We start from the raw sequence: 144,179 nt of genomic DNA on the forward strand, positions 1-144,179 counted from the left end.
ATTACCACAGCTCCCAGTCCGAAGGGGCCTGGGTGCTCCACAGGCGGGCTGCACCCAGGGCAGGAGCCTCCTTACTGCCCTGTGTCCTCTCAGCTTCCGCCTGTCCCCGGGGGGAGTACCAGATCCTGGGCTGCTTCCCCTGGTGCCCTGGGATCTGGGGCCTGTGCCGCTGGAATCACGCTCCTGGGCCATGCAGCCCCCTCGAAGCGGAGCCGCCGCCTGAGCCGCTCCTGGCCCCTCCGGGCGCACGCTGCAGCCCTTTAGGGAGCTCGGCCCATAGTATGTGGCGCCCTCTCCCTTGGGGCGCAGTTCCTCTGTTAGTGCCCCTGGGAGCCTGAGGGCATCCCTGCCCATCCTGGGATCCTGCCCGAGCTCCCTGCAAGTGCCTTTCCTTCCGGGAAGATTGGTAAACCTGCATCTCTGGGACTGGCCTTTCCTGTCCTGGGGTCACTTGCCACCAGGTCTGAGCCAGGGTCTTCGCGGGGCCTCCTCCCCCTTGGATGCTTTTTATTTTTTCCATCTTCCTACTTTGATAGAAGTGCAAACTCTTTTCACTGTAGCATTCCAGCTGTTTTCTCTTTAAATCTCAAGCCAAATTCCTCGTGCTCTCTTAAGTAAGTAAAATCCTTTTTATTTTAAAAGTGGCTTAAAAAAATCCATGGATGCTACATTTGTGGTGAGCATAGTATAATGCATACAGAAACTGAATGCCTATGCTGTACACCTGAAACTACTGTAACGGGTTAACTATACTCAAGTAGAAAAAACTTTTAACTCCATAAAATAATAAAATAAAATAAAATAAAATAAAATAAAAAATAAAATAAAATAATAAAATAAAATAAATAAAATAAAAAGGAGATAAAAGAACTGATGCCACAGATATACAAGTATCACAAGAGATTACTGTGAACCATATTGCAAGCACCCATATTGTGAAGTCTACATGGCCAAGAACAAGGAACAGCCTTGCTCTACACTGAATATTTCTGTACCCCCACCTCCAAACTCAGGTTTTAAGTCTTAGTGTTCAATGTGATGATATTTGGAGGTGGTGCCTTTGGTAAGTGATTAAGTCATGAAGGTGTAGTCCTCCTGATTTGAGATTAGTGCCCTTCTAAAGGAGGCTGGAGTGAGCTACCTTGACCCTGTCCCTTATGAAGACACAGGAGGAAGACAGGCACTCATGAACCAGGAAGCAGACCCTCACTGGACACTAATATGTCAGGGCCTTGATTTTGGACTTCCTAGACTCCAGAACTATGAGAAATAGTAAGATAGTTTATCAAGATAGCTGATCCTGGGGATCCCTGGGTGGCTCAGCGGTTTGGCGCCAGCCTTTGGCCCAGGGCGTGATCCTGGAGTCCCGGGATCTTGCAAGCCCGAGTCTTGCATCGGGCTCCCGGCATGGAGCCAGCTTCTCCCTCCTCTTGTGTCTCTGCCTCTCTCTTTCTCTCTCTCTCTCTACGTCTATCATAAATAAATCTTAAAAAAAGATAGCTGATCCTAAGCTCAATATGCAAAGTATTTTTATTTCTATAAGCTATAAACAGGAAATGAAGTTGATTTTTAAAAATAATTTAAAATAGGATCAAAAGTATCAAATAACTGAAAATAAATCTAAAATATATCTTGCAGGATCTTTATAAGAAATTTTTTTAAACACTGAGAGTAGAGCAATTAAAATATTGTTTGGAAAACTCAGTATTATATATATATATTATATATATATATATATAGAGTCAAAAGTTCACAGATTTTCACACAGAGGATCAGTGCCCCCCCCTAAGCTCCACATTACTCAAGGGACAATTGTATTAGTGTTGATTTTCTGATTGGCTGGGTTGTACAGTAGCTATGTGGAATGTACTGACCTGCAGGATATAGGGGCCACAGGAATTGGGCACAATTTAACAATTTACTTTCAAACCATTCTGGAGGGAAAAGGTCGTTTTCTCTATTTTTTCGTTTCTCTAATTTTAATACTCTTCTCAAAAAGTAAATAAAAAAAAAGAAAAGATAAAAAACCTTAGGCAAATCTTTTTCACCATGAGGAAAGAGCTATGAATAATAAGTATTTAAAATTAAAATTATACACAGGTTTTATGGCACTATAAAAATTGAAATACATACAAGCATTGTTGATAGCTTTAGCAGCAGTATATCAAAATGATGTGTGTCTAAATCCATATGTCTAGTAATAAAACAGAAAATACAAAAAAAAAAAAACCCTACCAATTACCAGCCCCAAAACATTATCAACAATTTGGTCCGATCTACTTGGGCAGATTGGAGCCTGTAAAACTCAATAATGCTGGTTTCCATGTACAAAATATGCTTAAAAGTTAATCAGATGCCAAGAAACATAGCTTAAAATAATATATAAACTTTCATTACACACGATATAACAAAATTTCCTTTAATAAAGATTTTTTGTACATCAGATATTTACTGGGAAACAATTAAAATGTTATATTAAACATCTAGGTAATAAACTTTTACTATATATCTTTCAGATCATATACTTTCTATTCAAAATCTCTACATATTCTCGTGATGCTTGCAGTACTGGATCTTGATTTACATTTGATTCGTCAGTAGGTCCTAAAGGAGAAGATCTACAGAATCCTGATTCGCAATCACGAGCAACTGAAAAAGAGAAAGAATAATATTCTTTATCTGAAATACTTTGTAGTTAACTAGAAGTTAGTAAAAAAAGTTGGAATCTTCTGAGTGTTAAAAGGATGAAAAATATGTACATATAACTACAATATAAAATACAAGATTACTATTAAATCCAGTTTGCTCACGATTGCCCATTGAATTAATTACTACTGTGGATAAACACTAGAGCTTCTGGTTTTCTCATTACAAGATGAGATTGCAAGCTGATGACACAGTCCACCCCTGAACAATCATATACTATCAACTGAAAAATCAAACAGGCAATATCTAGAGTCAAATATACCATGACAGGTTTAAAACAAGACATTATAAGAAGGGACATCCTGGTTTTCTATCAATATTGTCTGCTTTTCGGTGGAGGGAATAGGAAGGCTGATACCTGAAAGATTACTCTCTGCAAAGCAGCAGAGTAGGGTAATGGCGACAGAGAAGGCTCACCAATGTGGCAAGAACCAAATTGATTTGGGTGCTTATATTCCATGCTAAGAAACCTGGAATTTTACCCAATGGCAAAACCAGTGGCTGGAGATTGAAATGTCACCTGTCAAGGGACAGCTATATGAACTATATAATTGCTTAACTAAGTATTACTAAGACAAGTCTGGTCTGTTTGGTCTTCTACCACTAGCAGAAACAAGAATTTGAGAACGCCCACATTTTCAGATTGACAGTTCCATAGCGATGGCACAAGTGAAGGAAGATTACAGCCAAAAGTGCTAACAGGCAAACAGGCTGCAGATGTTTAAAAAAGGTATGAAACACGATGACCAAATGAGGAATAAGTCTCTTATTCATTATGTTTATGTTTTGCATTTTTATTAGATATATCTAGACAAAATTTTAACAAGGGGAAGGGATGCCAGTTACTATTTGTGGTTTATTTCATAAATTAATGACCATCTAAATTCGTACATTTGGCAACATACCTTCTTTTAGATCTCTGATTATATTGTCTTTCCATTCCTGCAGCATCTGAAATAAGTTAAACGTTACTTACAACGTTCAAGTTAAACAAGAGACATTATTGTAGGAATTTTATTTTGCTTATGAAACGTGGTCTGGAAATGATACTTTTAGAGAGTAAAAGCTACAATTTGCTTAAATAGAAAGATAATCACATAAATAAAATAAATCCCTAGTTATTTTAATCTGGATAACTGAGAAGAAACCTATAATGCTGTTTAGAGGAGTCTAATAAAAAGTACAATTAATATTGATTAATCGAATATACAGAATTTCTGGAAGAAGAGGACGATGGTGGAGGAGTAGGAGACCCTAGTTTTGTCTGGTGTCTGGGATTCAGCTACATAGGTATCAAATCATTCTGAACACCTGTGGACTCAGACAGAGATCCAAGAAAAGAATTGTTGCAATTCTACAAATAGAACAGCGACTGCTTTCTGCAAGGTAGGAGGTGTGGAGAAATGAATCAGAGGCATGTATCAGAAGATTAAACCAGGGGGGCAGGGAGCCTCTGGAAGCCAGAAGGCAAGTCCTGGTAAGTGATATAGCAGCAGAGTGCACAACCAGAACTTTTAAGAGGTCTGTTCCAGTGAGGACATCCCTGTCTGAAAGATGCTCAGGTGGCAACGGGGGGCAGCATCCTAAGTGGGACGGACAGTGTGGTCTCAGGATCCCTGGGGGGGGGGGGGGGGCGGGGTCACAGAAGGAATGGGGGCAGCGCCTGAGTATGGTGGTTGCCAAGGCATTTGAGTGGGGAAGCCAGTTGCAATCAGTGAGCCCAGGAGTGGGCATTCAGCTCAGTGTTGCCATAAACCCCACACCGATGAACAGTCAGGTGACCACTTTCCAAGCAGGGGTCCAACAAGTGGCAAAACTGGGCAAGACCTCCTCCTTCCCCCTGGAGGCACAGTGTGAATGGGGGCTACAGGGGTCTGCAAAGTTTGGAAAATCGAAAGGGGGTCTGTGCTTGAGATAAAAATGCTTGGTCACAGGCTGGGTGAATACAGAGTGCAGACAGAAACCAGGGAGACACAGTAGGGAGTGAGATCTTTCAATTCCAGGGCTGGAAATTAGGAGGCCACCATTTTCATTCTCAACCTCTAAAGCTGCCCAGAAAGCCTTCAGGGAACAAAATCCACAGAGAGCAATCTGGAGCTGCTTACCTGGCCTGGCCCCCAGGCAAGGGTGCTGCAATCCCACCCTAAGCAAAGACACCTAAGAATCAGTGCAACAGGCCTCTCCCTCAGGAGGTCAGCAACAACATCCTGCTAAGACCAACTTTACTCATCATACAGAGCTGCAGAACTCCAGTGCTAGGGGCAAACAGTATATAGAACTCATGGCTATTTCTCATGACTCCTTAGTCTTTCTATTTTAATTTTCTTTTTGCTTTCAACCAATTTCTTCACTTATCAACTCTTACAATTTACCTTTTTACACTTGCATTCAATCCTTTCACTGCTCTTAATATTATTCCTGTATATATTGAAGTTTTTCTTTCTGTACCATTTCGGGAAGTAGTTCCTTCTAAGAAATAGACTAAAATACAACCAGAATCTACTATACTGCTCTATTCTCTTCATCTGTCTGATTATAATATTTTTAAAATCTATCTTAATTTTCATATTTACAGTTACATTCTATCCTTTCATTGCATTTAATTTTATTTTTGCATATAATGAAGTTTTTCATTCTTTACAATTTTGGGATGTAGTTTCTTCTAACAAACAGACCAAAATATACTTACGATATAGTATATTGCTCTGTTCTGTTCAACTGGCTGATAATATCATTTTTATTTTGACTTTTAATTTCCATTTTTACACTTACATCCTAGACTTTCCTTGTATTTAATTTTATTTTTGTATATATACAAGGTTTCCTCTTAACCATTTGGGGATGCAATTTCCTAACAAAAAGACCAAAATTCACATAGTATCGGTGTACTGCTCTGCTCTCTTGATCTCTCTAATTCTATTATCTCCTTTGTTAACCTTTAAATTGGCTTCGGGTCTCTTCTGATTTGTTTAGCATGTATTTATCTGGGGTCATTCTTGATATTTTTCTATTCTGTTCTCTCACTCATCTCTTCTTCTCTGGACAGAATGACAAGATGGAAAAACTCACCGCCACAAAGAGAACAAGAGGTAGTACTGACTGCCTGGAACCTAATCAGCATGGATAGAAGGAAGAGGCTGGAGCGAGAGTTCAGAATAATGACCATCAAGATAATAGCTGGGCTTAAAAGACACACAGAGGACACTAGAGAATGCCTTTCTGGAGAAATAAAACAACTGATATCTAATCAAGTTGAGATAAAAAAAGGGAAATCTTGGGATCCCTGGGTGGCGCAGCGGTTTGGCGCCTGCCTTTGGCCCAGGGCGCGGTCCTGGAGACCCGGGATCGAGTCCCACGTCGGGCTTCCGGTGCATGGAGCCTGCTTCTCCCTCTGCCTGTGTCTCTGCCCCTCTCTCTCTCTCTCTCTCTCTCTCTGTGACTATCATAAATAAATAAAAATTAAAAAAAAAAAAAAAAAGGGAAATCTTAGTGAGATGCAATAAAAAATGAAGGTTCTAACTGCTAGGATAAATGAGGCTTCACAGAGAAGTAGTGATATAGAAGACAAAACAATGGAGAATAAAGAAGCTGAGGAAAAGCAAGAGAAACAACCACTGGACGATGAGAGGAGAATTTGAGAGATGAGTCGTACCACACAGCAAAACAATGTTAGAATAATGGGGATCCCAGAAAAAGAGGGGAAGGAGGGGGCAGAAGGCATATTTGAGCAAATTATAGCAGAGATCTTCCCTCATCTGGGGAAAGAAACAGGCACTCAAGTGCCAGGAGGCACAGAGGACCTTCCTCAAAATCAATAAAAAACATGTCAATATCTCCATATAATAGCAAAGCTTGCAAATTTCAGACACAAAGAGAAAATCCTGAAAGCAGCTTGGAACATGAGGCCCTGAACCAAGAAGGAGAGAAATATTCAACTGGCAGCGGATCTATCCAAAGAGACCTAGCAGGCCAGAGAGAGCTGGCATGATATACTCAGGGTGCTCAATGAGAAGAATCTACAGCCAAGAATTTTATCCAGCAAGGCTCTCATTCAAAATACAAGGGGAGATAAAAAGCTTCCAGCACAAACAGAAACTAAAAGAATTTGTGATCACTAAAACAGCCTTGCAAGAAGTGGTAAAGGGGAAACTTTAAGCAAACAGAGAGCCCAAAAGTAACACAGACCAGAACATGGACTTTACACATAATACAATGGCACTACATTCATATCTTTCAATCATTACTCTGAATGTAAACAAGTCAAATGCCCCAACCAAAACACACAGGGTATGACAGTAGATAAAAAAAAGCAAGACCCATTGATATGCTCTCTGAAAGAGACTCATTTTAGACACAAAGACAACTTCACATTGAAGGTGAGGGAGTGGAAAACCATTTATCATACTAAAGGACATGAAAAAAAACTGGAGTGGCAATATTTATATCAAACAAATTGGATTTTGTTTTATTTTTTTAAGATTTTATTTATTTATTCATGAGAGACACACAGAGAGCGAAAGGCAGAGGCACAGGCAGCGGGAGAAGCAGGCTCCGTGCGGGGAGCCTGATGTGGGACTAGATCATGACCTGAGCCGAAGGCACATGCTCAACCACTGAGCCACCTGGTCATCCCACAAATTGGATTTTAAACCAAAGACTGAATTAAGAGAAGAAGAAACAACAACAAATGATGAAGAAACTCACTATGCCATAATTAAAGGGTCTATCCAAAAATAAAATTGGACAATGATAAGTTTTAATGTGTCTAAATTGGGAGCAGCCAACTATATAAACCAATTTTCTGTTAAGATTTCATTTATTTATTTATTTGACACACACAGAGAGAGAGAACACAGGCAGTGGCAGCAAGAAAGAGAGAAGCAGACTCCCCACTGAGCAGGCAGCCTGATCAGGGCTTGATCCCAGGACCTTGAGAACATGACCTGAGCTAAAGGCAGAGCCTTAACCGACTGAGCCACCCAGGCCACCTTATAAAGCAATTAATAACAAAAATAAAGGAACACATGGATAGTCATATAATAATAGTAGGTACTTTAACACAACACTCACTGTAATGGCCAGATCATATAAGCAGATGATCCACTAGGACGCAAGGGCTCTGAATGACACATTGCACAAAATGGACTTCACAGATAACTTCAGAGCACTCCATCCTATGACAACAGAATACACATTCTTCTCGGGTGCACATGGAACAAACATTCTGCACAACAGATCACATACTCAGTCACAAATCAGCTCTCAACTGGTACCAAAAGACTGGAATCATTCCCTGCATACTTTCAAACCACAATGCTTTGAAACTGGAACTCAATCTTGACAGGAAATTTGGAAAGAATTCAAATACACAGAGGATAAAGAATCCAACTGGGGCACTAAGGCACATTTTAAAACCTCATAGAAACAAATGAAAATGGAAACACAACTGCACAAAACATTTGGGATGCAGCAAAGGTCATCGAAAGAGGATAGTATATAGCAATGCAAGCCTTTCTCAAGAAATGAGAAAGGTCCTAAATACACAACCTAACCCTACACCTAAAGGAGCTGGAAAAGAACAGAATATTAAAGCCTAAAACCAGCAGGAGAAGAAAATTCATAAAGATCAGAGCAGAAATCAATGAAATAGAAACCAAAGGAACAGCAGAACACATCAATGAAGTCAGGAGCTGGTTCTTTGACAGAATTAATAAGATCGATAAACCCCTGGCCAGACATATCAAAAAGAGAACGGATCCAATAAATTAGGCAATCTAGAAGAAATGGACGCATTCCTGGAAAGCCACAAACTACCAAAACTGGAACAGGAAGAAACAGAAAACATGAACAGGCCAATAACCAGGGAGGAAATTGAAGCAGTCATCAAAAACCTCCCAAGACACAAGGGCCAGGGCCAGATGGCTTCCCAGGGGAATTCTATCAAACGTTTAAAGAAGAAACCATACCTATTCTACTAAAGCTGTTTGGAAAGATAGAAAGAGATGGAGTACTTCCAAATTTGTTCTATGAGGCCAGCATCACCTTAATTCCAAAACCAAAGACCCCACCAAAAAGGAGAATTACAGACCAATATCCCTGATGAACATGGATGCAAAAATTCTCAACAAAATACTAGCCAATTGGATCCAACAGTACATTAAGAAAATTATTCACCATGACCAAGTAGGATTTATCCCCAGGACACAAGGCTCGTTCAACACTCGTAAAACAATCAATGTGATTTATCATATCAGCAAGAGAAAAACCAAGAACCATATGATCCTCTCATTAGATGCAGAGAAAGCATTTGACAAAATACAGCATCCATTCCTGATCAAAACTCTTCAGAGTGTAGGGATAGAGGGAACATTCCTCGACATCTTAAAAGCCATCTATGAAAAGCCCACAGCAAATATCATTCTCAATGGGGAAGCACTGGGAGCCTTTCCCCTAAGATCAGGAACAAGACAGGGATGTCCACTCTCACCACTGCTATTCAAGATAGTACTGGAAGTCCTAGCCTCAGCAATCAGACAACGAAAAGACATTAAAGGCATTCAAATTGGCAAAGAAGAAGTCAAACTCTCCCTCTTTGCCGATGACATGATACTCTACATAGAAAACCCAAAAGCCTCCACCCCAAGATTGATAGAACTCATACAGCAATTTGGCAGCGTGGCAGGATACAAAATCAATGCCCGGAAATCAATGGCATTTCTATACACTAACAATGAGACTGAAGAAAGAGAAATTAAGGAGTCAATCCCATTTACAATTGCACCCAAAAGCATAAGATACCTAGGAATAAACCTAACCAAAGACGTAAAGGACCTATACCCTAAAAACTATAGATCACTTCTGAAAGAAATTGAGGAAGACACAAAGAGATGGAAAAATATTCCGTGCTCATGGATTGGCAGAATTAATATTGTGAAAATGTCAATGTTACCCAGGGTAATTTACACGTTTAATGCAATCCCTAACCAAATACCATGGACTTTCTTCAGAGAGCTACAACAAATTATTTTAAGATTTGTGTGGAATCAGAAAAGACCCCGAATAGCCAGGGGAATTTTAAAAAAGAAAACCATATCTGGGGAAATAAGATCATGAATGAAAGAAGACAGATCACGAGCAGCACCAGAGAAATACAGACAACTATAAGAACACATTCTGAGCAACTATATGCCAACAAAGTAAGCAATCTGGAAGAAATGGATCCCTTCCTATAAAAACTGAAACAGGAAGACACAGGAAACCTGAACAGACCCATAACCAGCAAGGAAATGGGAGCAGTCATCAAATATCTGCCAACAACCAAGAGTCCAGGACCAGGTGGCTTCCCAGGAGAATTCTACCACACATTCCAGGGAGAATTAATCTATTCTTCAGAGCTGTTTATAAAAATTAGTAATGGAAGGGAAACCTTCCAGTGTTCTCTGTGAGGCCAGCATTACTCTGATCGCAAAACCAGACCAAGACCCCACCCAAAAGGAGAATTACACTCCAATATCCCTGATGAACCTGGATGCCAAAATTCTCACCAAGACACTGGCTGGGAGGATTCAACAGTACATTAAAGGACGATTCACCATGTCCAAGTGGGTTTAATGCCTGGGCTGCAAGGGTGATTCGCCATCTGCAGATGAATCAATGTGATACACTACAGTAATAAACGAAAGGATAAGAACCATAGGATCCTCTCAAGAGATGCCGAAAAAGCAGTTGACAAAGTGCAACACCCTTTCCGGATCAATACTCTTCGCAGTGCGGGGAGGGGGGGGGGGAGCCTATCTCAATATCATAAAAGCCATCTACGAAAAGCCCACACCCGATGCCATTCTTAATGGGGAAAAACTGAGAGCTTTGCCGCTAAGGTCAGGAACACGACAGGGAAGTCCACTCTCTGGACAACCAGTGTTGTTCGACATAGCCTCAGCATTTAGACAACAAAAAGAAATAAAAAGGCGTCTGAATCAGAAAAGAACTCAAACTCTCACTTTTCTCAGAGGACATGATATCCTATGTGGAAAACCCAAAAGACTCCACCCCAACATTGCTAGGACCCTTTCCTGAATTCAGCAAAGCAGCAGGATAGGAAATCCATGCACAGAAATCAGTTGCATTTCTATACACTAACAATGAGATGGAAGAAAGAGAAACTGAGGAGTCGATTCCATTGACCATTGCACCAAACACCATAAGATGCCTAGGAATAAACCCACCCAGAGAGACAAAGGATCTGTACTCTGAAGATGACAGGACATTCTGGAAAGAAATTGAGAAAGGTGTAAAGAACTGGAAATACATTCCATGCTCATGGATTGAAAGAATTAAATATTGTTAAAATGTTTATGCTAGCTCCATCAATCTATATATTTAATGCAATCTCTATCAAAATACTACCAACTTCTTTTCATACAGCTTGAGTAAATAACGGTAAGATTTGTTTGGAACCTTAGAAGACCCCGAATAGCCAAACATATGTTGATAGAGGTAGCCATAGCTGGTGGTATTACAAGCCGGACTTCAAGCTCTATTGTAAAGCTGTGATCAACAAGACAGTATGGTACTGGCACAAAAGCAGACATGTCGATCAATGGCCCAGAAGAGAAAACCCAGAAGTGGACCCTCAACTCTATGGTCCACTCCTCTTCAACAATACTGGAAAGAAAACCCAATGGAGACAAAGTGGTCTCTTCAACAAATGGTGTGGGAAATCAGACCACCACATGTAGAAGAATAAAACTGGACCATTTTCTTATGCCATACACAAAAATAGAGTCAAAATGGATGAAACACCCAAATGTGAGATAGGAATCCATCAAAATCCTAGAGGAAAACACAGCCAGCAACCTCTGTGACCTCGGCTGCAGCAACTTCTTGCTAGAACATGTCACCAGATGCCAAAATGACCTACTGGGAATTCATCAAGATAAAAAGCTTTTGCTCAGCAAGGAAACAGTTGACAAAACCAAAAGACAACTGACAGAATGGGAGAAGGTGTTTGCAAATGCCTTATCAGATAAAAGGCTGGTATGCAAAGTCTATAAAGGGCTAATTAAAGTCAACACCCAAAGAAAGATAACCCAATGAAGAAATGGGAAGAAATGAAAGGACATGTCTCCAAAGAAGACATACATATGGCCAACAGACACATGAAAACATGCTCAACATAAGCTGGCACCAGAGAAATAGAAATCAAAACCACGGTGAGTTTCCCCCTCACTCCTTTCATAATGGCCAAAATGAGCAATTCTGGAAATGACGGATGTTGGCGGGAATGCAGAGAAAGGGGGATCCTCTTATGATGTTGGTGAGAATACAACCTGGTGCAGCTCCTCTGGAAATCAGTACCGGAGGTTCCTCAAAAAGTTGAAAAAGGAGCTACCTATGCAAAACCCAGCAATTGCGCTAGAAGGTATGAATCCCAAAGATCACTTTGGTCGGGATCCAAAGGGGCACCTGCACCCATATGTTTATACCAGTAATATCCTCAATAGCCAACCTGAGAGATATGGATGTTCTTTGAAAGAGGTATGCATAAAGAAGATGTGATGTAGATATAAATAAGTAATCATATTTATTTATTAGACAGAGAGAGAGAGGGAGGGAGAGAGAGAACAGAATATTACTCAGCCAATAAATAATTAAATCTTTGGACCTTTGGGTGGCTCGGCGGCTGAGAGTAGGCCTTTGGCTCCGGGCATGATATATATATCATAACATTATAAGCTAGTTAATTGAATTTAAATAAAAAATAGTAAAGAAACCAATGGAGCTAGGAATGTGAAATAAAAGAATATACATAACTTCTGAAGGATCCTATTGTTACAAAATTGTAAACAAGAGTCATTTTACACTTTAATAGTTTGTGATTTTCAGAAAAAGTGCCCTTTATGAGAGTTTAATCAGTTGTTTAATAAATTATTCCTCCGAATGAGCTTTCCACTTTTGCACTTTTAGAAAAACAAAATCTTAAGGTATGTTGTATGCTCTATTTTTCAGCACAGACTCTTAAATACATAAAACAATGGAAGTGGGACTACATAAAGTCATGTGGAATTTCTCCTGGTAATATTGAGTAAAACTATTTTGTTATCTATATGATGACTGATGTACTTCTTTTCATGTGAACACAGAGATTTCAGAAAATCTGCTTTAGGAAAGGAAAAAATATAAGCTAGCACCAGTTTTCCAACTTAGTTTCGCATTGATAAGTTTCTAGAATTAGAAACAAGGAAAAGAAATTTTAACTGTAACTTTGTTTCCTTTCTATGAATTAGGACCAATTTTTGAAACACCTGACTTACTATAGTTATTATCTACTTAATTATGAAATATTTAGGAATATTTCAGACTACAGTTGACCTTTGAGCAACACAGTGGTTAGGTGCACTTACCCCCGTGCAGTCAAAACTCTGTATAATTTCTGATTCTCCCAAAATTTAATTACTAATAGCCTACTGGTGATGGGAAGCCTTACCAATAACACAGTCCATTAACACATGGTTTGTACATTACATGTGTTATAGAATATATTCTTAAAATAAAGTAAGCTAGAGAAAAAAAGGTTATTGAGAAAAACATAAGAGAAAATACAGTACAACACAACAGCCAAGAAAGTCCATGTGTAGGCAAACTAGACCTGCAGCTTCAATTCCATGTTGGTCAAGGATCAAATGTGCATTACAAATATTCCCATCTAGAATGCTCTTATTTCTTATAAAAGGTATCCTCTCATTGAATTCCCAAAATAGGGTCTAAATACGGTACTAAGTGGTGCCTAGGTGGCCCAGTCACTTAAGTGCCTGCCTTCATTTCCTTAAGGAACGATCAAAGTAATATAATGATCTTTTCGCCAAAAGTCTTTTCCTAAATACTTGCTTCTGTGACCCTGGTTTATTTCCAGGTGAGAATTGAGTTAGATGGTAGAAATAGCTTGCAATCCATTAATAAAGAGAACATATTTGCAATTTTATTTATACTTTTCCATTTATCAAAAACATAAGAGGGTAAGAAAATTATACACATAAAAACAACGTATCAGCAAATTTTAATTCGAAGACTCATTAATTAGAAGGATTTTCTCATAACAGTTTGTTTCCAAACTACCAATCATAGAAATCTAAGGTTCCATTGGGGATACTGTAGGATTGAGGGACAAAAGTCTACAGCTGTAGTCTCATCTCTCTTTTAGCTACACAGCTCCACTGGTCTTGGTTTTGTATAATACAGTTTAATGCAAAAACAGAAACAAACAAAAAAACAAAACAAAACAAAAACAAATTAAGTTCCATTCTTTGAAAAAAATATTGTTTTCCAAAAAGTAGTCACTAATTTAGTCAAAGTCCCTAATTTTACATAAGAGACAAGAAGGCCTCAGAAAGATTGCAGTTTGCCTCAGGTCAAAAGACAAAAGAGTTGCAGGCCAGGAATGTGCTTTAGGTCCTTCTGAGCTGAGAGTTTTTATGCCAGTTACTTCATCATCTTCAGGAAAAATACCTACATTTTTAACTATAACTGACTGAAAATGAACACATAAAAGTTTGTCATGTGGCTCAATAACGACTAGGCATGAGGCACAAAACACCTTTCTTATTAAATTATAAATTTTAAAGTCTAAAGTGTAATTTAAATTATAAATTTTAATGTTTTATGAATAAAAATACAGCAATGGAAATGATCTTTACTCCTATTGGCAACAGTTAATAGACTGCATTTATAAGTACAAATTTTTTAAACCACAAGACACGGAACTTGAAGGAGAAAATCTTTAGTTGAACCAAAGAGGCTGAAATGGAGGAAACTCTTCCTGGAAAGAATTATTCTTTTCCTCCAGATAAAACTTAGTTTACCAAAATCAATCAACAAATGAGTTAAAAACAAAAACAAAAACAAATGAGTTATCTATGCTGTGGATTATTAAACACAAAACAGACTTCTCTTTACCACCTAGTATGCTCTGTCCAACCTCTCATCATTATAGAGTTGGTATGTACAAAAGACAGGACTAACTTTAATTTAAATCCAGTCAGAAGTTAGAGGTAAACCATCATTACCCACAAGTGGATTTATCTCTACCTCCCTCACAGCAGGAAGGGAGATTTGCCTAATGAGTGAATTGGGGAGAAGGCACTAGGCAGTGCTTAGGAGATTCCAAATCTCTTTTTTGAAAAGATGTGCTCAGCCACCTACCCCACCACAGCTCCAATGAGAGAAATGACCAGACAATACTTTGAAAAATGTTTCTTCTTGCTTGACTTTATAACTAACAATCATTGTTCAAAGCAACATATTTTGAAGAGGGAAAAGTTGGAAAGAACAATTTTAGAAACAAACAGAGAAAGTCAGACAAAACGAAGAGACAGAGGAGTATGTTCTAAATGAAAGAACAAGGCCACGAGATAGAACCTCAGAAAAACAACGAAATGAAACAGAGATAAGGAGTCAGCCTGATAAAGAGTTCAAAGTAATGGTCACAGAGATGCTCAGCAAACTTGGAAGAATGGACGGATTCAGTGAGAACTTCAACAAAGAGAAAATATACAAAAGAACCAATGAGGGCTGAAGAATACAATAACTGAAATGAAAAATACACCAGACACAATCGACAGCAGATTAAAAGATGTGAAGAACAGATCAGCAATCTGCAAGAAAGGGTAGTAAAAATCATCCAAGCTGAAAAGCAAAAAGAAGAAATAATTTGAAAATTTAGGGATCCCTGGATGGCGCAGCGGTTTGGCGCCTGCCTTTGGCCCAGGGCGTGATCCTGGAGACCCGGGATCGAATCCCACGTCGGGCTCCCAGTGCATGGAGTCTGCTTCTCCCTCTGCCTGTGTCTCTGCCTCTCTCTCTCTCTCTGTGACTATCATAAATAAATAAATGCCTTAAAAATTAAAAAAAAAAAAGAAAAATTAAGATACAGGGACCTCTGGAATAGCATCAAGTATAATAAAACTCACATTAGAGAGGTCCCAGAAAAAGAAGAGAGAAAAGGGTGAAGAACTTATTTGAAGAAAGAATACCTAAAAACTTCCCTAACCTGGGGAAGAAAACAGGCCTCCAGGCCCAGGAAGCATTGCCAGTCCCAAATAAAAGGAACCCAAAGAGTTTCACACCAAGACACATAATAACAAGTCAAAAATGAAAGAGAAAAGGAGAATCTTAAAAGCAGAAAAAAAAAAAAAAGAAAAGAAAGGAAAAGCAATTAGTTATATCAAAGCGAACCACTACAGGGATATCAGTGGATTTTTCAGCCGAAACTGTGGCATGCACTCTGGAAAACTGTGTGGAGGTTCCTCAAAGAGTTAAAAATAGACCTGCCCTAGACCCAGCAATTGCACTGCTGGGGATTTACCTCAAAGATACAGATGCAGTGAAACGGCAGGACACCTGCACCCCGATGTTTCTAGCGGCAATGTCCCCAATAGCCAAAGTGTGGAAGGAGCCTCGGTGCCCATCGAAAGATGAATGGATAAAGAAGATGTGGTCTATGTATACAATGGAATATTACTCAGCCATTAGAAATGACAAATACCCACCATTTGCTTCAACGTGGAGGGACCTCAAGGGTATTGTGCTGAGTGAAATAAGTCCATCGGAGAAGGACAGACATTATAATGGTCTCATTCATTTGGGGAATATAAAATTTAGTGAAAGGGAATAAAGGGAGAGAAAATGAGTGAAAATATCGCTGAGGGTGACAAAACATGAGAGACACCTAACTCTGGCAAATGAACAAGGTGTAGTGTAAGGGGAGGTGGGCGGGGGGTTGGGGTGACTGGGTGATAGGCACTGAGCGGGGCACTTGGGATGAGCACTGGGTGTTATGCTAAATGTTGGCAAATTGAACTCCAATAAAAATCGGAGAAGGACAAACATTATATGGTCTCATTCATTTGGGGAATATAAATAATAGTGAAAGGGAATGGAAGGGAAGGGAGAAGAAATGGGTAGGAAATATCAGAAAGGGAGACAGAACGTGAAGACTCCTAACTCTGGGAAATGAACTAGGGGTGGTGGAAGGGGAGGAGGGCAGGGGATGGGGGTGAATGGGTGATGGGCACTGAGGGGGGCACTTGATGGGATAGGCACTGGGTGTTATTCTGTATGTTGGTAAATTGAACACCAATAAAAAATAAATTTATCATATAAAAAGAAAGTTAAAAAAAAAGATAAGAAATTGTCGCATATTTTCCAAGTGCTAAGAGGAAAAAACCTAGGATATTTTTGGCAGGTTTATAATTCAGAACTGAAAGAAAAATAAAGAGTTTCCCACACAAAACTTAAAGAAGTTCATCACCACTAAATAGGTCTTATAAGAGATGTTAAAAGGACTTCTTTAATCAGAAAAGGCCAGGGTACCTGGAAGGCTGTCAGTGAAGAGTCTCCCAGGACCCTGGGATCAAGCTCTGCAAGGGACTCCCTGTTCCCTGCTCAGAGAGGAGCCTGCTTCTCCCTCTCCCTTGCCCCTCCCTCCCCTTCACTTGTGTTCTCACTCACTCTGCTCTCAAAGAAAGAAAGAAAGAAAGACCATAACTAGAAATAAGAAAATAATGAGACAGTTTTATCGTAAAAACAAACATACAGTAAAGGTAATAGACCAATCATTTTTATAAAGCCAGTATGAGGGTTACAAGACAAAAGGAATAATATCAATTATATCTACAGTAACTAGTTAAGGGATACACAAAATACAAAGGTGTAAACTATGACATCAAATTTATAAAACAAGGAGGGGCAAGATGGCGGAAGAGTAGGGTCCCCAAATCACCTGTCTCCACCAAATTACCTAGAAAACCTTCAAATTATCCTGAAAATCTATGAATTCGGCCTGAGAATTAAAGAGAGAACACCTGGAATCCTACAGTGAGAAGAGTTCGCGCTTCTATCAAGGTAGGAAGATGGGAAAAAAGAAATAAAGAAACAAAGGCCTCCAAGGGGGAGGGGCCCCGCGAGGAGCCGGGCTGAGGCCGGGGCGAGTGTCCCCAGGACAGGAGAGCCCCGTCCCGGGGAAGCAGGAGCTGCACCGACCTTCCCGGGCAGAAAGGGGTTCGTGGGGAGTTGGAGCAGGACCCAGAAGGGCGAGGATGCCCTCGGGCTCCCTGGGACAGTAACAGAGCAACTGCGCGCCCAGGAGAGTGCGCCGAGCTCCCTAAGGGCTGCAGCGCGCACGGCGGGACCCTGGCGGACCCGGAGCAGCTCGGAGGGGCTTGGGCAGAGGAAGAGGCTCCGTGCGGAGGGGGCTGCGCGATTCCAGGAGCAGCTGGGGGGGGGGGAGGCTCGGGCGGCGGCTCCGCGGAGGGGGTTGCGCGGCCCGGAGCGCGAATCCAACAGCTCAGGCCGGGAGCACAGGGCGCCGGGACACAGCCCAGGATCCGGCCTCCCCCGGAACAGGCAGAGGCCAGGAGGGCCCAGGACAGCAAGGACGCTCCTGCCCCAGCTGAGCAGATCAGCGGCCCCGCCCCGGAGCCTCCAGGCCCTGCAGACGGAGAGCTCCGGAGTTCCTGCGGGGGCTGATTCTAGGTTTCCAGAGCTGGCCCCGCCACTAGGGCTGTTGCTCCTGGGGCCTCACGGGGTAAACAACCCCCACTGAGCCCTGCACCAGGCAGGGGCACAGCAGCTCCCCCAACTGCTAACACCTGAAAATCATCACAGCAGGCCCCTCCCCCAGAAGACCAGCTAGACTGACTGACAACTTCCAGGGGAAGTCAAGGGACTTAAAGTACACAGAATCAGAAGATACTCCCCCGTGGTTCTTTTTTTTGTTTGTTTTTTTTTTGCTTTTTGATTTGTTTCCTTCCCCCACCCCCCTTTTTTCTCCTTTCTTTCTTTTTCTTTCTCTTTTTCTTCTTTTTTTTTTCGTTTTTTTTTTTGTTCCTTTTTTTCTCTTTCTCTTTTCTTTCCTTCTTTCTCTCCTCTCTTTGACTCCTTTTCCCAATACAACTTGCTTTTGGCCACTCTGCACTGAGAAAAATGACTAGAAGAAAAACCTCACCTCAAAAGAAAGAATCAGAAGCAGTCCTCTCTCCCACAGAGTTACAAAATCTGGATTACAATTCAATGTCAGAAAGCCAATTCAGAAGCACTATTATACAGCTACTGGTGGCTCTAGAAAAAAGCATAAAGGACTCAAGAGACTTCATGACTGCAGAATTTAGAGCTAATCAGGCAGAAATTAAAAATCAATTGAATGAGATGCAATCCAAACTAGAAGTCCTAACAACGAGGGTTAACGAGGTGGAAGAACGAGTGAGTGACATAGAAGACAAGTTGATAGCAAAGAGGGAAACTGAGGAAAAAAGAGACAAACAATTAAAAGACCATGAAGATAGATTAAGGGAAATAAACGACAGCTTGAGGAAGAAAAACCTACGTTTAATTGGTGTTCCTGAGGGTGCCGAAAGGGCCAGAGGGCCAGAATATGTATTTGAACAAATTCTAGCTGAAAACTTTCCTAATCTGGGAAGGGAAACAGGCATTCAGATCCAGGAAATAGAGAGATCCCCCCCTAAAATCAATAAAAACCGTTCAACACCTCGACATTTAATAGTGAAGCTTGCAAATTCCAAAGATAAAGAGAAGATCCTTAAAGCAGCAAGAGACAAGAAATCCCTGACTTTTATGGGGAGGAGTATTAGGGTAACAGCAGACCTCTCCAGAGACCTGCCAGGCCAGAAAGGGCTGGCAGGATATATTCAGGGTCCTAAATGAGAAGAACTTGCAACCAAGAATACTTTATCCAGCAAGGCTCTCATTCAAAATGGAAGGAGAGATAAAGAGCTTCCAAGACAGGCAGCAACTAAAAGAATATGTGACCTCCAAACCAGCTCTGCAAGAAATTTTAAGGAGGACTCTTAAAATTCCCCTTTAAGAAGAAGTTCAGTGGAACATTCCACAAAAACAAGGACTGAATAGTTATCATGATGACACTAAATTCATATCTCTCAATAGTAACTCTGAATGTGAATGGGCTTAATGACCCCATCAAAAGGCGCAGGGTTTCAGACTGGATAAAAAAGCAGGACCCATCGATTTGCTGTCTACAAGAGACTCATTTTAGACAGAAGGACACCTACAGCCTGAAAATAAAAGGTTGGAGAACCATTTAACATTCGAATGGTCCCCAAAAGAAAGCAGGGGTAGCCATCCTTATATCAGATAAACTAAAATTTACCCCAAAGACTGTAGTGAGAGATGAAGAGGGACACCATATCATACTTAAAGGATCTATTCAACAAGAGGACTTAACAATCCTCAATATATATGCCCCGAATGTGGGAGCTGCCAAATATATAAATCAATTATTAACCAAAGTGAAGAAATACTTAGATAATAATACACTTATACTTGGTGACTTCAATCTAGCTCTTTCTATACTCGATAGGTCTGCTAAGCACAACATCTCCAAAGAAACGAGAGCTTTAAATGATACACTGGACCACATGAATTTCACAGATATCTACAGAACTTTACATCCAAACTCAACTGAATACACATTCTTCTCAAGTGCACATGGAAATTTCTCCAGAATAGACCACATATTGGGCCACAAATCGGGTCTGAACCGATACCAAAAGATTGGGATCTTCCCCTGCATATTCTCAGACCATAATGCCTTGAAATTAGAACTAAATCACAACAAGAAGTTTGGAAGGGCCTCAAACACGTGGAGGTTAAGGACCATCCTGCTAAAAGATGAAAGGGTCAACCAGGAAATTAAGGGAGAATTTAAAAGATTGATGGAAACTAATGAGAATGAAGATACAACCATCCAAAATCTTTGGGATGCAGCAAAAGCAGTCCTAAGGGGGAAATACATCGCAATACAAGCATCCATTCAAAAACTGGAAAGACCTCAAATACAAAAGCTAACCTTACACATAAAGGAGGTAGAGAAAAAACAGCAAATAGATCCTACACCCAAGAGAAGAAGGGAGTTAATAAAGATTCGAGCAGAACTCAACGAAATCGAGACCAGAAGAACTGTGGAACAGATCAACAAAACCAGGAGTTCGTTCTTTGAAAGAATTAACAAGATAGATAAACCATTAGCCAGCCTTATTAAAAAGAAGAGAGAGAAGACTCAAATTAATAAAATCATGAATGAGAAAGGAGAGATCACTACCAACACCAAGGAAATACAAACGATTTTAAAAACATATTATGAACAGCTATACGCCAATAAATTAGGCAATCTAGGAGAAATGGATGCATTCCTGGAAAGCCACAAACTACCAAAACTGGAACAGGAAGAAACAGAAAACCTTAACAGGCCAATAACCAGGGAGGAAATTGAAGCAGTCATCAAAAACCTCCCAAGACACAAGAGTCCAGGGCCAGACGGCTTCCCAGGGGAATTTTATCAAACGTTTAAAGAAGAAACCACACCTATTCTCCTAAAGCTGTTTGGAAAGATAGAAAGAGATGGAGTACTTCCAAATTCGTTCTACGAGGCCAGCATCACCTTAATTCCAAAACCAGACAAAGACCCCACCAAAAAGGAGAATTACAGACCAATACCCTGATGAACATGGATGCAAAAATTCTCAACAAGATACTGGCCAATAGGATCCAAGAGTACATTAAGAAAATTATTCACCATGACCAAGTAGGATTTATCCCTGGGACACAAGGCTGGTTCAACACCCGTAAAACAATCAATGTGATTCATCATATCAGCAAGAGAAAAACCAAGAACCATAGGATCCTCTCATTAGATGCAGAGAAAGCATTTGACAAAATACAGCATCCATTCCTGATCAAAACTCTTCAGAGTGTAGGGATAGAGGGAATATTCCTCGACATCTTAAAAGCCATCTATGAAGAGCCCACAGCAAATATCATTCTCAATGGGGAAGCACTGGGAGCCTTTCCCCTAAGATCAGGAACAAGACAGGGATGTCCATTCTCACCACTGCTATTCAACATAGTACTGGAAGTCCAGGCCTCAGCAATCAGACAACAAAAAGACATTAAAAGCATTCAAATTGGCAAAGAAGAAGTCAAACTCTCCCTCTTCGCCGATGACATGATACTCTACATGGAAAACCCAAGATTGCTAGAACTCATACAGCAATTTGGTAGCGTGGCAGGATACAAAATCAATGCCCAGAAATCAGTGGCATTTCTATACACTAACTATATAACTAATGAGACTGAAGAAAGAGAAATTAAGGAGTCAATCCCATTTACAATTGCACCCAAAAGCATAAGATACCTAGGAATAAACATAATCAAAATGTAAAGGATCTATACCCTCAAAACTATAGAACACTTCTGAAAGAAACTGAGGAAGACACAAAGAGATGGAAAAATACTCCATGCTCATGGATTGGCAGAATTAATATTGTGAAAATGTCAATGTTACCCAGGGCAATATCCACGTTTAATGCAATCCCTATCAAAATACCATGGACTTTCTTCAGAGAGTTAGAACAAATTATTTTAAGATTTGTGTGGAATCAGAAAAGACCCCGAACAGCCAGGGGAATTTTAAAAAAGATAACCATATCTGGGGGCATCACAATGCCAGATTTCAGGTTGTACTACAAAGCTGTGGTCATCAAGACAGTGTGGTACTGGCACAAAAACAGACACATAGTTCAGTGGAACAGAATAGAGAATCCAGAAGTGGACCCTGAACTTTATGGTCAACTAATATTCGATAAAGGAGGAAAGACTATCCATTGGAAGAAAGACAGTCTCTTCAATAAATGGTGCTGGGAAAATTGGACATCCACATGCAGAAGAATGAAACTAGACCACTCTCTTTCACCATACACAAAGATAAACTCAAAATGGATGAAAGATCTAAATGTGAGACAAGATTCCAACAAAATCCTAGAGGACAACACAGGCAACACGCTTTTTGAACTCGGCCATAGTAACTTCTTGCAAGATACATCCACGAAGGCAAAAGAAACAAAAGCAAAAATGAACTATTGGGACTTCATCAAGATAAGAAGCTTTTGCACAGCAAAGGATACAGTCAACAAAACTAAAAGACAACCTACAGAATGGGAGAAGATATTTGCAAATGACATATCATATAAAGGGCTAGTTTCCAAGATCTATAAAGAACTTATTAAACTCAACACCAAAGAAACAAACAATCCAATCATGAAATGGGCAAAAGACATGAACAGAAATCTCACAGAGGAAGACATAGACATGGCCAACATGCACATGAGAAAATGCTCCGCATCACTTGCCATCAGGGAAATAGAAATCAAAACCACAATGAGATACAACCTCACACCAGTGATAATGGGGCAAATTAACAAGGCAGGAAACAACAAATGTTGGAGAGGATGCGGAGAAAAGGGAAACCTCTTACACTGTTGGTGGGAATGTGAAGTGGTGCAGCCACTCTGGAAAACTGTGTGGAGGTTCCTCAAAGAGTTAAAAATAGACCTGCCCTACGACCCAGCAATTGCACTGTTGGGGATTTACCCCAAAGATACAAATGCAATGAAATGCCGGGACACCTGCACCCCGATGTTTATAGCAGCAATGGCTACGATAGCCAAACCGTGGAAGGAGCCTCGGTGTCCAACGAAAGATGAATGGATAAAGAAGATGTGGTTTACGTATACAATGGAATATTACTCAGCTATTGGAAATGACAAATACCCACCATTTGCTTCAACGTGGATGGAACTGGAGGGTATTATGCTGAGTGAAATAAGTCAGTCGGAGAAGGACAAACATTATATGTTCTCATTCATTTGGGGAATATAAATAATAGTGAAAGGGAATATAAGGGAAGGGAGAAGAAATGTGTGGGAAATATCAGAAAGGGAGACAGAACGTAAAGACTGCTAACTCTGGGAAACGAACTAGGGGTGGTAGAAGGGGAGGAGGGCGGGGGGTGGGAGTGAATGGGTGACGGGCACTGGGGGTTATTCTGTATGATAGTAAATTGAACACCAATAAAAAATAAATTTAAAAAAATTTATAAAACAAGGCAGGGTGTAAAAATGCAGTGTTTCTAAAATCTGTTTGAACTGAAGTAACCATCAACTTAAAAGAGATTGCTATACATACACAGGATGTTATATATGAACTTCATGGTAATCACAAACCAAATATTTATAACGGATACACAAAAGGAAGAAAAGCATCCAAACATAATACTAAAAGTCATCGAATCAGAAGAGAATAGAGCAAGAAAACAAGGAAGTCAAATGAAAGAACAAGACTAAGGCTTCATTTAACATGAGTCTATGCTACATTTTTCTACATTAATAAAACCATGAGGGATCCCTGGGTGGCGCAGCGGTTTGCGCCTGCCTTTGGCCCAGGGCGCGATCCTGGAGACCCGGGATCGAATCCCACATCAGGCTCCCGGTGCATGGAGCCTGCTTCTCCCTCTGCCTATGTCTCTGCCTCTCTCTCTCTCTCTCTGTGACTATCATAAATAAATAAAAATTTAAAAAAAAAACTTAATAAAACCATGAATATACTATCAAAATCATAAGCCTATGTGCATTGATTGAAATGGGTATTTTAACAACAATGATACTCAATGGAAATGGGTTGTTATTAAAGGCTCCCTATCACTGCCATCTTAGTCATCAATCATTCAAGTGATGGCATCAAGGTAAATATATGTGAATTTCATTTGAAATATCCAATTATTTGTGGGGTGCCTGGGTGGCTCAGTCAGTTAAGTGTCAGAATCTTGATTTTGGCCCAGGTCATGATCTTAGGGTCATGAGATCCAGCTCCACTTTGAGCATGGAGCCTGCCTAAGAGTCTCTCTTCTCTGTTTCCCATTGCCCTTTACCACCTGCTTGCTTTCCTTCATTTTCTCTCTCTCTCTCTCTCTCTCAAAAAAAAAAAAAAAAAGAAAAAAATCAAATATTTCTTTGACTTATTTAGAAAATCTCTACAGTTGCTCAGCAAGCCATTTTATAAAAATTGAAATAGAAGTAATATAAGTTAAAAAAGGTGTTATAAGAAAGCAATTAGGGATGTGCTCTCATGTAAGAAAATGCCAAAACTTACAACATTTTTTAAACTGTTTTATTTATTCATTCATAAAAAGTACAGAGAGAGAAGCACAGACATAGGCAGAGGAAGAAGCAGGCTCCCTATGGGGATCCTGTTGCGTGACTCAATCCCAGGACCCCTTGGATCATGACCTGAGCCAAAGGCAGATACATGCTAAACCACTCAGTCATACGGGTGCCCCCAAAACATAGAACTATCAATTTAGTGTTACAAGTTTATTTAATTCATAAAAAGGACTTACCGTGGAATCGTTAAAATAATAAATATCCCTACATGGTTAAGTGTTTGGATTCTAATCGTTCACTTATGCATAGGGGTGGAAAATTGGGTTACAGCAAACTTTATTTTATTTTATTTTTTTTTACAGCAAACTTTAAACATAAACTATTGCTAATCAGAGAATAAGTCAAAGCATCTAAGTGTATTTTGGGTTAGTAGGTAATAATATTTACTTTCCAAAATCCAATTTAACATAGCTTTTCAAGGAAATGGGTCTGTTTGGGGGTGCCTTGGGAACTCAGTTGGTTAAGCATCCAACTCTTGATTCCAGCTCAGATCATCATCTCGGAGTCATGGGATCAAGCCCTGAGTCAGGCTCCACACTCAGTGGGGAGCCTGCTTGAGATTCTCCCCCTCCCTCTACCTCTCTCCCCACTCGTGGGCACACTCTCTTCTCTCTCAGATACATAAAATCTTTAAAAAATAAGAAGATAAAATGTGTCAGTTTAGTTGTATTTATTGAATAAAGTTAATAATAGGTATCTCTTGACAATAAGAGCTCCAGGAGCTTAAAAAAAATACCATAAAATTTCTGTCCCATTTCCTTATTAGCACAAACCAGTATAACTTTTACTTAATGAGTATTATTCAGTTAACTCAGAATTTCACCAAATTAAAAACAAAAATTTTATTGGAAATCTGAAACTCAAGAAAAGAAAGATAATATAACTAACCTTGATCAAGTGAGTTTGAATGCTGCTAACTGAAGTCTGCGGCCTTGAGGTAGGAATCATTACATTTTCTCTTGGAGTAACATTTCTATCCAGCAGTAAACTACTAGTCAAATTTCCAACATAAGGCCCTTCCAAGACTGGTCCCATAGTAAGAGTGCTGTGGAAAGGTCTGTTCTGCTGTCTCTCCACCAGATATTTGGTAGTGATATCTGCCAGCCTCTCATTAGTCCTGTGAAGATTACACAACACAAGTGCTTAGTATTTTATTTCTACCCAAATCATTCCTGCATGACCTGCATTTTTTTAAGTTTCCATAATAGCAAACAGAATGTGCCAGTAAACAGTGTTTTAACACTGAAAATGTGACAGAGCAGAGCTACTATATATATTTATAGGTTTAAAATTATTCCAAAGGAGTATATATGATTCCAGGGATAACTAACAAGAAATTCAAATTAGGGGAGGGAAAGAAATGGCTGACAGTGATGTACATGGATTGACAGGTAATACTTGCTACCTTCTGGAATGGCTGTAATTACAAGATTCTGGAGAATGCCATTACACATATTTGTATTTAGTAAACCAGTTCAGAACATAAAAATAAACCATCCCTCAAAGACATTTTCAAGGATGTGCTTTCACCACTCTTGTACATTTTACTCATTGCTTCAGAGAAATTGAGGGTTTCGCACCGAGGAATACCTCAGACCAACAACGTCTAGGGGCCAGGTAGATGGCAGAGCAGTGATCAGAAGGACCGAAACAGCTCCAGAGGCAATTAGCTGATAACACACTTACCAAGGCCCTGGAAGTAGAATCTGCCCTTTTTGTCTTCCACACACCCCCTCATGCCCACCATGATGCTATTTTTAACCACGTTGGGATTTATACTGCCTTTCACCCCAGTGTGAATCTTTCTCTGTTTCACATGTATACTTTTATATAAAGTAGAAAACCTACAAAGGTTTCCCCCACCCTCAGGCTCTCTAGTAATAATACCAAAGACACAATCAAGAAAGTTAATTTACCAACCTGCCAGGATGTATAGTATTGGCACCTGATCTTTTGGGTTAAAGGTGTAATCTTCCAAAAATGAACTCATTAATATTTCTATTTAGGGTAATTCTGACAAAAAATTTTATAGTAATATGCTGTCTAAATACCCACTATTTGCTTCGACGTGGATGGAACTGGAGGGGAGGGTATTATGCTGAGTGAAATAAATCAATCGGAAAAGGACAAATATTATATGGTCTCATTCATTTAGGGAATATAAAAATTAGTGAAAGGGAATAAAGGGAAAGGAGAGAAAATGAGTGAAAATATCAGTGACGGTGACAAAACACGAGACACACCTAACTCTGGGAAACAAACAAGGGATGGTGGAAAGGGAGGTGAGCAGGGGGTTGGGGTGACTGGGTGATGGGTACTGAGGGGGACACTTGGACGGGATGAGCACTGGTTGTTATGTCATATGTTGGCAAATTGTTATGCAACATGTTGGCAAATTGAACTCCAAAAAAAACAAAACAAAACAAAACAAAACAAAACAAAACAAACCTTTTAAGTAGGGTTGTAAAGATGCAGGTATGTGAATCTGCTCTTTCCACTATAAATTTTATGAAGTTTAAATATAGACACGTATTCCCAATGAAAATTTAGTGTTCTAATTGAAATATACCATAATTGTAAAATACATGCTGGATTTTTAAGACTTCGAATGAAAAAAATATGAAATATCTCAGTAATAATTTTATATTGATCACAAGTTGAAAGGATATTTTTTGACGTATTGTGTTAAATAAAATATATCAACTTTAAAAAAATAATATGCTGTCTAAATTATAAAGTTTTAAACAATTAGTTTGTAAAGACAACAAGATAGAGTAACTGAAAATATTAACGGGAAAAAGTAAAATCATATACCCCCCCCCCCTCACACACACACACAGAAAGAGGAGAGAGGCAAACTATCCTGGATGAACATAAAATGGTAAGTTTATTTACAAACGTTATTTTCCAAAATTATACTATCCAGTTGGCTTTCACTTCCTACTAATCTCATGAACCCATCTCCATAAAAATTATGCTTTAGAGGCAAATCAATAAGCTAAATCTATTTTCATTGATTCTGTTTTAACTTACTTGCTCAGTTTTTTTGTCAATGACATTCGCATTTCTGATTCTTCTAGGTAGAGTTGCCTGTACTTTTCCAATTCTATTTTAAGTTCCTGAGAATTTCTTATTTGGGATTGAAGTTCAGATTCCAGCTCTTTAATTCTGAGTGCCACTTGACTTCTTATTGAAGCATCATGACTTGCTCTTAACTGCTCTAAGTTTTCTTGAGATGCTGCTTGTCTCTAAAGCAAATTAAAAGCACAGTTTTAAAACAGCTAAAACTTGAGTAATTATAGTATATTTCTTTCCTTCAGTTGGGACTCAATGATTCAGAGAGCAATTTTAAATGTGTAAAAAAAGCTGAAGTGTAAAATATTTATCACCAATGTCACCTGAATTGAATCTGAATGATAAAAATAAAGTTTAATCATTCTTATATTAGTACTCATGCAATCTGATACTTCAAAGAACAAGAGAATCAATTAAAAATTTTAAAAAGTGCATAATACAACTTGAGAATAACCTGTTTCTTGATTTCTGCTCAGAGCATGTTCTCAGTCAGAGGTCCTGAGGCCAAGCCCTGTGTCGCACCCAGTATGGAGTCTACCCAGGATTCATTCTATCTCTCTGTCTCTCCCCCTCTGCCAATCCCCCTGCTCATGTTCAATAAATAAATAAGGAAATAAATAAATAAATGAAATCTTCAAAAAGGAAGAATAACCTAGGAACGGAACATGGAGCCCAATGCAGGGCTTGATTTCACAAACCTGAGACCAAGACCTGAGCTGAGATCAAGAGTCTGCTGCTTAACCAACTGAGCCACCCAGATACTCCATGGTAAAAGTTTTAGTTTTTTAAATTTATTTATTTTTAAAGATTTTATTTTATTTATTCACGAAAGCCAGAGAGAGAGAGAGGGGCAGAGACACGGGCTGAGAAGGAGGCTCCACCCTGGGAGCCCGATGTGGGACTCGATCCTGGGACTCTAGGATCACGCACTGGATCAAATGCAGGTGCTAAAACCACTGGGCCACCCAGGAATCTCCATGGTAAAAGTTTTATTTTATTTTACTTTTTTCCCCATGGTAAAAGTTTTAAATCACAATTTTTTCTTTTCCTCTTAATAGTCTTGTTTCAGGGGATCCCTGGGTGGCTCAGCGGTTTACCACCTGCCTGCGGCCCAGGGTGTGATCCTGGCATGGAGCCTGCTTCTCCCTCTGCCTGTGTCTCTGCTTCTCTCTTCCTCTCTCTGTGTATCTCCTGAACACATAAATAATTTCTCAAAAAAATAGTCTTGTTTCACACATACTGGTCATAAATCATTCTGAAAGATCAATTTAGTGAGAATAATGATGAAAACTGAAATCTTTACAGGGAGGAACGAATGCCTCCAGAAATATACCAAACAGATTGCTGTAAAGGAAGCAGAGGAAACCTACACAATGCATATAACCAAAGTGTAATTTGTAATGAAATAAATGAAAGCGTATCACAGATCAATAAACTAACCTGTAAAAATAGATTGACTTCTTTTAATCTTTCTTCTACAATCAATCTTACTCTCTGGTCAATCTCCCATTTATAATACTTTTCTACTTGAATGCCTTGTACCACATTGACTTCTGCATGACTTCTGAGGTTTACTACTTTTTCTTCCAAGTTCTTTTTAATCTGTTTTAGTTTTTCACATTCCCTCTCTGTTGCTTTCATAGATAATAACTCCTGTTGAAGAACTTGATTTTTTGCATCCAGGTCTATACATCTTGAAGATTCAGTTTCCAATCTTGCTCTAAGATCACCAATCTGCATGAATAGAACAATACAGTTTGGAAATGGAATGAAATTAGTTTAACTCAAAACTATAACCAACATTTTAAAAAACATTTTATGTTTAAGTCTCTGTACTGAACCGTAGGCTCGAATTCATAACGTTAAGATCAAGAGTCATATGCTCTACTGACTGAGTCAGCCAGGTGCTCCCATTTTAAAATAAATTCATTTGCAATAAAATATAATCTATAGTGTAGTAGAGTCTTAGAATGTGGAACCCTGAAGCATTTAGAAAATTAAGAACAAAGTTAAAACCACTAGGAGTTACTAAAAAAGATCTCTGCTATCATTGTCTTTGCCACACAACATTTGTACTTCATTTTATGCTTTTATTTTTCTATGACTGCTTCAGATCTTTCCTCCATAAAATAACTGTAAGTCACCTCTTAGTATAAAGTCTCTTATATAGGCAAATTGAATTCAAATAAAATTTTAAAAAAGAAAAGAAAGTCTCTGGCCCCTTCCCCCATCCTAACACACCATAATTTTTAAAAATTATTTATTCATGAGACACATAGAGAGAGGCAGAGATATAGGCAGAGGGACAAGCTCCACAGGGAGCCCGATGAAGGACTCGATCCCAAGGCCCTAGGATCATGCCCTGAACCAAAGACAGATACACAAACCACTGAGCCACTCGAGTGTCCCAATGAATACTCCCATTAATTTTTAAAAAGTTTTAGTAATATCATATTGACTTATGTAGGTCTGAACCAATAAATGCTTCCTAAGAGAAGACTTTGAAAATAAGACTCTAATTATTGAATCTATAAATACTGATTCTAAGCCACAAGCCTTTTTCTGAATTACAAATGACTTACATTAATTTGAATTGCATTCCCAGGAGAAATGATTCTCAGGATTAAGAAACCACACCTCTCAGTATAAAAATTTAGTGAGATGAAACATATACTTTCGGACAAAAAAAAAAACCACCTAATTGAATAGTATTATCTTATAATCCTCTGTTACTCCCACAAAACAAGGGAACATACTAAGCACCAAAAACCACCACTGAAAAACCTGACAGGGTTTCAGTGATTCTGAGTTGGGAAGAACTTCTTTCTTCTGGATATGATTGATAAGACAGGGTAAGTGGATGTGGTGGTTTTATAAATTTTTTGACACTTCTCCCATGATAATCCCACCCCTTAAAATGTGCTGACCTTAGTAATTGGTTTCCAGTGAATAGAATTCGGCAGAACTGCTGTGTGATTTTTTTAAGGCTAGGTTAAAAAATGTGATATAGCTTCCATTGACATTCTTCTTCTAGGGAAACTAACCCTTAGAATCTAGCTGCTGTGGGAAGCCCAGACCACCTGGTGTGTCTTCATGTAGACATTTCAGCTGAGACTGACCCAGCTAACGTCCTTGCCAAAAGCCAGCCTCAACAGCTAAACATTTGCATGAACATGATTTTAGATGATTCTAGTCCCCAGCTTCCAGTCATCTCAGCTGACACCAAATGAAGAAGAAATGAGTTGGCCTTACTCGGCTTTGCCTAAACTAAATACTTGTGAACCAAATAAATGCTGTTTTGAGCAACTAGGTTTTCAGGTGGTTTATGATGCCGCAATAAATAACTGGCACAGAAACTGATATTAAACATGGGGTGCTGACATTAAAATATTTAAACCTGAACCTCCTTTGAACCGAGAGGTAGGTAGAAACTGAAAGGATGTAGGGAAGAGTAAGAATGAAAACCAAAAGGGCTTCCAACAGACTGTTAATGGAAACCTGATGGCCCTTGAAGAGGCTGACAGTAAAGGTTCCAGGCAAGTGAAGAAAATGACACTAGAGGAAAAGGAACTCGTGCCACAAACCACTTGAAAGTAAAACGGGACACAAAAGATAAACTAAACAAGGTCTATGCAGTATGAAAGACCCAGACAAACTGGGTGCAAATATTTTCTCCACATTTATAGCCTTTCCATATGCTGAAATGTCAAATAATGCTAAAATAAAGAAATGCATCCTGGGTCAAGAGCAAATCCAGGAAAACATGGCCTATGGATGAAGCCAAGATTATAAAACCTTTTGTTAAGACCTCAGAAGGATTTCAGGTATGCCTCAAATTTCTTTAAGGATCTTAAGAGTATGAGCTTCACAGGAGAGCCCAGTTGAAAAGTTTATCTCAAAAAGATCCGGGAGACTGGCTTTTCTACTGACATAAAATCAATCCATTGATTCTCACAGAAAAACTCAAGAAGTTAAGAAAATTATAGCATCAAAACCACTGTTTGCGAGCTTGGACTAAAAGAGACCTAGATAGCACGGACTGAAAATAGGCCTTTGGGTCTTAGAAGTCCCCACAGGGAGGCAGCAGGCTGAAAACACAACTGCAAACACAGGTCATTGGACAGAACCAAGAGCTCAGAGAGGATAGACAGCAAAGAGCCATGGAGAAAAATTTCCATGGTTTCAGACTAAGTCTGACTGAAAAATGGACAGCATGCATCAGGCTGCATTTCAAACCTGCTATGGTCTAGTGTGACTTCCATCTTCTTTCTGAATGGAAGAGTCTTTAGCAAGTAACCAGAATGTTGTGTTTTCAATAGTAGAGAATCGTTCTCTTTAATTCTCAAGTCTTCATTCCTATTGAGAGAACCTGCACTCCAGGGACTAAAATTTAGACAACAAAACCCTGGCACCTTATCCCCGCTGCATCTGATTAAGATGGCAAGATCTTGGACTCCATCCTGAACCCGATGCCATGATAACTGAGATTTGTCGGAGGTACTGGGAGGAGGTGAGTGCATTTTTCATGTGAAAGGAATATCGAACACTGTGGCCAGTGGGTAAATTACACTAAAAATTGCGTTCTTCATGTGTTCATAAGTGTTCCAGTATTCCATTAAAACTAAACAAAACAAAAAGACCGTGGGCTAACCTTAGTGACTTGCTACTAACGAACAGACTATGGTCAATGTGATGTTGTGTGTATTCCAAGGCTAGGCTACAAAAGGCAACACAGCTTCTGCCCTGTTCTGTATCTCAGCCTGCTTACTCGGAATTTAGCCCCTCCTCTTGTGAGGAGGCTCAGGCCACAAAGAGAGTCCAGGTGTGCCAGTGTAAGCATTTTGGCTGCCTGCCCTAACTATAAATCTAGGCAACAGCCAGCATCAACAACACCAGACATGAACTTTTTCTCTTGGTTTTTCCCCATTTAGGAAGACATTATCTGTGCATTTTTTCATATATTCCCTTTATTATGTTGAGGTATGTTCCCTCTTAAACCTACTTTGTGGAGGGTTTTTATCATGCATGGATATTGTACTTCATCAAACGCTTTTCCTACATCTATGGAAATGATGATGATTCTTCTTTCTTTTATTAATATGGTGCATCACACTGATTGATTTGCAGATACTGAATCACCCGTGTAACCCAGGAATAAATCCCATTTGATCATGGCGGTGATTTTCTTAATGTATTGTTAGATTCAGTTTGCTACTATTTTGTTAAGGATTTTTGCACTAGAAAATTGGCCTGTAATTCTCTTTGTGGTGTCTTTATCTGGTCTTGGTGTCAGGGTAATGCTGGCCTCATCAAATGAATTTGGAAGTTTTCCTTCCTCTTCTGTTTTTTGGGACGGTTTGAGAAGAACGCATACTAACTCTTTCTTTAAATGCTTGGTAGAATTGGACTCTGAAGCCATCTGGTCCTGGACTTGTGTTTGTTCCAAGTTTTTGGATGAGTGATTCAATTTCTTGGCTGGTTAGCATTCTGTTCTACTTTCTTCCTGCTTCAGTTTTGGCAATTTATATGTTTCTCGGAACTTATCCATTTCTTCTAGGTTGTCCAATTTGTTGACATATATTTTTCATAATATTCTCTTATAATTGTTTGGATTTCTGCAGTGTTGGTTATTCTCCTCTGTCATGTGTGATTTTATTTGGGTCCTTTCCCTTTTCTTTTTGAGAACTATGGCTAGAGCCTTATCAATTTTATTAAATTTTTCAAAGAACCAGCTACTGTTGATCTGTTCTATTTTTATTTGTGTTTAGTTTCTATATCATTTATTTCCACTCTAATGTTTTTTTAAAGATTTATTTATTGGGGCGGGGGGGAGGGGCAGAGGAAAAGGGAGAGAGAGAATCCACCAGTAGACTGAGGTTGGAGGCTGAAGCAGGCTTCAATCCCAGGACCCTGAGAACGTGACCTTAGCCAAAATCAAAGAGTTGGTCAGTTAACCAACTCAGCCACCCAGGACCCCCATTTTTCCTCTAATTTTTATTATCTCCTTCCTTCTGCTGGCTTTAGGTTTCATTTGTTGTTCTTTTTCTAGCTTCTTTAGGTGTAAGGTTAGTTTGTGTTGAGATTTTTTTTTTTTTTTTTTGCTTCTTGAGGTAGGCCTGTATTGCTATATATACTTCCCTCTTAGAATCACTTTGGCTGCATCTCAAAGGTTTTGGACAATTGTGTTTCCATGTATTTTGAAATTTCTTCATTTATTTCCTGGTTGGCCCACACATTGATAGTACGATGTTATTTCACCTCCATGTATTTGTGGTCTTTTCAGACGGTTTTTTGTAGTCCACTTCTAGTTTCATAGTATTGTGGTCAGGAAAGGTGCATGGTAGGACTTCAAACTTTTTGTACTTCCTAAGGCCTGTTTTGTGGCCTAATGTATGATCTAGTCTAGAGAATATTCCAGATCTGTATTCTAATTTCATTTATTGCACTCTTCATCTCAGATTCTTTTTAAACTCTTCTATCTCTGTTGTAAGGGTCTCACTGATGTCTTCCATTCTTTACTCAAGTCCACTGAACATCCTTATGGTCACTGCTTTAAATCCTCCACCAGGCACGTTATTTCTCTCTCTCTCACTTAGATCTCTGGCCCTGTGGCATTATCCTGTTCTTTCATTTGAGATAAATTCCTCTGTCTTCTCATTTTGTCTAGGTCTCTGACAGTTTCTCTGGGTTAGAAAAGCCAGTTATGTCACTTGTTCCTGAAAGTAATGGACCACTGAAAATGGTCCCGTAGTGCCCAGGGCCTGGTGCTTGAGGGAGGGTCTCCAGGGTGTGTGGCATGCACTCTGCTACTGGGTTCTGGCTCCTCTATCCCTCAGGCCAGTCATCTGAGAGATAGGTTCTCAGTATCTGCTGTGGGCAGTGTTTGGTACTTGGCCTGAATCTAGCAGGTTTGAACTAGCTTGCGAAATGAGACCTGTCACACTCCACTGGAACTGAGACCCTGCAAAACTCTGGTCGGGACACATGGTGTCTGCAGGGGTTTGTACTGGTCTTCTGGGGGAAGGGCTTGCTGTGCTGGAACTGAGGCAAGCATGATTGAAAAGGGCAGTTCCCCTGGAGTGCAAACGGGTGGTGGCTGGTGTAAGCAAGTTAGGCAGCTGGTGTCAGAGTGGCACTGATTCCCACAGGTGGCTCTGTGTTTGTGCTCAGGGCCAGGGGAGGGAAATGGCACCAGCCAGCTGGTTCCGTTCTGTGTGCCTCTCTCCAAGTATAGTGCCCTACACATTCTACCGTAGCCAAGCCCAATAACCTTTAAAATTCCAGGCTTTAAGACCTCCATAGTTGCAAGAACTCAGGAAATTCAGCCACTCTCCTTTTCCAAGCCAGTAGCTACGTGCATTCCCAGGTGTTCTCTCCTGCCCTTCGCTGGGACCACTACTCCCTCCCATCTGCTGCAGATAGGATCTCTTTCTCTTCTAAACTATATCTCTGTACTTCCAACTTTCTTTAAAGTGGCCTCTTCTCTCTCTTTAGTTGTGACCTTTGTTCTGTCAGTATTCAGGTAGATTTCTGGGGTATGTAGGATGAGTTGATAGGTATCTAGTTGTATTAGTGGGATGAGGTGAGTCTAGGCTCCTCCTACCCTGCCACCATCTTCCTTTCTCTAAGACATTTTTTCTAAAGAATCCCTTCAATTACAAATTATTAAAACTAGACAAGAACTCCTCTTTTAAATTTCCCCTCATGTTAGGGGAGAAAAACGACTGGCAAGCAGAGAGACATGTGATTTGAAGTATAACAGCTGAACAACTAGTAAAAGTTTAATAAGCAAAACGGAACCTTTTATCTGAATTCAGGTAACTGCAATTCTAAAAGAAAGAGGCAGCATTGAGTGCTTTTAAATCAATAATCTTCATTCTCCCTTCATCAGTGATGAAATAAGGAGAACGTTATGGAATAATTTCTAATCTTTTCATTAGCGAAACAAATGTATTATCTTTGGCACACTTAAATTAAATATAATTTCTCCTTTATCTTACTGCAAGCTTATTTTTCAGGGGAGGTAGTAAGACTATCTCATCTTTATATGTACTAGAATGCTTCTCCATATCATATAGGTTCACTTTGAAATTTTTTTGTGATTCAAATTGCTCGCCTACTATTTGTCTCTGATAATTTGATTATTTTTAAAAATATTTAATTTATTTATTCATGAGAGACACACACAGAGAGACAGAGGCAGAGACACAGGCAGCGAGAGAAGTAGGCTCCATGAAAGGAGCCTGACGTGGGACTCAATCCTGGGTCTCCAGGATCACGCCCTGGGCTGAAGGCAGTGCTAAAAACCACTGAGGACCTGGGCTTCCCTGATAATTCAATTAAATGCAACAAGATATTTTACAGGTGTATTCTTGACATAATGTAATGAAATGTTTATTCTATTAATTATGTATTGACCTATCAAAGTACAGCTATGCATATCTTTCTATTTCAGTAAAAGAAGATGGATACAGGCAACTCTGTTTTCCAAGAATGTAGGATCTGTGCCAAGAACGGGATCGGCGCCAGTCTTGTATGCACAAGAACCAGGTCAAAAGAGTATCTAATTGTGAACTTTAAGATGATGGATTAGCAAGACTTCCAAACAGGAAGGCTGATAACCCAGAGTTAATCCTTTATATCCTAGATGGTGAAATCTATGGGTGAGTCTATGCATTATAACAAGTTCATAAAACACAACGAAGTACATAGTAGACAGTGGATCCTACAACCAAGACGATGGAAATGGATGCGGGAGGCACTGAGTGAGAAACTACAGGTATTACTGGAGAAGAGAAACGGGACTCTATCTTTTTGAGCCTGGCTTCTCATTGGGTCAGGTAGTCAGCAAGACATAAGCTGGCAAAAGGCTCCTTCAAAAAGTATAAGTCTCTACAGGAGTAAAGTTAGGTTCTACTACATTGACTTATTACATAATTGTAATATAAATGAGTGGTAATTTGCAAGAGGACCAGGAAAGAATTCTCATAAAATTTGATTTGCTAGTGGCCTAAAGATAGACATATAGGTCAATGTATTAGAATTGAGAATCTAAAAATAAACTCTCAAATTATGGTGGATTGATTTTCAACAAGGGTGTCGAGACACTAAAATGGAATAAGAATAGTCTTTTTAACAAATGGTACTGAGACAAATGGATATCCACACACAAAGTAATAAAATTAGACCTCTACCTCATAACATATGTACAAACTTAACATGAAACATTAAGAGCTAAAATTATAAAACTCATAGAAAAAACAGGTGTGTATGTTCGTGATTGCATTTGGCAACAGTTTCTTAAATATGGCATCAAAAGACAGAAACAGATTAAGGATTTCATCAAAATCTAAAAAATAAAAGCTTCTATGCTTCAAATGTAACCATCAAGCAAAAGTGAAAAGGCAAGGTGATGAATAAAATATTTGAAAATCATATCCCTGATAAGGGGTCTGTAGTTAGGATATAGATAGAACTCTTACAATAATGAAAAGACAGTCCAATATAAAAATGGGCAAAATAAATGATTAGTTCTTTAAGCAAGATATAGAAATGAATAATGACCACATATAAAGGTGAGATGCTCAACATCACTAGTTCTAAGAAATATGCAAATTAAAACCACAAGACAGATGGAACTCAACAAGTGTATTATGCTAAGTGAAATAAGTCAGAGAAAGACAAATACCATATGATTTCACTCCTATGTGGAATTAAGAGGAAAAAAAACCAACAACAGATGAACATAGGGGAAGGTGGAAAAAAAGGAGAGAAAGAGAGGCAAACCATAAGAGACTCTCAACCATAGAGAATAAACTAAGTGTTGCTGTCGAGGTGGGCAGGGGGGGCTAGATGAGTGATGGGTATTAAGGAAGGCACTTGTACTGATGAGCACTGGGTATTTAAGTGAGGAATCACTAAATTCTACTCCTGACACCAATATTACATGATATGTCAACTAACGAGAATTCAAATAAAAATTTTAAACAAATGAAAATACCCCTACAACGTGTCATTTTACACCCAATAGGATAGCTATAACAAAAACAACAGATAATGACAAACATTGACAAGAATCAGGGAAAATGAGAATCCTCAAACACTGGTGACATAAATGTAAAATGGTGCAGCCAGTTTGGAAAATAGTCTGGCAGTTCCTCAAAAGGTTTAAACCAAAAATGTTAAAGGTCCTTTAACATATGAACTAACAATTCCATTTATAAGTATATACCCAAGAGAAGTGAAATGTTCACGCAAAAGCTTGTACATGCGTATTCACAACAGCATTATTAACAACAGCCAAAAAGTGTAACAGCTCAAACGTCCACCAAATGATAAATACATAAATAAAATGCGGGCTGTCCATATGGTGGGATAGTATTCAGAACTAAAAAAATAATAAAGTTCTGACACATGGCACAAAATAAATCTAAAAACATGCTAAACCAAAGAAGGCAGTCACAAAGGATCAAATATTTGGTGATTCCATTGAGATGACCTGTCCAAAATCAGCAGCAAATTGATAGAGACAGAGACTAGAACGGTGACTACCTATGGCTAAGAAGAATAGGGAGGGGGAAACTAGCATGAGGTGCCAGTGAAAGGGCATAGGGTTTATTTTTACGGTGACAAAATGTTCTAAAATGGATTGTGGTAGTCTTTGAATATGCATCTTATGTTCATTATATCTCAATAAAGTTATTACCAAAAATATATATCAAGTATGTAAGATTAATAGGAAAATCTGTATTTTACTGCTCAAAGCACAGAGGGATTTATTTCCCAATGATTTTAGAGTCCCAAAACTAATTAAAAATTACCTTCTGTCTTAGCATATTAATCTGAATTTCCATTTCCGTTTGACTGGTTTTTAAATCTCCATAGAAAGGAAGCTCTCCATTTTCATATTTACTTAACATCCTTCTTAACATGTTTAAGTGGTTCTTAAGCCTGCAGAAGGTATAGAATGAGTAAGTCAGGTCCTTCAAGAAGAAATATTTAATACTTATTTAAATAGATAATATGTTCTATCACATAAACAAATCTATACTTATGATATCTCATTTGTTCCAATCTCTCATTGTTTGAGAGAATACCAACTAAATTACATTGCTAAGTAAAAAAAATATGGAAAAGATTTTTATGACACATATGGCAGTTAAAGAGTTAACAGGGTAACTATATTAAGAGTTCTTGTAAGTTATTATTAATATCTATTTTCAGTATGTGAATATAAAAATTAATCTATTATTAGGTAGTAGAGGCTAGTAATCCACGGTGAGGAAGAAAAGCATCCTCATCTATTAATGTTTTATAAAGACACAAAAATACATTTTGGTACCCACCTACCACAGTCTAAAAGAAGGAAAGAAAATACAGACAAAAAACATCAAAGGAGATCATTCAAAACAGAAAGAGAAACAGGAAAGAAAAATATTTATAAAGTTTGAATTCAGAGGAAGAAGGAAGAGGCAGAGCTGTAGAAGAAAGGAAATCAGCAGAGAGGGAATGTATGATGATGGCCTATGAGACTGTTTTAAACAAAAATCGAATACCTTGGCTAGTACACTCTTAGGAAAGTGAAGGATGCCAAACAATGCAGAGAAACAAAGTTAAATGACAGAAAAGTTTTGGCGGATCAGAGCAAAACTTAAATACTCAGCAAATAAGCAGAAAGGAAGCCAGGTGGGAGCTTCAGAGACATCGGAAAGACTTTTTTAAACATCTGAGTAGTGAAATTGCTCATTTTATTCTTCATGAAGTCAGACATATATTTTTGTATGAATGATATATTTTATAACTAGAAAATGCAGGAAGAAAATGTAAGCCACTTGAGTCAGAGATGGCAGAGCAAGAGGAGAACATAGTTTTGTCTGATCCCAGAAATCCAGCCAGAGAGCTTTCAAATCATTCTGAACACCTGTGAAATCAACCAGAGATCTAAGGAAAGAATTGCAGCATTTCTACAAATAGAAAAGTGACCACTTTCTGCAAGTCTTGGTTAACTTTCACCTTCAGAGTTACATTCTATTCTTTTACCGTACTTAATTTTATTTCTATATACATGTAAGTCCTGCTTGTTTTTCCTTAGGGATATATTTCTCTAACAAAAAGACATAGGATATGGTATATTGCTCAGTTCTGTTCAACTGGGTGATAATATCTTTTTTTACAATTTATTCATGATAGTCACAGAGAGAGAGAGAAAAAAGAGAGAGAGAGAGAGAGGCAGAGACATAGGCAGAGGGAGAAGCAGGCTCCATGCACCGGGAGTCCGACGTGGGATTCGATCCCAGGTCTCCAGGATCACGCCCTGGGCCAAAGGCAGGCGCTAAACCACTGTGCCACCCAGGGATCTCCGATAATATCCTTTTTATTTTGACTTTTAATTTCCATTTTTACACTTACATCCTAGACTTTCCTTGTATTTAATTTTATTTTTGTATATATACAAGGTTTCCTCTTAACCATTTGGGGATGCAATTTCCTAACAAAAAGACCAAAATTCACATAGTATCGGTGTACTGCTCTGCTCTCTTGATCTCTCTAATTCTATTATCTCCTTTGTTAACCTTTAAATTGGCTTCGGGTCTCTTCTGATTTGTTTAGCATGTATTTATCTGGGGTCATTCTTGATATTTTTCTATTCTGTTCTCTCACTCATCTCTTCTTCTCTGGACAGAATGACAAGATGGAAAAACTCACCGCCACAAAGAGAACAAGAGGTAGTACTGACTGCCCGGAACCTAATCAGCATGGATAGAAGGAAGAGGCTGGAGCGAGAGTTCAGAATAATGACCATCAAGATAATAGCTGGGCTTAAAAGACACACAGAGGACACTAGAGAATGCCTTTCTGGAGAAATAAAACAACTGATATCTAATCAAGTTGAGATAAAAAAAGGCTAATCTTAGTGAGATGCAATAAAAAATGAAGGTTCTAACTGCTAGGATAAATGAGGCTTCACAGAGAAGTAGTGATATAGAAGACAAAACAATGGAGAATAAAGAAGCTGAGGAAAAGCAAGAGAAACAACCACTGGACGATGAGAGGAGAATTTGAGAGATGAGTCGTACCACACAGCAAAACAATGTTAGAATAATGGGGATCCCAGAAAAAGAGGGGAAGGAGGGGGCAGAAGGCATATTTGAGCAAATCATAGCAGAGATCTTCCCTCATCTGGGGAAAGAAACAGGCACTCAAGTGCCAGGAGGCACAGAGGACCTTCCTCAAAATCAATAAAAAACATGTCAATATCTCCATATAATAGCAAAGCTTGCAAATTTCAGACACAAAGAGAAAATCCTGAAAGCAGCTTGGAACATGAGGCCCTGAACCAAGAAGGAGAGAAATATTCAACTGGCAGCGGATCTATCCAAAGAGACCTAGCAGGCCAGAGAGAGCTGGCATGATATACTCAGGGTGCTCAAGGAGAAGAATCTACAGCTAAGAATTTTATCCAGCAAGGCTCTCATTCAAAATACAAGGGGAGATAGAAAGCTTCCAGCACAAACAGAAACTAAAAGAATTTGTGATCCCTAAAACAGCCCTGCAAGAAGTGGTAAAGGGGAACGTTTAAGCAAACAGAGAGCCCAAAAGTAACACAGACCAGAAAGGAACAGACACAGTACACCAAAACACGGACTTGACACGTAATACAATGGCACTACATCCATATCTTTCAATCGTTACTCTGAATGTAAACAAGCCAAATGCCCCAACCAAAACACACAGGGTATCCCAGTCGATTAAAAAAAAAAAAAAAAAAAAAAAAAGCAAGACCCATCGATATGCTATCTGTAAGAGACTCATTTTTAGACACAAAGACAACCCCAGATTGAAGGTGAGGGGGTGGAAAACCATTTTATCATATTAAAGGACATTAAAAAAAAACTGAGGTGGCAATCTTGATATCAGACAAGTTGTATTTTAAACCAAAGACTGCATTAAGAGATGAAGAAAGACACTATGCCATAATTAAAGGGTCTATCCAAAGAGAAAATTGAACAATTATAAGTTTTAATGCCTCTAAAGTAGGAGCAGCCAACTATATAAACCGATTTTCTGTTAAGATTTCATTTATTTATTTATTTGACACAGAGAGAGAACAGAAGCAAGGGGAGCAGGAGAGGGAGAAGCAGACTCCCCACTGAACAGGGAGCCTGATGAGGGCTTGATCCCAGGACCCTGAGAACATGACCTGACCAAAGGCAAGGGCTTAACCGACTGAGCCACCCAGGCCCCCTTATGAACCAATTAATATCAAAATTAAAGGAACACATTGATAGTCATACAATAATAGTAGGCACTTTAACACACCACTCACTGTAACGGCCAGATCATCTAAGCAGAAGATCCACAAGGGCACAAGGGCTTTGAATGACACACTGCACAAAATGGACTTCACAGATAACTTCAGAGCATTCCATCCTACAGCAACAGAATACACATTCTTCTCGGGTGCACATGGAACATGTTCCATACTAGATCATGTACTGGGTCATAAATGAGGTCTCAACTGATACCAAAAGATTGGGATCATTCCCTGCATACTTTCAGACCACAATGCTTTGAAACTGGAACTTGATCACAAGAGGAAATTTGGAAAGAATTCAAATACACGGAGGTTAAAGAATCAAGCCAGGGAATAAAAGCACAGTTTTAAAAACCTCATAGAAACAAACGAAAATGGAAACACAACTGCTCAAAACATCTGGGATGTAGCAAAGGTCATCCTAAGAAGGAAGTATATAGCAATACAAGTCTTTCTCAAGAAATGAGAAAGGTCCTAAGTACACAAGCTAACCTTACACCTAAAGGAGCTGGAAAAGAACAGAAGATTAAAACCTAAAACCAGCAGGAGAAGAGAATTCATAAAGATCAGAGCAGAAATCAATGAAATAGAAACCAAAGGAACAGTAGAACACATCAATGAAATCAGGAGCTGGTTCTTTGACAGAATAAGATCAATAAACCCCTGGACAGACATATCAAAAAGAGAACGGACCCAAAGAAATAAGATCGTGAATGAAAGAAGACAGATCACGAGCAGCACCAGAGAAATACAGACAAATATAAGAACACATTCTGAGCAACTATATGCCAACAAAGTAAGCAATCTGGAAGAAATGGATCCCTTCCTATCAAAATTGAAAACAGGAAGACACAGGAAACCTGAACAGACCCATAACCAGCAAGGAAATGGGAGCAGTCATCAAATATCTGCCAACAACCAAGAGTCCAGGACCAGGTGGCTTCCCAGGAGAATTCTACCACACATTCCAGGAAGAATTAATCTATTCTTCGGAGCTGTTTATAAAAATTAGAAATGGAAGGGAAACCTTCCAGTGTTCTCTGTGAGGCCAACATTACTCGGATCGCAAAACCAGAGCAAGACCCCACCCAAAAGGAGAATTACACTCCAATATCCCTGATGAACACGGATGCCAAAATTCTCACCAAGACACTGGCTGGGAGGATTCAACACTACATTAAAGGATGATTCACCATGTCCAAGTGGGTTTTATGCCTGGGCTGCAAGGGTGATTCGACACCTGCAGATGAATCAATGTGATACACTACAGAAATAAAAGAAAGGATAAGAACCATAGGATCCTCTCAAGAGATGCAGAAAAAGCAGTTGACAAAGTGCAGCACCCTTTCTGGATCAATACTCTTCACAGTGCAGGGAGGAGGGGAGCATATCTCAATATCATAAAAGCCATCTACAAAAAGCCCACACCCGATGCCATTCTTAATGGGGAAAAACTGAGAGCTTTGCCGCTAAGGTCAGGAACACAACAGGGAGGTCCACTCTCTGGACAACCAGTGTTGTTCGACATAGCCTCAGCATTTAGACAACAAAAAGAAATAAAAAGGCGTCTGAATCAGAAAAGAACTCAAACTCTCACTTTTCTCAGAGGACATGATATCCTATGTGGAAAACCCAAAAGACTCTACCCCAACATTGTTAGGACCCTTTCCTGAATTCAGCAAAGCAGCAGGATAGGAAATCCATGCACAGAAATCAGTTGCATTTCTATACACTAACAATGAGATGGAAGAAAGAGAAACTGAGGAGTCAATTCCATTTACCATTGCACTAAACACCATAAGATACCTCGGAATAAACCCACCCAAAGAGACAAGGATCTGTACTCTGAAGACGACAGGACATTCTGGAAAGAAATTGAGAAATCATAAAGAACTGAAATCATTCCATGTTCATGGATTGGAAGAACAAATATTGTTAAAACGTCTATGCAAGCTCGAGCAATCTCTACATTCAATGCAATCTCTATCAAAATACTACCAACATTTTTTTAAGATTTTTTATTTATTTATTCATTAGACACACACACACACAGAGAGAGAGAGAGAGAGAGAGAGAGGCAGAGACACAGGTAGAGGGAGAAGCAGGCTCCATGCAGGGAGCCCAACGTGGCACTCGATCCTGGGTCTCCAGGATCACACCCTGGATTGAAGGAAGAGCTATACCGCTGAGCCACCTGGGCTGCCCCCAACTTCTTTGCATACAGCTGGAGTAAATAATACTAAAATTTCTTTGGAACCTTAGAAGACCCCGAATAGCCAAAGGTATGTTGAAAAACGTAGCCAAAGCTGGTGGCATTAGAAGCCAGTCTTTAAGCTCCATTGCAAAGCTGTGATCAACAGGACAGTATGGTCCTGGCACAAAAGCAGACATGTCAATCAATGGCCCAGAAGAGTAAATCCAGAAGTGGACCCTCAACTCTATGGTCCACTCCTCTTCAACAATACTGGAAAGAAAATCCAATGGAGACAAAGCAGTCTCTTCAACAAATGGTGTGGGAAAATCAGACCACCACATGTAGAAGAATAAAACTAGACCATTTTCTTATACCATACACAAAAATAGAGTCAAAATGGATGAAACACCCAAATGTAAGATAGGAATCCATTAAAATCCTAGAGGAGAACACAGCCAGCAACCTCTGTGACCTTGGCTGCAGCAACTTCTTGCTAGACATGTCACCAGACGCCAAAATGACTTACTGAGACTTCATCAAGATAAAAAGCTTTTACACAGCAAGGAAACAGTTGACAAAACCAAAAGACAACTGACAGAATGGCAGAAGGTGTTTGCAAATGCCTTATCAGATAAAAGGCTGGTATGCAAAGTCTATAAAGAGCTAATCAAAGTCAACACCCAAAGAAAGATAACCCAATGAAGAAATGGGAAGAAATGAAAGGACATGTCTCCAAAGAAGACATACATATGGCCAACAGACACATGAAAACATGCTCAACATCAGTTGGCACCAGAGAAATACAAATCAAAACCATGGTGAGTTTCCCCCTCACACCTTTCATAATGGCCAAAATTAGCAAGTCTGGAAATGACAGATGTTGGCAGGAATGCAGAGAAAGGGGGATCCTCTTACGATGTTGGTGGGAATGCAACCTGGTGCAGCCACTCTGGAAATCAGTACCAGAGGTTCCTCAAAGAGTTGAAAAAGGAGCTACCTATGTAAAACCCAGCAATTGCACTAGAAGGTATGAATCCCAAAGATCACTTTGGTCAGGATCCAAAGGGGCACCTGCACCCATATGTTTATACCAGTAAATATCCACAATAGCCAAACTAGGAGATCCGATGTTCTTTGAAAGAGGTATGTATAAAGAAGGCGTGATATAAATAAATAATCATATTTATTTATTTATTTATTGGACAGAGAGAGAGAGAGAGAGAGAGAGAGAGAGGGAGAGAGAGAACAGAATATTACTCAGCCAATAAATAATGAAATCTTGGGACCCCTGGGTGGCTCAGTCACTGAGAGTAGGCCTTTGGCTCCGGGCATAGGGGAAGGGAAGGAAAAGTAAAACAAGATGAAATCAGAAAGAGACACAAACCATAAGTCACTCAATACTAGAAAACAAACTGTGGAGGGGAACAAATGAATAGAAACAAATGCTGGAGGGGAAGGGATTGGGGGCGATGGGGTAACTGCCTGATGGGGATTAAGGAGGGCACGTGATGGCATGAGCACTGGGTGTTACATAAGACTGATGAATCACTGAACTCTACCTCTGAAACTAATATTACACTATAAGTTAATTAATTTGAATTCAAATAAATAATATAAAATAAAAAGAAATACAAGCGAATCCAAGATAACTTTTGATGTTGTTATATAATGACACAGTTAAGTTTTTAGAGATTAGGATATCTGCTCTAAGAAAAGAACACTATTAAAAGGAAAGATTACCTAAGAACAAAGATATCTTGCAGAAATAATTCACGGTGGACAATGAAAAGCGCAGTTGACAATATATGTCAAAGGCATTGTTGTTATTATTTAAGGAATCACGGAAGAGTAAATGTAGTATTTTGGCAAGAATTTCTATTTAGGTTTTTATAAACTACAATTACAGATAAATTAGTTAATTAATGGTTAAAGTGATGTGAAATATTAGTCTTACCCAGTATTCTCTTTTTCTAATTCCTCATTTTTCTTCACTTCTTGATCCAACCTGAACTGCAAAGCCTGTTTTAACTCCATACATTTCTTAAGGTTTTCCTTTTCATCACCACACTTTGGAAACAATTTTTTAAGAACATTAGTTTCAAAAATCAAGAGACTCCTTCTTCTTTTATAAAATGCTATTTCTCATGAATCCATGAGTAATATGTGTTTAGACAGGTTTATAAAATACATATAAAATGTAGGTTATGAACCAAATGTCAATGAAAAGAAATCTCAAAAATAAGGATGTTTGTTAAAACAGCTTCAACTGAGTTTATATTTTCATCATTTTTGTTTCTAGAATTTAAATTGCCAAAATTTACTTGGGAAATACAGAGGTTTTTAATCCACATTAATGAAAAAATCTTTAAGGTGGCTATACTTACATCTGAGTTTCTAGAGATGTCCTAGAAGCAGTTTCACCAATGTCTTAAGATACTCTGGGTTTTGTGAGATCACAGCTTAAGATTCAGTCTCTGAAAAATTCCCATACTGTCCCCATTATAATTTTGATGATCATCTGACTTTAGGATGAGATACTCTCCTTCTCTGCAAGCATTTCAAACATTTCTCTGCAAGATTTCAATATTTTCTTTTCTATTGACCACTTTTCTCTCTAAATAAAATTCAAGGCTTCCCAATATTCTATAAAAACGTTTCCTTACTCTTGCAGCATTTTCGATCATCTTGCTTTTCCCCTTTCACTGGACTCGAACATTCTTTAATGTGTCATCTCAGCCACAGATTCATCTTTTCATCGCGTCTTTTACACTAAAATCTGACTTTCGATCCTGGAATTCCACTAAAAAATTTTGACAGTCATCAAGGATCTGTTTTTACAAGTCCTGATCCTGCTTTACTTCTCAGCAGCAGCTGAAAACAATGCCACATCTTCCCTCTGCTCTTCTAATCCCATTTCATTTCTAAATGACAGCAAACGCTGACATTCAGTCCTTGGACCCTTGCTATTCCTCTTTTTCACATCCTCTCAGAGTTCTCCAAATCCCAAGGCTTCAAAACCAGATGCTCTATTCTACACTTTCAGCCTTGACCCATTTACTGAGGTCATGTGTATGCTTCCATCTTCCTTCTAGTTCCTCATAGACAATATTTTCAACCACACATTCAATACCTGTTACCTGATGTGCGTTACCTTTCTAGTTAGCTAATCTGTTATTTTTATATATTTTTTTAATTTATGTATTTGAGAGAGAGAGAGCATGAATGGGGAGAGGAGCAGATACAGAGTGAGAAGCAGACTCCCTGCTGCAGAGGGAGCCTGATGTATACAGGACTCGATTCTGGGACCTTGAGGTGATGACCTGAGCCTAAGGTAGATGTTTAACCCACTGAGACACACAGGCACCTCACACAGTTAATCTTGTACATTTTATCTTGACTCTTTTTGGGATTACTTTGAGTTGTTACTTTTTAAAGATTTTATTTATTCATTTATTTATTCATGAGAGGTATGGAGGGAGAGGGCAGGGGGGCAGGGAGAGAGAGGCAGAGAGAGAGAGAGAGAGAGAGGCAAAGAGACAGGTAGAGAGAGAAGCAGGCTCCATGCAGGGAGCCCCATGGAGGACTCCATCCCAGGACTCCAGGATCATGCCCTGAGCTGAAGGCAGACGCTTAATGAGAGAGACACCCAGGCATCCCGAGTGTATTTTTTTTAATTTTTTAAAATTTATTTATGATAGTCACACACACACACACAGAGAGACAGAGAGAGAGAGAGAGAGGCAGAGACACAGGCAGAGGGAGAAGCAGGCTCCATGCACCGGGAGCCCGACGTGGGATTCGATCCCGGGTCTCCAGGATCGCGCCCTGGGCCAAAGGCAGGTGCCAAACTGCTGTGCCACCCAGGGATCCCAGTGTATTATTTTTTAATCTGGTGGGGGGGGGACACCTTTACCCTCAGGATGCTGACCATTGTACTTTGTCTTGCTTTTCTTTTATAATGCAAAAGTTCTTCCCAAGGGTTGGATTATGAACGGTTTGCCTTTGTTTCCTTTTGAATACTTTCCTATTCCATAGAGACGTGAACTTACGGAAGTCTTCTTCTAAGTTCTTTTCAGACACATACTTGACTATTTTGTTCAGAGGCTTAAGTCAGCTAGAGCTAACTCTTCTTCCCAATCCATATTTCTTCACCTCAAAATGGTGTCCATGAAATATCTTAACACAGATGTAGTCTCTGTCCTGGGGATTCATGAGGTGAGAACCTTCTAGAGAAATTAGGGCTATGAACTAAGTTGCTGGAAAGCTATTTAAGTTTTTATTTTATAGGGTAAGCTTAAAGTGGCTAATCACTTTATACCATAACCCTAATTCATTTCTATAGGAATATACAGAATTATCTATGGATATTCTTACAAACTCTGTAATATGTGGTGGCTTCCTAATAGATTCCTGTGTGATATTGTAGGGGGACAACTCATGGCACTCTCAGTCAGAGATAAGACTCCTTGTCAAGTTAACTGCATGAAAAGTACAGTAAAGCAACTTGAGCAGTTTTATATGAAGTCAGGAAAAAAAAGTTTTTTTCGATGTTTCTTTGGCCACAGAAAGGACGAGTCAACAGAATGTGCTAGTTCCCCTGATAGGTATGATCGTTTAATGAAATTTGCATGTACCTAACTTATGTCACTGAAAGAAACTAGTTGTAGGTCCATCTACCTCATAGTTCCAACTTAGAAGTCCCAAAGCAATCTTCTCATCTTAAATCATTGGTAGCCACTCCTACAAAGGACGGTATGAATGGCACGATAATCCTGTACTGCTTATAAATGGTTATATAGTTTTCACTACCTATCAATAAACTGGAGTCCTGGATTGCACATTAATCTTTTCTGAGATTGGACTGTTAAATCTCTGAAAGTATGATTAACTCAAGGTAATAGAAAAACATTCGTTTCTGAACTTGCAATGAATGCTAGGAGCACTAGGTTACTCTCTAAGGCCCTGACTGAGCAGTCATTTCTACTTTTTCACTGGCATCTCTTTTCCTTTACAAAATCCAACAAGGAGAAAACTACATCCCTTTGAGAAAAATGTTTGCATAATTACCTAGTAGTCATTCTGCTTTTTTCTAAGATTCTATTTATTTATGAGACACACACAAACACACTCACACACACACACACACAGAGGCAGAGACACATGCAGAGGAGGAGCAGGCTCCATGCAGGGAGCCCCATGTGGGACTCAATCCGGGGACTGCAGGATCATGCCCTGGGCCCAAGGCAGGCACCAAACCACTGAGCCACCCAGGGATCCCCCTCGTAGTCATTCTTAATGAAGACAACACACTACCAATTTGTAATTACAAATCACCACAAATTATTAGTAAAGTAATTCATTCTCAAAATCTCAGTGAAGGGTTGAGATTACAAGAGAAAGTCAGCATTCAAGATCAAATTATTACTCAAAGTTTGGGGAATTTTAAACATATTGAAAAATATTAGCAGGGACTCAGACATTAGTATACCAATATTCATAGCAGCATTACCAACAATAGCTAAGAGGTAGAAAAACCCAAATGATCACTGACAGATAAACAAAATGTGATATATATATATATAAAATACTGTTTTGCTTAGGCTATCACAATCCTTTTTATTAAAATCTTACTACAAAAATGATTAATTTATGCATTCAGTCAACTTTATCTATAAAGAGGAATTATACCAAGAGTAGTTAAATAGCAACCATATGAATATAATAAATATTTTTATGAGTGAGAATTTTCATATTATCCAAAATGTTCTTATACACTACTACTAGAGATATAAAAATTCCTTCTCCTTAGGACAGAAATTAAGAGACTGACTTACCGAACGTGAACTTAACAGGTCTTTCTGAAGCTGTTCAATTTGGCCTGCTTGCTCCTTGACTGTAACTTTTAACTCGGCATTTTCAACTTCAAGCCTAAAATGCATATTTTAAAATATTTATTCTCAGACACAAATTTTAAACATACCACATAATTTCTAAACAAACATCTAAAGGTCTTACATAAATTCTTAGAAATTTAAAAAGTAGATTTGGCAATTGTGCCATTTTTCTGGTTGTGTTTTGGGGTTAATGTACAAAATTTAAAGATCGTAAGCAAAAAAGAAAAAAAAAAGGATCGTAAGCAAAAATTATGCATTTCAAAATCCCACAAAGCTGATATTTTTACCCAGCTAAACAACGATGTATTTATCATAATGGATATATTTCTCATACTATACTACTTATCTGCTTTATAAATACTCAAGTTCTGGACATCTTCTTTGGAAAAATGTCTGATACATTCTGATCATTCTTGACCTGGATTGTGTTTTGGGTGTTGAGATGTATCAGTTCTTTAGATTCTTATACTAACCTTTATCAGATATGTCATATGCAAATGTCTTCTCCCATTCTGTAAGGTTGCCTTTTAGTTTTGTGGATTGATTCCTTCACTGCAAAAGCCTTTGATTTTGATGTAGCCCCAACAGTTTATTTTGCTTTTATTGCTCTTGCCTCAGGAGACATAAAAACAAACAAACAAACAAACAAAAAACCTGGCTACAGCTAATACCAGAGAGATCATTGCCTGTGCTCTCTTCAAGGATAAAATGGTTTCATGTGATATATTTATATCTTTAAACCATTTTGAATTTATTTTTGTAAATGGTGAAAGAAAGTGGTCCTGTTTCAATCTTTTATATACCCATTCAGTTTTCCTAGCATCATTTATTGAAGGAGACTGCCTTTTCAAACCATTGGATATTCTTTCTTGCTTTGTCAAAGATTAATTAACCATATCATTATAGTTTATTTCTGGATTTTCTATACTATTCTACTGATATTTGTATCCATTTAATGCCAATACTATGCCGTTTTGATTACTACAGCTTTGTAATATAACTTGAAATCTAGCATAGAGATATCTCCAGTTATGTTTTTCTTTTTCCAATATTGCTTTGGCTATTTGAGGTCTTCAGTGGTTCCATATAAATTTAGTGTTGTTTGCTCTAGTTCTGTGAAACATGTCGATGGATTTTAGTAGGCACTGCATTAAATTTGTAGATTGCTTTGGGTCCTATACACAGTTTAACAATAGGTGCTCTTCCAATCTATGAGATGGAATTCTTTCCATGTCTTTGTGTCATCCTCAGTTGCTTTCAACAATGTTTTCAGAATACAGGTCTTTCAAAATTTGGCCTCTGTGTTATTTTTTTAACACGTTATTTATGTATGTATGTATGTATGTATGTATGTATGTATGTATTTATTTATTTATTTATTTATTTATTTATTTATTTATTTATTTATTATTTATTGAGAGAGAGAGAGAGTGTGTGTGTGTGTGTGCACAGTAGGCAGAGAGGCAGGTGGAGGGAAGGGAAAGAAGCAGGGCCCCTGCTGAGCAGAGAGCCCTATATGTGGCTCTATCCCAGTACCCTGACATCATGACCCAAGCCAAAGGCAGTCGCTTAACCGACTGAGCCAGCCAGGCGCCCCTTGGCCTCTGTTTTTAAAAAGGGTTTAGTTATCTATTTTGCTTTCACCTCTCCTAACCTGTGAAATGCCCAGTAAAGGCCCAGTTTTAGTTCCCATAACTAAGTGTGACAGGTGAGGAATTCTCTGAAATGTCTGACAGCTAACCGGACAAAAGTTAACCACCATGAATTATCACCTTCCACCTGTCAGAATGGCTAGAATCAAAAACACACACTAAAAAATATTGGTGAGGATGCAGAGACTAAGGAATACTCGTGAGCTGGTGATGAGGATAGAAATTGGGGCAGCCACTGTAAAAAACAAAATGGAGTTTCCTTGAAGAAGTACCAATAGAAATACCACATGATTCAGTAATCCACTACTGGGTACTCACTTACCCCCCAAAAAAGAAAACACTAATTTGAAAAGACATATGTACCCCAATGTTTATTGCAGCATTATTTACAACAGCCAAGATATGAAAGTAACCCATGTCCATCAACAGATGTATAACACACACACACACACACACACACACACACACACACACAGAGCAATATTACTCAGCCACAAAAAAGAATGAAACCTTACCATTTGCAACAATGTGGATTACCTGGAGGGTATTAAGCCAAGTGAAATAAGTCAGAGCAAAATAGAAAATTACTGTATGATTTCACTTATATGTAGAATCAAAAAAGCAGAACAAATGAACAAACAACCAAAAAGCAGAACCAGACCCATAAGTACAGAGAATTCTGTATTGCCAGAAGGGAAGTGGGTGGGGGACAGAAAAAATGGGTGAAGGGAAGTGGGAGGTTCAGCATTCCAGTTATAGTAAGTCACAGGGATAAAAGTACAGCATAGGGAATATAGTCAATAGTATTGTAACAGCAATATGCAGTAACACATGGTAGCTACACTTGTGGTAAGCATGGGGTAACAACATAGACCTGCTGAATCACTATGTTGTACACATGAAACCAACATAACGGTGTGTCAACTATACTTAAATTTTGAAAAGGAACCATCTACAGATGTTAAAGAACAAATTTATATGTTATTACTTGGAATACTATTCCTGAAGAGATTAAAAGATTAAAAATTATAAAATCCAAGTTTCACAAGTCCTGCCTTATTTACGTCCACATAAACTAGCAAGACTTAAAAATCATCAAGGGCACTCAGATACCCAAGAAGAGAGACTGCTATAAAAATAGTCCTGATATCTGTGCCTCTATTTCCCCACACACTGCCTAATATTTTCTTTTTGTGAGCTACCACTCCTGGATCACTCCTCTGCAGGGCTCAGTGGCACTCTCCAACGTTTAAGTCTCTAGCCTGCCAAGGCACAGATTCCCAAAACAAGGAAAGGCTCAAATGACCAAGAATAGGAGCCATTTCCTGCTCCTGGAGAACCAGCTAAATGGAGTCTGAGTCATCCATGCAGTCATCTCAATGTAGGCACCTTACCAACTACCCAAATGAAGCTCCGTTATTGATCTGACAGCTAGTCCTACCCCACCAAACCCTACACATACATGGGAAGGGCATCAGAGAATTACGAAAAGAGGTGGAGCGATCACAAGACCCTGTGACCTTGGGCCATACATTTACATAGTTCAGAATCTCCATTCCCTCCATTATTTGAAAGGATCTAACCCGCCTTCTGTAAGGTGGGGTAGAAGTCGATGATGTCCCATTCCTATTTGCTGTAAATACTCTTGCCAGTGGCTCAACTTATTTTAATGTTTCTCAACAGAAACTCTGAAGTAGGGCAGCCGGATAGCCCAGCGGTTTAGTGCCACCTTCAGCCCAGGGCATGATCCTGGAGACCCAGGTTCGAGTCCCAAGTCAGGCTCCCTGCATGGAGCCTGCTTCTCCCTCTGCTTGTATCTCTGTCTCTCTCTCTCTCTCTCTCTCTCTCTCTCTCTTTCTCTCAGTGTGTCTCATGAATAAATAAGTAAAATCTTTTTCTTTTTTTAAAGGAAAAGAAACCCTGAAGTATGCTAGTTCCTTCAATTAAACCAACAAAAAGAGGGATCCCTGGGTGGTGCAGCGCTTTAGTGCCTGCCTTTGGCCCAGGGCGCGATCCTGGAGACCCGGGATCGAATCCCATGTTGGGCTCCCGGTGCATGGAGCCTGCTTCTCCCTCTGCCTGTGTCTCTGCCTCTCTCTCTCTCTGTGTGTGACTATCATAAATAAATAAAAATTAAAATAAATAAATAAATAAATAAACAAACAAACAAACAAACAAACCAACAAAAAGAAATGCTGCTCAGGACTCTCTTGAACGCTCTATTTTAATATGCTTTTATAAACAACAACCAATATCTTGTGTTTTTTCTTTGTGTAATTGACCTTTGTCTATCTTGTCATAAACTCCAATATTCTGTCATCATTTCTAAAACTCTTTTTCCTATTCAACCCAGTGTGGTTCTTCTTGAAACATGCCCTCTCCTGCTAATTCCCATCTCGTGTACACTAGACTCACTCCCTATCTTTATATTATTAAATCAAAGATGAGAGAAAAGGGAAAAAATCTAAATTTAAATCTCATTTCTGTCAGTTATCAAATTCAAGTAAGTCACTTTAATCCCTTTTGAGTTTCAAATTCTCCACTTCAACAACCACTTGGTAAGGATGTTAAACATGGGTTACAGCATCAGAGAGTATTTTGATTAACACATCTCTAAGATTCTTTAAAACCCTGAAATTCTATCTGCTTTTCATTTTGTCTTTAGAAAAATGGAGAATCCTTAGCTGCAGAAATGATAAAAAGTAATGGAATAAAAGAAAAAGCAAGAAAATTGGAGAAGAAAGTTTAAAAAAATCAAGAAAAGAGTATAGAAAGGACATGGATAAAAGCAAAAAAGTCTACAAAAAAAGAAAAAGCTTCACAGAACTTATCAAGGGTGCCAGCCTAAAGGGAAAATTAGACTGAGAAGTCAGTAAATAGACAACTGTTTAGAAATACCCTCTAAATAGATGATAAATTTAATTAACGTTACATGGTCTATACCTAGATTACATATCCTTCACTTTCAGAAATATCATTCATCTCAAGGAGAGCAGACGTCACTATATCTAAGAGCTTGCCTGATTAGGGCTTGCTTATGTAAAAGCTATGGTACTATGGCCATAGGTAACTGAGATCCACTCCAAAATCTTTGACAGTAAAAACAAGAAACTAGTTACCACTGCAATAATTACCTCTAGCTATCACTAGTTGTGTCAAATATATTAGGAAAATGCTTGGACTTGCCTGGTTCTTAAGAAAACTCTAAATCAGAGTTAACATGTAATGAAATTTGACATTCTGGGATGATCTAAGATCTGTATCTTAATTCCAGTGCTGCTGAGGGGCAAAACATGTATGTGGGAGCCACGCAGGCTAACATTCAAATCATGGGTCTGCTACTCATTAACTATGGAATCCTGGGTCAGTTTATCCATCTCCCTGAACTACAGCTGACTAGTTAAAAAAAAGTAGGCTATAACAGCACAGCTCCTTGGTGAAACTATTGCAATGACTAATAAGTAATAAGTAAGACGTATTAAGCACATAATACGGTGTCTAGCCCAGAAGACAACACTCAACAAATCCTTTCCTCTCCACTTCCTTGGTTAACACATCATTTTAAAAAAATCCATAAAAGTCCTACCTGCTTAAAGAGACTTCTTCAGACTTCTTAGCCACTAGTAAAGAAAGCAGGAAAATACATTTTAAGTCAACAATAGAAAAATACAGAATATTAAAACTGTAAGACAGATGATGACTTGTTCAAAAGTATTCCTTTGGGACCACACCTGGAAACCACACTACAGTGGATATTAATTGTACTATTGGTAGGCAGTTAATGCATTAAGAAATCTCATTTTCTCCTCTATATTTACCAATGCAAGAAAGAATTCTAGTTATCAGGATGTGGTACATACAAGTGGATGTTTCTAATGACCATTATTGTAACCAAACCAAACCCTATAGGACTGACAAGAAATGGTATCATTAGCAGAATCATTATCATAAAGTGACAATGGCAAACTTAAATAGCATGATTTTCCTGGACTTCCACTACTAGGAGCAGTTAAAACAGACTATACATATTTAGCTGGAACACAACGGAACCTCTCCAGCTCCTCAGTGGAGACTGCTAAGTTCAGGATGAAACGCCTCATCACAAAGTTCGGCTCGGTTCCAGTCACAATCTTGGGGTCCTGGGTGGAGACCCTCAGGGAGTCTGCTTTTCTCTCTCCCTCTGTCCTTCCACCTCGCTTGTGCTATCTTTCAAATAAATAAATAAACTCTTCTCAAAACCTTTTCTAGAGAAAGACATAAGGCCTAGAAAAAGAACGTTTTATTTTTTTTATTTTTTTTTATATTTTTTTCTTTATTTATTTATGATAGTCACAGAGAGAGAGAGAGAGAGAGAGAGAGGCAGAGACATAGGCAGAGGGAGAAGCAGGCTCCATGCACCGGGAGCCCGACGTGGGACTCGATCCCGGGTCTCCAGGATCGCGCCCTGGGCAAATGCAGGCGCCAAACCGCTGCGCCACCCAGGGATCCCAAGAACAACATTTTTTTTTTTTTTAAAGATTTATTTATTTATTTATTCATGATAGACACACAGAGAGAGAGAGAGAGACTGAGGCAGAGACACAGGCAGAGGGAGAAGCAGGCTCCATGCCCGGAGTCTGACATGGGACTCGATCCCGGGACTCCAGGATCACGCCCTGGGCCAAAGGCAGGTGCTAAACCGCTGAGCCACCCAGGGATCCCAAGAACAACATTTTAAATGGATTGAATTGAGCCTCCTGACTTGTTCAGTAGAGAGGGCTGAAAATTTCAAAATGGACTGATACTTGGCTAAGGAAATAAAAGCTTCCTTTGTCTTCCAGTATCTTTAACTTGGTATTCTTCAATCTATCCTCCACACGAGACGCCTGCAAACTATGGCCACAGGCCAAATCCAACCTGCCATCTGGTTCTGTAAATAAAGTTGTAATGGAGCACAGTCACATCTATTTCAATACATATTGCTATGGCTACTTTCACACGACAATGGCAGAGTGTGAGACCCCAGGGCCTAAAATATTCACTATCTGGCCCTTTTAAGAAAAGCCTGGTGATCCCCATTTTATGCCATAACCAAAGGGCCCTAATTCAAATCTAATCTGATTACTCTTCTATTTCAAATTCTCCTATCAATCCCTGCTGGCTCCCTCCCCAACAGCCATTCCATATTCTTCATTCTTGCTGGAGAACCACAGCTTTATTTGGATATTTAGTGTCCCAATACACAAAGAATGTGGTCTCGCCCCAGCTGCAAAAGGAGAAAGGATTATTCTAAGCTAATCACAGTACCTGACTTACCAGTGACTGGTTTAGGAACAAGCAAGTCATGTTACCTAGCCTATAAAATGTTAGGGGAAGTTTACTGCAAGCTGCTGAGTTTTCTTCCTATATAAAAGAAACACAAAGACAAACACAGTTCTTCTGGTCATGGATATTGTCATGTGAAAATATGCCTGAAGCTGTTGCTAATTAGCCAAGCAGGAAAAGAGACAGGGACTCCTGGGTGACTCAGCGGTTGAGTGTCTGCCTTTGGCTGAGGCCCTGATCCCCGACTTCACGGATCAAGTCCCATGTTGGGCTCCCTGCCTGGAGCCTGCTTCTCCCTCTGCCTATATCTCTGCCTCTCTCTGTCTCTCATGAATAAATAAATTAAAATCTTAAAAAAAAAACACAACACAAAGACAGCTCTATTATGAGCACCTTGAAAGACCAAAACTCTATTCCATCTTTGCTTCCTATAACTTGCAAAACCAAAGCCAACCTAAAGAATTTCTGTGATAGAGATCCACTAAGTTAAAGGTTTCTTCCTACATTTCAGACCATGCAACACACTAGGTGCCACCTCTGGGGAGCAATGGTAACATCTTTGTGACTGCGAACATTTTTGTGCTTTTATTATAATTTGTTGAGCCCAAGTTGCCCTTTTTGAATATTTATTATGATCATCTTTTGACTAATAACAGAGTATCTTATTTCCAAAAAACTACAGTATTATGCAACAAACAGGAGAGAACATTGTTCTAATGAAGTCAACATATCACATTCTGACTTAAGAGAAGTGAAGTCACTAATAGTGAGATTGTGTTGATGCAACAGCATCTAAAATAACCTGTGTTCCTCAACGGGCTTCCGTAGGATAGGTCATCACCTAAAAAATCAAGCAATCTCATTGGTCTTTCTGCACACTAGCTAAGTTTTGCAGTTCTTTGTTTGCCATTTGTGTAAAGGACCAGCAAGGTATTGCAGAGTTCCAGTTTTAAGGATAATGAGACAAATCACGCTATAATAATATTTACTAAATGAAATCCACTTGTAAAAGTCAAAATACCATTTGTATAACCAGTAATTTTTATAACATGTTTATAGAGGAAACATAAAACATACTAACTTGAAAATCTTTTTTCCTTATTTACACAAAGCTATCCCATAGGATTTTAAGTCTCATAACTAATGAGGGCACCTGGATGGCTCACTGGTTGAGGTTGTGATCCCAGGTTCTGGGATTGAGTCCTACATCAGGCATCCGTATGGAGCCTGCTTCTCCCTCTGCCTCTCTCTTTGCCTCTCTCTGTGTGTCTCTGAGGAATAAAGAAATAAATTCTAAAAAATACTAAGATAACGAATTTATTTTCAGACAATACTGCCTCATATTTTAAATTACCAAAAAGAACTTCTCAAATTCTGAATCCGAGACTATTAAGAAAGAAATTAAGAAACCAAACACCCATGCAATTTACACATCCGATTTGTTTCGTTTTGTTTTCATTGCTTTTTCATTATCAAAACTGCCTTACTCTGACTTCATCTATGTTAGGACCACCATAAGTAATTCACTCTAAAAAATCGTACCTAGATCATGATTCTGTGAAGAATTTTCAGGTTTCATTTCTTCTTCATGTTCAGAAATTAGTTGGTCACTGCTACGTATAAGAAAGAGTGATAAACAATGAGACTTTTTTAATACTGATATGAAAAATATTTACCAGATATATCAAATTCTTAAGATTTTTCAAAGAATATCAGGGTTAACATCAAAACTTAAATTACCCGAATAGGTACTTCAAATTTGTTAATTCTAAAAACTTTTATCAAGTATGTAATTATAATTAAAGGAGAAACAAAAGTAAGGTGAACCAGTCATGAGTTGAAGGCATTTTGCTCAGTAAACTAAGAGTTAGCCTGCCATAATGGAAAGTGTCTCAAATCCCAAAGTCCCAGCTCTAAAACCAGCAGCTTTTGTTCTTAGACCAGCCACTTCTCTTCCACTCAAAGTCTTTCTCTATAAAACAGGAATCTTACCATCTTATATTACAAGGCAGTTAGGAGGATTTAATGAGGTATTATACCCAAAACGTGGTCTCTCAGGCAAGGTGATGCCCACAACTCTGGGAAGGGCAATATGAGACCTTCCATGACCTAATAAAAAAGGTATTCCACAGGAGTTAAAGCAAGCTTGGGGGGCAGCCCGGGTGGCTCAGTGGTTTAGTATGGCCTTCAGCCCAGGGCATGATCCTGGAGACCCAGGATCGAGTCCCATGTCGGGCTCCCTGCATGGAGCCTGCTTCTCCCTCTGCCTGTGTCTCTGCCTCTCTCTCTCTCCTCTCTGTGTATTCTCATGAATAAATAAAAATAAAATCTTAAAAAAATTAAAAAAATAAAGCAGGCTTCGGGTACAGATGTAGGAACAAAGGGAAAGTCCAGTCTCTTCTTGTAGTATTATTTGAACTCCTTTAATAGTTTAGAATGGTCCTAACTAAAGTCTGCTAGCAGAAAAGACAAACAAAATCCTCGAAGGTTAATTCATCATGAAGGTCTGGGCTAATATATGGTTTCCACGTAAGGTTTTTGAGTGTGAAGGGAAGGGTGTATGGGGCTAAAGCCAGAAGGCCCAGCTGCCAGAACAGCATGCCGGTGGCTTTGGAATAGCAGCTGAGCATATAAGCGTATGTAATAAACAAAAAAGGGTTGTAAGTTTGAATTCTAAGTGTGGATCACCATGAGGACTGACGAATGAGGATCAGCAAGGGCATCCTATGAGCAAAAGTCAATCATGACTGGACTGCAGAACCAGTTTCAACAGCAATGTTGCAGGAACAGAATCAAAGGAAACCACAGAATGATGAGCATGTCCTTTTTTCCATCCAAAAGGCTTATGAAAGAGGACTGTCTCTCTGGTCTTAGGGAAACCCTTAGGTTCTCGGGAAATTCAAGGGGGAAAGTATAGGCGATAACCCACAAGGAAAAGTATAAAGTTTTCTATGAAACTGAACATCTTAGGACACAATAGTTAGTCAAAACAGACGTTGAGGTGGGTAGTTCAGTCAGTTAACCATCTGCCTTTGGTTCAGGTATGGCCTCAAGGATCCAGCCCTGTGTTGGGCTCCCAGCTCAGCAGAGTGTCGGCTTCTCCCTCTCCCTCCACCCCTCCGCCTCACTTGTGCTTGCTCTCATTAATAAATAAATAAGTAAGTAAGTAAATAAATAAATAAATAAATAAATAAATAAATAAAATCTTTTTAAAAAGCACCCAGGTATAACATTATGTGAACCCCATGCAGAAGGGTTATAGTTGGAATGAAACAGATACAGTGAGGATCCCTAAGGATAAAGGTCTCAAGAGTCCTGACATAAAGAACCCTGCACCCATTGCTACTTCTAACTAGTCTAGCCTTTTGCTTGGTTTCTGGGTGATGATAGGCTCTAACTCACTGCCATCCCAAAGTGCTGAATCAAATTATACCTTCTCAGCTGTTACATAGGAAGTAACACTATTTTACTATATTTTAAACCTCAGTTGAGAAATATCTAGCATGTTTTAAGTTATTTTCATTTTTGAAAAAAGATTTTACTTATTTATTCATGAGAGACACACACATACACACACAGAGAGACAGAGAGAGAGAGAGGAGGCAGAGACATCAGCAGAGGGAGAACCAGACTCCTCACAGGGAGCCAGACGTGGGACTCGATCCCCAGGCCCCGGGATCATGCCCTGTGCCCACGGCAGACACTCAACCGCTGAGCCGCCCAGGTATCCTAGTAATAACTAGCATTTTAATGTAAACTTACATGTTAATACTATTAATAATAGCATATTCTTCTGCAGTCCATCCATATACATCTTAGGAAAACCTTCCTAAAGAGAAGACTGACTATATTTCATGGTTCATCTTTTACAGCATATTTTACAGCAAGCATAAGGGCTATTCTAAAATAACAGAGAGATAACTTCATCCTTAAGAACTCAGAGTATTTAAGCACCTAATCTGATATACTTCATCAGGGTAATATCTCACATGTTGCTACAGAATTGACCACTAACATGTCCAAGTGTTCATTTTTGTAAATTAACCCCACGGCTAAAATGAAGGGACAAAAAAGAAGTCTCTGGTTCCACTTGGGTATCATAGTAGAAGTTGCTAATTTAAAACCCTCTGATGAACAAGAAACTATGCCGAGGTCACTGATCTGAATAGGTGAAGGGTTTTTTAAAAAAAAATTCCCCATTTTGTGACATCTGGGTGGCTCAGCGGTTGAGTGTCTGCCTTTGGCTCAGGGCGTGATCCTGGAGTTCCGGATCCTGCTTCTCCCTCTGCCAGTGTCTCTGCCTCTCTTTGTGTGTCTCTCATGAATAAATAAATAAAATCATTTTAAAAATCCCCATTTCTTCCTTAAACTGGTACAGTGTACCTCCAAACCACCTGGAGGCCAGGTCGGTATAAAAGCTATCTGTAGGCTTAAAACAGTAATATTCACACTAATGATAAGAAAACAGTCATAGTTGCAGTTAGTGATGTTAAGTTAAACATGTGGTAGGCACTAAATCACATGATTATATATATATAATTATTTACACACAACCACCCTTGAAGGATATATTATTATCCTCCTTTTCATATCAGGATATGTATCTGGTGATGGTAAGTAATGTTTCCAAGGTCACATACCCAGCAAGGAGGCAAGCTAACAATTAAACCTAGTCTTCTGTGAATCTAAAGTCCATCTCTTTTCTCTTTATCACTCACCTATGATTTATCCTCATTAAAGGAAGAGTCTATTCACCTAAGGTTCTCTTTCATCCTTCAATCCATTCCAATTAAAAATGAAAATGATAAAACATACTGGACATGAAAAAGTATAAAAACTGATGAACCCAGAGTATCTGCTAATGGTAACCACTTTGGGATCATCTAACAACATCAGTATTCTTCAACAAAAAGTAATAAAGCAAAGTGTCATCCAAAAAAACAAAGCAACTCCTACTTATGCTTATTGTATATCTTTTAAAGTATGAAATAGAATCTTAAAAAATATTAATAAAAGAGTTCAGATATCCAGAATTGTGTCATAAAGTAAACTACAAGTTGGGAGTCCCCATTATAAAACTAATAATATTAATATGAAACCCTTTTAATATAAAATCTGATGGCAAAAAAACTATTGCAAATGACATCAATCAATATTACAAAGAAATATGAATTCTGCTATACACTGTTCATGTTGGCCTGTCAGAAAAATTGCTTTCTACCTAAGAGATGACATCCTGACATTTTTCACTATATGACTATAACTTAATCATCTTAAGATAAAATTTATGACATGAGAAATTGTTACCACTCAAGACAAAATAGTAAGGTTTAAAAAACAAAACAAAAAAATACTCTACCTTTTAACCGTATCCCCTGAAAGTAGACGTGCTCCTTTTCCTACTAAAAATTTCACCATTTGCTCTTTGTTTTCATTTAGAGCAACTAAAACTGGTGTGAGGCCATCCTGTAAAAGTGAAAAAACAACTTATAATTTATAAAATTACATATTTGCATGCTAAATTTTAAAATTTCTATACATTCTGCTAAACTTAAAACATATACTGTAGAAAGTAAAATAAAATTAGCCCCTTCCTTCTCACCACTCTGTGTTTTCACCACCTGCTCCTTCTTTTTAAAAGACTGCTTTCTCAGGGAGCCTGGGTGGCTCAGTTGGTCAAGCATCTGCCTTCAGCTCATGAGCTCAGGTCATGATCCCAGGGTCTCAGGATGGAGCCCTACCTTGGGCTCCCTCTGCAGCAAGGAGTCAGCTTCTCCCTCTCCCTCTGCCCCTCCCCTCCACTCGTGCTCTCTCTCCTGCTTGCTTGCTCTCTCTCTCAAAAACATAAAATCCTTTTAAAAAGTAAAATTAAAAAAAAATAGACCTCCACTACCTCTTCATAGATTGCCTGAAGTCATTCTACAAACTCGCTTCAAACATTGCCTGGCTCCAAGAATCTTTGCTTCTCTCACATAATATACCATGGTACACTCTATTCCACACCATCTAAACCAAGAGCTTCTCGAAGGCAGGGGTGATTTTTTTAATCTCTGTATCTCCACTCTCTAAAACATAGTAGTGAATATTTAAAATATTGTTATTGATTTTAATGGATATCTCTGGAATAGTGTTTTTTCAATTATATTCCAAAGAATACATAATTTGCAAGAAGGAAGACACTGTGCCCCAAAAGAAAGATTCAATGATCATCTATGTTTGTGAAATACTCAAAACTGCACTATACATGTAGCACAAATGAACTCCATTTACATTTGCTTATCCCCATTTGACAATTCCTTTTTTTTTTTTTTTGTAGCAAACATTAATACTTGAGAAATAAGAGTTCTCAGGGATATAGCTTTAAGAACTTTCCAATAAAGGTGAGGGTTTTCTCCAGGTTGTACAAACTTGCTTGATTCTCTTCTATCAATGGTATGGGATCCCAGATGTCAACACAAAACACTGAGTCACTAAGGAGTCACTAAGGAGATGGACTCTGAATGAAAAGAGCTAGGTTTCAGGGTAGCTGGGTTGCGTAGCCAGTTGAGTGACCCTTGGTTTTGTCTCAGGGTGGTGGGATCCAGCCCCACCTTGGATTCTGGGCTCCCCTGGCACTCAGCACCAAGTCTGTTTAAGATACTCTCTCCCTCTTCCCCTCACCCAACCCCCCAAGCCTGTGCATGTACAAGCTGTCTCTCTAAAATACGTAAATAAAGCTTAGTAGAAATCAAAAATAGAAAAAGAATAAATAAATAAATAAAAGAAATAAGCTTCAACTGAACATTGAATGCTTAATACTAAGTAGTTCGTGGTTGGGAAACCTGAGTGGCTTAGAGGTTGAGCTCCTGCCCTCAGCCCAGGGTGTGTTCCTGGACTCCCAGGTTCAAGTCCCACATCTGGCTCCCGGCATGGAGCTTGCTTCTCTCTCTGCCTGTGTCTCTGCCTCTCTCTCAGTGTCTTTCATGAATAAATCAATAAAATATTTTTTAAAAGAATAAATAGTCCTTGGTCAAGGAGGGCACAAATGATGAGATGAGCGCTGGGTGTTATACTTTATTGTGGCAAATTGAATTAAAATAAAATTATAAATAAATAAATAAATAAATAAATATCCTTGGACTTACTCCTATTGTACAATGATAAAGCTTTATCTTAACTGTTAGAAAGCTCAGTATGAGATTTTTCTCATTTTTACCTTTTTGATTAAATTCAATTAAATAACATATAGTGTATTATTAGTTCCAGAGGTAAAAGGTTGTGATTCAGCAGTCTTATGTAACACCCAGTGCTCATTCCATCATGTGCCCTCTGTAATGTCCATCACCCAGTTACCCCAAACACCCATACCAACCACTCCAAGGACACTCAGGTTGGTTCTTATGATTAAGAGTCTCTTATGGTGTGTCTCCCTCACTCTGTCTTGTTTTACTTTTTCTTCTCTTCCCCTCTGATACTCTGTTTTGTTTCTAACATCTACATAATGAATATGACCATATGATAACTGTCTTCCTCTGACTGACATAGGATATTATGCTACGTGAAATAAGTATGAGATTTGGTCTCAATTATATTAATTCTGGGACCCGTAAGGCATATCCACTTCTAAAAATCCTCTTAGTATTCCAGTTTCTACTGTGATTACTATTTATAATTATTTTGTATTTTAGGCAAAGTGTAAATCAGAAATAAAAATATAACAGCTTATCAATAAAAATAGGAATACTGGAGGAGCACTGTGTTTTTATAGATTGGTAAAATGAATTTAAATGAAAAATCTTAATAACAAAAAAATTCTAATACTGGCTTACATAGATTATTTTTAGCACAATCAATAATACTAAATAATTTAATATTCTCTGCAATATGCATAATATATCCAAATAAAACGGATTAACCTCATAGGACTGCAGATATTCCAAAAGGAACACGAATACAGTACATTTAAAGAAAAAATGGTTTTCAAAAAAAAACAACTTTTAAATTTTAACTTGGAAAATTCATCCTGAGGTACCGGGTGACTCAGTGGTTTAGCATGGTGATCCCGGGATCCTGGGATCGAGCCCACATCAGGGTCCCCATAGAGAACCTGCTTCCCCCTGTGCCTAGCTCTCTGCCTCTCTCTGTGTGTCTCTCATCAATTACTAAATAAAGTAATGAAAAAAATAAGGAGACAAAGAAACAGAAAATTCAATCCCAATCCTAAGAAATTAACATAAAATGCAAAATATATATTACAAATTAATATGGAGTGTCTTGAAAATCTTGAAATCTTTGTCAAAATATACCATAAAACAGTAATTGTAAACTCAGTGCTTATGGAGGCAAAGCAGGTGACACGAGTCAGTGAAGAACCTAGGTGGGGACACGAGCAAACTGGAGACACACGCCTCATATAAAGGGACAGCCTCTGCACAGCATACCAAACAGCAGCATGGGCTCAAGGTAACAGAAGTGATCTGTAAGAAAAGCTCAAAATCCAGAGTTCTACATGCGTGCCATAATTTTAAATGTTACCTCAACTGACAGTGGAAACTAAATACATCCGGGGGCCACATTTAGTCTATAGCCTACTTGTGTTTTTGTATTTGCTGTGACTGTTTCCAATGGCCGTGCGTAAAACAAATACTTGGACATCAACCCTTTCCTAAAGCATCAGGATCATGTTTTACCAACAAATTAGGCCCCACCTTCTAAGGAAAATTGCTGTGAAGACTCATTAACAGCTACTGTCAGAATTTTCCCATGCTTGTTTCAACTACAATCTATTTGTATTTACTGCCCTCACATTGCTAACTGAACAGACAGGAGTTCAGAGGAATGCTGAAGCAAAGTTATTAAAACAATTACCATCTGTATTGTCACTAACTACATGCTGAATGTTTAACACAGTAGTGATTATGCATTATGCCCGGGCCCTATGAATTTGAAAGACATCCTAAGATAGTCTATCGTACAGCTTCAACTAAAAAAGAAGGTTCACGGATTTCTACTGCTGCAATTGGGAAAACCCTGCTTGTAATACTCAGAATGGTAGCAAAACACGTAAAATCTTTAAAGGGTCAGACTCTACTTATTAAAAGACTACTCATAAAGACTTCCCATCTGGGTGCCGGTGAATGACTGATAGTTGGAAGAAAAGGTAATTATTTTTCAAGCCAACAGAGATGACCAATAATTTTCATCTGTGATTCTCAAAGAGATACAGACAGATGAAAGGCTAATGTTGGAGAGAGTGGAAGGAAGTAGCCAGTATCCAACTTCAGTTAAATCTCTTCCAGAGATTTAATATTTTTACATCTCTAAATTTGTATATGTATACCTACCCATTCAGTAGTTCTTAGCCAAGAGTTGTATCAGAATCTCAAAACCCTATTTCCAAATTTCTGCGTACACACGTTATTGGATTCACTCCGTCGAAATCTTCACAGGACAGTTTTGGCTTGTAAATCCTTTTAAAGTTCCCTAGTTGACTGTGATTCACCAGCACAAGTCTAGCTGAGAACTACTACAGTACACAACCATGCCAGTCTCCTCTTTCACCTATGTGGCCAATTCTCCTATCACTTGAGGATTCAGCCAAAAACAGAAATGAGTCACTTCTCAAACCTGCATTCAATTTCCATGGCTGGAGGTAGAACAAGGACTAGTAAACTCAAAATGCAACTTGATTCCATTATTTACACACTCCTTACGTCCTTCCCATCAAGACATTCTAGATTTGCAAGCAGAGTTTAGACTCGTATCTAAGTGGCTACAGCTGCAAAATACTATACTGTGTTCCTCTCCTTGTCCACTTTTTGTTTTTTTTTAAGATTTCTATTTATTTATTCATGAGAGACGGAGAGAGAGAGAGAGAGACACAGGCAGAGGCACAGGCAGAGGGAGAAGCAGGCTCCTCCATTCAAGGAGCACCATGTGGGACTCGATTCGGGAGACCACGGGATCATGCCCTGAGCCGAAGGCATATGCTCAATCACTGAGCCACACAGGCGTCCCTTTTCATGCCCATTCAACCACCAGTTTACTGCCAATCTGATGTCCTTAGAGTCCTCCTAGAATTGATCTCTATATAAATTTACAACACACTCACTGGTTCGTAAGTAAGAATTACTATCCCTGAAAATTGAAGACTCCTTACCTAAACATAAACACTGAAGAAAAACAAACACAATCCAAAAACCTTGTCTTGATATTTCCCCTCACTTGCCAAATGTCTAAATCGCTCTGCATGTTCCTGACTGCTTTCTCCTTTAACCCTCTTTTGTCCCTCTTAAGTCAAGGCTGATAAAAGATAAATTCCGACCGTGTTAATAAATCACTTTTTGATCAAATAGGAACTTCTCAACAGCAGCAAGATTTGATATTGTAAAATACACTTGTTTTCTGTTTTAAGACAAAGCCTATTTCCAAGGCAAATTTTGCTTTCCTCTGTTGTTTGACACTAAATAAGAAAACAAACTGGGTGAGAAAACATTTTTGAAAATAAAGTTTCAGAACACATTCTGTGTTCTCATAAATATTTGCCATAAATACATAAAAGAAACCTGCATTCTCTAATGCTTCTTTAGAGGTATCATTATTTAGGGGCAACTGAGTGGCTCAGTCCGTTGAGCATCTGACTCTTGGTCTTAACTCAGGTGATGATCAGAGTTATAAGATCCAGCGCTGCGCCAGGCTCAGCGCAAAGTCTACTTCAGATTCTTACTCTCTTTCTTTTCCCTCTGCCCCCACAACACCCCCTGCTTGTACATGCTCGCTCACTTCCTCAAAAATAAATAAAATCTCACGGCTGAGTAATACTCCATTGCGGACATATACCACAGATTACTCAACAATTAGAAACAAAAAATAACTACCATCTGCTTCAACATGGATGCAACTGGAGGGTATTATGCTGAGTGAAGTAAGGCAATCGGAGAAGAACAAACATTATATGGTCTCATTCATATGGGGAATAGAAGAGTGAAAGGGAATAAAGGGGAAAGCAGAGAAAACGAGTGGGAAATATCAGTGAGGGGGACAGAACATGAGAGACTCCTAACTCTGGGAACCAAACAAGGGATGGTGGAAAGGGAGGTGGGTGGGGGGTTGGGGTGACTGGGTGACGGGCACCAAGGGGGGGGCACTTGTCGGGATGAGCACTGGGTGCTGTGCTCTTTGTTGGCAAACTGAACTCCAACTAAAAAAATTTTAAAAAAGAGGGATCCCTGGGTGGCGCAGCGGTTTGGCGCCTGCCTTTGGCCCAGGGCGCGATCCTGGAGACCCGGGATTGAATCCCATGTCGGGCTCCCGGTGCATGGAGCCTGCTTCTCCCTCTGCCTGTGTCTCTCTCTCTCTCTCTCTCTGTGACTATCATTAATAAAAAAAATCTTTAAAAAAAATTTTTTTAAAAAGACAAAACTAAAAGATAAAATAAGTACATAAACCCCAGAGTGTGAGGTGAAAAAATAAATAAATAAAAAACCTTAATTAAAAAAAGGAAGGCAGGAAGGAAGAAGTATTATGGTAAGCCTGGGGGGCTCAGTGGGTCAAGCATCTCTCTCTGGTTATGGTCACGATCCCACTCCTGACATCAAGCCCCATGCATCAGGCTACCTGGCTCAGTGGGAAGGCCTCTTCTTCCCCTACCTCTGCCTTTCCTCCCTTCTCATGTTTGCTCTCTCTCATATAAATACAATCTTCAAAAATAAAAAGTGTTGTTATTCAAAGCAGAAGCTTAGACAGTTATTTCAAAATATTTTCATCCAGGAAATGCTTGAGCTTCCAAATATGAAAAATCGACCCTATCTATGGCACACAACAGTGTTTCTGCAAGGGCAGCGACTGAAGGTAATGCACGTCAAAGAAAGCACAGGGAGACTGGCAAGTGTGGTCATCACCAGCTCCCCATGCACACCTACCACCCCACTGAGGAACTACATAGGCTGAGCAGGAGCTACTCTCCGGAATGGGAGGCCTCACCGTGGTACATGGCTGGCAGAGTGGCTACCAGCACAAGCAGATACCACCTGTAGGATGTCATGACCTGATCCCCCTGCTCTCATCTTCTGAACATTAGGGCCTAGAGCGCCCAAGGCCTATTACAACCTGCTGCTTTCTCCTCCCATTTACATTCACCCAAGCTACTCCTCTGGGTCACGGTCTCCTACTCATCCCCAGAAGCATCCATTTCCTAAGACCCTGCACAGCTTTCGGCCTCCATCATCACCACACTCCCCTCTAGGCCTTCAATCCTTTGTGGGCCCTGAGGGCACCATCTACTTCCAGGCACTAAGGGGAAGATTTTCTTTCTGGGGTGGAAGGGTAGCTAGCAGACAGAATGTTGCCTTTCTTTATGCATTACTTTTCTCTTTCCCTCCCCCTGCCTTGGTTTAGGAGTTGTTTCCATGATGACAGGACCTGCTGTATAAAATTCAATGTCGATGTCTTCAGATATATATGTACCTATGTACAAATATATGTACATATACATGTAAAAAAACCTTTTGCAGCTATATTTATTTATTTATTTTCTTACTTAGTTATTTATAATGTCAAATACGTTGTAAAAAAAAGTTGACCTGTACCTTGTTTTTGGCCTCTATCTCTCCTTTGTTAAAAAGCAGCTTCTGTGCTATTAAGATATTCCCCTCAAAGGCCGCATAATGGAGAGCGGTGTTTCCCTTGAAGTCCTTAGCATTTGGATCAGCACCTTTTTTGAGCAGAATATCTACACATGCCTCTTCTTGGCACTGGACAGCCTGTCAGCATTACAACGAGAAACAGAATGTAAATTCTGAGAACTTAAGGAAACATGCCACAAGTTTCACCAATGAGTTATGTTTAAATGCAACAAATGTTCATTCCAAGGACTTCAATCCAATCCATCTCAGGCAGACATAGCTGTGACCACCCACCTTCACTAGAGCTGTCCTGTTTTCTCCATCACGGAGGTTGACATTGCATTTCCAAGCGAGCAGGTACTTCACCACATCTACACGGCCAATGGCACAGGCCAAGTGGAGAGCAGTCCTGTGAGCATGAAAGGACTTGTCAGGAAATTACAGTGTACCTTTCCAAAAATTGCAAGTTAATTCATGGAATTGTAAATGTTAAATACTATGTTATTCTCATGACTCCAAAACAAAGAATTAGTTTACTTTGGAAGAAAGTACAATATTTATTAGTGATTCTTCACCGCTCTATTAAAAGAGCAGCCTATCTGTTTAGGAAGAGCATGACCTCAGGAGGCAGCTCAACCTGGGTTTCATTCCTACTTAACTCTGTTGCTTCACTGTGACCACTTAGCCTTATCGCAATTTCCTCATCCACAAAATGGGCATAAAAATAGTTATCGCAGGTCGCCTGTCTGGCTCACTCTGAAGAGCATGTCACTCGATCTCGGGAGCCAGGGGTTCGAGACCCCTGTTGGTTATAGAGGTTACGAAACAATAGTAATAATAAATAAAATAAAAGGTAGTTATCTCACAAGACCTCTTGTCGTGATCTTTAAATGAGGATCCATGCAAAGTGTTTAGAATACTAGTTCCTAGCACAAATATTATTATAACTATTACTACAACTTACAAAGACCCACTACAATTAGGTAAAATGATCCAATTATGCCTACTTTGCAGCTACGTTTAAGGATGAGCAAGAATACTCTATTTCAATGATTCCAAGATGCTCATTTTGTCACCTTTTAATATCTCTGACATCGGAATCCAATTTCTAATTCAAAATGTCTAAAACAAACCAAAACAAAAACACAAAATGTCTTAAAACTCTAACTGGCATGATTTTTAAACATTTCTTCTTGGTACATAAATAGTGGGGCATCATACAATCTACGGTGTGCCTTAAGTGAAATAATGACATATACAACAGGTCTGTTGCACTTCTAGTCCTATGCTTGGAATTACATTGTTCAAGAACTAAAATAATTTTCAGTAGTTGAAAGCATTTTGAGAAAGGAATAAAAGAACAAAAGAATTTTTTTAAAGCAACCCTTACTTTGATTTTCAAGGAAATTTAAGCCAAAAGAAACTCAGGATTCAAATAAACAGGGAGAGCTCTTTTATTTTTTGGGGGGTCATGGGAAGCTCATTTTATTAAGCATTTTAATTAATAGAAAATGTTTAGATTCATATAAATCAAGTATTTCCAATTACCAATATTAGTATTTAATATTATTGAAATGTCAAAAGGGCAGGTAAAGGTAATCTTTTACAATTTCTGATTCAGAAATCTTTTTTTGACAGGAAGTTCCAAGGAAAAGCTTCACGTGAGATTAAGTCCTAATACTTCCATTTAAAATTTCTCACCTAGGGGCACACGGGTGGCTCAGTTGATTAGGTGTCCAACTTTTGGTTTTAGCTCAGGATGATCTCAAGGTCGTTAAGACAGAGGCCCACATTAGGCTCCATACTCAGGGTGGATTTTGCTTGAGATCCACGCTTTCTTTCTGTTCCTCCCCTCTCCCATGACCCTCTCTCTCTCTCTCTCTTTTTAGAATAAATACATCTTTTATCATTTGCAAAATAAAATAAAATCTCTCATCTTAGGAGTGCCTGGCTGGCTCAGTCCGTAGAGCATGTGTCCTTAAATGTCCAGCCCCATGTTGGGTAGAGAGATTACTTACTAATGAAAGCCTTAAAATCTAAATACATAAAATTTCTCATCTTGCTCATACTGGGCAACATGGAGTCTTTATTTTTTTATTTTTATTTTTATTTTTTTAATTTTTTTTTTAAGATTTTATTTATTTATTCATAGAGACAGAGAGAGGGAGAGGCAGAGACACAGGCAGAGGAAGAAGCAGGCATCATACAGAGAGCCTGACGTGGGACTCGATCCAGGGTCTCCAGGATCACGCCCTGGTCTGCAGGCGGCGCTAAACCGCTGCGCCACTAGGGCTGCCCGTCTTTATTTTTTAAGATTTATTTATTCATGAGAGACACAGAGAGAAAGCAGAGACATAGGGAGAAGCAGGTGCCTCACGGAGAGCCCAATGTGGGACTCGATCCCAGAACTCTGGGATCATGCCCTGAGCCAAAGACAGATGCTCAACCACTGAGTCACCCAGGAGTCCCTGAAGTCTTTTTAAAATTGAAAAGATCCTGAGTATATTATGTCTGCTACATAACCTGCGTTCAGGTTTGTCTGAGAAATAAATGGACTGAAAGAATACATAAATTCATTAGGAGAATATAATAGTGAAAGGGAATAGAAGGGAAGGGAGAAGAAATGGGTAGGAAATATCAGAAAGAGAGACAGAACATGAAGACTCCTAACTCTGGGAAACGAACTAGGGGTGGTGGAAGGGGAGGTGGGCAGGGGGTGGGGGTGAATGGGTGACCGGCACTGAGGGGGGCACTTGACGGGATGAGTACTGGGTGTTATTCTGTATGTTGGCAAATTGAACACCAATAAAAAAATAAATTTATTATTAAAAAAATTCATTTGGAGAGTTCTATAGTTTTTAAAGATTTATCTATTTCTTGGAAAAAGAGAGAATGCATGAGTGCGGTGAAGGGCAGAGGGAGAGGGAGACAATCTCAAGCAGCCTCCCCATTGAACATGGAGCCCGGCGGGGGGCTCAACCCCACAATCCTAAGATCATGACCAGAGCCAAAATCAAGAGTCTAATGCTCAACAAACAGCCACCAAGGCACCAGGAAAGTTCAATATTTTTAAAGAAAACTTTTGTGAAGTAAACTAATACTTTTGAAATAGCAAGAACATTTATATTTGCTATTTTTAAATTTTTTTTCAGAAGAGATACAACAAAAAATTCTATAAGGTTTTGAAATACCATTTATATCTTTTATTTTTTATTTCATAAGGATTTAACCAAAATAAAATTATTAACCATTTACTTATTACATGTTATAGAGCTGCACATAATAAAACCATATGTATAGGTCATCCCCCATGGCACAGCAGTTTAGGGCCACCTGCAGCCCGGGGTGTGATCCTGAGATCCAGGATTGAGTCCCACGTCGGGCTCCCTGTAATGGAGCCTGCTTCTCCCTCTGCCTGTGTCTCTGCCTCTCTCTCTCTCTCTGTGTCTCTCATGAATAAATAATATTTAAAAATAAATAAATAAATAAAATAAAACCATATGTATATATTTGATGTATGCATAATACAACCTACAACACAGATAAAAATATTCCCCTTAGTTCTGAAGAGTCTAAAAGTTGTCAGAAAATACCAATCCCCACCCATCAATTTTTTTTAAATAGAAAGAGGGGCACTTAGGTTCAATCAGTTAGGCATCTGCCTTCTGTTCAAGTCATAGAGCGGGGGTCCTGGGATCGAGCCCTACATCATCAGGCTCCCTGCTCCACGGGTTTCTGCTTGTCCCCCTGCCCCTCCCTGCTGCTTGTTTGCCTGGTCTCTCTCTCAAATGAATCGATAAAATCTCTTTAAAGTAAATAAGTAGAAACTATTTTTTGTCTACACAAGATTCATATTCTTGTTCTCCTGGATTAGTTCATTGATAATAAACCTTTCTTAGAATTTTTATATATCTTTCCTATAGAAATCACAGATTTTAAGAAAATGAAAAATCCACTTAGAATCCAAATGTTTGAAGATAACTAATTTTATATTTGCACATCTTTTTGACTAACTCAAAACCATTGTCTGCTTATGTGTTTGTATCATAAAAACAATTTTTCTCTCATTTAATGATCCAAAGTACAGCTTTGCATGTTAATGTGTATCAATTATCTCTGCCACATTCAGTGGTCACATAGTAGTCCAGCCTATGGATACACTGCCATTTACGTATACAGGCCATTAAGTGACTCCTTAATACACTGCTATTGTAAATAGTGCTGAGAATAGCATATTGTATATTATTTATTTCTAATTGTTTCCTAAATATATTTTACATCAATAAGCTTCATGGCTCAAGGAAATACTTATTTTTCAATGAGGTACTTAACCACCAAACTATCTGAAAAGTCCAAAACAACTTAGATTTTAAGCAGTAGTATAAGTAACATCATTCCTTATCTTCACAAAGCTTGGTATGGAAAATGGGATTTTATACCTCTTTTTAAAAAATATTTTATTTGAAATTAAGAACACCAGCAGAGGGGAGGGGGAAAGAGAAAAGCAGACTCCCCACTGAGCAGGGAGCCTCACCGGGGGCTAAGTCCCAGGACCCAGAGATCATGACCCTGAGAGGTCAAAAGAGGCCAACTGACTCAGCCATCCAGGGGCACCTATCTCATTCCTTTAATAACTTCCCTGTAAAACGAAGATGTTCTTTTTCTCCTAAACATATGTTGTAAATATTTTGCAAGTACATTCTCTTTTATTTTGTTAATATTACTTTCTGATTCAGAGGTGTTTATGTGACTGAATCAACCTCCAGAATTTTTGGTTTTTTTAAATATTTTTTATTTATTTATGATACTCACAGATAGAGAGGCAGAGACATAGGCAGAGGGAGAAGCAGGCTCCATGCACCGGGAGCCCGATGTGGGATTCGATCCCAGGTCTCCAGGATCGCGCCCCAGGCCAAAGGCAGGCACCAAACCGCTGCGCCACCCAGGGATCCCAGAATTTTTGCTTTTAATGTCATGACCCCCTCTACTGCCCGCCCCGCCTCCTCCTGCCCGCCTCAAAAGCCCTGCTACCTGTTCTTCCTGTCCCTTTCATTTATGTCACATAAAGCGAAATGCAGCAACTCCTCTACGTCCTGCAATTTTTTTGGATCATCAGCGACCACAGCTCTGTGGATTTCCCTGAGATCTTGATACTTAATGTGGTATCCGGGGCCGGGGCTGTGGAAGCTGGAAACAATCATAGGCGGTGAGCGGTCGCTCAGAGGCCTGAGGTTGGAGCCGAAGCGCTGCAGGCCCCACCCATCCTGCGCTGCAGATCTCTTTTTCATAACGAAGCCGAGGCTTCGGTGACACAGGTTTCACCGCCTCTAGTGCGATACACTCCCGCGCCAGCAATAAGTCAAGTGGGCCTCGCCTCAACGTCTCAGGGACTAAGCCCAACGACTTAGAATCTTCCTACGCAGAACCAGTGTAACCTAGCAACGCTGCTAAATGCGAATGCGCCTGCGCACCTCAGAAGCTGGCATCCCTGCGCATGCGCACAGAGGGCAGTGGCCAAGGGTGCCCAAAGCATATGTGCGAGGAGGCCCAAGCCTCTCAAATCTCTGAGATCCCCTGAGAGTGGGGCTGGCTTCCCTTCAGAAGTTGGTCGGATGGCTGAGCATTTGCGGACATTTGCAAAAGCCTCCAGGGTGTGGAAATGTAGTCTTCTGGGCCCATGAGTGGCTCAGTGGTTGAGCATCTTGCCTTTGGTTTCGGTCATGATCCCGGGGTCCTAGGATCAAGTCTTGCATCGCACACCCCACAGGGAGCCTGCTTCTCCCTCTGCCTATGTCTCTGCCTCTCTCTGTAGGTCTCATTTGAAAATAAATATAATCTTGAAAAAAAATGTATCTCAAAGTAACTTCAAAGAACTGAGAAGGACTAATTCTAACTATAAGAAGTGATTAAAGGGATCCCTGGGTGGCACAGCGGTTTAGCGCCTGCCTTTGGCCCAGGGCACGATCCTGGAGACACGGGATAGAATCCCACATTGGGCTCCCGGTGCATGGGGCCTGCTTCTCCCTCTGCCTGTGTCTCTGCCTCTCTGTGTGTGTGTGACTATCATAAATAAATTTTTTAAAAAATTTAAAAAAAAATGAGACTATAGGAGGCGGGCCAAGATGGTAGAAGAGTAGGGTCCCCAAGTCACCTGTCCCCACCAAATTACCCAGATAACCTTCAAGTCATCCTGAAAATATACAAATTCAGCCTGAGATTTAAAGAATGCTACAGTGAGAAGAGTTCACGCTTCTATCAAGGCAGGAAGATGGGGGGAAAGGGGAAAAAATTAATAAAGAAACAAAAGGCATCCAAGGGGGAGGGGCCCGTGAGGAGCCGGGTTAAGGCCAGGGCGAGTGCCCCCAGGACAAGAAAGCCCCGTCCGGGAGAAGTAGAAGCTTCGCCAATCTTCCCGGGACGAAAGGCACTCGCAGGGAGTTCAAGCAGAACCCCAGGAGGGCGGGGGTGCCCTCAGGCTCCCTGGGACACTAACAGACACCTGCGCCCTGGGGAGAGTACACGGAGCTCACTAAAGGGCTGCAGTGCACCTGGCTGGACCCGGGAGCAGCTCGGAGGGGCTCAGGCGGAGGCTCCATGCAGAGGGAGCTGCGCGGCCCAGGAGCACTAATTCAACAGCGCAGGCCCGGGAGCACAGGGCGCCGGGGACACAGCCCAGGATCCGGCCTCCCCCCTGGGACAGGCAGAGTAAAGAAGGGCCCAGGACAGTGAGGAGGCTCCTGTCCCAAGCAGAGCAGATCAGCGGCCCCGCCCCCGGGGCGTCCAGGCCCCTGCCAACTGACCATATTTAAGACATACTTAGATAATACACTTATACTTGACTTCAATCTAGCGCTTTCTACATTCGATAGGTCTTCTTTTTTTTTTTTTTTATTTATTTATGATAGTCACAGAGAGAGAGAGAGGCAGAGACACAGGCAGAGGGAGAAGCAGGCTCCATGCACCGGGAGCCCGACGTGGGATTCGATCCCGGGTCTCCAAGATCGCGCCCTGGGCCAAAGGCAGGCACCAAACCGCTGCGCCACCCAGGGATCCCTCGATAGGTCTTCTAAACACAACATAAAATCTCCAAAGAAACGAGAGCTTTAAATGATACACTGGACCAGATGGATTTCACAGATATCTACAGAACTTTACATCCAGACGCAACTGAATACACATTCTTCTCAAGTGCACATGGAACTTTCTCCAGAATAGACCACATACTGGGTCTCAACCGAAACCAAAAGATTAGGATCGTCCCCTGCATATTCTCAGGCCATAATGCCTTAAAATTAGAACTAAATGACAACAAGAAGCATGGAAGGACTTCAACCACGTGCAGGTTAAGGACCATCTTGCTAAAAGATGAAAGGGTCAACCAGGAAATTAAGGAAGAATTAAAAAGATTCATGGAAACTAATGAGAATGAAGATACGCCCGTTCAAAACCTTTGGGATACAGCAAAAGCAGTCCTGAGGGGGAAACACATCGCAATACAAGCATCCATCCAAAAACTGGAAAGAACTCAAATAAAAGCTAACCTTACATATAAAGAAGCTAGAGAAAAAACAGCAAATAGATCCTACACCCAGCAGAAGAAGAGAGTTAATAAAAATTTGAGCAGACTCAACAAAATCGAGACCAGAAGAACTGTGGAACAGATCAACAAAACCAGGAATAGGTTCTTTGAAAGAATTAATAAGACAGATAAACCATTAGCCAGCCTCATTAAAAAGAAGAGAGGGAAGACTCAAATTAATAAAATCATGATTGAGAAAGGAGAGATCACTACCAACACCAAGGAAATACAAACGATTTTAAAAACATATTATGAGCAGCTATACGCCAATAAATTAGGCAATCTAAAAAAATGGATGCATTTCTGGAAAGCCACAAACTACCAAAACTGGAACAGGAAGAAACAGAAAACCTGAACAGGCCAATAACAAGGGAGGAAATTGAAGCAGTCATCAAAAACCTCCCAAGACACAAAAGTCCAGGGCCAGATGGCTTCCTTGGGGAATTTTATCAAACGTTTAAAGAAGAAACCATACCTAGCCTACTAAAGCTGTTTGGAAAGATAGAAAGGGATAGAGTACTTCCAAATTCGTTCTATGAGGCCAGCATCACCTTAATTCCAAAACCAGACAAAGACCCCACCAAAAAGAAGAATTACAGACCAATATCCCTGATGAACATGGATGCAAAAATTCTCAACAAGATACTAGCGAATAGGATCCAACAATACATTAAGAAAATTATTCACCATGACCAAGTAGGATTTATTCCCGGGACACAAGGCTGGTTCAACACTAGTAAAACAATCAATGTGATTCATCATAGCAGCAAGAGAAAACCCAAGAACCATAGGATCCTCTCATTAGATGCAGAGAAAGCATTTGACAAAATCAGCATCCATTCCTGATCAAAACTCTTCAGAGTGTAGGGATAGAGGGAACATTCCTCAACATCTGAAAAGCCATCTATGAAAAGCCCACAGCAAATATCATTCTCAATGGGGAAGCACTGGGAGCCTTTCCCCTAAGATCAGGAACAAGACAGGGATGTCCACTCTCACCATTAATATTCAACATAGTACTAGAAGCCCTAGCCCCAGCAATCAGACAACAAAAAGAACAAAAGGCATTCAAACTGGCAAAGAGGAAGGTAAACTCTCCCTCTTTGCAGATGACATGATACTGTGCATAGAAAACACAAAAGCCTCCACCCCAAGATTGATAGAACTCATACAGCAATTTGGTAGCATGGCAGGATACAAAATCAATGCCCAGAAATCAATGGCATTTCTATACATTAACAATGAGGCTGAAGAAAGAGAAATTAAGGAGTCAATCCCATTTACAATTGCACCCAAAAGCATAAGATACCTAGGAATAAACCTCACCAAAGAGGTAAAGGATCTATACCCTAAACACTATAGAACACTTCTGAAAGAAATTGAGGAAGACACAAAGAGACGGAAAAATATTCCATGCTCATGGATTAGAAGAATGAATATTGTGAAGATGTCAATGTTACCCAGGGCAATTTACACGTTTAACGCAATCCCTATCAAAATACCATGGACTTTCTTCAGAGAGTTAGAACAAATTATTTTAAGATTTGTGTGGAATCAGAAAAGACTCCGAATAGCCAGGGGAATTTAAAAAAAGAAAACCATAGCTGGGGGCATCACAATGCCAGATTTCAGGTTGTACTACAAAGCTGTGGTCATCACGACAGTGTGGTCCTGGCACAAAAACAGACACATAGATCAATGGAACAGAATAGAGAACCCAGAAGTGGACCTTCAACTCTATGGTCAACTAATATTCGATAAAGGAGGAAAGACTATCCATTGGAAGAAAGACAGTCTCTTCAATAAATGGTGCTGGGAAAATTGGACATCCACATGCAGAAGAATGAAACTAGACCACTCTCTTGCACCATACACAAAGATAAACTCAAAATGGATGAAAGATCTAAATGTGAGACAAGATTCCATCAAAATCCTAGAGGAGAACACAGGCAACACCCTTTTTGACTCAGCCACGGTAACTTCTTGCAAGATGGCAAAAGAAACAAAAGCAAAAATGAACTATTGGGACTTCATCAAGATAAGAAGCTTTTGCACAGCAAAGGATACAGTCAACAAAACTAAAAGACAACCTACAGAATGGGAGAAGATATTTGAGATTGACATATCAGATAAAGGGCTAGTTTCCAAGATCTATAAAGAACTTATTCAACTCAACACCAAAGAAACAAACAATCCAATCATGAAATGGGCAAAAGACATGAAGAGAAATCTCACAGAGGAAGACATAGACATGGCCAACATGCACATGAGAAAATGCTGTGCATCACTTGCCATCAGGGAAATACAAATCAAAACCACAATGAGATATCACCTCACACCAGTGAGAATGGGGCAAATTAACAAGGCAGGAAACAACAAATGTTGGAGAGGATGTCGAGAAAAGGGAACCCTCTTGCCCTGTTGGTGGGAATGTGAACTGGCACAGCCACTCTGGAAAACTGTGTGGAGGTTCCTCGAAGAGTTAAAAATAGACCTGCCTTATGACCCAGCAATTGCACGGCTGGGGATTTACCCCAAAGATACAGATGCAATGAAATGCCGGGACACCTGCACCCAGATGTTTCTAGCAGCAATGGCCACAATAGCCAAACTGTGGAAGGAGCCTCGGTGTCCATCAGAAGATGAATGGATAAAGAAGATGTGGTTTATGTATACAATGGAATATTCCTCAGCCATTAGAAACGACAAATACCCACCATTTGCTTCGATGTGGAATGAACTGGAGGGTATTATGCTGAGTGAAGTAAGTCAATCGGAGAAGGACAAATGTTATATGTTCTCATTCATTTGGGGAATATAAGGGAAGGGAGAAGAAATGTGTGGGAAATATCAGAAAGGAAGACAGAACATAAAGTCTCCTAACTCTGGGAAACGAACTAGGGGTGGTGGAAGGGCAGGAGGGCGGGGGGTGGGGGTGAATGGGTGATGGGCACTGAGGGGGGCACTTGACGGGATGAGCACTGGGTGTTATTCTGCATATTGGCAAATTGAACACCAATAAAAAATAAATTTATTATATATATATAAAAAAAAGAAATAGCTTCAGGTTACAGCACAGAATCCACCAGAGTCAGACTACAGGGGTTCAAGGGAAGCTCCATCACCTAACCAGCTGTGTAACTGGAGTCAAATCCCTGCCTTATTCTAATCTTCATCCCCATTTTGAAACGATGAAGATTAATATGTATCTCTTAGGGTTGCTGGGAGAACTAAACAAGGGTTTTAAGACTTTGAAAAGCACATGGAACCATAGTAATGAATTGATAAATAAGGGATTTCTTTGGTTTGTTTTAACTATTCTTAAAAACATTTTGTACTGTATCCATGAAGTAATAAGACTGGGATGCTACGGAAAAGGAACAGATATGCTCTAGCCCACACACCGCCCCCCCCCCCCAAAAAAAATAATTGAATTGAAATTATGAAAATTCTTTTTTTTTTTTTTTTAAATTTTTTTTTTTGATTTATTTATGATAGTCACAGAGAGAGAGAGGCAGAGACACAGGCCGAGGGAGAAGCAGGCCCCATGCACCGGGAGCCCGACGTGGGACTCGATCCCGGGTCTCCAGGATCGCGCCCTGGGCTAAAGGCAGGCGCCAAACCGCTGCGCCACCCAGGGATCCCGAAATTATGAAAATTCTTTAAAAATTAGAGAAATAAAAACAAAAGTTGAGGATCCATCTCAGAAAGCAAAATCTGATTAAAAAACAAAAAAGTAAGGCCTACTAAACCAGAATGATCAACTTGCACCTAAAATAACTTCCAGAAAGAGGAGAGGGAATAAAATCACTCAGGAAATAAGAACTGAAGAACACAAGTGTCCAAATGGAAAAGGCCCAGGGGATCTAAGCACCACAATGACCACAACAATAACAGATGTGTATAAACAACCCCCAACACTGACACTATGCAATTCCTGCCTCAACCCATGTTTGCCTGATTTTCTTAAACAACCTTCATATCTCATTGAACTCTGTAGTCACTTCTTAAATGAGCCATCCCTAGAATGTAAGCAAATGCTTCCAACACACACCCCCTATTATATGCTCTAAGAAGTAAAAACCTGATTTTATCACGGTTGTAATTTAACACTTATTTAAGTATTACCTGAGTATTGATTTCAAGAGTTGCATGGCTGAGGACCACCATGCCTGCTTTTTGCCATCGTTTGCCCTTCACTGAATATAGTACAATATGCAGTTAAGTACTTTTTATACAAATTAGCTTTATAATAAAATCACTGATTCCTTGGAAATACAGTGCATTATCAACCATAAATACCTCTGCCACAAAGTTCTGTGCCTCTTTACATGACATAAGGACATACTGCAAGTTTTGGATATTGTTCTAACCTGAATTTTTTATTTTTTATTTTTTATTTTTTTTATTTTTTATTTTTTTTAATTTATGATAGTCACACAGAAAGAGAGAGAGAGAGAGAGAGGCAGAGACACAGGCAGAGGGAGAAGCAGGCTCCATGCACCGGGAGCCCGACGTGGGATTCGATCCCGGGTCTCCAGGATCGCGCCCTGGGCCAAAGGCAGGCGCCAAACCACTGCGCCACCCAAGGATCCCTGAATTTTTTATTTTTAAGCAATCAGTGGCATAACTGACAAGTTCCTTGAAGGAAGTCTCAAATTTCCTAAAGGAATGTGCACCATCTAGTGGAAGAACACAAGATTTATTTCTTTTTATAATAAATTTTTTATTGGTGTTCAATTTCCCAACATACAGAAATAAAACCCAGTGCTCATCCCGTCAAGTGCTCCCCTCAGTGCCCGTCACCCATTCACCCCCACCCCCCACCCTCCTCCCGTCCACCATCCCTAGTTCGTTTCCCAGAGTTAGGAGTCTTTATGTTCTGTCTCCCTTTCTGATATTTCCCACACACTTCTTCTTCCTTCCCTTATATTCCCTTTCACTATTATTTATATTCCCCAAATGAATGAGAACATATAATGTTTGTCCTTCTCCGTTTGACTTACTTCACTCAGCATAATACCCCCCAGTTCCATACACGTTGCAGCAAATGGTGGGTATTTGTCGTTTCTAATGGCTGAGTAATAATATTCCATTGTATACATAAACCACATCTTCTTTATCCATTCATCTTTCGATACATGCCAGATTTCAGGTTGTACTACAAAGCTGTGGTCATCAAGACAGTGTGGTACTGGCACAAAAACAGACACATAGATCAATGGAACAGAATAGAGAACCCAGAAGTGGACCCTGAACTTTATGGTCAACTAATATTCGATAAAGGAGGACAGACTATCAATTGGAAGACAGCCTCTTCAATAAAAGGACACAAGATTAAAAGTCAATTCTCTAAATTCACTAAGCACACAACAGTGTCCTAGTGACCTATCAAATATTTATTCAAGTTAGAAACCAAAGATGCATATCAATTTCGTTAACTAGTGACACTCAAATTTTGGTCTTCTGTATAATTTGTAGCATACCAATTTAAATGAAATTTATAACTAAAATTTATTCCTATTTTTTCCTTATTTTTTATAATAAATTTATTTTTTATTGGTGTTCAAATTGCCAACATACGGAACACCCAGTGCTCATCCCGTCAAGTGCCCCCATCAGTGCCCGTCACCCATTCACCCCCACCCCCCGCCCTCCTGCCATTCTACCACCCCTAGTTCGTTTCCCAGAGTTAGGAGTCTTTATGTTCCTGTCTCCCTTTCTGAGATTTCCCACACATTTCTTCTCCCTTCCCTTATATTCCCCAAATGAATGAGAACATATAACATTTGTCCTTCTCCGATTGACTTACTTCACTCAGCATAATACCCTCCAGTTCATTCCACATCGAAGCAAATGGTGGGTATTTGTCGTTTCTAATGGCTGAGGAATATTCCATTGTATACATAAACCACATCTTCTTTATCCATTCATCTTCTGATGGACACCGAGGCTCCTTCCACAGTTTGGCTATTGTGGCCATTGCTGCTAGAAACATCCGGGTGCAGGTGTCCCGGCATTTCACTGCATCTGTATCTTTGGGGTAAATCCCCAGCCGTGCAATTGCTGGGTCATAGGGCAGGTCTATTTTTAACTCTTCGAGGAACCTCCACACAGTTTTCCAGAGTGGCTGCACCAGTTCACATTCCCACCAACAGTGCAAGAGGGTTCCCTTTACTCTCCGCATCCTCTCCAACATTTGTGGCAGGATCTCCTGCCTTGTTAATTTTCCCCATTCTCACTGGTGTGAGGTGGTATCTCATTGTGGTTTTGATTTGTATTTCCCTGATGGCGAGTGATGCACAGCATTTTCTCATGTGCGTGTTGGCCATGTCTATGTCTTCCCTCTGTGAGATTTCTGTTCATGTCTTTTGCCCATTTCATGATTGGATTGTTTGTTTCTTTGCTGTTGAGTTGAATAAGTTCTTTATAGATCTTGGAAACTAGCCCTTTATCTGATACGTCAATCTCAAATATCTTCTCCCATTCTGTAGGTTGCCTTTTAGTTTTGTTGACTGTATCCTTTGCTGTGCAAAAGCTTCTTATCTTGATGAAGTCCCAATAGTTCATTTTTGCTTTTGTTTCTTTTGCCTTCGTGGATGTATCTTGCAAGAAGTTACTGTGGCTGAGTTCAAAAAGGGTGTTGCCTGTGTTCTCCTCTAGGATTTTGATGGAATCTTGTCTCACATTTAAATCTTTCATCCGTTTTGAGTTTATCTTTGTGTATGGTGCAAGAGAGTGGTCTAGTATCATTCTTCTGCATGTGGATGTCCAATTTTCCCAGCACCATTTATTGAAGAGACTGTCTCTCTTCAAATGGATAGTCTTTCCTCCTTTATCAAATATTAGTTGACCATAGAGTTGAAGGTCCACTTCTGGGCTCTCTATTCTGTTCCATTGATCTATGTGCCTGTTTTTATGCCAGGACCACACTGTCCTGATGACCACAGCTTTGTAGTACAACCTGAAATCTGGCATTGTGATACCCTCAGCTATGGTTTTCTTTTTTAAAATTCCCCTGGCTATTCGGGGTCTTTTCTGATTCCACACAAATCTTAAAATAATTTGTTCTAACTCTCTGAAGAAAGTCCATGGTATTCTGTTAGGGATTGCGTTAAACGTGTAAATTGCCCTGGGTAACATTGACATCTTCACAATATTCATTCTTCTAATCCATGAGCATGGAATATTTTTCCGTCTCTTTGTGTCTTCCTCAATTTCTTTCAGAAGTGTTCTATAGTTTTTAGCCCACAGCAAATATAATTCTCAATGGGTAACCACTGGGAGCCTTTCCCCTAAGATCAGGAACAAGAAAGGGATGTCCACTCTCACCACTGCTATTCAACATTGTACTGGAAGTCCTAGCCTCAGCAATCAGACAACAAAAAGACATTAAAGGCATTCAAATTGGTAAAATTTATTCTGCAGGCTGTCCATTAAGACCATTTAATTTATTAGCATTTGGCTGAACTAAACACAGAAATGACAAGGAGAAAAAAAGCAATTGTGGCTGCAATAGTACAAAAGAAAAGAAGTCCCGCAATGTGCAAAAGAAACAAGTTATAATTAAAATGCTAATTGCAAAAAAAAATGAAATGCTAATTGCATATGGAATACACTGTTTGATACATGATAGGCCACTTCTTTTGGCTAAAAAGGGTATAAATCAGACGATATGGCGGGGGTGTGTGACATACATGTTATACTTTGATACTCAAAACCCTTGCTTGTTAAGTAAAAATAAGCTCATGAAATTCATTAAGAAAACAAAGGAATCTGAAAGTAACATAGAGATACTGGCCTTCTGTCTTATTAGTGCTGAGAGAGAACACGAAATGGACAAGGTCTGACCCAAATGGCACACTATCCTGCTATTCTATTACTCCAGAATAATCACATCAAACAGTGAGCTCTGGGGATCCCTGGGTGGCTCAGCGATTTGGTGCCTGCCTTTGGCCCAGGGTATGATCTTGGGAGTCCTGGGATCGAGTCCCACATCTGGCTCCCTGCGTGGACCCTGCTTCTCCCTCTGCCTGTGTTTCTGCCTCTCTCTCTGTATCTATCACTCTCATAAATAAATAAATAAAATCTTTAAAAAACCCATTAAAAAACAGTGAGATCTTTTAAGTTCATGCCAGCCTTTCTCAGGCCTCACCCCAGCAGTTAGAAGAGGAGTACATGTCTATCAAGAAAGACCTAATAAAAGATACATAGTTTTGACAAGAATATAAACGTTAATTTTTTACAGTGCAACTCCCAGACCAAAAGCAGCTACTTAAAAAGAACTACATGGGGGATCCCTGGGTGGCTCAGCGGTTTAGCGTCTGCCTTTGGCCCGGGGCGTGATCCTGGGGTCTCGGGATCAAGTCCCACATCGGGCTCCAGGCATGGGCCTGCTTCTCCCTCCTGTGTCTCTGCCTCTCTCTGTCTCTATGTCTATCATAAATAAATAAATCTTTAAAAAATAAAATAAAATAAAAAGAACTACATGGAAAGTTAATTACATCTGCTTTACCCTCTACATCACTAATCTATACTGTCAGAAAAACAGATTTAAAATATAACATGGTGAAGGCACTCCTCAGAATTAAATAGGGGAACAATGGTCATAACTCACAAAAGTTAGTGGTATGTGACACTGAAGATTGATTACCTCACTCCTACTGTGGACACCACATGTCCTCTGAGAACTATGCTCCCCATTTCTGCACTCCTGGGCCCCCATGCGAGAGCTTCCACCATTTGGAACAGCGCCTGTGACCAACGGGGAGTGCACGGGTGGAGAAATGTAGCAGACAGTGCGCTGGCCCTCAAAGACTTCTGCCTTGAAGTGACACACTTCACTTCTGTTCACATTTCATTGACATTAGTCAAGTCACGTGACCATAAGTAACATAACCTTCTATGTGTCTGTGAACAGCAAATATCAGACAGTATACGGCAGGATGGATAGATGCTTACAACAATATACAAAATTAATTTTGATTCCAAGTGAATCGTCTGAAAGAAATTTTAGGTTATACACACAAAAGCCTATGATTTCACTTCTGGCATGCAAGGTAGGTACCACTATTATCATCATTCACATATAAGGAACAGAGGTGCCACGAGGTCAGACAATGAGGTATTATCATCACACTGTTGGCATGATATTCTTGGCACAGCCAGAATCCAAGTCCAAGCAATGTAGCTCCACAGCCCCGGCCCTGAACTACCATCGCAGATGTGTGTGCACCAGAATGGAGAGCCCGGGGATCTGCACACACGGAATACTCCTTACTACACCCAATCAACCATATAGCTAAGGCACTCCAAGAGAGGTGACTAGACAAACACAATGACAATTAAATGACCTCAAGAATGAAAGAAAAAGGAACAAATGAAAAGAGAAAAGAGGCAGCAAAAGGTCCAAACTTGACCTGGATGAATAATGAAAGGTGTCCTGGAGGTTGCAGGATCCCTCCCTCTAGAAATTACTTTTAGTGCCTTGAGCCACAGACCAGACTCTCTCCTTCACTCATTGAGTGGTAGCTGAGTCCCTAAGGGACCAAACTAAACTTCAAGGAGTACTACTCAGTCCCTCCTCCACCCAAATCAAATGGAGTTGTTGCCAAAAGTTCACTTGTAATTCTATCCTAGATTCTGGGACACATATTCCTGTTGATACTGTGAATATGGTGGGGATGTCTCCAAGTCAGCCCATAAAAGCAGGTTTCAATCCATCCTATGAGGGGTGTCTGGGGGGCTCATGCAGTTAAGCATCTGCCTTCAGCTCAGGTCATGATCTCAGAGCCCTGGAGAGGAGCCCCACATCAGGTGCTCAGCGGGGAGTCAGTCACCTTCTCTCTCTCCCTCTGCCACTTCTTACCTGCTCATTCTCTCTCTCTCTCTCTCTCTCTCTCGTAAATAAACTGTTTTAAGAAAAAATATCTACCCTGTGAGATTCTACCTCAACCTTGACTTTTCTTCCAGAAAACAGAACTTGTGTTTCTATAGCCCTTTTCACACAACTCAGAGAAGCGTGGACCTAGCCTCTGTACAATCGCCACATCCCATTCCATCTCGGCCCTGAGGAACAGGCCACTCCCTTTTACCATCTGGGTCCACAATGAATTGTGGTCAATGTACTCCGAGAACCAGTGCAGAATGTCAGGCCCACACTCATGACCAAACACCTTCCCGGCAACAGGACATGAACTACCACCTGCCCTGGCAATAAAGCAAGGGTTCCGAAAACCACACAGTCCAGAGACTGAGGTGATAACGGGAGATGAAGTGGGGTACTGCTAACGCCAACACAAGGCTCGGCAAGCCAGTCACTTCCGGTCACGTACAATCACCTGTAGGATGATTTGGCAAAGCTGAATACAGTGGGAGACACACATCTTTGTGCCCCAACAAATCCACTGTTAGGTAGAATAGCTCAGGAGCTGGATATTTCCCTACTAGAATTCCTGGTCTCTGGAGATGGAGAATAACAGGAATCACCTCCACAAGGGAAGTGAGAACTGCCTTCCTGCCTCCACTCATTCCAGGCAATCAACTACCTGCTCTTATGTGATACTCAGGAGGAAACATCCCACGTGCAATTTTGTAGAGCAAATAGACTCCCTGTTATTAAATTAGGAATCCATCCAAAAGTAAGGTGACTGTTCTGCAACGAAGCATAGTTGAATAAGCACTTAAGTCTCACACTAACTTTCAGAAGGCAGCTGATGTGTTACGCTGAACACAGACTACCTCGGTAGGAGACAGCCCCATCAAGCAACCATTTTGGGACATCTGTAAGAAGAGAAACTGAGCATTTCCAATGACAACCTGGCTCCTAATCACTCAGCCCCAGTCCCACGCAGATCTCTAAGAAGGGCTACATATGGCCTCTGTCTTGAGAGTTTGAATTACAAGGCAACTGTTTACTCAGGGTCTCAGGAATTCCTATCTTTGGCAGATTTTACCTGTTTCTGTGCCAGAAAAAAATGTCAACTATAATGTAAGAAATACGGTGGTCTGCTTCCTCCAACACAGCTGGCTGAACAATTACCTTGACTGGCCAAGGAGCATTACCAGCTGCTGATGCCCAGGTCTCCACTCTGTCAGACCAGGTGGCCATGGATCATTTGCAACATCTGGCTATCTTTTCCCTTTCCTCCCACCAAGGCAAATAGGACTGCAGAGGCAAGTAACATAACCACCCCAACCGGGTTATTCTCTGAACCTAACACCACCTCTCCCCTCTCGAACAGTACAATTTGTTTCTAACAAGCCCTGTACCCCCCCAAGAATCTTATAAAATATTCTTTTGAATCTCACTTACTACTATGTAAATCTCACCTTCCCTCCTCCACTACTTTGCTTCTCCTTGCTTCTAGATTCAAATAAAAGAGGAAAACAAAGGCCTTTGCAGAAAATAAGTTTATAAAACCACTGCTCAAAACATGATCTCTCTCTCTCTTTCTCTCTCTTTAATAGCTTGGCTGTATCAATTATCTTGGAAATAACTCTTTTCCAAGCAACACTCATTGGTGCTAATTAGTAAGAAAATTGGAGTTACTGAAAGATGAAGATCACACATAAACTTCAAATTGGTCTTTCATTTTCTAATGTTTCATGCTTGGAAATATAAATATAAATAAGTTCTTGTTAATAGGTTACTTTCTGAGCATCTGTTCAAGACTTACTTGTAGACGCAGACAAAGAAGACTTCCACTTTTAAAATTCTACCTAAATCGCAAGTATGAAAATCTTCACAAACTCACATGAATATCGAGATTTAAAATAAACTAATTATCCATCATATCTTCCTCCCTCTGGTCAACTACCCTGTCCATAACTTTGTGTGTTTCATTAAAAACAACATTCCAGGCTATCTTTTCCAAAGGAGAAACTGAATATTTCCAATTACAAATATAATTTGGCAGGGAGTTGGTATTCAAAATACACAACGAATTCTTTACAAACCAGCAATGAAAATAAGAACCAAATGATAAAACTAGGTAAAGCGAGACTTTTGGTTTCAGCTCAGATCATTAGGGAGAATGAACGTCACAGAGCAAACTGCCTCTCGGAAATCAGAAAAAAACAGAGGAATAGAGAGATTCATGGCCAAGATCAGCTTAGCAAAGCAGAAGCCGGTGGAGCCAGAAGCTTGTAGGAAAACAAAAATGGTAACTCTGATGAATTGATGGTGACTGGATGCGGAAGTCTGAGAGTCAAAAACCTCCTGAGCCCCAGTCCTAGGGGAGGAGGCCCCTGCACGTTCCTTGCACCAAATTCTCATAGTGAAGACTGGAGAAAAATCCCCTTGGGTTTGCAATAGAAGAATAGAGAAACAATCATTTTGAAATACGTTAAGTCAAGAGCTTTTTCCGTAACCGAGGCCTGCCCTCTGAGAAAAGCAGCTTTAAATAGAGCCCTATTGGACCTGGGGAAAGAGCTGTAAGGTGAACTCCAGCCCCTGCTAGCCTTCCTGACCCAACTAAGGAAGGAGGGGAAAAAAGGAGGATAAGAAATGCTTATAGGAGTCAGCAGAGCCCAGGACTCAGGCCCACTAAATAACGGACACTTAACCATCAAGATCACAAGAACAACTCCCCACCAACGGGGTGCCAGTGAAACTACAGTGGTCCTAGCTGAGAGATGCACATCAAAGACCTCAAGAGAGTTCCTTAAAGAGCCAGAGGAGGAGGCAGGGAACGGGAGAGACACGAAGGTTTCCGAAGCCTCTGACACTGACAGCTATAGCAAACATTCAACACAACCTAACCTCTAGCTGGCTTAACATAAAAGCTCACACTAAAAGCTGGATTATATCAGTTCCTATTACCCAATAACTATGTCCAATTTTCAACAACAATAATTACAAGACATGATAAGAGAGAAACACAGTTTGAAGAGATAAAGCAATCATAAGAATCAGACTCAGATATGACACAGATTTATGGAAGCAGGAGAAATACGGAGATTAAAATAAGTATGATGAATATGCTAATGCCTTAGCGGATTAATATGCTAATGTGAGATGGAAACTCAGAGAGAATTAAAGTGAAATGCGAGAAACCAAGAACAGTGTAACAGCAATGAAGGCTGCCTTTGGACGTGGCCAAGGGAAAAATCAGTAAGGTCGAAAATATGTTCATGGAAATTCCCAAAAGTGAAATGCAAAAAGAAACAAAATATCCAATAACTGTGGAACAATGCAAAAAGTATAGCAAACACATGATGGAAAACACCAGAAGGAGAACAAAGAGAGGAAGGAGAAGAAATATTCAAAGTAATAATAGCTGAAAATTCTCCAATATTAATGATAAAACACCAGACCACATACCCAGGAAGCTCAGAGAACACCAAACAGAATAAATGCCAAAAAGATCTACATCTTGCACTAATACTCAAACAGCAAAAACCAAAGATAAAGATACTGAAAAGAGCCAGAGGGGAGAAAAAAGCACCTTATCTACAGAGGACGAGGATAAGAAATACATCAGACACCTCATCAGAGATCATGCAAGCAAGAACAGAGAGGGTGCAGGTAAAAAAAGGTTAAAAAGAAAAACCCACCACCTAAGAATTCTGTAGCTGGTGAAATTGTACTTCAAAAGTGAAAAGAGGACCCCTGGGTGGCTCAGCAGTTGAGCGCCTGCCTTCAGCCCAGGGCGTGATCCTGGGAACCCGGGATCGAGTCCCATGTCCGGCTCCCTGCATGGAGCCTGCTTCGCCATCTGCCTGTGTCTCTGCCTCTCTCTCTATCTCTCTCTGTCTCTCATGAATAAATAAATAAAATCTTAAAAAAATAAAAATAAAAAACAAAAAAAAGTGAAAAGAAATAAAAACAAAACACTCAAATAAACCCAAGGAATTTACTGCTCAGCAGACTTGTCTTGCAAAAAGTATTAAAACCAGTGTGCTGGGATCCCTGGGTGGCGCAGCGGTTTGGCGCCTGCCTTTGGCCCAGGGCGCGATCCTGGAGACCCGGGATCGAATCCCACGTCGGGCTCCCGGTGCATGGAGCCTGCTTATCCCTCTGCCTGTGTCTCTGCCTCTCTCTCTCTCTCTGTGACTATCATAAATAAATAAAAATTAAAAAAAAAAATTTTTTTAAAAAAACCAGCGTGCTGAGTTCTTAAGGAATATGACAAAGTGAAGTCAATTAAAGCAATGTTATAAAGGATGGGGAAAAAAGGAATTGAATATATTCTCCTATAAGGCAACTGCACTACCTGTGAAAAGGTGTAATGTTATTTCAGAGTGGACCTGGATTAGTTATAAATGAATATAACAAACTGTAGGGCAAGCACAAAAAATTCTTTTAAAGAAGTATATGGACAGGGTTGTCTGGGGGCTCGGTTGGTTCAAGCGTCTACCTTCAGCTCACATCATGACTCCAAAGTCCTGCAACAGAGCCCTGCATTGGGCTCAGTGGGGAGTCTGATTATCCTTCTCTCCTGCTTCTCCCCCTGCTCCTTCTCTCTCTCTCTCTCTCTCTCAAAACTAAAATCTTTAAAAAGAAAAAAGTATATGAATATGCTAAGAAAGAATGGAATCCCATAAAATGTTAACCTAAAAGCAGAGACGGAAGAGAAAGAGAGGGTGATAAAAATATAAAAAAGAACAACTGTAATGAGTGAAAATCAGTTGCAAACATGGTGAATATTAACCCAACTACAGCAACAATTACCTAAAATGTGGATAGTCTAAATATGCCAATTAAAACAAGAGACTGGAGGTGCCTGGATGGCTCAGTGATTGAACATCTGCCTTCCGCTCAGGTCGTTAATACTGGGGTCCTGGGATCCAGTCCCACATAAGGCCCCCTGCTCAGTGGGGAGCCTGGTTCCCCTCTGCCTAGGTCTCTGCCTCTCCTTCTATGTCTTTGGTGACTAAATAAATTAAATCAAGCAAGCAAGCAATCAAACCAGAGACTGCAAGAGCAGATAAAAAGATCCAACTATATGCCGTCTACAAGATACCTACTTTAAATAGAAGTACAGGGATCCCTGGGTGGCGCTGCGGTTTAGCGCCTGCCTTTGGCCCAGGGCGCGATCCTGGAGACCCGGGATCGAATCCCACGTCGGGCTCCCGGTGCATGGAGCCTGCTTCTCCCTCTGCCTGTGTCTCTGCCTCTCTCTCTCTCTCTCTCTCTCTCTCTGTGACTATCATAAATAAATAAAAAAATTTAAATAGAAGTACACAGGTAGAAGAGAAGTAAAGGAAGGGGGAAAGAAACCAGGCCTACACCACCCAAAAGAAAGCTGAAGAACCCATATCAATTTCAGACAAGGCAGATGGCAGAATGAGGAAAATTCTCAGGGATAAAAGAAGGTATTACACAGTGAAAAAGGGATCAATTCTCTGAGAACACAGAACACTCCTTACTGTGTATGTATGTGCCTAACAAGAGAGGGTCAAAATACATGAGGCAGAACTGATAACATCCAAGGAGTCATGGATAAACACACTAGCACCTTTAGAAACTTCTATAGCCTTCTACACAATAATTGACAGACCCACTAGGCAGAACATCAGTGCGGATACAGTTGAACACAACAGCACCAACTAGTCTAACACTTCATCTAACACAGCACTACACAGTCTTCACAAACTCACGCAGAACCAGACAGACCACATCCTGGCCATAAAACACACTGTAACTATCTAAAAGAATGGAAATCACACACCATTAGCTTAGACCACATGGAGTTAAGTAAGAGAAATATAGCAGGAGAATCTCCATACATTTGGAAATTAAATAAATGAGTTAAAGTTGAAGCACTGAGAGAAATTTTTAACTATTCTGAACTAAATGGAAATACAACTTATGCAAATTTGTGGAAGGCTGCAAAGGAGTGGTTAGAGGAAGATTTCAGCATTGAAGGCATATGTTAAAGAGAGAGAGAGAAGAGAACACTAAAATCAGTAACTTAAGCTTCTACCTTAGGAAACAAGAACAAGAAGAGCCAGAAGAAAAGGAAGAATAAAATAGAAATCTGTGGAATTGAAACAGGCAAACATGGCTAGGTGGCTCAATCGGATAAGCATCTGAATCTTGGATTTGGCTCAGGTCATAATCTCAGGGTCATAAGATTGAGCCCTGAGTCAGGCTCTATACTCAGCAGGTGAGTCTGCTTGAGATTCTCTCTCTCTCTCTTCCTCTCCTTCTCCTCTGCTCATTCTCTCTCTCTTTCTCAGAGGAAAGGAAAGGAAAAAGGAAAAAGGAAAAAGGAAAAAAGAAAGGAAAGGAAAGGAAGGAAGACGCCCAGATGGCTCAGCGGTTGGGTGCATGATCCTGGATTCCTGGGATCCAGTCCCACATCCAGCTCCCTGCATGGAGCCTGCTTCTCTCTCTGCCTATGTCTCTGCCTCTCACTCTCTCTGTGTCTCTCATGAATAAATACATAAAATCAAGAGGGAAGGAAGGAAAGGGAAGGAAGGGAGGGAGGGAAGGAAGGGAGGGAGGGAAGGAGGGAGGGAGGGAGGGAGGGAGGGGAGAGAGAGAGGAAAACAATTGGGAAAAAAACAACAAAGTCAAAAGCTGGTTCTTTAAGATCATTCATAAAATTGGTAAACCTACAGCCAGGCTAGCCAAGAAAAAATGAGAAAAGAGACAAATTACTAATATCAGAAATGAAAGAAGAGTCGTCGCTATGGCTCCCATGGAGATTAAAAATTAAAGGTAACAATAATCCTATGCCCTCAAATTTGAGGATTTACATGACACGCACCAATTCCGTAAAAGACACAAGTAACAAAAACTCCTACACAAAGAGAAATAGGTGATCTAAATAGGCCTATACCTAAAAGAGAAATTAAATCAATAATTAGTAACCTTCCTCAACAGCAAGCACTGAGCCCTGACGGCTTCACTGGCAAAAATAAGAAGAAGACATTATACCAATTCTCAAACTCTTTCAGAGAAAATAAAACAGAGGCTATACTTCCAACTCATTCTATAAGGCCAGCCTTATCCTACTATCAAAACCAGATAAAGACAGCAGAAGAAGGAAAACTATAGTAGTCTATAGACATGTAGACTACTATATCTCTTATGAACAGAGATGAAAAACTCTTCAAAAAAATTTGAAAAATTTCAAATCAAATTCAACAACATATAATATGGATGCTATACCAAAACCAATGTTTTTTTTTTTCCAGGAATGCACAGGCTGTATAATATGCAGAAGTATTAGTGTAAACCATCACTCCAACAAGATAAAAAATATCTATTTGATCATATCAACAGATGCCAAACAATTATTAAGAAAAATCCAACACGTATTCATGATAAAAGTTACCACCAAACTGGGAATAGAGGGGACTTCCTCAACTTGATAAACAACATGTATAAAATACCTAGAGCAAACCTACTTAATGGTGAAAAACTACATTCTTTCCCTCTAAGATCAGGAACAAGGCAAGGATATTCCCCTCTTACCACTAGTAAAGATTCAGTACTTAAGAAGAAGTCCTAGCTAATCCTCTAGGAAGGGAAAAGAAAAGAAAAGATTTACATATGGGGAAGGAAAAGGTAAAACTGCCTTTGTTCAGAGACAACATGACTATGTATGTAGAAAATCCTAAAGAAACAACGAAAAAAACTCTGGGAACTAGTAAGTGATTATAGCAATGATTCAGGATGCAAACTTCATGTACAAATATCAATTACTTTCCTATATACCTGTGTTCTATGAAAGAGAGAAGAAAAAGGCTGACAAGTCCACCTTGATGAGAAATGGCTTCTTAAGGGGACTTATGGACAGAAGTGTGTCTTGGGAGGCTGAAAAATTAGTAGATCTCCACAACCCCACCTCCAGTGAGACCTGTTTTGGGGCCCAAAAAGCTGGCGGGTAACTGCTGGAAGCCCACCCAGGAGGAAATGCTTGAAAATCATAATCCTATCTCTAAAGCAGATGAAGGACATTCATGGGTGTACTTAAGGGTGTGACCAGACAAAAAGAAAGAATATGAGAGGGACCTGTGCTCCAGAAGGCTTCAGGCCACAGAGAGCCATCAGCATGGTGGGTCTGCCCAAGATAGCATTGTTCACACTGCCAATGAACAATGGGAATTTGAAATTCAAAACAAAATACCATTTACATTAGTGCCCAATCTAACAAAAAGTGTACAGAATCTCAATTCGTATAAAACTCAGCTGATGAGGAGCCCGGGTGGCTCAGCGGTTTAGCACCGCCTTCAGCCCAGGATCTGATCCTCGAGACCCAGGATCAAGTCCCACGTCGGGCTCCCTGCTTCTCTCTCTGCCTGTGTCTCTGCCACTCTCTCTCTCTCTCTGTGCTCTCTGTGTCTCTCATGAATAAATAAATATTTTTAAAAACTCATTTGAAAGAAATCAAAGATGATCTCCATAAATAAATTCCATGTTTACGGACAAGAATACATAATATGATCAAGATGTCAATTCTTCCCAACTTGGTTTATATATACAACACAACCCCAACCCAAATCCTAGCAAGTTATCACATATATATGACAAACTCATTCTCAATTTTACATGAATAGGCAAAAAAAAAAAAAAAACAGAACAGCTGACACAATATTGAGAAATACAAAGTCAAAGGACTGACACCAACCAATTTCAAGATTTCCTATAAAGCTTCAGTAATAAAGACACAGCAGTATTGGTCAAAGAACAGAAAAACAGGGATCCCTGGGTGGTGCAGCAGTTTAGCGCCTGCCTTTGGCCCAGGGCGCGATCCTGGAGACCTGGGATCGAATCCCACGTCGGGCTCCCGGTGCATGGAGCCTGCTTCTCCCTCTGCCTGTGTCTCTGCCTCTCTCTCTCTCTGCGTGTGTGTGACTATCAAAAATAAATAAAAATTTACAAAAAAAAAACAAACAAACAGATCTGTAGAACATAACAGAGCTCATAATAAAACCCACACGAATACAATCAACTGGTCTTTGGCAGAGGAGCAAAGACGATTCAGTGAAGAAAGGCCAGTCTTTTCAAATACTGATGCTAGACAACTGGATATTCACATGCAGAAAATCTTTGAATCTAGGCATAGAACTTATCCCTGTTCACAAAAATGAACTCAAATTAGATCACAGAACTAAATATAAAGACAAATCTGCACAATTCCTGGGTGACTTTGAGCATGGCAAGGAGTTTTTCCATGCAACTCCAAAACCCCAACGTCTGAAAGAGAAATTGCAAGGTTGGACATTATTAAAATTAAAAACTTCTGTTCTGTGAAAGAAACCGTTCAGAGAATGAAGAAACAAGCCACAGAATGGAAAAAAATATTTGCAGAACACGTATCTAATAAACGACACGTATCCACAAAAGACAACTGTTAAAACTCAATGATAAGGGAAAAACACAACTCCCTTAAAAATGGGCAAAAAATGGAAAAGACACTTCTGTAAATCTAAGACTGTTCTAAAAAGAAGTCTACTATTTCAAAGGTATCTAATGAGAAAACTGTCCAAAGAATCCAAAAAGACGTTTCTGCAAAGATGATACAAAAATAGCAAATAAACACACAAAAAGATAATGAACTTCATCAGTCATCAAGGAAACGTAAACCACAGCAACAAGGAGGTATCATGTCCCACCTTCTTCTAGAAAGGTGAGAACAAAAAAGTCAAACAAAAGCAAGTGTTAGCTAAAACAAGTGTTGGTGGGGCACTTCAGCGGCTCAGTTGGTTAAACAGCCGACTCTTGATTTTGACTCAAGTCATGATACCAGGGTCGTGTGAGATTGAGCCCCAAATCGGTCTGTGTTCACGAGGAGTCAGCTTGAGATTTCCTCTCTGCCCCTCTCCCTCACCACTGCCCACCTCCCTGCTCGCTCTCTTGCTCTCTCTCTCAAATAAATAAAATCTTTTTTTAAAAAATAGGGTTGACAAGCATACAGAAATCAGAAGCCTCACACACTGCTGGTGAGAATACAAAACAGTGGAGCCACCTTGGGAAACTGCTGGTTCTTCTAAGTGTTAAACACAGACTTAGCACTTAACCCAGCAATTCTGCTCCTACATACATAGCCCCCAGAAATGAAAATATGTCCACATAAATACCTGTATGTGAAGATTCTTTTTTTTTTTTTTTCATTTTGTATGTTGTTGTTGTTTTTTCTCCAGGTGGGGTTTTTAACGGTCACTTTCCCACACTCTGGATAATTTCTGATCCCACCACAAGGAGCCCTTGAATTGGCTAATGTGAGAAACTGGGAATGAAGACCCCTTTTAATTGCCATCTTGCCGAGGGAGTCTCCTTTTTTTTGGAAAAAAAAATCGAAAGGTTATTGCGTGAGCCTGGATGAATCCCACTCTCAACCCTCCACGGTCCGACCCACCCCATCTCACCTCATACCCGTTTTTGGCAGGGAGAAGCAGGAGTACGTGGTCCCGAATTCTCCTCCTTCACCTTGTTAAACACTAGAGGGAAAGCCCGCCATGAATGGCAACGATTCACCTTCAAGCTGCCTCCCTTCATCCAACGTTAAAACCCTTTGCACATAAGGCAACGTGGAAGCTGATGTTTTTACTCACCTCGCTGTTTTAAAGCACCATTATGAAGTCAGGTTGTACAGTAATTAACAGTACCTTTTATATATATCTCATATCTGTCATTTATATATATATATATATACACACACACACACATACACATAAACACACACACACACACAAACTGGAAGAGGTAACAGCGGCTTATAGAAATGGATCTTCTTCAAGGTTTCCTGTGTGGTAAGCACCTGAAATACTGCATAAAAGGGTCTTGTGTGATCTGTCTCCCTGCTGCTCATTGGGCTCTGTTCTGCATGACCAGGAATGGTGCTGGCAAGAGAGCTCAGCGGCTGGAAGGAAAGTCTGCTGCTGAGCATCACTATTTTCCACCCCCTGCTTGTGCTCCTATCTGATCAGGCTAGAGAAGACAACAAAACATACATAGTTAGAAAAAAACTCCAATATATAGATTTCTGTAGAATTTCCTTTTTCTTCCCTCCTGTCCTTCCTCTGCAAGGTATTGTTGCTATGTCCTGTTACTGGTTTTTGCTGCAATAAACCCTCTTTGTTTCAATCACAGCAAGAAACAAAAATCCAAACAGAAAACCCCTCTGAAAAGAGTAGAAAACAAAAGGTTTGACCTACAAAAAGGGGAGGGGGAGACAGGAGGGACCTTGGTTTTGTTTTTAAAAAGGACTGAAGATTAACATTGAAAAATCAGGAGATGATGTGCAACCCTTTGTGCAAGGCAAAGCCCTCTGGTACTTCCGCCTCTGGTTTTGTTTTAAATTTCCTTTTTCTCTTCTGCGTGCGGATACTTCTCTCCATCTTCATGTTGTCAGTGTTTTGTTGTGTTTTGTGTTTCCTTGTTTAACTTTGTGTCACTACCTCAGTCTGCCCTCATGTCCCTTACACACAAACAAAATATTCCTTCAGCAGAGCGAAGAGGTGGCGGATGACCGGCACGCTACACGACCAGCCCAGCAGTCTCTGCGTCGCCACGTGGCTCATGTTGGAGACATCAGTATAGTGGACAGGGAAGCCAAACACCCTTTCCGTTTTAGTGCACCATAAGATGTCCTCTTTCTCATTCATGAAGACGGGGACATGCTGGTCTTTGCCCTGCTTTATGGAGTTCGACCTAGTAGTAATGGTCCTCACTTTGCTGAACTTGGCTATCCAGCCGTGCTCCAGACACTCCTGCAGCTCCAGCTTATCATTCACAGTGGATGCCAACGGCCTCCTGTTCATACCAGGAAGGTTCCCCCAGAAGTAGTGGGCCCTGTGTGCAGCTGACACTTCTTTGGCATTAATCATCATAGGGTTGGACTCGAGAATTCGCGAGATGTCCCTCTTGTCACTAATGCCCATGGCCACCACATTCTCAAAGAGCCGGAAGAAGGGGCGGTCATCTCCCTCCTTGGGCCGCGCATCATGCAGCAGGTGGTAGAACTCAAAGAAGAGCCGGCCAGTGCCCTCGTAGAGTCCTTTATGGGCAGGATTGATGATGGAGAGACCATTGCAAGGACTGCCCCCAATCACCAGATCCAACAGGCCCCACTCCTGGATAGGCTTCTGTGTGACGCTGCAGACGTCCCCAACATACATGATCTTCCCGACCGTGACGGAGTCCTTGCACACCTCGGAGGCGATGTAGCAGTCCACCTGAATCCCCAAATCCTTCAGCACCAGAAGCCCTGTAGCAATTCCATCAAATAGAGACAGCACCCGAATGGGCTTCCTCTTCTCAGCTGGGACAGGCAGGTAAACCTTCATAGGGTCAAATTCCTGGTCGTGGCTGTTGGTGAAGAACACCTGGAGCCATGAGGGCCAGTCGTCCCGCTGCCGCAGTAGCCCGTAAGTGCCCTTGTGCCCACACATGTAGCAGTTCCAGGGGTCCTCCTTGATGGCTGCCAGGTGGCCCCCAGCCCCAATAAGAGATCCACACCCTCCACACAAAAACACCTGCAGCAGTTATTGTTCCCAAACATGAGCACCTTGCGCCCCACCCCCCACAGCAAATGGTGTGGTAGGACTGGTAGCTGTCATCATCGTGGTGATACGTATGCACACTCCAGGAAGCAGTTCTTACAGTTTTGGCACATTTCTCCAACAAAGAGAGGGTGTTCCAGGGTAACGTTGAGGCTCCCACAAGAGATGCAAATGTCCCCGATGTTCCGGCACTTCTGCCGCACTTCGTACACCAGCTGCTCTCTTGTGCGTTCATCAATGATCTTAGGCTTCTCAGTCGTACTCTTTCGGGGCTTTTTGGCTGGTGGGGGTGGTGCATAGGCAGCTGCCTCAGGTTCGACCCACATGTCTGTGTAAACTTCTTTGTAGGGGTTCTTCTCTTCTTCGGGTGGCTTCAGGCCCTTGGGGCCAGAAGGCTGGAACCCTCCAAGAGACCACTCGATCATCTGTTTGTTCTGCACCTCCACGGACTTGGCAGTGTCGCTCTCATCGCTGTCGTGGCACGCTGGGAACAACTTCCCCGCATGGCTACAGGCCACCTGCAGGACTTCATAGATGGCTTTGCGGTACATGGGCTGCTTGTTGTATGTGGCCTGGTGGAAAGCACTGCAGAAGGAGCTCAGCGGCATCAATTTCTCAACACACACCATCAAGAACTTGCCATCTCCAAACCACATGACCCAGCGGGTGCCTTCAGCTCCTCAGCTCCGGCCTGTCATCCACCAAGACACAATGCGGCCTGGCTACCAGGAGAAGCCCCGAAGTTTCCCCCACACCAGCTCCCCAGTGCCAAAGCCCCGGCCGTCCTCGTAGGCCAGCTCATCGTTGGCTGCTTTGGTGGTGTTCTTGTCCCCAGCATCTGCCCCCACGGGCTCAGGTGTGGTGGCCACAGTGGGGGATGCAGGGTTGGTGGGCTGCTGCATTGCAGGAGGACTGGCCTCCTCCACCTTCTGAGACTCGCCAGACCCCTGGTTTTCTTCCACAGCATTCATTACTGCGATCACCTTGGCTTTTCTTCTCAGCCCATAAGGCCACGTGCAGCCCCTCTATGTGAAGATTCTTAGCAGCATTATTCATCATAGGCAATAGGTAGAAATGACCCAAATGTCCAAAGCTGGATAAAGAGGTTAACAAAGCTGGTATATCCATAAATACTACTGGGCCATAGAAAGGTATGAAGTATTGCTACGTATTATCATGTGGATTAAGCTAAGTGACAGGAGCCGATGGCAAACAAATCTACCCACCATATGATTCCATTTACATGAATTGTCCAAAACAGGTAAATAGAAACAGAAAGTAGATTAGTGGTTGCATAGGGCTGGAGTGAGGAAGGGTCAGAGGATGAAGGATTAGCGGTAGACAGCTACATGAGACAGGGGTTTGTTGGGAGGAGATGAAATTATTCTAGAATCGTGGAGGTGGCTGCATCACTTTGTGCGTACACTTCACATCCTTGCACATATACTTGAAATGGGTAAACTGTCTGATATATGTCTCAATAAAGTGGTTACAAAGAGTTACTATCTAAATGTTGATGACACCCCAATCAGAGTTGCGAGATTTCACAAAAGGAAATATAAAAAGACAGCACAGTTCATACGTCCACTAAAAAAATAAATAAATAAATTACTGTTTCTCTTAAGTTCAAATTAAACTGGATGCCTTGTATTTTATCTGGCAACCCGACTCCCAAGTCTATTACCTACAACCTAGAACTTACTAATTATCCTCAAGATCCACGTATCCAGCTACACAGTAGGAAGTTCTACTTGGTTAACTGCCAAATAGCAAATGAACATAAAACTAAAATCACCTTTCTTATGAGAAGATATTCAATTATGTCAGAAGTGGTAGGTCAGGGCTTGTGCAGGTCTCTGGAGCCCTCTCTCAACCCCCGATGGCCTGGCATCAACAATCTGGTGGTTGGATTAGTGGATGTGGTGTCTAGGAGCTGAGGTTTAACTAACACGGGGGAGGAGTTTCAATACGTTGAGAAACATCACCCTGATGGTGAGGGCAGGCTGAGCATCCAACTCCCTTTCTCAAAACAAAAATCACTTTCCTTCCCTCACCCATGGGTTCATTGCCATTGTCTTGACCTGGAAATCTCCAGGCCCATCCCATCTCTGTAGCAACTAAATTTTACTTCTGAAAAAAAACCAGTCTGACATCATCATTCTGCTGCTTTAACCCTTTCAATATACTGGCTCCTACCATGGTCAAATAAAGTCAAAGCCAATTAAGAAGAGGTCTCTACCTGGGCCCCTGGGTGGCTCAGTTGGTTACACCCCGACTCCTGGTTTGGGCTCAGGTCCTGATCTCAGGGTCGGGACCCCGGATCCTTCACAGGGCTCCACACTCTGTGGGGAGTCTGCTAAAATTTCTCTCTCCATCTCCCTCTGCGCATTCTAGCACTTGTGCGCATTCTCGCATACGTGCACATGTGGCTCGCTTTCTCTCTCTTGCTTGTTGACATACTTGAAAGTGAACAGAATGGGTCAAAAGACACACTTGAAGTTTGCGTGTGATAGAGGCTGGGAGTGGGGGGCAGCTAGTAAGAAACAGAGAATGGACTAGAGGGGCACAGTAAACATTAAAAGCACATTTTACAGCAATTACAGAAAGATCCTTGTGATAGTACACATGCTACTGTGCCAGTTAAATGCTAGCAACATCAATTTGTTTATTCATTGCTTTTCTAAAACCAGGATATCAGTGACTATGCTTCCTCACCACTTACTAGTCACATTTACTTTGAAAAACCACCAAGCTTAAAACTCAAGAGCTAGTGTAACTAAGACTTTGAAAAAAAAATTAGTGTTCTTTTCTTAGTAGAAATAACAACCACCTATCACTACTTTTTGGTCTTTCACGTGCTATAATTTAATACTAAATGCCTGCTTGTATTTGCCTAACCTATGTAACTATCAAAGAAAGAAGATCTTCACTATTGTATTTGAAACTCACAAACCACCTTGTTAACATTATAATTTCCATTTTATAGGAAGGAAACAGTGGCCACATTACAACTAAATAGAGACACACATGCATGCATTGTTTTGGGCATGTCTGTTTAATGGTTAAGGGGGTGCTGATGAACACAACGATACACAAAGGTACCGTGGCAATTCCATAAAAACTAAATCAAGCACTCTAGTCTTTACATGTCTTGTTAGGAAAATGCCACATCTCAACTTTTTCATTTCTTGAGAGTTGCTACTGCTTGAGGCAGGCAAATTTCAGCCAATTTGATGGGAAAAAATGGACTAAGATTTCTTCTAGCCTGTGAAGCAAAAGCACATTGGAAGTGGCTGATTTTCAAATACTATACATCAGTAACATCCTTCTCTCGTGACAGACAACCATAGCAAATTCACCTGAGTTTGGTTTTGGTGCAGATAGAGCTAAGGCACCACAGGTATCAATTTCCTACAGACTCAAGTAAGACTCACATTTTTTTTTCAGCTTGAGTTAAATGAAGAAAAAAAAATGCAATTCATATTTCCAGAAGCAAAACTAAGCTTCTTAATCTAATTTTACTATTTTAAGATTTCTGATCACTCCCAGCATTGCTGTGTGGCAAGACCTCATTTCTGGTGGCTGACCATTTCCATGGCATGATGCTTTACCAAGAACCAGCTCCAGAAACTCTTTTTCTTCGTTTTGAACTTTCATGTATTTATACACAAAATACCATTTCAATGGTGTTGTGGGGGGGAAAAAAAAAAAAAAACTTCTTCAAATTTCAGTTGACCTTGTCAAAGATAATTTTTATTTATTTATTTATTTATTTACTTATTTATTTATTTATTTTTATTTATTTATTATTTTTTACTGGAGTTCAATTTGCCACCATATACCATGACACCCAATGCTCATCCTATCAGGTGCCCCCCTCAGTGCCCATCACCCAGTCACCCCCACCGCCCACCCACCTCCCTTTCCACCACCCCTTCTTCGTTTCCCAGAGTTAGGAGTCTCTCATGGTCTGTGAGATATTTCTGATATTTCCCACTTGTTTTTTTTCCTTTCCCCTTTATTCCGTTTCACTATTTTTTATATTCCCCAAATGAATGAGATCATACAACGTTTGTCCTTCCCGACGGACTTATTTCACGCAGTGTAATACCCTCCAGTTCCATCCACATGGAAGCAAATGGTGGGTACTTGTTTCTAATGGCTGAGTAATATTCCACTGTATACATAGATCACATTTTCTTTATCCATTCATCTTTTGATGGACACAAAGGCTTCTTCCACAGTTTGGCTATCGTGGACATTGCTGCTATAAATATCAGGGAGCAGGTGTCCCGGCATTTCACTGCACCTGTATCTTTGGGGTAAATCCCCAGCAGTGCAATTGCTGGGTCGTATGTAGGGCAGATCTATTTTTAACTCTTTAAGGAACCTCCACAGTTTTCCAGAGTGGCTGCACCAATTGACATTCCCACCAACAGTGCAAGAAGGTTTCCCTTTCTCCACATCCTCTCCAGCATTTGTTGTTTCCTGAACAGGCCAATAGCCAGGGAGTAAATTGAAGCAGTCATCAAAAACCTCCCAAGACACAAAAGTCCAGGGCCAGATGGCTTACCAGGGGAATTCTATCAAACGTTTAAAGAAGAAACCAGGGAAGCCCCGGTGGCGCAGTGGTTTAGCACCGCCTACAGCCTACGGCCTGATCCTGGAGACCTGAGATCGAGTCCCACGTCAGGCTCCTGAATGGAACCTGCTTCTCCCTCCTTCTGTGTCTCTGCCTCTGTCTATATATGTCTATCATAAATAAATAAATCTTTAAAAAAATAAAGAAGAAACCATACATATTCTACTAAAGATATTCGGAAAGACAGAAGGAGATGGAGTACTTCCAAACTCATTCTACGAGGCCAGCATCACCTTAATTCCAAAACCACACAAAGACCCCACCAAAAAGGAGAATTATAGACCAATATCCCTGATGATCACGGATGCAAAAACTCTCAACAAGATATTAGCCAATAGGATCCGACAATACATTAGGAAGATGCTTCACCATGACCAAGTGGGATTTATCCCCGGGATGCAAGGCTGCTTCAACACTCGTAAAGCAATCAATGTGATTGATAATATCAGCAAGAGAAAAAAACAACAACCACATGATCCTCTCAATAGATGCAGAGAAAGCATTTGACAAAATACAGCATCCATTCCTGATCAAAACTCTTCAGGGTGTAGGGATAGAGGGAACATTCTTCAGCATCTTAAAAGCCACCTATGAAAAGCCCACAGCAAATATCATTCTCAATGGGGAAACACTGGGAGCCTTTCCCCTAAATCAAGAACAAGACAGGGATGTCCACTCTCACCACTGCTATTCAACATAGTACTAGAAGTCCTAGCCTCAGCAATAAGACAACAAAAAGAAATAAAAAGCATTCAAATTGGCAAAGAAGTCAAACTCTCCCTCTTCACTGATGACATGATACTGTACATAGAAAACCCAAAAGACTCCACTCCAAGATTGCTAGAACTCATACAGCAATTTGGCAGTGTGGCAGGATACAAAATCAATGCCCAGAAGTCAGTGGCACTTCTATACACTAACAATGAGACTGAAGAAAGAGAAATTAAGGAGTCAGTCCCATTTACAATTGCACCCAAAAGCCTAAGATACCTAGGAATAAATGAACCAACCTAAAAACTAGGGAACACTTCTGAAAGAAATTGAGGAAGACATAAAGAGATGGAAAAATACTCCATGGTCATGGATTGGAAGAATATAGTGAAAATGTCAATGTTACCCAGGGCAATTTACACATTTAATGCAATCCCTATCAAAATATCATGGACTTTCTTCAGAAAGTTGGAACAAATTATCTTAAGATTGGTGTGGAAAGGTAATTATTTTAAATTAATGTGGCTACGAACTGCTGCCATCCTTAACCTCAGAAAATATATTCCTTCTAATTTTTGTTGTGACCATTCATTACTCAAGCTAAATTCCAGCTCATGAATGTTGTCCATAAGGAGCCTATACCTTCCTGCTATTATTTCATATTCTTCTTCTAAACAAGGGCAGGCATACGTTGGCTTCATTAGTGCACACAGCCAGATCACCACCATTAAGGGAAATCATCTAGGTTCTTTGGTAAAATCTTTAACAACTTCCATGCTCATCACGGAACAAGGCTGATTTGTTCTGCCTTGAAGAAGGCAACAATTTGATCTCTGGTTTATGAGACAGCACTCAAAATATTTTTCCACGTTTTCCCACCAAGAGAATCTGACATCAGCATGGTTTTTACCTTTACCAGTGAATGCAGGCTTTTCTCACCAAACATACCCCAGAGGAAGGTCAGGTCTTCCTAGCTGTCCACAGGTGGCCCCAGCTGGACTGGCAGAACAGCCAACAGCTCATACAGACCTAGAAAGTGAAAAATAAAACACAAAGCGTAATCATAGAGTGATCTCATTAATTTCACTTAAGGTGTGTGTGAAGGATGGCTGGAACATGTCGTTTCTACTGGATCAGTATTCTGGACCATCAAGCAGAACGCTTCTCCGCGGAAGCCAAGGAACCTTTTTGATTTTTACAGCCCAATCAAATATGCAGCATCAACAGGCTAGCCTAACCTTTCGTTTGTCAACATTCTCCAGGCATCCAAGTGGACACAAGGCAGAAAACGTGTACAAGTTTTCAGAGGAAGAAGAAAACTAAATTGTCACTACTATTGACTCAGTGTTAGCCAAAGATCAAAAGGAGTCATGAATAGGAATAACTTCCTTAGAAGAGCAGAAAATTGATAGGGTGGCCCATTAAAAAGGTTTTGTGGTTTCCAAAGAGTTCCTAATGATATATAGCTTCAAAACCATTTGCGTTATCTACATCCAAATTCAAGTTCCAAAAAGCTAAGGCCTATTAAGCCATACGTGGTGTTGCTTTCTTGTAGCTGCTCATTTTTCAAAAGCAACAACCACAAGCTACACAGAACTGAGTTTACCTTTAACTCCAATCTGGGCGTATGCCGTACCCTCTGAAAGAGTTAAGGAAAAGGATGCAGGTTCCTCGGGGCCCTCCTCACTAGAAGCTTCTTGGGGCTAGACAGTAGCGCCCTGTTCCACCAGTAGCCTGTTGCAGAAACCCTCCCACCTCCTTTGGGGGCCGTCAGACTCCTGTCCAAAAACTGTTACGACAGTGCCTGCCCGGGGCCTCTTCAGGGAGGTGACCTAGAAGTCAGTATCAACTCTCAGCACACGTTTCACTTTCCAGTGGGATTATACAAGGTAAAAAAGGAGAAACTTCCTTTTATTTCTGTCTGCTGTCTACAAGAGCACCGAAACCTCCTGGGATCTACGACACAGGAGCATGTTGTAATTCCTGCTCTGAAGAAGTGCTGCTGTTCATCACAGGGACAGCTTTACAAGATATGTAACTAAAAGAATCGTAAATTATGGCCTGCTGATTAGTCTATTATCTTCCTAAAGTATTATCATATTCTGATAATCAGTGATCATTCACCAAATGTATTCATTTTCCCTTGGAAAGTTGGATCTGTAACTTGAGACATTAAACTCAAACATTCCTGGGATTGCATGTGGCCAAAAAGATCTATTCTACTTTAGGGGGAAGAAAATGTCTCCCTATTACATTCTCAAGTATTCTTGATGATTTACACTTATTCCCTTAAAAACCTGGCATCATGCCTAAGCAAGCACTTTTTGATGATTTCATAAAAATATTTGTAAGGTGTCCCAAATAGTCTGTTTCATATGTAACTCAGTGAGCTTCAGCTATTGTTGTTATTATTAGTTATTCATCATGACTATTATTTTTTAAAGATTAATTTATTTTACAGAGAGGCAGGGGACAGGGGCAGAGGGAGACAGAATCTTAAGCAGACTCCACGCTCAGCATGGAGCTTGACACGAAGCTCCAAATCATGACCCTGATCATGGCTGGAGCTGAGACCAAGAGTCAGACACTCAACCCACTGCACCACCCAGGAGTGTCCATCGCTACTGCTTTTGAAAAATCAAAACTCTGAGTCAAACAGACCTAGATTCAAACCAGGTCTATACTTCATTTACCTCCCATAACTTACCTCAGCCTTCTTTCCATCATATGTTCAAAAGAAACGGTAATCTACACATGTAGTAAACTGGACAGGAAAAAATCACAAACATATGCACGTACACAAGGTATGTAAAATCTGAAAAAGCCTAAGGGACTACGTCAGTGGCGATGTACCCACATGGTTACCATAACTATGCGAGATGAAGAAGCAGGGTCAAGGGTACACGGGATCTGTATTATGTATTTCAACACATGAATCCACAGTTATCTCAAAGTACAGTTAAAGCAAGAGAAGTGGTGGTTAATATGACTGTTATAAGAATGCAAGGGAACAAGGCACATAGTCCCGTGGTTGGCACAAAAGAGGCATTTGATGGATTTTTAAAAGATTTTATTTATTCATGAGACAGAGAGACAGACAGACAGAGGCAGAGACATAGGCAGAAAGAGAAACACATGCAGCGAGCCCAAAGTGCTACTCGATCCCGGGACTCCAGGATCACACCCTGGGCTGAAGGCTGATGCTTAAGCACTGAGCCACCCAGGCATCCCTGATAAAAAGGTTTTAAAAATTGGGCAGCCCGAGTGGCTCAGCAGTTTAGCACTGCCTTTGGGCCAGGGCTTGATCCGACCGGATCAAGTCCCACTGTGGGCTCCCTGCCTGCTTCTCCCTCTGCCTGTGTCTCTGACTTTGTCTCTTTGTCTCTCTCTCTCTGTGTCTCTTATGAACAAATAAAATCTTAAAAGAGTTAAAAAAAAAAATAAAGTGATTTCTTAAGACTTCCTCAAGTGGCAACTGCCCCTTACTAGAATTCTGTCTATACCTTTACTCAACTTCACTTCAAAAAGTTTGGTTCTCTAATGAAGAACCAAGAGGAGCAGATGAATAAGCGTCCGCATAAAACACATAAAGTGAAAGATCCCTATAATTTCTAATCTGTGGATAAAACCTGAAAGGAGTCTGGGGGACTAACCAAATAGCAAATCACTTTGAGATTGATGACATATGCCTTATTATCTAAATTAAAATAGAAAACACAGGGACACCTGGGTGATTGAGAAGCTGAGCATCTAACTTTGGTTCAGGGTGTGATTCTGGCCCAGGATCCAGCCCCACATTGGGCTTCCTATGGGGAGCCTGCTTCTCCCTCTGCCTGGGTCTCTGCCTCTCTCTGTGTCTCTCACAAATCAATAAGTAAAATCTTTTACAAATAAAATAAAATAGAAAACACATTAAGAAAATCAACTTCTGAACATGATTTTTTAAAAATTATATGGCCCTGATATTTAAGCTGAACTACATTTCTTTTTAAATCATAAACAAGGAAAACATTTAGAAAGCAACAGATAAGCTCAAGGAGATCACAAAAACCAACCTTCACAGGAGACCTATTTCTCCTCTGGCTCAGTGTCCTTTACAGTTTATCCAGGTGTGCTTTCAATTCATCTGAGTTTGAAAGTGAACAGCAAGGAACAGCAAGGTAATTCATTCCAAGATTGAAAATAAAATGATAGCTACAGGAGATTACTCCATCAATGCTAACTGCTTCTGTCATTTATTCTTTGGTTATGAAGGTAATTTGGAAAGGTCTAATATCCATAAATCATTACGATGCTTTATACTTCATTTTGAAAACAATCCTGTCTTTTTATGTATTTCATCAGGCCTCGTTCCGACACTAGCGTATCTGTCAGTTTTTAGCACTGTCAGCAACAGACCTAGCTCATTTGTCTTTATTTCTCCAAAGCATTCCTCCTGCCTGTGCCTTTCTCAGAACACTAGTAGCCGACAGTTTCTCTCTGCCCAGAGAGTTCTAGCCTTAGACTTCTGCTACTGTAGCTACCCAGGTAGAACAGAGGACATCCCCACGCACAATTTTTTGAGCAGGAGAGTGAATGCAAATCAGCACAGTATCCGCATAAGGTCCTCGGTGACAGGACTTTTGGAAACATTTGCAGCGGCTTCTGGTTTTCACTCCCAGGATCTCACACTTGTGTCTGCACCAGGAAGAGCTCTGCTCAGGACCGGGCCCAAAGGAGCCGGGTGGCAGGGAGCTCCGAAAGGCACACTTACATCATCAGCCAAGACTGCTGTGCTGTGGAGGATGGGCACGGGGTTCTACTTCTCATAGTAGTAGAGCTTTTCATGAATCTAGAAGAAAAACAAGAGTATACAAGTTCACCTGCTAGCAAACAGTGAAGGGTTTTCAGCACTGCGAATAGAAACAGATCCACTAAACCTCAAAAAAAAATTAAACGTTTCTATAAATCTGTAGATAATAAATAAGTGGGCTTATTTCTATGGTCCAGTCTGATTCTTCTTTAAGATTCTCATGTCAATGTTCTATGTTTAAATCAAAGTTTTTCTAATTGCGACATCATTGACATGTACCACTGTAATACTTTTTATATGTACAACATAATGATTTGCTGTATATATATATTGCAAAATGGTTACCACAGTAAATTTAGTTACTATCACCGTACATTGTTACATGAGATGTCAAATGGGGGTAAAAATCATTATCAAATAGAGCCCACATAAAAGCTAAACCTTTTTCCCTTGAATAATTATGATAGTTTTCTAAAATATGTAACTTCTAAAACATATTGCTGCAGTACTTTAAGTATCAGTTGTAGTTCATATCTCTACTAAAAACATACATGATGATTAATAAGGCGGCAGCCACTTGGGTTGGTACGTGATAACCATTAGAAGCAAGGGAACTGGCGTGGTGTGTGCCCTCCTGAGCATGCTGTTCCTTTCGCTTAGTCTTTTTTTTCCCCCAGATTATCAACCTTTCTCCCAAATTCAAACTTCTAAGAAACAGAGGGAATGCTCCTAGATGAAGACATTTCTCAGAACTATTGAGCTTAGATAACTTTCTGTCCTGTAAAACAAGTAAAATTATACTATCAGGGAATAATTGGGTCCTTTCTTTCCCAATATTACCCAAGAAACAACAAAGGTGAGAATGTATTTTTAGTGCACTAGAAGACACATGGAGTTCCTTAAAAAATCTGCTTTAACAAATGCAAAACTGTTGGCTTTTACGTTTTATCTACTTCAGCTCTTACACAGGTGCCTTTAAAATGTTATACTTGAAAACTTACTTGAGCCTCTTCTTACTTACAGTTGAAGAAATTACCCCCGCACTATATATATAAAACAGTTGCACCGCAGAATTTCCAGTTTTTAATAGGTATCAAGTAATACACTCAGAGGTATCAGGCCATCTACTCTTTAAATAATAACTGGCGATGGTCCCACACATAGAAACAAATGAGTTGGGACTTAAAACTCAGGCCACCTGGCTCAGTATCAGAGCTTGTCGTCACTCCACATGCCTGCCTCTTAGATTAACATCTTGTCTGCCTCTTTCACGGACCTCAATCAAGGCTGGATGAACAGGATAGAGAGAGGGTCGCGGATATGTGACAAATAATACTGGCTGTTTCTAATGACTACGGGATTAGGAATGGCTTCTCTTCACCCCTCCCTGTCTTTTTTCTTTCCGACAATTCTTAATTTTTCCAGATGAATTTGTATTGATTCTGTACCATAATTACAACTTAAACATTATATGCCCCAAATAAAGACATTCTTCTCCACTTCATTTCCTTCTTCTGAGGGTCTTTTATAAACAAGGAGCCCCTCTTTCCACATCATCATCTTTCCATCTTCACCCAAGTGAGTTGAGTGCATACCCCTACCCTGCCAACCCTGGGACTTTGTATTGTATCAGGAATTTTTAAATGCTCTCCCAGAATTTCCAAATGCTGGTAACCCTATGACGATAAGTGTTTTACTCCAGGACATAATTTTAAATATGAAGTTGGTATGAAAGTAAAAATTAGGGATCCCTGGGTGGCACAGCGGTTTGGCGCCTGCCTTTGGCCCAGGGCGCGATCCCGGAGACCCGGGATCAAGTCCCACATCGGGCTCCCGGTGCATGGAGCCTGCTTCTCCCTCTGCCTGTGTCTCTGCCTCTCTCTCTCTCTGTGTGTGTGACTATCATAAATAAATAAAAATTAAAAAAAAAAAAGAAAGTAAAAATTACTTCAAGTAATTAATGTTCAATCTCACAAAATATTTTCTACCATATGTACGAATAGTGTTTTCCGGGTGGGCTCAGGTAATATGGGAATTCTATTTACAGAATTTATTTATAAATTTCCAAATACTAGCCATCTCATCGTGGCTTTCCCAAAAGGGGCCTCACTTGGCTAGATATTTTGGTCACTTAATGTGCCGTGGAATCCATTGATGATATCTTACTGAGACTTTCCTCATTAGTTCTCGCAAGTGAAGTTGGCTTTTTTTCTCCTGGTCCTGTCTTTATGGGGTCATAATATCAGTGTTACACTGCTTTCGCTTTTTTTTTACACTGTGGAAAGTTTCAATCTTTTTATATGCTCTCAAATAATCTCAATGCCACTAAAGTAATCTCTTCTTTAAGTGTTTTATGGCATTCCCATGGGAAACCAGGAGGATCAGATACATTATGGAGGGCAGCTTCATCCCCCAACTTTATTTCTTGTGGGTGGTGTATGGAAATTTCTCCATTTAGGTTTTCTATCTCTTTCTTTGTCAGTTACAGTAAACACCGTTTTCCTACAAAATTACTCATTTTTTTCTGGCCTTAAAAAATTAAATGAATCTGACTCAGTTGGGGGATGGGGCAGATGGCAGAGGATTAGGGGTCCTCAAGCACCTGTCCCCACCAACTTACCTAGACCAGAGATCCCTTCTGGATCTCCTTCAGAAGTGGCTTGTGACCCCTGCAGCCCCCGCCCATCCCCATGCGTCTCCTCGTGTTCGCAGGCTGCTCTGCCAGCACTCACCATCCGGGTCCTTCTCACAGTAGCACTGGTACTTGCACTCCACCACGTTCTCCAGAAAGGCCTTCACCTGCTCCCTGTCCTCGAAGTCCACCAGGCCTGGCAAGGACTCTGCTGGCCTGGCAGAGCTCAGCCTGCCTCTCTGCATGCCTGTGGCGTGGTCACATGAGCAAGTGGAAGGCCATGGCCTGGGGTGGAGCCTCTGGCTGGAGCCTGGGCGAGGCTGGGCAGGACTGGGCGGGGCGTGCCCCCAAGGTCTCTGTGCTGGTCTCCCATTCAGGAAGGGGGTGCACAGTCCATCTACCTTTGAAGACCCTTGGCTGTTGCCACACCTCTTGCTTCTCTGGCTCCTTCCCTCTAACTGGTGACAGCCTCTCTGCAGCACTTCTGTGCCAGCTTTATGCCTCCCAGCATTACAGGATCCGTGGTCTCTCATGTGGCCCATGGGCAGTTTCCACTGGCAACTTAGCACTACTGAAAGAAAAAAAATCAATATTTTTATGCACCCGGATTTGAAGTTGCAACAGGATTATTATTTTTGCATAATTGTTTTCATAAGGCTGTGCCAGTGCTGCACAGGCTAAGCTTGTCAGAGCTTTGCTATTAACCTTCGCAGTATTTGCTTATCACCATTGTGTTTGGAAAATTTCTACTACACAACTATAATTATCTCAAGTCATATATTCAATTAACTAAGATAGGTAAAAGACTTCAAATTAGTTCATAAAAGCCTAATCATTGAATATAGTAATACAGAGGTGTCTGGGTGGCTGACTTGATTAAGCATCCAACTCTTGATCTTGGCTCAGGTCATGGTCTCTGGGTCATGAGATTGAGCCCCATGTTGGGCTCTGGACTCAGTGTGGAATCTGCTTAAGACTCTCTCTCCTCCTTCTACCCCTCTCCTCTCTCTCTCTCTCTCTAACAAATGTTGGGAAAATAAAGAAAATACTAATATAAACATAGAGGTTCCTATCTTCTGAATATTTAGGATCTAATTCCCAAACAATCCAAGGTTACAGGAATATAGACATTATGATATTCACCAATAAACTGACAATGTTCATACCAGCCCTCATTTAAACATTTCTTCCCACCTAATACATGCCCTCTATGCTGTCATTGGTTTTTATCTTGGATGCCATTAACATGACTGCAAAAATACAGGACTTCACAGGGCTGATGAAAATGATGATGAAGTGAAGCTGGTGGTAAACAAGCCTCTGAAAGAGGTCTGCTAGTCAGCAACTGAGAAAAATGTAACATATCTGACAAAACTCCCCACTGTGAAAGGGAACAATCTGAGTACCGAACTTTAAAAAATGAACAAAAACCAAATACTACTGGAGAAACTAAAGTCTTCAAATATTTTTGTTAAACTGCCCTTTTAACTGGAAAAGTCAAAGTGCTATTATAAAATGTTGGCAGCAATATTATGCCAACAAAGGAAAATTCAGCAGGATACAATGCATCCATGCTAAGAATTAGCAGTTACAACTGTAACCTACAATATTCTTAATTACATTTCAAATGTGGTCACATTTTATATTTCCTGTTCCTACATAAAGTTCTGTTCACTTCCCCCACCATTTTCTTGCTCTTTTTGTACCTGTTTAATGCAGATTAATTGTAACTGGCCTTTTCCTACTATGTATTATTACTAGATAAATGGACCACAGAATAACAACATCAACAGAGAAAGCTAACAGGGTTCCGACCTTCACTGAGAGTGAATCTAGCTATGCTAGAAGTGGAACTGAAAATGCATTTATTTCACAAAAACAACCAAAAAAATAATAATAAGCCACCCAAACAGTGTCAGAATACAAAGCACAATAATAAGAATTAGGTTTTCTTTATCCTGAGAGCTAATTTCCCCCACCTCCAGGGCTTTGTCATTTAAAAAATTCTGTTATACAGTGTCATGAAGCCACCAAATTTCTCCAATAATTTTTAAATTAAGGACATCGAGGGATCCCTAGGTGGCGCAGCGGTTTGGCGCCTGCCTTTGGCCTAGGGCGCGATCCTGGAGACATAGGATCGAATCCCACATCGGGCTCCTGGTGCATGGAGCCTGCTTCTCCCTCTGCCTGTCTCTGCCTCTCTCTCTCTCTCTCTATCATAAATAAATAAAAAAAAAATTAAAAAAAAAATAGGACATCGACCTTTTGCCAATAAACTGTTTCCAGAGAAAGCACAAACTAACGCCACTGATAGCCACTAAAAATAGAGATGAAAACAAAATAGACTATACAGGACAACTGGATTCCTACATGCACAAGAATTAACTTAGATCCCTATCTCACACCATACACAAAAAATTAGCTCAAATTTTAAATCAAGGGGTAAATCCTCATAACCTTGGGTTTGCAAAGAGATTCTTAGATATGCTACCAAGAGCATAAGCAGCACAAGATAAAATGGACACTGATCTTTATAGAAGTTAGAACTTTTGTACAAAGGATACTATCAGACAAGTGAAATGATAGCCTACACAAGGGGAAAAAAATATTTGCAAGGTGAAAATATGATAAGGTTTTAATATCTAAAATATATAAAAAATGCCAAACTCAACAACAAAAAGGCAATCAGATCGCCAAAGACTACCTGAAAACATGCTCAACATCATTAGTCATTAGGGAAATGCAAATCAAAACCACAATGAACTACCACTTCATGCCCACGAGAATGGCTATAATCAAAAATTACTCAGTGTAACAGGTAGTGATGAGGATATGGAGAAATTGGAACCCTCATATAATGCTGGTAGGAATGTTAAATGGTGCAGACTCCACGGAAAACACTTTGATGGTTCCTTCTCACGAGCCTAAACAGAATTACTATATAAGCAGGCATTTCAGCCGCTAAGTGTCTACCCAAAAGAACCGCAATCGGGACTCAAAACAGATAGCTGTACAGCAATGTCCATTGCAGCACCATTCACAATAGCCAAAAGGTGGACACATGCAAGTGTCCATCAACAGACAAATGGACAAACAACATGCAGTGTACACACATAGTGCAATGTTATTCAACCATGAAAGAGAAGGAGATTCTGATACATGCTACAACATGGACAAACCTTGAAAGCATTGCATGGAGTGGTATAGTTACAAAAGGGCAAGTACTGTATAGTTCCACTTATGTGAACTATGTAAAACAGTTAAAATATAGAGACAAAGCGTAGAATGGTGGTTGCCGGGAGCTGGGGGTGGGCAACAAGGGAAGGTAGCGCTTAACAGCCACAGAGTTTCTGTGTAGAGTGATGAATAGGTTTTGGACATAGAGAGTGGTGATGTTTGCACGACATTCTGAATATACCTAATGCCATTACATTGTACTTTAACATGGTAAAAATGGCAAATTTTATACATGTATCTTACCTTAAAGAAAAACTGAAAAATAAAAGCCAACTACATGTACATTATGAAACATTGTACTCCTTACAGCTAAGAGAGAAATCACACCACTGCCATTAAGATTATACAATGAGTCTCAAAATGAAAGACAAAAACTACATAATGAATGAAAATTATTGGCAGAATTCCTGTATGAGAGGACTGTTGCACATACAAAGTTCTGTACAATGCCATGAGACACAACATATTCAGCAACTTGTTTACATGGCATTTCTGTAAAGACTAAGATAATAATCACAATAAGATGATATATTAAACCTTTTTAAATGAAGTTTATTTTTATCTATTTTTAATTCTTTTTCCCTTATTTTTTGTATATTTGTTATTGGGGTTCGATTGGCCAACATATACTACAACACCCGATGCTCATCCCGTCAAGTGCCCCCCTCAGTGCCAGTCACCCTGTCACCCCAACCCCGGCCGACCTCCCCTTCCACCACCCCTTGTTCGTTTCCCAGAGTTAGGTGTCTCTTATGTGCTGTCACCCTCACTGATATTTCCCACTCATTTTCTTTCCTGTCCCCTTGAATCCCTTTCACTAGTTTTTATATTCCCCGAATGAATGAGACCATATGATGTTTGTCCCTCTCCGACTGACTTACTTCACTCAGAATAATATATTAAATCTAACAGACGACAGGGTAACAAATAGAGAATTGCTTCTGTATCTCCCTCTAGATCTGGTCTAGTCTGATTCACCTGCTTCTTTTGTGTATAAATTTCTAACTGTCACCAATTAACAGTATTTATTGAATACATACAGTACAGTACAGTCACTGCAGGAAAGTCTACTGCTATTACCCACTGTAATAAATAAAGCCATTCATTTGAAAAACTCAACAAAAGGAGAAATGACGGTTGGGCTTTTTGTAATAGCAAGAGCACGCAATGTAGCAGAGTCATTGGCTAACATGTAGTAAGTATGCTAGCAGATATTTACCTTACAAGAACACTATTAATAGAACAGAAGTGAAAGCCCACCTCGAAGAGCTACTGTGAGAAATGCCACTAAGTGATTTTCCTGTTTAAAAATGAAAAATCCAGGGCAGCCCGGGTGGCTCTCCAGTTTAGCGCCAGCTTCGGTCCAGGGCCTGATCCTGGGGACCAGGGATTGAGTCCAACATCTGGCTCCCTGCTTGGAGTCTGCTTCACCCTCTGCCTGTGTCTCTGCCTCTCTCTCGCTCTGTGTGTCTCTCATGAATAAATAAAATCTTAAAAATTAAATAAAAATTAAATAAAAATGAAAACCCATTATTACATGAAGACGACTTTTTGCTTCATTCATAAATACTTGAGGAGCAGTAACAAGGACAAGAACAAGTGTTCTGGTTTAATTTAAGAATGAAGCTCTATGTACTGATCCCCCCCCAACAAAAGTTGTATCCAAATGCCAAATCACACGCTGCTTTCTGTTCACACAGAACAGCTTGCAGTCAGCCACATACCTAATGAGCTTGATTTGCTATGGAAGAGAACTGTAAAAATAAAAACATGATCCATTCAAAACTCCAGAGTATACCTCATTTTGGAAGCCATTTGAAGAAAAAAGAGCAGCAAGTTGAAGACACTGATTTTCCATGATGAAATACACTCAATATCAAAAGGGAAAAATAATTCATGTTTTAAATGAAATATGAAAACAAAACATTTGTAGGACATTGGCAAGGCCAATAAAGTCCATTCTAGTTACTTCAAAGGGCTTCTGCAAGTGGCATATTGCAGTGATATAGTCAAAACCTTTCTTCTTTCAAATCTACTGCTTTAAGAATGGAACTTCATGCTTTTGATGTTGGAAATAAAGGTGAACCAGGTTTCTTAAGATGAGCCTATGGTATAAACAATTTGAATGTTGGCCAAACATTTTTTTCATTTTTTAAATGAATTTATTTTTTATTGGTGCTCAATTTGCCAACATACAGAATAACACTCAGTGCTCATCCCATCAAGTAAGTGCCCCCATCAGTGCCCACCACCCAGTTACCCCCACCTGCCACCCACCTCCCCTTCCACTACCCCTAGTTCGTTTCCCAGAGTTAGGAGTCTGTCATGTTCTGTCTCCCTTTCTGATATTTCCCACTCATTTTTTCTTTCCCCTTTAATCCCTTTCATTATTTTTTATATTCCCCAAATGAATGACACCATAAAATGTTTGTCCTTCTCCGATGGACTTATTTCACGCAGCATAATACCCTCCAGTTCCATCCACGTCGAAACAAATGGTGGGTATTGGTCATTTCTAATGGCTGAGTAATATTCCATTGTATACATAAACCACATCTTCTTTACCCATTCATCTTTCGATGGACACCGAGGCTCCTTCCACAGTTTAGCTATTGTGGACACTGCTGCTAGAAAAATCGAGGTGCAAGTGTCCTGGCGTTTCATTGTGTTTGTATCTTTGGGGTAAATCCCCAGCAGTGCAATTGCTGGGTCCTAGGGCAGGTCTATTTTTAACTCTTTGAGGAACCTCCACACAGTTTTCCATAGTGGCTGCACCATTGCACATTCCTACCAACAGTGCAAGAGGGTTCCCTTTTCTCCACATCCTCTCCAACTTTTGTGGTTTCCTGCCTTGTTAATCTTCCCCATTCTCACTGGTGGTAGGTGGTATCTCATTGTGGTTTTGATTTGTATTTCTCTGATGACCAGTGATGCAGAGCATTTTCTCATGTGCTTCTTGGCCATGTCTATGTCTTCCTCTGTGAGATTTCTGTTCATGTCTTTTGCCCGTATCTTGATTGGATTGTTTGTTTCTTTGCTGTTGAGTTTAAGAAGTTCTTTACAGATCTTGGATACTAGGCCTTTAACTGAGATGTCATTTGCCAATATCTTCTCCCATTCTGTAGTTTTCTTTTAGTTTTGTTGACTGTATCTTTTGCTGTGCAAAAGCTTCTTACCTTGATGAAGTCCCCATAGTTCATTTTTGCTTTTGTTTCTCTTGCCTTCATGGATGTATCTTGCAAGAAGTTACTGTGGCCAAGTTCGAAAAGGGTGTTGCCTATGTTTTCCTCTAGGATTTTGATGGATTCTTGTCTCACATTTACATCTTTCATCATTTTATCTTTGTGTATGGTGCAAGAGAGTGGTCTAGTTTCATTCTTCTGCATGTGGATGTCCAATTTTCCAGCACCATTTACTGAAGAGACTGTCTTTTTTCCAGTGGATAGTCTTTCCTCCTTTGTCAAATATTAGTTGACCATAAAGTTGAGGGTCCACTTCTGGATTCTCTTTTCTGTTCCATTGATCTATGTGTCTGTTTTTGTGCCAGTACCACACTTTCTTGATGACCACAGCTTTGTAGTACAACCTGAAATCTGGCATTGTGATGCCCATGGCTATGGTTTTCTTTTTTAAGATTCCCCTGGCTATTCGGGGTTTTTTCAGATTCCACACAAATCTTATAATAATTTGTTCCAACTCTCTGAAGAAGTCCATGGCATTTTGATAGGGATTGCATTAAACGTGTAAATTGGGATACCTGGGTGGCGCAGCGGTTTAGCGCCTGCCTTTGGCCCAGGGCGTGATCCTGGAGACCCGGGATCGGGCTCCCGGTGCATGGAGCCTGCTTCTCCCTCTGCCTGTGTCTTTGCCTGTCTCTCTCTCTCTCTGTGTGACTATCATAAGTAAATAAAAATTTAAAAATAAAAAAAATAATAAAAAATAAACGTGTAAATTGCCTTGGGTGACCACTGACATTTTCACAATATTAATTCTTCCAATCCTTGAGCATGGAGTATTTTTCATCACTTTGTGTCTTCCTCACTTTCTTTATGAAGTGTTCTGTAGTTTTTAGGGTATACATCCTTTACCTCTTTGGTTAGGTTTATTCCTAGGCATCTTATGCTTTTGGGTGCAATTGTAAAAGGGATTGACTCCTTAATTTCTCTTTCTTCAGTCTCATTGTTAGTGTACAGAAATGCCACTGAATTCTGGGCATTGATTTTGTATCCTGCCCCACTTTGGCCTAACATTTTTAAAAGAATTAAACAGAACTTATTTAAAAAAAAAAAAAGTTATGTATGTATTGAAGTCTTTAAAACAGCCAGAGGAAAAAAACATGCTTTGAAAGATTACTTCAAAACAGAGATCCTGACAGCTGACCTCTAATTAGAAATTTTAGGAATAATTATTTCATCATCTTTCACTATACTGAAATATAAATAGATAGATGATAGATAGATAGATACATAGATACATAGATACATAGATACACAGATACACAGATAGAGAACAAGAGCCTACCTAGCATTCTTTGCTTACTAAAAATGCCATTCAAGAAGACGCAGGTGGCCTGGGTCGAGGTCCTGGGATCAAGTCCCTTGTTGGGCTCCCTGCTTGGAGCCTGCTTCTCCCTCTGCCTGTGTCTCTGCCTCTCTCATGACTAAATAAATAAAATCTAAAAAAAAAAAAAAAAGAACAGAGGCAAACAGGGAGATCATTCAAGATAGTCACATAAAAACTTCTGAAATCCTTTCCCTCAACAGACACAATATATCTACAGCTACATATAAAACAATTACCTCTGAGCAGGACAGCTACTCCACAACGAAGAATTAAACAGACAGGGAGGAGAGACAGATGTAGTTGTATTTTTGCCGAAAACCTCACCTCCCCCCATGCAACGACCTATGGAGGAGGGGTCGCACAAATACAGAACCCCTCCCTGAGGGAGGGAATCTGTGCTACACATCAGGCACCATGACCCATGGGAGATGCACCAGACAGACAGCCCCCAAAGCACCTGGCTTTGGAAACCAGTGGAGTTTCCGTCCAGGAGACTCCTAGGGCTGTACCGAGTGCAGGCTCTGCTTTTACAGGGCTCACAATCAGACTCATTTGCCTCAGGACCCAGTACAAAAGCACCAGTTTGAAAGGAGCCTAGACCAGATGTGAAGGGGTTCCATTTGCTAATCTTAAAGCATCTACCAGAAGGGCAAAAGCCCACTCAGATTCCCTCCAAAGACAAAAGATACCGGAGAGTGCCATATTTACGCTTTCTCTACCTTGCTACTGCCAAAGCTGGCAGGAGCTATTTTTGCATTCCCATAACCTTCTAGTACCTCCTTGCCCCTCCACTGCTGCCACGGCCCTGCCAGAAGCAGGAGGCCAGTGCCCTGACCTCTAGTAACACTCCCACTGCCAGAGGCCTCCAAGCCAGCAGGTACATGCAACCCACACAGGGGATGCCTACTGAATATGAGACTCTGGGGCCAGGGTGGATTGTGTTTGTGAGCCCCACAGGTCTAGAATAATTGGGGAAACAGTATGAGAGACAACCAAACACTGAAGCAAGGCTACTATAAACAAAAATGTTCACCCACACACAGCCACACCTTCAGGACTAGAAGAGATAGCTGTTTCACCTAACACAAAGACATACATACATACAAAGTCAGGCAACATGAGGAAACAGATAAACATGTTCCCAATGAAAGACCAGGATTAAACCCCAGAAAAACTCAACAAAGTGGGTATAGACCAAATGTACCTCAAAATGTAAGGCCACGTATAACCAGTGCACAGCTAGCATCATGCTCAACAGGGAAAAGCTTCCTGCTTAACATCAGGAACAAGGCGAGGATGCTAACACAGTACTGGAAGTCTTGGCCACAGCAGCTAGGAAGGAAATTGGAATCCAAATAAGAAAGAAATTGGAATCCAAATTGTAAAGGAAGAAGTAAAACCATCACTATTTGTAGATGATACAATTTTATACACAGAAAACCCTAACGACTCTGTGGGAAAAAAAAGACTGTTAGAACATTAGTTCTAACCTTATTTCTAAATAAATTCAGTAAAGTTGCAGGTGCAAAACTGATATACACAATTCTGTCACACTTGTGTACACCAACAACAAACTATCAGGAAGAGAGACTAAGAAAACAAATCCCATTTAAAATTGCATGAAAAAATACCCAAGAATAAATTTAACCAAGGAGGTGAATGATCTATACTCTGAAAACTATAGGACACTGAGGAGAGACAATGACACTAATAAGTGGAAAGATATTCCATGCTCATGAAGAATATTGCAAAAATGTCCATACTGACCAGAGCAATCTACAGAGTCAAGGCAATCTCTATTGAAATTCTAGTGGCATTTTTCACAGAAATACAACAATCGTAAGATTTGTATAGAACCACAAAAGATCCCAAGCAGCCAAAGCAAATCTTGAGAAAGGACAAGTCTGAGACATTACACTCCTTGAATTCAAGCTGTAGTATCTAACAACTAAAGTAATCAAAATGTATGGTATTGGCATAAAAACAGACACACAGATTCGTGGGACAGAAAAGAGAGCCCAGAAATAAACCCAGGCATATAAGGCCAATTACTTTACAAGAAAAGAGGCAAGAATATACAATGGAGAAAGACAATCTCTTCAATGAATGGTGCTGGGAAACCTAGACACCTACATATAAAAGACTGAAACTGGGCCATCATCTCACACCATACAAAGAAATTAACTCAAAATGGATTAAAGACTGGAATGAAAATCCTGAAATCATTAAACTCCTAGAAGAAAACATAGGTCGTAAGCTCTCTGACATCACTCTTGGAGATTTTTTTTTTCCTTTTTGGATCTTATGATTCCAAAGGCAGTGGCATCAAAAAACAAAAATAAATTAATGAGATAACATAAAACTAAAAAGCTTCTGCACAGCAAAGGAAATCATCAACAACAAAAAAGGCAATCTACCGAATAGAAGGAAGAAGAACTGCCAATTCTATCCACTAAGGGGTTAACAGCCAAAATATATACAGAAATTCATATAGCTCAGTATCAACAAGAAACAAACAATTCAATATTAAAAAATGAACAGAGGATCTGAATAGACGTTTTCCCAAAGACGACATACAGATCACCAACAGGCACACGGGAAGATGCTCAACATCACAAATCATCAGAGTAATGCAAATCAAAATCACAGTGAGATATCGCTTCACACCTCTGAGAAAGGCCAATATCAGAAAGACAAGAAAAAACAAGTACTGATGAGGCTGTGGGCAAAGGGGGACCCTAGTGCACTGTTGGTGAGGTTGTAAATTGGTGCAGCCACCACAGAAAATAATCTGGAGAACAGTCAAAAACTTAAAAATACAACTCCCACATGATCCCGCAATTCCACTTTTGGGTATTTATCTGAAGATTCAAAAAGATACATGTACCCCTATGTTCACTGCAGCATTATTTACAATAGCCAAGATATGGAAATAACCAAAGTGTCCTTCCTTTGAGGGATGAATGGGAAAAGATTTACACACAAACACACACACACACACACACACACACGAATACTATTCAGCAAAGAAAAAAAAAAAAAAGATACTATTCAGCCATAAAATAAATTAGCCATTTGCAACTGGCATGAATCTGAAGGGTATTATGCTAAGTGAAAAAAGTCAGACAGAGAAAGACAAATATGGTATGATTTAACTTATACCTGAAACTAAACAACAAATAAAGTCAGAAATACAGAGAATACATGGGTGGTTGCCGAAAGGGAAGGGGGTGAGGCTGTGTGGGTAAAAACGGATAAAGGGGATCAAGAGTCCCATCATCCTCTTACAAAATGAATTCACGCACAGCATGGTGACTATAGTCAATAATAACGTATTGCAAATTTGAAAGTTGTTTTCAGAAAATACGTCTGAAAAGTTCTTAGCACAAGAAAACAAATGGCGTGACTGTGCATACAAAGAGATGTTAACTAGACTTACTATGGTGTTCATTGTGCAAGATATACAAATGCCAAATTTTATGTTGTATGCCTGAAACTAGTATGTCATATATCGATTATAATTTAATAAAACGAAAAAAAATGGAAGGAAATAAGAACATGTACTGATTCACTGAAAGACATAGTTTGATAGCCACAAACCCTCAATACAGGAGATTCTAGAGCTTTTTTACATTAAACAGGTGAAAAATCAGCCTGGATGACAAGGCTGAGCTGTAAGATTGGGACTAGAACAAACAAAATGGTGGTTATACTAAATGAATAATGACGTTGATGTAAAGCAAAATAAGGATGTCTTCAAGGTTGTGAGGGGTTTTTGTTTTTCTGTTTGTTTTCTAGAGAGAATTAAAATACAGGACACAATAGCACTGAAGTTGGCAGGAAAGTATATGGGGCAAAAGTGCGCTAAGATTTCTGGATCTTTTCCAGATGACAATAGACAGATTAAGATAGGATTTTATAATAAAGGATTCATGTCATAATTTCTAAGGTAGCCACTCAAATAACAGAAAGAGAATGTATTAACTTCTCAACTGTATGCAGGGAAAACCCTAACCAATCCAAAAGAAACAAAGAAAAATCAGGACAAGAAAATACAAAATAGGTCAGATTTTAAATTATAAAGATCATACGTCATAATGAACTGTAGTGAAGATATTCTAGCTGAAAGTAAAGACTTCTGACTTGTTACCTCAGAAAGCTCCAACTGTAATTCACAAAAGCTGTAATAAAGAAGGAATATGGAAGAGTTGACAATAAAAGAATAGGAAAAGATATCCTGCAAATGGCAACAAAAACGTATCTACTTTAAAATAAACTCTATTAAAAGTATAAAGTGTAGTAATTCACCAGCAAAATAACAAATTTATATTTAATAACAAATTTAAATATATACAACAAAAAATGAACAGAGGGAGCCTGGGTGGCTCAGTCGGTTAAGCACCTGCCTTCAACTCCCGTCAAGATTCCAGGGTCCTGGAATCAAGGCCCACATCAGGGTCCTTGCTCCAGGGGGGAGCCTGCTTCTCCCTCTCTCTCTCTCTCTCTCTACCTGTCACTCCTCCTGCTTCTTCAGTGTCCGATAAATAAATTAAATTAAAAAAAAAAACACAAAAAAAACTGAACAGAACTGCAAGAAGAAAACCATGGTCATAATGGGAAACTTTTTTACCATACTTCTCTTGGTAACAGAGAATAAACGAACAAAAATCAGTGAAAACACAGAATATTTGAATAGGTTTACAAACTTGATCTACAGACATATACGAAAACTAAACTTAATGACTGCAGAATATACCTTCTTTTTAGACACAGACAGGATACATTACAGATATTGAATATGTAGCTGGCCATAAAGTGTAAACACATTTCAAAGGACTGAAATAATGCAAATTAGGTTTTCTGACCTCAAAGCAATTAAGGTAGATATCAGGAACAAGATAAATTAAAAAAATCCTTATTTGTAAATTCAAGAAAAGTCTAAGTAACCAACTACGAAATGATTCTAAGTTAAGAAAACCAGTACCTTGGGAGAAATGGCCTTAAATGCTAACGTTAGGAAAAGAAGAAGGTTGAAAATTTATGAACAAACGTTCATAACTAGAAAAAGAATTTTTTTTAAAAAGTCAATGAAATAAAAACTAATATACAATGAGGAAAATTAATAAGGCCAAAGGTTTATATCTAAAAAGACTAATGCCAAAACTCTGGCAATATTGAGGAAAGACAAGAAAGGGCAATAAGTACCAATATCAGGACCAAGAAGAAAAACAATTAGCATAGAAACTGCACATGTGAAATATTATAAGCAACCTTTTCAGAAATTTGACAATGTAGTTGAAATGGACCAAATCTTAGAAAAATATGAATCATTAAAACTAATCAAGAAGAAATAGAAAGCCTAAACGTTCTTGTCATCTTTAAAATAGTTACCAATATCCTTATCAAAAAGAAAACATCCAGGCCCAAGGAACCCAACAAGTCAGGTCTGCTAAAGGACAAACGAACTTCAGTCTTTCATAAACTTACCCACAGAAGAGTAGAGACTTCCACCTCACAACATAAGGCTACCCAGGATATTGTGAAGATCTGATGAGAGAGATAAGAAAGCAAAATTATGGGCTGAAGTCTCATAAAAGGAGACATTAAAGTTCTAAATAAACTAGGAGTCAACTAACTCCAGCAGATTATATGTAAAGGAGAACAAATCATGAACAAATTAGGTTATCTCAAATAATAGTCCAATGATAGCCAGTTGAACAGTCAAAAATCAGTAAAAAAAAGAAAATGTCAAAAACCAATGAACTTTCCTATGTTGAGACTGACAGGAAACAAATCATATGATCATTACAATAAATAAATAAAAAGCACTTGACAAAGTCCAATGGCTAGTCATTTAAAAAGTCATTTTACAAAGAATAAACGGAAACTTCTTAAATTGAGTAAACGGCAAATATGAAAAAAAATAATCTAGAGCAAATATGACAAAGAAGAAATGTTGAGAGAATTTCTTTTGAGATCCAGATTCACACATAATAAACAAAAATCTAGAGTAGCGAAATCAAAGTGAAAATGAAAAAGGGAATAGCTTTTTGGTCACACATTAAGGAAATGTTTCATGAATACAATTCAGAAATCGCTAACCTAAAGGAAAAAGGTGCTCGACGAGTAACTTCTGCATAGAGAATAGGGGAGGACAGAACAAAGCATGAGATGACAAAATATTTTTCCATATGTTTTCCCACCAAGAGAATCTGACATCAGCATGGTTTTACCTTTACCGGTGAATGCAGGCTTTTCTCACCAAACATATCCCAGAGGAAGGTCAGGTCTTCCTGGCTGTCCACACGTGGCCCCAGCCGGCCTGGCACAACAGCCAACAGCTCATACAGACCTAGAAAGTGAAAATAAAACACAAAGCGTAACCATAGAGTGATCTCATTAATTTCACTTAAGGTGTGTGTGAAGGATGGCTGGAACATGTCGTTTTTACTGGATCAGTAATCTGGGCCATCAAACAGAATGCTTCTCTGCGGAAGCCAAGGAACCTTTTTGATTTTTAAAGCCCAGATATGTAGCATCAACAGGCTAGCCTAACCTTTCCTTTGTCAACATTCTCCAGGCATCCAAGCGGACACAACCCAAGGCAGAAAACGTGTACAAGCTATCAGAGGAAGAAGAAAACTAAATCGTCACTACATTTGCCTCAGTGTTAGCCAAAGATCAAAAGGAGTCATGAATAGGAAAAACTCCTTAGAAGAGCAAAAAATTGATAGGGTGGCCCATTAAAAAGGTTTTGTGGTTTCCAAAGAGTTCCTAATGATATATAGCTTCAAAACCATTTGCGTTATCTACATCCAAATTCAAGTTCCAAAAAGCTAAGGCCTATTAAGCCATACGTGGTGTTGCTTTCTTGTAGCTGCTCATTTTTCAAAAGCAACAACCACAAGCTACACAGAACTGAGTTTACCTTTAACTCCAATCTGGGCGTATGCCGTACCCTCTGAAAGAGTTAAGGAAAAGGATGCAGGTTCCTCGGGGCCCTCCTCACTAGAAGCTTCCTGGGGCTAGACAGTAGCGCCCTGTTCCACCAGTAGCCTGTTGCAGAAACCCTCCCACCTCCTTTGGGGCCCATCAGACTCCTGTCCAAGAACTGTTACGACAGTGCCTGCCCGGGGCCTCTTCAGGGAGGTGACCTAGAAGAAGTCAGTATCAACTCTCAGCACACGTTTCACTTTCCAGTGGGATTATACGAGGTAAAAAGGAGAAACTTCCTTTTATTTCTGTCTGCTATCTACAAGAGCACCGAAACCTCCTGGGATCTACGACACAGGAGCGTGCTGTTATTCCTGTTCTGAAGTGCTGCTGTTCATCACAGGGACAGCTTTACAAGATATGTAACTAGCAAAGAATCGTAAATTATGGCCTGCTGATTAGTCTATTATCTTCCTAAAGTATTATCATATTCTGATAATCAGTGATCATCCACCAAATGTATTCGCTTTCCCTTGGAAAGCTGGATCTGTAACGTGAGACGTTAAACTCAAACATTCCTGGGACTGCATGTGGCCAAAAAGATCTATTCTACTTTAGGGGGAAAAAATGTCTCCCTATTACATTCTTAAGTATTCTTGATGATTTACACTTATTCCCTTAAAAACCTGGCATCATGCCTAAGCTAGCTCTTATGTATGATTTCATAAAACTATTTGTAAGGTGTCCCAACATAATGCGATGTATAATAATACAGGTCTCACTTTACACGTACACAGATACACACAACTTTAAAAACATGACAATTGCCAAGATCAGTGGTTAAGGTCAGAGGTTCAAATTGAAAATTATGTAAAAAGGAGGTAGAATTTCGCTATTTTATTATTGATTTAGGAGCAGCAAAAGGAATTCCTTGTTCCTTGAAAATATGGTTCGTTTAATTAATAATACTAGTTCAACTATAACATAATTTATGAGGTATAGTTCTTGGGGTGGGGGGGCGATAACTGAGGTAATGTATTAGAACAGCCCCGGAATATGGTAAATAGTCTATTTCATATGTAATTCAGTGAGCTTCAGCTATTGTTGTTATTCCTATTATTCATCAGGACTATTATTTTTTTTTAGGATTAATTTATTCTACAGAGAGGCAGGGGACAGGGGCAGAGGGAGACAGAATCTTAAGCAGACTGCACGCTCAGCATGGAGCTTGACACGAAGCTCCAAATCATGACCCTGATCATGGCTGGAGCTGAGACCAAGAGTCAGACACTCAACCCACTGCACCACCCAGGAGTGTCCATCGCTACTGCTATTGAAAAATCAAAACTCTGAGTCAAACAGACCTAGATTCAAACCAGGTCTATACTTCATTTACCCCCCATAACTTACCTCAGCCTTCTTTCCATCATATGTTCAAAAGAAACGGAATCTACACCTATAGTAAACTGGACAGGAAAAAATATACATACGTATGCACATACACAAGTGTGTGCATATAATACAGGTAAAATCTGAAAAAGCCTAAGGGACTGCATCAGTGACGATGTACCCACGTGGTTACCATAACTATGCGAGATGTCAACACTGGAGGAAGCAGGGTCAAGGGTACACGGGATCTGTATTATGTCTTCCAACACATGAATCCACAGTTATCTCAAAGTACAGTTAAAGCAAGAGGAGAAGTGGTGGTTAACATTGTTATAAGAATGCAAGGGAACAAGGCACGTAGTCCTGTGGTTGGCACAAAAGAGGCATTTGATGAATTTTTAAAAGATTTTATTTATTCATGAGACGGACAGAGAGAGAGAGAGAGAGAGGCAGAGACATAGGCAGAAAGAGAAGCAGGCTCCATGCAGGCAGCCCAAAGTGGGACTCGATCCCGGGACTCCAGGATTCCACCCTGGGCTGAAGGCTGACGCTTCAGCACTGAGCCACCCAGGCGTCCCTGATAAAAACGTTTTAAAAATTGGGCAGCCCGGGTGGCTCAGCAGTTTAGCACTGCCTTTGGGCCAGGGCTTGATCCTGGAGACCCAGGATCAAGTCCCACTGTGGACTCCCTGCATGGAGCCTGCTTCTCCCTCTGCCTGTGTCTCTGCCTCTCTCTGTCTCTCTCACAAATCAATAAGTAAAACCTTTTACAAATAAAATAGAAAACACATCTAAAAAATCAACTTCTGAAGATAATCGATTTCTTTTTAATTATACGGCCCCGATATTTAAACTATGGCTTTTCAAAACCATCAACAAGGAAAAAATTTTAAAAAGCAACAGATAAGTACTAGGAGATCATGAAAACCAGCCCATCGCAGTCTGCGCCGCACCCACGCCCCGGCAGCGAGCGGTCCGGGAGGCCCCGCCAGCGAGGCACCCAGCCCGGGCGAGGGAGGAGGCCGCCGCGTGCAGCCCGCGACCGTGGCCCCTGCTGCTCGGGGTCCCTGCCCGCGCCCCGCCCGCGGCCCCGGCGGCTCGCACCTTCCTCAGCGCCGACATCCTCCAGCGCTCTGAGTTCAGCAGGTGTAGGGCGACATGCTTGTGGCCCGTCCGTCCATCCGCACGGCCAGCCGACAATCCGCGGGGCCGCGGCCGCCGCCGCCGCCGCCGCCGCCGCCGCCGCCGCCGCCACCGCCACGCGCCCCACCGCGCTCCAGCCCCGCACACGCTCGGCGCCCCCCGCTGGCGCCTGCGCACTGGGCGCCCCGGAGGCCTGGCGCGCTGGGGGCCGCCGGCGCGCGGAGGCACCTGGGGAAGGGCCAGGCAAGCGCGGGGAGCCCAGGCAAGCGCCGCGCCTCCGCCACCCCGCAGCCGGCGGGCAGTCCCCGCCCCGAATGCCACCTGTGGCGCGGGCTCGCCGGGCGCCCTAGGCGGCCGTTAGCCTGGGGCGCGTGCTGCTCGCTGGCCGCAACAAGGTCCCAGCGCCTCTGCGCAGCCGGTGCCAGGGCGAAGCGAAGGTAGCGCGCGTCCCCCCAGGGGCGAGGCCCCGCAGCTCCTCCAGCCCGCCCGTCTGCCCGGAACAGTCCGCGCCGCACCCACGCCCCGGGAGGGCAGGGTCCGGGAAGCACCGCCGGCGAGGCACCAGGCCGCCGCGCGCAGCCCACGAACGGTCACCCCTGCAGCTCGGGGTCCCTGCACGCGCCCCGCCCGCGGCCCGCACCTTCCTCAGCGCAGACATCCTCGGGCGCTCGGAGTTTAGCAGGCGCAGGGCGACAGGCCACACGGCCCGTCCATCCGCAGGGCTGGCCGTCAGTCCGGGGGACCGCGCTCGAGCGCAGTGCACGCTGGGAGCCCCCCGCCGGCGCCTGCGCACTGGTCGACCCGGAGGCCCCGCACGCTGGGGGCTGGCCTGAGTGCGGAGGCACCTGGGGAGGGGCCACACCCGCACCGGGGAGCCCAGGCAGCGCCGCGCCCTGTCGTGCGGGGGTCCTTCCGCCCCACCGCTCCCCCGCCCCTGCCGGCGCGCAGGCCCCGCCCCGGATGCCACCTGTGGCGCGGGTCCCCTGGCGCTGGAGGCGGCGGTAGCCTGCAGCAAGTGCAGCTCGCCCGCAGCCCCACGGTCCCAGCGCCGCCTGCGCAGCCGGTGCCAGGGCGACACGAAGGTAGCGCGCGTCCCCCCAGGGGCGGTGCCCCGCATCCGGAGGACAGACCCGGCACTAGCTGCCTCGGGCGACGTGGACGGAGGCTCTCGAGCTGTCCAGAGACCGTCTGTCCGCCGCTGGCGCTGCCCTAAACACGAGCCGCTTCCGCCTGGGCCCCTGGGCCCTCGCGGCTGCCCCGCGGGAGCCGGACGCCGCCCCCTCCTCAGGCCCCGCAGCTCCTCCAGCCCGCCCGTCTCCGGCACAGCCCGCGCGGCACCCACGCCCCGGGAGGGCAGGGTCCGGGAAGCACCGCCGGCGAGGCACCAGGCCGCCGCGCGCAGCCCACAACCGGTCACCCCTGCAGCTCGGGGTCCCTGCCCGCGCCCCGCCCGCGGCCCCAGCGGCTCGCACCTTCCTCAGCGCCGACATCCTCGAGCGCTCTGAGTTCAGCAGGCGAAGGGCGACATGCTTGTGGCCCATCCGTCCATCCGCACGGCCAGCCGACAATCCGCGGGGCCGCCGCCACCGCCGCCGCCGCCGCCGCCGCCGCCGCCGCCACGCGCCCCACCGCGCTCCAGCCCGGCACACGCCCAGAGCCCCCCGCCGGCGCCTGCGCACTGGGCGCCCCGGAGGCCTGGCGCGCTGGGGGCCGCCGGCGCGCGGAGGCCCCTGGGGAAGGGCCAGGCAAGCGCCGCGCCTCCGCCACCCCGCAGCCGGCGGGCAGTCCCCGCCCCGAATGCCACCTGTGGCGCGGGCCCTCTGGGCGCCGGAGGCGGCGGGTAGCCCAGGACAGAAAAGGCTCATCAATCACCTCATCTTTCCTTCTGAATGCAGACTTGGCCTCAGAATGCCCAGCAAGGCTCTTAGAAGCCATAACTGCATATACTCCAGACAATGTTTATTTGTCACTGTTGCTTGCTTTCATCAGTTGTAGGCAAAATTATGAGAGACTGAGAAAGCACAGATTTTATTACTTTTGTCTGCTACCTAAAAGAAGGAATAGAGAACTTGGACCTCAATGTAAGCAAACCTAAAACCGACATATTACTCTTCATTACTTTATCCATATTAGTGGACAGAGTGACCTTCATTTTGGAAACATGAGACCCAAGTTTTCTGTGGAGGAAACCTGATCTCTCTCAGAAAGATTAAACTTCAGCTCTCGAGTGTATCTCTTGGGATGTTTCACATCCAAGCTTTGGATGTGACCTGTATTCAAGTCCATTCAAATTCATAAATATTTAATGAATGTCTGCTCTCTGGAAAATGTATTCCCTGGTAGGAATTGGTTATTAACAGATGGAAGAAAGCTAATAGATCCTCCATGGAAACTGTATTCAGAGATGACATCTCATAATATCACAAACTCTTAGAAAGGATTGCTTAAGGGGCTAATAGAAACCTTATCTTTCAGACGTGACCAATCCAAAATTCCTAATAACAGGTAAATCTATTCTAAAATTTGTTTTTGAAATTTCTTTGAGAAAAAAATATGTTGCTAAGCAAATTTGCAATATACGTGCAAATGTAACAGCAGTTTTAACCTAGGTAAGAGAATAATTTCCAGGGACTCCAGCAACATTTATTAAGTAGTGACAATAAAGGTCAACAACTTGACAACAAGTCTTATCTGTCCAATAAAGCCAGTCTTTTTTTTTTTTTTTTAGATTTTATTTATTTATTCATGAGGGATACACACAGAAAGAGAGAGAGAGAGGCAGAGACACAGGCAGAGGGAGAAGCAGGCTCCATGCAGGGAGCCCGATGTGAGACTCGATCCCAGGTCTCCAGGACCATGCCCTGGGCTGAAGGCGCCACCAAACCATTGGGCCACCGTGGCTGCCCCATTAAAGCCAGTCTAGCAGGATCTCCATTTTGGCAAAATAATAAGCAATTGATTCAAAATAATTAGTAGCTTAAGAACATCAAAAATTTTGGATTTTTTTTTAATTCATTGTTCAGATTTTCTCCTAATGCACCTTGCTTCTTCTGCCTGTGACTTTGGATTGGTCAAATGTTATCTGTACAAAAGAAATTCTTGGACATATATTGAGTCTTTCGGTTGCAAGATCACTAAGAACTTTCTGCAATAGGAAATCTTCAATTAAATGACCAAAAGGATTCAACAGCGCAAAATGAAATCCTGTTCTGCCATCTAGAGGACACATACTGACTGCCTAGGAAATATCTTAAATCTTAATGGCCCCTGAAGTATAAAATATACAGATATTGTTTAAAAGAAGGCAGGGAGGGGGGACTGTGAAAGAGATTTTTTGTTTGTTTGTTTTATGAATCTATCAGATTTCACCACACACACACACAAAAATAATTTATTTTAAAAAACATCTTTTAAAAACTGTGCATTAGGCATGTATCAAGCTGAGATTTACCCCTTGCCAAGTTTGCTAGGCTCAAGCCTACCTTGGATATATCTCCTAAGAACACTGTCCTGGCCAGTTATTGTTGATGCTTCAGCTTAAACTGAAGTTTCTTTTATGATGGTTTCCACTGAATTTTCAGTCCCACATTTTAAGATTTTCTAAACTACCTTAATATATATATATACTATAAATATACTATATATAAATATATATTACCTTAATATATATATTCCATGCTAAGCAATACTATACATTGCAATGTGGCATTTTACAAGTACAAAGTATTTGCTTTTCGGAGTATACTACAACCTAATACATACTTCTTGAAGAAAAAAAAATCAGGAAACAGATGGCCATCCATATAATCAAAGAGCTTCATAACTAAAGGGGAAAGTAAAGATCATCTTCAATCTCTTCATCTTCAATGGAAGAAACTGAAGTCAATAAACATTCTATACTCTGTTCAATGTCACATATTGGTTATTGGTGCTTTCAATATCACCCACATTGCCCAATGTAAGTCCATTTTTTTTCCCAGGTCATTTATCCATTCATTCAACAGGTATTTAACACAAGCCTCCTATGGGCTAAGCATTGCGATGGGCACTAAAGGGGAAATGCAACATGAAAGAGACACAGTCCCTGTTCCCTAAGAGCTCATAGTCTGCTGGGCATGAAGCATTCATCAGTCACATAGAATTATAAAAATATAAGGGACTAACTAAGAAAGAGTTTAATAGCAGCAGGACTTAGTCTAGTCAAGAGGTCAGGTATGACTTCTCGAAAGAAGTTATTTTTAAACAGAGATCCAAAGGATGAGCAAAGCAGAAAGAAAAAGCATTCCCAGCACTGCCAAAGGCCTTGGATGGGAGAAGGCATGATGCTCTTGCAGAACTAAAAGATTAATGGGAAACGAGTATGGCTGAGCCTGCAGAGGCTGCCTGGGGTCTGTCTAATCATCTGGAGACAGATGACAGACAATTAGCAAGCTATGAAGAGTTTCAAAAGAGAGAATCAATCATATTTGTGCTTTTGAAAGATTGCTCTTGATCCAGGCAGTGACAGAGAGAAACGAGCCAAGAATGGGCTGGGCAGAAGACCAATTAAGAAGCCACATGTGACGACAACTTGTTGTACAGCGGTGTCATGGCAAAAGACAAGTCCCACAAGATTGTGGTCTGTGTCAGCCATGTCTCCTGGTGTTGGGCGGTACACTGCCAACACTGCCATACTTCAGTCCTGGATGGTGATAGAGACTTTGTGCCCACCATCTCCAAAATTCATATGCAATGGTATGAGGAGGTATGTTCCTTGGGAGGTCATGAAGGTGGAGCTCTCAGGGATGGGAACTGTGCCCAGTAGGAACACCAGAGAGCTCCTGCACCCTTTCTACCATGTGAAGACACAGTGAGAATATGCCATCTGTGAACAGGAAGCAGGTCTTCAACAGACACCGAATCTGCTGGGGCCTGGTCTTAGACTTCCCTGCATCTAGAACTGTGACAAATAAATGTTTGTGGTTCAGGTGACTCAGTCTCTAGCTATTTTTTTATAGCAGCCTGAACGGACTAAGTCTCTGGCTAGTCTCTGCTATTTTTTTTATAGCAGCCTGAATGGACTAAGACACATAGGAACTTAGTCATCAACCAAGAGGGGGCTCTGTGTTGCTGTCAAAATGACCTTTAGTTGTGTAGCTTGTACAACCAGACAATTGGGCCATTTACTAAGATGAAAAATCTGCAAAAAGATATCCTCTGGGACATCTGTACTATAATGGTGGATACATGACATTATGCATTTGCCAAAACCCACAGAACTGTGTGACACAAAGAGTGAGACGTAATGTAAACTACAGATTTAATTTAATAATAATGTATTGGCATTGGTTACTGAACTGTAACAAATGTACCACACCAGTGCGAAGCGTGTAGGGAAAATTGTGGGAAGTACGGAGACGGAGTATATGAGGATTTTCTACGTTTGACAGAATTTTTCTCTAAATCTGAATCCACTTTCAAAAATCAAGTTGATTAATTTTTTAAAAATGTTCTTGGGAAAAATTAAGGTAGCCCTCTAACTGGTAATAAATAAGAAAGCAAAAGTTATTTTCTGTGGAACAAGGTTGAGAAAAGGACAGGTCTTAAAAAAACAACAACAACTTTTATTAAAAAATTCATGAGAGGGATCCCTGGGTGGCGCAGCGGTTTGGCGCCTGCCTTTGGCCCAGGGCGCGATCCCGGAGACCCAGGATCGAATCCCACATCGGGTTCCCGGTGCATGGAGCCTGCTTCTCCCTCTGCCTGTGTCTCTGCCTCTCTCTCTCTCTCTGTGACTATCATAAATAAATAAAAATTAAAAAAAAAATTCATGAGGGACGCTTGGGTGGCTCAGTGGTTGAGTGTCTGCCTTTGGCTCAGGTCATGATCCCAGGGTCCTGGGATAGAGTCCCGCATCGGGCTCCCTGCAGGGAGCTTGCTTTTCCCTCTGCCTGTCTCTGCCTCTCTCTCTCTCTCTCTGTCTCTCATGAATAAATAAATAAAGTATTTTTAAAAATGCATGAAAAGACTATGGTACAGATATCACAGAGGGCCCTACGACCCAGCAATTGCACTGTTGGGGATTTACCCCAAAGATACAAATGCAATGAAACGCCGGGACACCTGCACCCCGATGTTTATAGCAGCAATGGCCACGATAGCCAAACTGTGGAAGGAGCCTCGGTGTCCAACGAAAGATGAGTGGATAAAGAAGATGTGGTTTATGTATACAATGGAATATTACTCAGCTATTAGAAATGACAAATACCCACCATTTGCTTCAACGTGGATGGAACTGGAGGGTATTATGCTGAGTGAAGTAAGTCAGTCGGAGAAGGACAAACATTATATGTTCTCATTCATTTGGGGAATATAAATAATAGTGAAAGGGAATATAAGGGAAGGGAGAAGAAATGTGTGGGAAATATCAGAAAGGGAGACAGAACGTAAAGACTGCTAACTCTGGGAAACGAACTAGGGGTGGTAGAAGGGGAGGAGGGCGGGGGGTGGGAGTGAATGGGTGACGGGCACTGGGTGTTATTCTGTATGTTAGTAAATTGAACACCAATAAAAAATAAATTAAAAAAAAAAACAACAAAACCAAAAAAAAAAAAAAAAGATATCACAGAGGGGATTTTTTTTTTGTTTTGTATAGGTAATTTATTGTTAGTTTGTAGAAACGTATCTTTATTTTATTTTATTTTTTATAAACTTATTTTTTATTGGTGTTAAATTTGCCAACATATAGAATAACACCCAGTGCTCATCCCATCAAGTGCTCCCCTCAGTGCCCTTCACCCAGTCACTCCCACCCCCCAGCCCACCTCCCTTTCTACCACCCCTAATTCGTTTCCCAGAGTTAGGAGTCTTTCATGTTCTGTCTCCCTTTCTGATATTTCCCATTCATTTTTTCTCCTTTCCACTTTATTCCCTTTCACTTTTTTTTATATTCCCCAAATGAATGAGACCATATAATGTTTGTCCTTCTCCAACTGACTTACTTCACTCAGCATAATACCCTCCAGTTCCATCCACGTCGAAGCAAATGGTGGGTATTTGTCATTTCTGATGGCTGAGTAATATTCCATTGTATACATAAACCACAACCTCTTTATCCACTCATCTTTCGATGGACACCGGGGCTCCTTCCACAGTTTGGCTATTGTGGACATTGCTGCTATAAACATCGGGGTGCAGGTGTCCCGGCATTTCACTGCATCTGTATCTTTGGAGTAAATCCCCAGCAGTGCAATTGCTGGGTCGTAGGGCAGATCTATTGTTAACTCTTTAAGGAACCTCCACACAGTTTTCCAGAGTGGCTGTGCCAGTTCACATTCCCACCAACAGGGCAAGAGGGTTCCCTTTTCTCGACATCCTCTCCAACATTTGTTGTTTCCTGCCTTGTTAATTTGCCCCATTCTCACTGGTGTGAGGTGATATCTCATTGTGGTTTTGATTTGTATTTCCCTGATGGCAAGTGATGCAGAGCATTTTCTCATGTGCATGTTGGCCATGTCTATGTCTTCCTCTGTGAGATTTCTCTTCATGTCTTTTGCCCATTTCATGATTGGATTGTTTGTTTCTTTGGTGTTGAGTTGAATAAGTTCTTTATAGATCTTGGAAACTAGCCCTTTATCTGATATGTCAATCTCAAATATCTTCTCCCATTCTGTAGGTTGTCTTTTAGTTTTGTTGACTGTATCCTTTGCTGTGCAAAAGCTTCTTATCTTGATGAAGTCCCAATAGTTCATTTTTGCTTTTGTTCCTTTTGCCTTCGTGGATGTATCTTGCAAGAAGTTACTGTGGCCAAGTTCAAAAAGGGTGTTGCCTGTGTTCTCCTCTAGGATTCTGATGGATTCCTGTCTCACGTTTAGATCTTTCATCCATTTTGAGTTTATCTTTGCGTATGGTGCAAGAGAGTGGTCTAGTCTCATTCTTCTGCACGTGGCTGTCCAATTTTCCCAGCATCATTTATTAAAGAGACTGTTTTTTTGCCAGTGGATAGTCTTTCCTGCTTTGTCGAATATTAGTTGACCATAAAGTTGAGGGTCCACTTCTGGATTCTCTATTCTGTCCATTGATCTATGTGTCTGTTTTTGTGCCAGTACCACACTGTCTTGATGACCACAGCTTTGTAGTACAACCTGAATCTGGCATTGTGGTTTTCTTTTTTAATACTCACAGAGGGGATTCTTCTTGAAGGTTTTTTACTTTAGTAAATGGCCCAACTATCTATGGGAGATGGAAGGATGAAAAACAGGTAGTGCAACCATCCTGTAGGATACTATTCTGGTGGGTACATGTCATTATATTTTTGTCAAAGCTCATAGAATGTATAACACCAAGAGTGGGGATCCCTGGGTGGTGCAGCGGTTTGGCGCCTGCCTTTGGCCCAGGGCGCGATCCTGGAGACCCGGGATCGAATCCCACGTCGGGCTGCCGGTGCATGGAGCCTGCTTCTCTCTCTGCCTGTGTCTCTGCCTCTCTCTCTCTCTGTGACTATCACAAATAAATAAAAATTAAAAAAAAAGAATTATAAAAAAAAAAAAACACCAAGAGTGAACCCTAAGATAAACCATGGACTTTGAGTGATAATGATATATCAATATAGGTTAATCAACTATAGAAAGTGTACCACTCTAGCGCAGGATACTGATGGTAGGGAAGGCTTCGCATATGTACACGGCAAGGGGCATATGGGACATCTCTGTACCTTCTACTCCATTTTACTGTGAACCTAAAACTACTCTTAAAAAATCTACCGAAGCCTTTTTATCAGGGACCTGCCAACATGGGCTGTGCTCCCCCCGAAACTGTAAAGGTAGCAGCCTGGGTCAGCATTGAGAAGTACTACGTGTGCTTGGACAACGACTCTCATACCAACAAGCTCATGCGTGAAGAGATCACCAACATTTCCAGCAAGAAGCTCCTCAGCCAGCCAGCAGGCTATAACACGCATCTGATAGAGCGGATTCAGAGATACGTGTGAGAGGTAGCTCCATTAAGCTGCAGGAAGAGGAGAGAGAATGATGTTCTTAAGGTCTAAGCCCTGGATCAGGCAGTCACTGTGGTAGATCGTGACCCCAAAGAACTGCTGAAGCTTCTGGGCTTTGGCAGTGGAGCCAACCTGTTGGTCCCTCAGTCTACTGAGGATGGGATGGGATGAAAGTTGGGATGAAAGTTGGGATGAATTTCAAAACACCACATGAAGCCATTTGACTCTTCCTGCTGTGCTTGTAATATTTTCAATAAACCTCAGACAACAACAAATTTATTGAAGGAGAAAAGGGTGGGACACCTGGGGGGCTCAGTCAAGTGTCCCACTCTCAATTTCTGCTCAGGTCATGATCTCAGCGATGTGAGATCCATCCCCAAGTTGGGCCTGGAGCTGGGCGTGGAGACTGCTTAGGATTCTCTCTCTCCTCCCTCCCCTACCCTTGAGCGCATCCTCTCTCTTTTTCTTTCTTTCTCAAAAAAAAAAAAAAAAAAAGAAAAAAAGAAAAGGGCTACTTCTGGAAATGGTTAGATTCTACATTCTATCATACCTGCTTGCTAGGAACACACAAGGCTTTCACCCACCTTCAGTCACTCCACTTGTTGGGTCACATTTGTTGCCATTCACTCTCATCATAGCCTGGAGATAGTCACCTCAAAGCCTAGGCATTGTATTTTTCCAGACTCTCAGGCATCTGACAGCCTAACTTCCTTTCCTGTACTGGCTCTAGCAAGCTTGGACTGTGGTGGCCCATGCTCATGTTTTTGATAGGAATTCCCAGTCCATGTTATGATGGGGCAACCCTTTTCCCTTTCTGGAGTTGACTTCCATTCCTAGTAAGATGAGCCCCACCCTTTCCCCTCCATACGCTCTTCTTGGCCTTTCCTACAGAAATAGTTAACATTCTCACTTTTTTTTTTTTTTAACATTCTCACTTTGATGAAGAAAGAGGTCATCACTCAATATCTGAATCAGATTTCTTCCAAAGCAAGGAAGAATCTGACTTGTGAGGCAGTGGTTTTCTAACTTGCCTTAGAATCACCTGAAGACCTTGTTGACACACGGATTACTAGGCCCCGACCTCTAAAGTTTCTAATTTGATAGGTCTATGTTTCTAGCAAGTTCCTAGGTGATGCTGATACAATGCACTGGGAACAACTGTGCTAAGGGTTAGTCTCTATGAACAAAGCACCATGTGATTTTAAATAAGTCCAGATGGAATCCAGAGATTGGGAGAATTTCAGACTCTTTACCCAATTCCCCCTGTGTGGAAGCATGGTTACTGTTTGTTATTGATTGGCTAACTTTCCAAAGCCTTGAGCCATCACTGACTGTCAAAGTCATATGCACCGATGTGATGCTGTCATTGATTGACTGGGATTGGTTTTAGTTTTGTGTTGACCCATGGGATCATAGCAAAAGGACAGTCTCTATTTCTTGAATCTGGAGCATAAAACCTTTTTATTCTCACCTTTATGGGCACATAGATTGTTCTTCCCTCTTCAAAAGAAGAGCTTCTCCCACAAGAAAGTGCATCAAAATCTCTTAGTGGAAGATATCACTAAGGGAGCCCCATTAAAAAATGCAGGGACAGAGGGGGAGCCACCAGTGTCACTGGAAGTTATATGTCATTGGCATTAACATCCACTGCTGCTGAAGATTTCACTAAACTAAAATACCATTCAGTAAAATATATCAGTGCTGCATTTTTATTCTTTGTTTTTTCCTTATTAGCTTAAATCTGAACAATCTCTACACCCCAGGAACAAGGAAATAAAAGACACAGATGAAAGATTAAAGCTTTTTCTCTGACAGATTTTTCCTTATCATGATACTGTGCAAACCCATCTCTGAGGAGCTCTGTGTCTTCTTTTGGGGAGAATCAGTCATAGCCCTAAGCCTACCCTTCGAAGGCAGAAAATGGTCTCGAAAATGTCCAATGACAGAGGTGGCCATAACCACATGAAAGTGGCCATTCTCAGGGAGAAAACTGCATAGATGAAGACAATCACCAGTACTGGGTAAATACATTCACTTTATTTAAGTTGAACCATTATATTTTTAAAAGATTGTATTTATTTCATAGAGAGGGAGAGAAAGAGAGGGAGAGAGAAAGAAAGCAAGCATGAACAAGGTGACAGCAGAGGGAGAAGCAGACTCCCCACTGAGCCAGGGCCCCAACGTGGGACTCGATCCCAGGACCCCAGGATCATGCCTTGAGCCAAAGGCAGATGCTCAACTGACTGAGGCACCCAGGCGCTCCAAGTTGTACCATTGTTTTATGGACTTTGTGTAAGTTACAAATTCACAAAAACAAGGAAATTATAATGCCGATGAGGAAGGAACAAAAAAGAACAGGTTTCAAGGGATCCATGGGTGGCGCAGCGGTTTGGCGCCTGCCTTTGGCCCAGGGCGTGATTCTGGAGACCCGGGATCGAATCCCACATCGGGCTCCCGGTGCATGGAGCCTGCTTCTCCCTCTGCCTGTGTCTCTGCCTCTCTCTCTCTCTCTGTAACTATCATAAATAAATAAAAATTAAAAAAAAAAAAAAAAAGAACAGGTTTCAAAAAAAGAGCCATTGTTTTTCTTTACTTTTATTTCTGTTTTATTTTTAAGCAGAGGAATTTGAAGAGTCTTTCTGTAGTCCAGTCAGGCATATAGTTAAGATTGAGAATCCTTCTCCCAGCCCTGTCTGCCTCTTCGGAGCACAGGACCTCCATTCAGAATCCAAACTCTATTCAGAATCCAGAGTCCCCATAAAGGGACTTCCATTATGCCTGTGCTTCCTTATCGGGAAAAGCATATTTGTAGGGAACTTTTCCATTTTCCTTTCATCCTGTTAGTAGGAGGAAACAAAGCCAGCACAGAAGCTTCTAGAACTTTCTCCATGATAGTTAACAGCATTAGAATAACAAATACCTGTTTTGAATCCTGGTTGTGCCACTTACTAACCTTATGACTTTGGGCAAGTCACCTTACCCCTCAGAGTCTGCTTCCTAACTGTGTAATATGAATAAAATACTTTTGCCTTCTAAGGTTGTTATAGCAAAATGAGCTAAAATAATAGAGTGATTAGCAAAGGGCGTGGCATGTGGAATGCACAAAATGGTAGATATTATTTTAACTCATGACAGTTATCTAATCCTCTCAAACAGGTTCTTAAATACTGAGGTTTATATCTCATCTATCTACCAATTCCCCAATAACTGTCTATTGGCTTCCCATTTCCTGCTGGTTGAGCAACTGGATCCAGTGCCAGAAGTAATCCCAATTTTTTTTTCTTTAAATGGGCAGAATTCAATCAGCTGTAATTTTAATAGAATATGAAAATAATTCAGAATAGAATCAAGCAATAAAGAGATTAGATAATTCTTATCAAGTATAACATTTCCTGACTTAACGTTACATACAATGTCATCTACCAAAAAAATAAGGTCATTAATTAGAAAGAAATGCAGAATAATCAACCTCATTTGGGAGGATGGATTCTCTATCACAGAATTTACATCGTATTCTGTGCCAGAAGAATCCTCTTGAATAATGACAACATCAAGTCGCAAAATCTCCTGAAAAATCTCACCCTCACTAAGAAGAGAAGTCAACTTTGCTTAGGACTACACAATTGTTTTTCTCAGTGGGAAAGGTCCTTTTTAAACAAAGAAGGATCTTTTAAACCTTTTAATCCTAGTATGAAGGATACAGGTAATATTTAAGATTCATCATATTAAAGAATCTAACACACTAACTTATGTTCTAATTTAAAATACATGAATAGTTGATTTTAGACTTGGTTTTAAATTAAAAAGTTATAGGAAAATTTGCTATGTGTGAATATTTAAGAAAGAGAAGATCTATTACATTTAATACATTTATTAGATTTACTAGAATTATTTAAGTATAGAGGAAGGTTTAGTTAGATTTTAGGTATTTAGAATATTTAATTATATCTTTAGATACACTAAAATTGTTTAAGATGATTTAATTAACTGTGTTTTTAAAGATTTTATTTATTTATATTTATTTGAGAGAGAAAAAGAAAGCAGGAGGGGCGGGGGGGATAGGGCAGAGAGAGAGAGAGAGAGAGAGAGAAACAGGCTCTTCACTGAGCAGGGAGCCTGATGCCAGGAGGGGCTCCATCCCAGGACCTTGGAATTATGACCTGAGCAGAAGTCAGCCGCTTAACCAACTGAGCCACCCAGGCACCTCTAATTAACTACATTTAATAATGGACTAAATAACCGTTTTCTTGAAACCAACTCTTAAAACTATTAAAAATTTAATAGCTATTTATACATTGAGTTTAAGATTATAAATTGAATTTATGAAGGCAATTCAAAAGGTACAAACTTCCAGGTACAAGATAAATAAGTACTAGGGATTTAATGTACAACATGTTTTCCATAGTTAATTAAACTGCTGAACAGTATATTTGAAAGCTGCTAAGAGAGTAAATCCTAAAAGTTCTTATCATAAGAAAAAAAATCCCCCCCCCCTTTTTTGATATCTGTATGAGATGACAGACGTTAACTAAATGCATCATGGTAATCATTTTGCAACGAATGTGAGTCAGGCCACTAGGTTGTACACCTTCAACTTACACAGTGCTGTGTGTCAATTATGTCTCAATAAAATTGAAACAAAAAAAAGTTGGCCTCAAAAATGTATGGAAAAATTAGGTTTTAAAACATATAAAGCTCAATTCATTTAATACCTAAATAGTTTTTTTCTGTCTGGAAGAACCACACACACACACACACACAAACAAAAAACAAAAACAAAACAAAACAAAAAACACAAATTGACTGCTTCTCTCGAGTAAAAGGCTCTACTAGATTTTCTCTAGCTGATTTTTCACTGATTTTTAACAGTTAGGAAAACACATATGATCCTCTAATAATTTCCTTCTGCTGCCGTAATAAATTATCACAGATTTAGTGGCTTAAAATAACAAAAATGTATTCTGGAACTATAGTCTAAAATCAAGATGCCAACAGGGCTGCATTCTTAGTAAAGGCTTCTGAGGACAATCTTTTCCTCTGCCTTTCCTGAGCTAAAGGTGTCTTAGACCAAAACAATCTCTTGTGCTGGCTCGTGGCCATGCTCTGAGTCAACAGTCATATGGGGCAAGTTCTGGGTAGCTATCAAACCACTGCCCAGAGAGCATTCTAGTTTGCTTTCCCTGTAGTTACTGGCTGCAGGAAACTGTCTGCATAATTAGTCTGATTTGAACCATCCTTGGTTTTGAGATGGCAAGTCAGAGAGCCTGTTTTGCACTAGTTGGATATTTATATTGGAT

At 40.6% G+C, this 144,179-nt stretch overlaps 1 protein-coding gene and 1 pseudogene across 1 annotated transcript; both read right to left on the reverse strand.

Annotated features, from left to right (window-relative positions):
• Positions 1-2,405: 2,405 nt before the first annotated feature.
• LOC140633288 (ankyrin repeat domain-containing protein 26-like) lies at positions 2,406-75,129 on the reverse strand. The gene is made up of 14 exons (XM_072825619.1): positions 74,858-75,129; positions 70,121-70,235; positions 69,791-69,964; positions 62,584-62,690; positions 58,767-58,837; positions 55,507-55,540; positions 50,209-50,302; positions 46,329-46,441; positions 38,687-38,816; positions 29,307-29,600; positions 27,825-28,039; positions 25,680-25,908; positions 3,612-3,657; positions 2,406-2,649 (listed from the first exon to the last, which is right to left on the reverse strand). The coding sequence occupies exons 1-14, from the start codon at positions 75,112-75,114 to the stop codon at positions 2,513-2,515; spliced, it is 2,016 nt and encodes a 671-aa protein (XP_072681720.1). The 5' UTR covers positions 75,115-75,129; the 3' UTR covers positions 2,406-2,512.
• Positions 75,130-97,210: 22,081 nt separating this feature from the next.
• Positions 97,211-100,855, reverse strand: LOC140632896 (DNA (cytosine-5)-methyltransferase 3A pseudogene; annotated as a pseudogene).
• Positions 100,856-144,179: the final 43,324 nt, after the last annotated feature.

This window comes from Canis lupus, chromosome 5 (assembly GCF_048164855.1).
Source record: "Canis lupus baileyi chromosome 5, mCanLup2.hap1, whole genome shotgun sequence".
Taxonomy (NCBI): Eukaryota; Metazoa; Chordata; class Mammalia; order Carnivora; family Canidae; genus Canis; species Canis lupus.

Coding starts and splice junctions, on each gene's coding strand:
- LOC140633288 (XM_072825619.1), bottom strand. CDS start 75,114: ATGAAAAAGAGATCTGCAGCGCAGGATGGGTGGGGCCTGCAGCGCTTC. Junction 46,442..50,208: donor ACCTGTTAAGTTCACGTTCG/GTAAGTCAGTCT, acceptor TTGTTTCCAAAG/TGTGGTGATGAAAAGGAAAA. Junction 38,817..46,328: donor TTAGAAAAAGAGAATACTGG/GTAAGACTAATA, acceptor TACCTTCTGCAG/GCTTAAGAACCACTTAAACA.